At 42.0% G+C, this 144,179-nt stretch overlaps 1 protein-coding gene across 2 annotated transcripts; it reads right to left on the bottom strand.

Moving 5' to 3' along the window:
• Positions 1-32,607: 32,607 nt before the first annotated feature.
• LOC126195383 (uncharacterized) lies at positions 32,608-125,960 on the bottom strand. Of its 2 annotated transcripts, XM_049933967.1 has the most exons (7): positions 125,833-125,960; positions 98,889-98,976; positions 91,858-91,897; positions 87,411-87,449; positions 49,467-49,552; positions 39,231-39,384; positions 32,608-33,682 (listed from the first exon to the last, which is right to left on the bottom strand). In XM_049933967.1, the coding sequence occupies exons 2-7, from the start codon at positions 98,964-98,966 to the stop codon at positions 33,597-33,599; spliced, it is 483 nt and encodes a 160-aa protein (XP_049789924.1). In that variant the 5' UTR covers positions 98,967-98,976; positions 125,833-125,960; the 3' UTR covers positions 32,608-33,596. The 2 variants fall into 2 exon arrangements, with proteins under 2 accessions (XP_049789924.1, XP_049789934.1); XM_049933977.1 differs by lacking the exon at positions 87,411-87,449.
• Positions 125,961-144,179: the final 18,219 nt, after the last annotated feature.

The following is a 144,179-nucleotide window of genomic DNA, read 5'->3' as shown; positions in this document are numbered from 1 at the left end:
TTGAGCACCCAGTGCACCAGTTGCCTGGGTCACCTCAGAAAGTAATAATTACGTAAGAAGCCAATGAACATTATGGTTCACGCTGGGTTGGTATAAGGTGTTGTACATATACGTCATTCTATTTACGTATGTTAATATATTTTCCAGAAACGTAGATGGTCTGCGAAGGGACGAGGCGTTTTACACCATAGCTTAGCCTCTCCTAGCACGAGAACAGTTTGATTCACTTACTGTTAGCGGGAGACGTCATAGCAGGGTAACAAACTAAAGCGCAAGGCACGGTTACATGTTTCTGTGTAAGGCGCCGTAGGTAATAATGCGGACACCACAGAAACCACTCCTGCTCAACCGAGACGGCACAGCCAGAGCTGTGAAACTGCTGGCACAGTGGAAGTGCTGAGGCAGTGATGTCGAGCGGTCACGCCTCGTGACTCTGTTCAGTTGTGACTTAGAGATGGGATGTTCCACAGTTGCAGAAACAATATTGGACCAGGCTCTGCATATACAAAGTGAATCACCTAAGGCTTGCACCTCAAATGTTGTTGTAATGGAAACTGATGTTGATGTGTGGTTTTCACTGAATGGATTGGTAGTCAGTGGCACGTACTTTTAGTCAATCAACAGATTGTAATAATTCTTAGAAAGTGTGTATTTTTGTGGGAACACTAGAAATCGACCAATGCCTATTGACATCAACAAACTACAAGTTGAGTAAATTAGAATGTCAGTGGTGTTTGTTGCAGGATTATAGTAGTAGATTTCGCATTTTGGTAAGTTCCCACACTGACGCTTGTACAATACCTGTGGTAGCACACGCTAAGAGACAATACAAGTGCATTCACTAGTTATGTCGATTCTGACCAGTAGCGAGACAACTGACCATCACAGGTTGTGTCTGGAACGACTACCGGCAGCGATAATACACACTTCCACTCTGGTACGCGAAGACTGCTGTATCCGTGCTAACATTTCATTGGAGATGTCAGAACAGACTGCAGTAACACATCGTTGGATATCATCGGGTGTATTTGGTATGTCTTTGTAGACGGTCTTTCAGCTTCCCCGCCGGCCGCGGTGGCCGAGCGGTTCTAGGCGCTTCAGTCCGGAACCGCGCGACCGCTACGGTCGCAGGGTCGAATCTTGCGTCGGGCATGGATGTGTGTGATGTCCTTAGGTTAGTTAGGTTTAAGTAGTTCTAAGTTCTAGGGGACTGATGACCTCAGCAGTTGAGTCCCATAGTGCTCAGAGCCATTTGAACCAAATCAGCTTCCCCACAGAAAAATATATAAAAGCGTCAAATCCGGCGAACGGGATGGGCGAAGGCAAAAATCCTCTGCGTCCAATCTAACGATCTGGAAACAATTCGTGAAGACATGCTGTAGTACTTCGTGCACTATGAGCTGTACAGCTCACCACAGGTTCCTTCTTGCCATTTGAACCAAATCAGCTTCCCCACAGAAAAATATATAAAAGCGTCAAATCCGGCGAACGGGATGGGCGAAGGCAAAAATCCTCTGCGTCCAATCTAACGATCTGGAAACAATTCGTGAAGACATGCTGTAGTACTTCGTGCACTATGAGCTGTACAGCTCACCACAGGTTCCTTCTTGCCCCTTGATGGTATGATAGGAGACTGCGATACTCGTGCGTTCAGTGCTCCTTCTATGGAAAACTGGTTTAGGAGCTGATGGTCGACTACCCAACACCACACGTTCACACTCCATGACGTAATGAACGGAGATTCTTAACAGACTACCAGTGCATTTTTCTGTGGTTTGTCTAGCTGTGATTTGTAAATGTGGATTCATCACTAAACAAGATACTTGATACGTCTGGAGTATCCTGTCTTACTGCCCATGTACCATTAATAAATGCTTACGTTTAGAAGAAGAAACATAAACACCAGCAAAGTAAATCAATAAAGAAGTAAAGACAGAAAATATAAACATTAGTTTTAATAGTTTAAAAAAAACGCCGGAAGTTAGCACGATTTTCATTATCGTTTCCATGCAGCTCTTGATGGAGAGAGATGTGACAGGGATGGAATCGATGTCGATGGAGAATGCATAAGATACTTGCCTGACTCGTGCCATTTCCTCCGACGACTGCGTGGGAGCTAACGTGCGGATCAATTGCAACGGCAGCAAGAACATTAGTTTCCCTTCTTCTGTTATCACTTGTTTCCGTTATGTTCTCTAGGTGTTACACTACCACTTGCATATAACTGGTTGGTGAAGAATTGCCGAGATGGTTGATATCTGTTTGTATTTCTTGCTACATACGCCATACAAGAATGAAATACATTCTTAGTACATTCTGTATACGCCATGAGAATGCCAGATTCTTCTGCATTGGTAAATCCCATCGTCCACTCACGACCTACTGCTTGAACTGTAACACACTGACTGGCAGGTCGCAGTGTACTTAAGGAACACACAAGCACATTGTAAGCAATTTTAACTACATCGAATCTGGTAACTAAGCAGCTTGTATGGAACACACTAGCATCAGTGTGTAAATTTCAAAATACGATATCTAGTGAACTACTCGCACTAGAAGATTGAAACAAACACTACTGACATTCTTTTTTAGCCTACTTTTAGTTTTTCAATGTCAATAGGCATTGCTCCATTTAGAAAGGTGAATATTTGGACAAAAATACACTTTATAAGTATTATTACAATATGTTTAGTACCTAGCAATACAGGCCGCTGACTGCCAATCCATTCTGTGAAAACCGCTTATCAATAGATCTATCCATTTTCGCAATATCTGTGGTGCATATTTTAGGTGATTCACCCTGTATGCTGCCCATTTGAGACGGACACTATCAGTCAGCACCACCAACAAAAACAAAATAAGAACTAATATTGGTGTCTGAAAAGAAGAAAGATGAATAACAATCACTACATAACAACACATCTGGACCAGCTTGGATGGCATATGGTAAGCGATACCATTATAGAGATGCGTGGAGTGTGCTATCCACGACTTACCTGCACATTAGATCCGCAGCCAGCCTCCCCAGTTTCTAGGCTTCTAACTTACCTGACTGTACCTGCAGTGCAACCACTCATGCGTTGTTCACCACCCTGTGAATTCTGCTCCTCTGCAAAATCAAAAGGCTAATGCGGTGAAGCGAATGTTTGCCATTGCTAAAGAAAGTACCAAATATCGCCAAACTGATGTATATCCTTGAGGTTCCTTGGCCTTCATAAAACCTTCTTACAACGTTTTTAAAATTCCTCTGTGCGACTTAGAATCCGCTACGACGGCGACCTTTCGGTTTTGCCTGCCCGCCCCTCCCCCCCTACCCCTGTGGGGCGCTTACACCACTCGTGCAGCCTCCAATCAAATTAAAAGGCTAATCCCAATTGCTCTCTCACACGCTTAAAGCGCTTTTCGGCACGCGTTGCATCCCAACACAACGACAGTTTCTTTCCCAAAGGAACGACACGGAACTACACCATACTACCGCACAAGTGTCCCACAATTCGAATCAGTAGTGGTAGTAACCAACAATTTACCGTCGATTGTTGCTTGATCACAAATGAGAAGTACAGCAGCATGAGCAAGTGCCGGACTTGCATGTCCGGCGGCATCCGTGTTGTTGCACAGAATAAGCTTTGCTAAGTGAATTACGTTCGTCTACGCCCCTGTCATCGTCCCGGACCAAAGCAAACATTTCATTCACTAGTATAAATTTGCGTAACCCACCCTCAAGTGACTGCAAACACACTGGCTCAGTTTGACCAAAATGCAAAGCTTAATTACAAGATTTGGGCAAGAGACGCTGACACACATCCGTCCCGTTACCCGTCAGAACTATGAGTGCCTAAGAATGGCGTTCCTGCCATCCTTCTCTCTCTTCGTTCCACTATAACTTCAGCTGCATACTTTTATAAAGTCGAACATGCTCAACTTATCCTTATTGACTATCTATCACTCAAATTACGGAATTATGCTATCTAATTTTTGCTATGCGTCCTCTTTTATCTGAATTCTTTGTTACAAGAACTATTTTTTCTTTGCTGACGGTGCTGATAGGACCAGTCCACTTTTTTCCAATGTTTTTGCTTCTACCGTGGCTGTGTTCCTTCCTCTGCCTCCTGGCTCGTGCAAGTCTCTGTGACTCCGCGCCAGAACCCTACTTGGTTCACTCCGGAAGCATTCGGCACTGCCAGCCCGCGATCCGCGCGGGCTTGCCTCACGCTCGATATCAAACTGAATTCTTCTTCCCCTCTCTTAATTAAACTCGCTATAACTTCTGTTTCGCTGCTCATACAGCAACCGCATTTTCTTCTACCATGATCGATTGCTTTATTTACAGAAACATGGGCATTCGGGCTCACCAGATCGCCACGTTTCATACTGCAGGCCACCTACCTCGGGGGTCCGTAGTTCGTGTCTGGGCCACTTAACATCCAGACAGCTTGTGCTGTCTCAGTCTGTAGATTCCAGTGTGTCCCGCACTGAGCTGGGTATTTGTACCAGTCGGCGCGGAGGCCTGCTCTGACCGCCGCGTGCCACTCTGCTTCAGTGCCTGCGTCAGTGACAAACCGACGTAGCAGTGACCACGCTGCCTTGTAAGGTCGCCACCTGCTGGCACGTGACGAGGGGCTGCTTACTGATCCGAGCATGCTTCACCGGCCGAGTCTGGCCTGCTCTGGTGTGTTGACCGCTGTCTACCACCGCCACATCCCACGCATTTCAGCATGGAACGAAAGAGCGATACCTGATTTATGAAGGGACGTCGTGCTTCCACTTGCAACCTACCCACCTTACCACTCCAGCAGTGTCCAGTGAGGTGAACAGAGTGTTTTCTTGACCACCAGCAGCCCTGCTCCAGCAATCAGTGTAGAGGTCATTTATTTCTTTCTTACTCCCGCTTCAGTTAATAGTTGCCTAACAATCCTTTTGAAACCCTCAACAGCATATGGGTCTTTCAACTTAACCAAGTTTCATATCCATTTTCTAGATTCTTCCTATTTGTTCGTACACAAATTATGGTCAGCCCCATCTGCATCCGAAATGATTTCCAGTTTAAAATCTTGTGTCTCAGTCTCTGTCTTACCATAACACAATCTTTCTGTGCCTTCAGGTCTCTTCCACGTAAGCTATCTTATTTAACGATTTTGAACCAAAAATTAGCTATGATTAAATTACGCTCTGTACAAAATTCTACTAAGTAGCTTCCTCTTTCATTCCTTTGTCCCCACTCCATGTTTTCCCACTGTTTCCTTGCCTTCCTTTTCCTACTACCTAATTCCAGTCTTCCATCATATTTAATTTTTCATCTCTCTTAGCTTCTTTTATCTCATCATACGTTCTTTCAATCATCAATAAAGGCACAGCTACACACCATTCAAACTCGCGCTATTGTGATGGGTGCTAGCTTCGTGTCTATCTTGGGTACAATAAGGCGTTCACGATACTTTCATTTCCGTTTTCAAATGGTTCTAATGGCTATAAGCACGATGGGACTTAACATCTCAGGTCTTAATCCTCTAGACTTAGAACTACTTAAACCTAAGTAACCTAAGGACATCACACACATCCATGCCCGAAGCAGGATTCGAACCTGAAACCGTATCAGCAGCGCGGTTTCGGATCGAAGCGCCTAGAACCGCTCGGCCACAGCGGCCCGATATTTCTGTTTTCTTATTCACTATTAGAGCTACTGCTGCGTAACACCTACTTGTTTTTGCATCACCGATTCCCGCTGTATCTAATTTCATCCTACTCATTTTCCTTTTTTAAATTTTCCTACTTATTTGCCCGATTAAGGGATCCAACATTTCATGCTCCGACTCGTGAAATGCCAGTTTCCGTTTTCTGAATACGAAATCTTCATGAGTAGTCCTCGCACGCAAATCCGAATGTCGAATGAGAGACTATTTCACCTCCGAATTTTCTACCCAAGAGGATGCCATCTGATGTAACTATAAAATACATCTGCGTCTCCTCACGAAAAATAATTGGTGTAGGATCCCCTTGCCTTCTGCCACTCGCAGTAGCAACACAGCAAAGCGATCCGGGCTGATGTCATAAGGCGAGGTCAGTTATCCCTGGAAATACTGAAACTGCTGCTGTACACTTCCTTAAAATCAGACTAATTGTTCATAGTGAAACACTAACATACGTGCGTTATCAACGGATTTTTACTGGGATTTCAGTTTCTTTTTAACAGCTACACTATTGGCTTCACTATTTCATCACACAATGCTCTCCATTCCTGCTCCATCAACCAGTGTAGAGGTCATTCTATTTTTTTTCTTACCCCCGCTTCAGTTAATAGTTACCTAATAATCCTTTTGAAACTCTCAACAACATTTCTTCCTTACTCCTGTATCATTAACTGTTGCTTAATAATCGCTCTGAAACTCTCAACAACCTCTGGTTCTTTTATCTCATCTCTGTTTCATCTCCCCCATTTCACACCTTTCTCCAATTTCTTCTGTTTTCATCGGCAGCTCATAACCAATAAAATATGGTCAGAATCCACATCTGTTCCTGAAAATAATTTGTAGTTTAAAATCTGGTTTCTGAATCCCCGTTTTACCATTATTTAATCATCGTAATAACTGAAGTGGCTCTCTATTGCGCACTTACTGTAAAGGAACCACAAACCCATATTTCACCACGCTTTGTGCATTAGTGAAGTATCCATTGTGACTTAACGTTAAAGTTTAACAGTGCAAAGACTGTTCTACCCATTCTATAGTCGTGATGTCAAGTGTCTTCTTTACTGTCTTATCAAACAGACTTTTCACACATTTTATTTCTAAACATTATAGCTGCGACTAGTACACATGTCATTAGCAAACTATTGTTGTACTGCTACCGTCGGCGGCTCCCACGAGCTGTTTGAACTACAATGCATTAAATTAACCTTTCTTAACTGGGATTCACAGTAATGTAAAATTTTATGAAGGACATCATGTTTGCGCCAGTGACTGTTAAACTTTTTATTTCCACTATTGCAATTTCGGACTTAGGTCATTATCAAGTGCAGATGTGTATAAAGTTGACATGGCTTAAAGGCAAAACATTTGTACTTGATAATGGCCTAAGGCCGAAATTTCAATAGTGGAAATAAAACGTTTGACAGTCGCTGGCGTAAAGATTATGTCTTCCAATGTGTTCATTTTCCGTTTTCTGAATTTTCCCTTGCCTCTGATAGTCGGTTCACGTTTTTTACGTAACTTCGGTTTTCCGCAAACTAGCTGATTACATTATTTTGTATCGCAGATGACTTTTGACATACAGATACAGCCAGCAGGGCACTTCTCGGGACTAGATTACTGAGATTGCCTCACCATATCCTCCACATTATAGTCGGGTATAAGAATTCTACGCTCAGGAGAAATAACACACGTTCCGATAACTTCTTCCATAATTTTTCACGTAAAATATGCTCAGGATACGTCGGATGTACCCTGTACACCGGAAACGACCACAAGAGTCGCAAAAAAGAGTGAAATGCACAATACCAGCAGATGATCAATGAGACAAATCAACTAGTTCAAAAGACCAGACAGGTAATACAAATCGTGATAGTCATAGTGTATTACTATCTAACATGCAAGTCGTAACTTACTTTTCTCCTGGAAAGCATTACCCTCACTTCATATGACATGCAGACAGTTGACCGAAATCGGTTATAGAGAATAGGGTTCACTAATATTTGTAGCGTATGATAGAAAGCCCCTATCCTCCAAGAATTGGAATTATCGACACGAGGTAGATTTCGTGCCTCAATGATATGGATAACCGTACCGTATCCGTATCGTGGATACAACCATAACGAATGAGTAGCAGGCATAACGGAGAGGTATAACGGAGAGGCTAAATAAGGGAGGTGCACTCAGTCCTTTTGAGGAAAACTGAGGAGCTACTTGATTGAGAAGTAGCGACTCCGGTCTCGTAAACTGACATACGGCCGGGAGAGCGGTGTGCTGAGCCCATGTCCCTTCATATCCGCATCCAGTGACGCCTGTGGGCTGAGGATGACACGGCGGCCGGTAGGTAGTGTTGGGCCTTCGTGGTCTGATCGGGTGGAGTTTAGTTCTTAAACAAACATGGCGTCTATTAGCCCACACCGCCTTACTATATTGCTACTGCTAACGGCTGAAGACAAGGAGAAACTATAGAGGCTATTTTTCGCGAGAGCGTTCAGCTGTACCGACACCTGGGGACACAAATGTCTCAAATAGATTGTATAATGGTGAGAATGTGTGCGAAATTAGATTTTAAACATCAAATCGTTTCCAGGACCAGATGTGAACTCTGATCGTAATAATTGGTTAGGAACTGCAAATCAAAACTTAAGAAATTGGAGAGAGGTAAGAAACGAAGGAGATGAAACCTAGAAAGATTGAAAGAACGAAAGATTATTGTGCAAAAGGTATTTCATTAGAGAATATACATATTAAACTGAAAGCCCCAGACGAGATAATATCAAAATAATGTGTTTTTCAGGCTAAAGTCTAACGTCTCAAGCAACCATAAGCCATGTTTACGGATGTCCTACACGAAAGTTCTCTTTGCCATTGTACTGTATCAACGAAGACTGAGTCGTTAAGTTCAAAAAGTGGTTTCTAGCAGCAATTCAAAAGTAACACTTATTACGAAGTCACGTACTTACCGCCACAAGTACGTGGGACATCAGCTGAACTTATGTAAACAGTCTTATCACGCATCAGAAGAAAGTTCAGATGTGATTCGTCGTCAACCAACTTTGTGAACAACACCGTGTGGGTTTCAGAATGAGGTTTTCATTCTGCAGCCTCTGTAGCGGAGTGTGGGCTGATATAAAACTTCCTCACAGATGAAATCTGTGTGTTGGTCCGAGACTCGAACTCGGGACCTTTGCCTTTCGCGGGCAAGTGCTTTACCACTTTTTTTGGTAATATCATTTTGGTCGTTGTAGTTCGTTGCAATTGTTCGTGGCGGACCTCCCCTGACGCCCGTTGAAGTTCTTTATTGAGCCATTCTCTCAGTTTTTTTATTACAGAGGGCAGCTAACCCTCTGACCGAACACGCTGAGCTACCGTGCCGTCACCAACTGAGCTACCCAAGCACGACTCAAGCGCCGTCCTCACAGCTTTACTTCTGCCAGCACCTAGTCTCCTTCCTTCAAAACTTTACAGAAGCTCTCCTGCGAACCTTGCAGAACTAGCACTCCTGAAAGAAAGGATATTGCGGAGACTGGCTTGGACACAGCCTGGGGCATCTTTCCAGAATAAGAACGGGGCGTGAGTCGTGCTTGAGAAACTCAATTGGTTGAGCACCTGCCCGCGAAAAGCAAAGGCCCTGAGTTCGAGTCTCGGTCCAGCACACAGTTTTAATCTGCCAGGAAGTTTCAACGAGTGGGTTGCTTATGATTGAAGGAATATTCGTGTTACTTATCAGCGAACTTTTATTACTCATCACAACTTACCTTAATGTCTGTAACAAAGGAAATTTGTTGTACTATGCTAGATGAAAGTAAATGCATTATACTACTCCTTGTGTGATGAAAGGCAAAGACATCAACATCCAAATGGATATTTTTAAACCGTTTAAGGTTTTGTGAATGTAATATACAGTACGATCGTTCTCTGGATTTCGGTCGAATGGTACCTTTTCAACTTGATAAAACTTTGACAGAACACTTGTTCACTGTCTCAAGGCGATGATGCTGAGCAGTGGGGGAGCAACCCAGAAGAATCGCACTCACCTCGTTTTGAAACACTGAAAGCACCAGATTGAATGAAGATCTGTACAGAAATTTTGTTGAATGCAAAACACGTAGGACAGACCACGGTATTGCGCAGTAACTGGAGTGAGGTGTAGCCCTTCTCAAACGATATTTATTGCGGCATATTGATTTAGAGTAGTTCGTAACGAGTGGAAAAATCTAGAGAAATCTTACAGGGTTATCATCCGACTAACACAACCGTCTTCAAGAAACGTTTTTAGTCTTCGGACCAGGGATAGAGAACTTGACGAAAAGATGATTGACAATGGTTTTGTGACTTGCCTGTGATCACGACAAAATTTGTTCGGCGTGTTTGTTGAGAAATCCTGCATTCAAACATGTGTCAAGTTGCATATTCCAAAGAGAATATGTCTAGAAGCGTAAAGCGTGTTGAGGCTTTGGAATGACGATACTTCAGTGGAACGCAACAAACATCGTCACTCCCCGAGCAATAGACTGTCAAATATAAAACTTTCAGCTTTACTGAATAAGCTATATATGAGTAGAGCTGATTATTGGTACAAGAGAAAATCCAGTTCGAATGCACTAAGAAAGCAAAAACGACGAAGCTGCAAATATGGTTCCGATACGTAGGAGGCTAACAGCCATAAAACCATAAGAGACGGTACGCAATACTAATTTTATTTGCTAAAACCTTATCCAAGTTGACATTTTTTGTCAGCCGTATCGAAAATTAGCGAAAATGGCTACATTTTTATGTTTGAAAAAAAAAAAGAGTGAAAGCTCTAGGCAAAATTTTAAACAAGAACAAAGCCAGAGCGCATACTATTTCGCGGAAAACTGCAAACTGCGTGGGCATTCTGTATCTCCGCTGACGTTAGTAGAGCACGTCTCTCTGCCGTCACATAAAACAGACCTTTACTACGTGATTTAAAATTGAAATTTATGCAAAAAATTAATTTTTCGTTTTATAGGGAAGACATTTTCGTATTCGTGGCTGAGATAGCGATAGGTACGTCGTGGTAAAATCTCTGTACACTTTACTCACAAATTCAAATTGGTATATTTTGCTGTTATTTTTTCTGTTTATGCGGCCTATAAGAACTTCAAATAATGGAGGGGGCTGACTAAGCTTGGACCAGTGACATGGTCTGAGACGTTATTGAAAAAATCAAAGAAAGCTTAGGCAGTAGTTTAACAACTAAGCCGACGGGAAGCGTTGTTGCTGGATCGGCAGGTGTTCATTTAAGCGGAATGGGGGGGAGGAAATTAGTGTTTAACGTCCCGTCGACAACGAGGTCATTAGAGACGGAACGCAAGCTCGCGTGAGGGAAGGATGGGGAAGGAAATCGGCCGTGCCCTTTCAAAGGAACCATCCAAGCATTTGCCTCAAGCGATTTAGGGAAATCACGGAAAACCTAAATCAGGATGGCCGGAGACGGGATTGAACCGTCGTCCTCCCGAATGCGAGTCCAGTGTGCTAACCACTGCGCCACCTCGCTCGGTATTTAAGCGGAATGTTGCTATTAATAGAAATGAGAGCATACAGGTATCGTCACGTGTCAGTATGTTAATGTGGATCATCTATATTAATTACCAGAGAGTGTGGTGTATAGTAAGTGTATCGGGCTATCTAGCGAGGTGTCGCGTTGATTAAGGAACAAACAACAATTTTGTCTAGTGATGGCTCTGAGCACTATTGGACTTAATATCTGTGGTCACCAGTCCCCTATAACTTAGAACTACTTAAACCTAACTAACCTAATGACATCACACGCATCCATGCCCGAGGCAGGATTCGAACCTGCCACCGTAGCGGTCACGCGGTTCCAGACTGAAGCGATTAGAACCGCACGGCCACACCAGCCGGCTGTCTAGTGATGCCACCAGCTGAGTATTCATGCAATTTCGAAGAACGATTATTGGCGCTACGCTGTAATGGCCGTTACTTCTGTATTTTGTGTCGTGCTTATGTGCAGTTTGTGATAAACGAGTATATTCTGTCAAAAACTTCTGTACAAAATGCCCAGACAGTGTGTAAATTACCCTAATACATTTTGTTAATTATGTGGGGAATATATATTACAGTAAAGAGCCGAAGGCATAATCGTACTTTTGTTGTTAGAAGGCATACGAGTTGTATTTTGGCTGCAGAGTTGAGGATATTTATTGTGTCATTTGCGCAAGTGACTTAGGTAAGTTGCTCCAGGGTTCTCGAGCATCAGTGCCATTTATGGGACCGAAGATTTGGCGCTAACAGAAGGACCATGCCACTGATTGCTCTTTTTGCTTGACCTCACAAAATTAAACCATTCTCTTCAGCATCCAGACCTGCACTCAGCCATGCGGCCAGTTCCTCATGATTCTTTTGCACCTCTTTATCGACCAAGTAATTGAACCATTGATCAACATATAGAGATGCTATCCGACAGCATTGTGAAGGAAACAGCAGCAGCCAGCACAGAATATGTCGGTCGGGAATAATTGCCACCAGAGTCAACATCACCTCATCGCATTACGCAGGGAGACATCTGTATGGACTGCATAGGCAACATCTGAGCTCCTAGCTTTGCGATTGCAAGGATTGAATTTGCTCGCCCAGAATATTAAAGTGACTTTATGTAGGAGACGCCACAGTGAGGTTTAATTCTGTTTCTTTTAATCCAACGAGTTTGTGTACTGTAGTGATATCAAAGGTTTCATTCTAATTTCTTACTGTTCCTTGAATCAAGTGTAAAGGCAGTCCTCCTCCATAATGATAATAAATAACCCGCAGTTTTAATTGGATAACTCTTAGCAAGAAAGCCCGATGAAACTATTTCTCATTTACTGACACTCTGATATGTATAACTGTAAACTATGTGCATTTCAGACACTGATAGGATTATTGACTGGTACGCAACCAGGTTACACGAAGTACTGCCGCCTTCTGTGCGAGTGTGATAGAAACAACAAGAAAGAACGTGAAGTAGGTAAGCAGTCGTCAGAGCGAAACACCTACATTCAAGGTAAAATGAGTCATGAGCAGTCGGTAAATCCTGCATCTTAAAATGGGGTTAACCAAGATATTTTTAAAAGCACTGGACAGGTAACGGGCAGCTTTTACACACTTGAACACGAAGATTCCCAGTACCAGCGATGCAAAGACTGAAGAGGGAGTATTATTGAACGCCAAATACAAGATATATAGGGTGGTCCATTGATCGTGACCGGGCCAAATATCTCACGACATAAGCGTCAAACGAAAAAACTACAAAGAACGAAACTTGTCTAGCTTGAAGGGGAAACCAGATGGCGCTATGGTTGGCCCGCTCGATGGCGCTGCCATAAGTCAAACGGATATCAACAGCGTTATTTTTAAAAAAATAAGGAACCCCCATTGTTTATTACATATTCGTGTAGTACGTAAAGAAATATGAATGTTTTAGTTGGGCCACTTTTTCCGCTTTGTGATAGATGGCGCTGTAATAGTCACAAACGTATAAGTACGTGGTATCACGTAACATTTCGCCAGTGCGGACGGTATTTGCTTAGTGATACATTACCCGTGTTAAAATGGACCGTTTACCAATTGCGGAAAAGGTCGATATCGTGTTGATGTATGGCTGTTGTGATCAAAATGCCCAACGGGCGTGTGCTATGTATGCTGCTCGGCATCCTGGACGACATCATCCAAGTGTCGGGACGGTTCGCCGGATAGTTACGTTATTTAAGGAAACAGGAAGTGTTCAGCCACATGTGGAACGTCAACCACGACCTGCAACAAATGATGATGCCCAAGTAGGTGTTTAACATAGCTGCACTTTTCGAAAACTTCTAAAGTACAGGTGATATAATTTTCTTCCCAGAAATTCGCTGTTACATAAATTATCAGTTTATAGTGTAGCGTATGTTATCAGGCGCAAATCACAGTCTCAAAAATTCGTTGGAAGATTATGCCACCATCATACCGTTTTTCTTCCATGTAAGTTCCCTAACGATGAAGTAAGCATGCAGCTTCGGATACAGCCGCTGATACGAAGAAAATTCAAGCCAACTGCGTACATTTGTCTAGTTCCGGACACATTCTGAAAAATTTTCACAGAGCAAAGACTGGACGGAAATGGCTGCACAGTGAGCATCTTCAGTCAAAGAAACTCAAGCTTCGTAAACCACTAAGCTACAAATCACCATTAGTTGAAACTTCAAATTCTAAAATTTTGCGTTAAGTCTAGATATTTACGATATATTGGTGCATGGCTGTGAGGGTATTAAGCTGTAACTGTAAAACTGTAGCGCCAGTAAAGTAGTGTTTCAAGCACCAGTGTCATGTGTTTCAACTGAGTGTCATGGTGGGCTTTAGACTAAGAACGGAAATTCTCTTTCGTGTAAATTTTCGCTTAGTGAAGCGGTGGTGCAGTAAAGTGCTTTTTAGTTTTCAACCACTATACGACATTTTGAAGCGAGTGCTGGAAGAAGCTAACGTTTTAGGTAATTAGGCAGTTTTACTGGAAATGATTTGGCTATTCCTAGTACAGCCAGAAAAGTGACAAGTGTTGTGAAAAATAACCACAGGAAGAAAAGCAGGAAATTAATTTGCAGCGATCAGCTCACAGGAAGAAGAATTTGAGCATTGATTTATTAATAACCGATCTTCTGAAGAATATTGTTATAAGTGAATTCATGGGTGATTTATTTCAGGGAAGATATTATGTACTCCCAGTGTTTGTAGTTTGATATGTAAGACTGAAAACATACGAAACTGCCATTCTTTTTATAAATTATCTGATTATCTAGAATATAATATTGTAGCTGTGTTAGCTACATGACAAGTATCACATTACATTTTGAGCAAAGCTCTCTTACCACAGATGTAGGCATTGTTTTGACAAATATCAGTATGTTCATGTAAATACGAAGCTAACTCTAGAAGATAAGCAACTTCTATTTAATACAAATGAGAAAGCTGCAACTTTTCTCAAAGTGGAGGTTCTCCTGACAGCTTAACTCTTTTAACCTAGTACATATAGTCATAAGGGCTGCCCACAAATCGTCTCTTAATTCTGTTTTGTTGTATTCTCCTTCCATATCAATTTAGGGCCTCCTCCGGCATGTACAGAACATGTGTGAATGACAATTTTCAAGTTTAGACACACATGCCAAAGTGATTTTTATCTCGTTCTTCTGAAGAAATCTATCCATATTGTTGGATAGTGTACGCATATTGGAGGACTGTTAGAAATTTATATTGCAGTATTTGTAGTAGGAGTTCTAAAAGGTTATGTCCTTACTGACTCAACATGAGACTTCCCTTTTTGCCTTGTATCATGCTCCTATATATTATAGTTTGTATTTGTGTCTAAAAATCTTTCTAATACCATATATGTACAAGTTTCTTGTATATACATACAGGGAAGTGAAAGGATTGACTGCTTTTGAAAGAGGGTTTTGCAAGAATGTTTGCTGAACATGTTGCCTTACTCTTACAGTTCATTTCTGAGGGTGTCATATTGCTTTCAGATGGTGCCACCAGATTCCTCAGAGTTACAAAGGCGTGTCAGCTCATGTCAAACAAGAGGAAAGCGCCCAGCAGCTCATCAGACCTCAGCTTTGACTCAATTTCTATGGCAACAAGGCCTATAGTTACGTAAGGAGAAATTTCAATAAGCCTCTACCAGTCACAGACACTGAGAATCTGGTACGGTGTTGTCGATGGGAACCCAGAAGCAGTAGTTGCTTCCATAATAAAAGGTCAAGAATTCATGAAGAAATTGCTATGAGGAAACTGATTGAATTTCGCGAAAATAAGTTTGTTGATTATGATGCAGAACTGCACTATGACATCCTTCCTGTCCCATACGAAGCACTGATATATGTGGCAACTACTGTTAACAGTTCTTGGAAACATACAGTTGGTTACTTTGTAGTAAATGGACTAAGTGATCGTGAAAAGTCTACACATAATGTGAGGCTTTAAAGTTTACTTTTGATGCTGGCGTTGAGATGATATAAGTAACTTTTGATGGAATACAGTTATTGTAGGAAAATTAGGTGCTTGTTTTTCAGTGTCTAACATGAAATCTTTTTTTAAACACTCATTGTGTAATGCTAATGTATTTTTCTTGATCTATGTCACATGTTAAAGTTAGTATGTAATACCTGAGCTGGTAAGGGCACAATTTTTGATGACAATCGACATCTTATTAAATGAGATTATGTACTGAAATTGCGTGCCCTACAAAATATGGGGACACTTCATATTACCACTGAAGTAAGGTTGAAACATTGTACTGTCGTAAAATGAATGTCAGCTGCTGCACAGACATTGAGTAACAGTGTAGCGAATGCTCTAATTCCTTCACAAAGCTTTCCAGTTAGAAGACTTCAGAGACTATGAACCAATAGTTATGGATAGTGTTATTGATTGTTTCAATAGTAGGAAGCACTTCTGTCATTGCAAACAGCTGACCATATGCTATGATCATAGGATGAAGCTGAAAAAGGAATTGAACATGGGTGCAAATGGAACCCCCGTTTTGAATACAAACCGAAAGACTTCTTTTATTGATTATGTCGAGGCAGAATTTAAGGAGATTATATGATTCCCTGATAACAGTCCAACAGCAAAACTGGAATTCGTGCTGACATACAAGCGGTTACAAGACCACGTCGAGTCGTTTTTCAGTTCATTCAGGAAGTGTGGTGATAACAGGAAGCCTACTGTTCTCGGTTCAAAGCTGCTTACAAAACATTACTCATTCATCAGCCACTAAGAGGTTCAGAATTTGGAATTTGTTGCGACACTGAAGAGTGTGTCTTCAGCATCTTCAGTGAATGTATCTTTAGCATTGGGTTTAATACAGACAGGTCCATTTGTTTCATGTATAAATTTTGATTCTGAAATTCCAGATGTTGGAACAGTGTCTCATGCTGTTACAGCATACCTCTTAGCTGCTTTTTAAAAATTGTCAACGTTTATAACAAATGTTGTTGTGAACGTAGCTGAAATCTCAGTGGACACCCTAGGATAACAGGTGGGAGAAATATGCAGGCCGAGCGTACAGAAAGCCGTTTGTTGCTTCACAGTAGTTCGTAATCCTTTATGTAACAAGATGTAATTAGAACATCAATAACATACAAATCCATAGTAACTGAGATAGATTTCATGGCGACAAACCAGAAGGACCGAACTTACTGGGTAGCCCTGACAGAACAGGAAGTTCAAGGCAAGTTACATATGGCGGTTTAAATACCGCCTATTAGCAATTGTACTCCCTTCCCCTTGCGGTGAGAAATTGCCCCTAAAGGCGGAAGAATCAGCAAGAACAAGGACATGAGGACGCAGAATTCAATGGAAACCAATGCATTAAAGACACATACCGTGTATCCACAGAACATGTGATTGAAAAGGTGTCATGATGATCTTTGCATTGGCAAGAGATACTGGAATAGTCCCCCATTTGGATCTCCAGGAGGGGAGCGCCAAGGGGGCCGTGACTGAGAAAAAGATTAAATGATCAACGAAAGGATAAAGTTCTACGAATCTCGGAGTGGAATGTTAGAAGCTCGAATGTGGTAGGGAGCCTAGGAAAACTGAAAAGGGAAATGCAAAGACTCAATCTAGATGCGGTAGGGATCAGTGAAGTGAAATGGATGGACGGTGAGGATTTCTGGTCAGATGGGTACAGGTAATATCAACAGCAGCAGAAAATGGTATAATGTGGATGGGATTGGTTATGAATAGAAAGGTAGGGCAAAAGGTGTTTCAGCCATCAGGGCAGTGATAGGATAGTTCTTATCAGAATCGACAGCAAACCAACCCCGACAACAATAGTTCAGGAGTACATGCCGAAGTCGCAAGCTGAAGATGAAAGAGAGTGAAAGTATATGTGAACACTGCAAGTGCAATACAATACATAAACAGAGACGAAAATCTAACAATCATGGGGGGACTAGAGTGCAGTTATAGAGGAAGGAGTTAAGGTTACAGGAGAACACGGGCTTGGGACAAGGAGCGAGAGAAGAGAGACTAATTCAGATGGCAATAAAACTTGGTGCAACAACCGCACGTGGAGGAGGTATACTTGGGAAAGACCGGGTGATATGGGAAGATTTTAGTCAGATTACATCATAGTCAGACAGAAATTCCGAAATCAGATACTGGATTGTAACACGTACACAGGAGCAGATACAGACTCAGATCACAACATACTAGCGCTGAAGAGTAGGCTGAAGTTTAAGACACTGTTGTTTTTGTGGTCTTCAGTCCTGAGACTGGTTTGATGCAGCTCTCCATGCTACTCTATCCTGTGGAAGCTTCTTCATCTCCCAGTACTTACTGCAACCTACATCCTTCTGAATCTGCTTCGTGTGTTCATCTCTTGGTCTCACTCAACGATTTTTACCCTCCACGCTGCCCTCCAAAGTCAGGAAGAACTAATGCGCGACGACGCAAAGAATTGGGATAAGGAAGAACTATGGAATGACGAGATACGCCTGAAGTTCTCTAACACTATAAATACAGCAGTAAGGAATAGCTCAGTAGGCAGTACAGTGGAAGACCAATGGGCATCTCTAAAAAGGTAATCACAGAAGTTGGACAGAGAAACACAGGTACAAAGAAGGTAACTGCGAAGAAACCATCGGCAATGGATGAAGGAAGTAATTACAAAGACATTCAGGGAAATTCAGAAATACAGATAAACAAATCACTGGTTAATGAATTAACTAGGAAATGCAGAGAAGCTAAGAGCAAGTGGCTGCATTACAAATGTGAAGAAATGGAAAAAGAAACGATCGTCGAAAGGCTCAGCATACAGGAATGTCAAAATAGCTTTGGGTGAAATTAAAAGCAACGGTCGTAACATTAAGAGTGCAACTGGAATTCCACTGTTAACTGCATAGCAGACGGCGGATAGGTGGAAAGAGTACACTGAACACGTGTATGAAGGGGTAGATTTGATGTGACTGAAGAAAAAAGAAGAGTGAATTTAGTAGAGACGGAGAATCCAGTACTAGAATCAGAATTTAAGAGAGCTTTGAAGGACTTAGGATCGAATAAGGCAGAAGAGATAGACAACATTCCATCAGAATTTCCAAAAACATTTGGGGAAGTGGTAACAATACGACTATGCACGTTAGTGCGTGGAATGTATGAATCTGGTGACATACCATCTGACTTTCGGGAATATATCATCCACACAATTCAGAATAGTGCAACAGTTGACAAGTGCGAGAATTGTCGCACAATCAACAGCTCATGCACCCGACAAGAGTAATATACAGAATAGTACGAAAGAAAATTAAATTAGAATATGTTACATGACAATCATTTTGGCTTTAGGTAAGAAAAAGGAAACAGAGGGAACTATGACGTTGTGGCTGATAATGGAAGCAAGACAAAAGAAAATTCAAGACACGTTCATAGGATTTGTCGACCTGGAAAAAGCGGTCGATAATGTGAAATGGAAGATGTTCGGAATAGGAGTAAGGTATACGGAGGGATGAGTCAAGAGCCAAGAGGGAATAAGAGTGACGACCAAGAACGAAGAATTCGGATTAAAAAGGATGTGAGACAGGGATTTAGTCTTCCCAGCTCTACTGTTTGATCAATACATCGAATAAGTAGTGCTGGAAATAAAGGAAATTAATAAGATTCACTGATGACATTGCTATCCTGAGTGAAATAGAAAAAGAATTACCTAATATGCTGAATGGAATGAACAAGCCAATGAGTACAGAATATGGACAGAGGAAATCTAAGAAAAACGAAAGTAATGAGAAGTAGCCTCCCTCCATGAACCATGGACCTTGCCGTTGGTGGGGAGGCTTGCGTGCCTCAACGATACAGATAGCCGTACCGTAGGTGCAACCACAACGGAGGGGTACCTGTTGAGAGGCCAGACAAACGTGTGGTTCCTGAAGAGGGGCAGCAGCCTTTTCAGTAGTTGCAGGGGCAACAGTCTGGATGATTGACTGATCTGGCCTTGTAACACTAACCAAAACGGCCTTGCTGTTGTGGTACTGCGAACGGTTGAAAGCAAGAGGAAACTACAGCCGTAATTTTTCCCGAGGGCATGCAACTTTACTGTATGGTTAAACGATGATAGCGTCTTCTTGGGTAAAATATTCCGGGGGTAAAATAGTCCCCCATTCGGATCTCCGGGCGGGGACTACTCAAGAGGACGTCGTTATCAGGAGAGAGAAAACTGGCATTCTACGGATCGGAGCGTGGAATGTTAGATCCCTTAATCGGGCAGGTAGGTTAGAAAATTTAAAAAGGGAAATGGATAGGTTAATGTTAGATATAGTGGGAATTAGTGAAGTTCGGTGGCAGGAGGAACAAGACTTCTGGTCAGGTGAATACAGGGTTATAAATAAAAAATCAAATAGGGGTAATGAAGGAGTAGGTTTAATAATGAATCAAAAATAGGAGTGCGGGTAAGCTACTACAAAAAGCATAGTGAACGTATTATAGAGGCCAAGAAAGACACGAAGCCCATGCCTACTACAGTAGTTCAAATGGTTGAAATGGCTCTGAGCACTATGGGACGCAACTGCTGTGGTTATGTCCCCTAGAACTTAGAACTACTTAAACCTAACTAACCTAAGGACATCACACACATCCATGCCCGAGGCAGGATTCGAAACTGCGACCGTAGCAGTCGCACGGCTCCGGACTGCGCGCCTAGAACCGCGAGACCACCGGGGTCGGCTACTACAGTAGTACAAGATTATATCCGAACTAGCTCTGCAGATGACGAAGAAATTCAGGTACTGAAGGGAGACGAAGATTTAATAGTCATGGGTGACTGGAATTCGACAGTAGGTGAATATGGATTGGGGGGAAGAAATGAAAGAGGAAGCCGTCTGGTAGAGTTTTGCACAGACCATAACTTAGTCATAGCTAACACTTGGTTCAAGAATAATAAAAGAAGGTTGTATACATGGAAGAATCCTGGAGATACTAAAAGGTATCAGATTGATTATATAATGGTAAGACAGAGATTTAGGAACCAGGTTTTAAATTGTAGGACATTTCCAGGGGCAGATGTGGACTGTGACCACAATCTATTGGTTATGAACTGTAGATTAAAACTGAAGAAATTGCAAAAAGCTGGGAATTTAAGGAGATGGGACCTGGATAAACTGAATAAACCAGAGGTTGTACAGAGTTTCAGGGAGAGCATAAGGGAACAATTGACAGGAATGGGGGAAATAAATACAGTAGAAGAAGAATGGGTAGCTCTGAGGATTGAAGTAGTGAAGGCAGCAGACGATCAAGTAGGTAAAAAGACGAGGGCTAATAAAAATCCTTGGGTAACAAAAGAAATATTGAATTTAAATGATAAAAGGAGAAAATATAAAAATGCAGTAAATGAAGCAGGCAAAAAGGAATACAAACGTCTCAAAAATGACATCGACAGGAAGTGCAAAATTGGGTTGCAGGCATGGCTAGAGGACAAATGTAAGGATGTAGAGGCTTATCTCACTAGGGGTAAGATAGATACTGCCTACAGGAAAATTAAAGACACTTTTGGAGAAAAGAGAGCCACTTGCATGAATATCAAGAGCTCAGATGGAAACCCAGTTCTAAGCAAAGAAGGGAAAGCAGAAAGGTGGAAGGAGTATATAGAGGATCTATACAAGGGCGATGTACTTGAGGACAATATTATAGAAATGGAAGAGGAGGTAGATGAAGATGAAATGGGAGATACGATACTGCGTGAAGAGTGTGACAAAGCACTGAAAGAGCTGAGTCGATACAAGACCCCGGGAGTAGACAACATTCCATTAGAACTACTGACGGCCTTGGGAGAGCCAGTCCTGACAAAACTCTACCATCTGGTGAGCAAGATGTACGGGACAGGCGAAATATCCTCAGACTTCAAGAAGAATATAATAATTGCAATCCCAAAGAAAGCAGGCGTTGAAAGATGTGAAAATTACCGAATTATCAGTTTAATAAGTCACAGCTGCAAAATACTAACGCGAATTCTTTACAGACGAATGGAAAAACTGGTAGACGCCGACCTCGGGGAAGATCAGTTTGGAATCAATAGAAATTCTGGAACACGTGAGGCGATACTGACCTTACGACTTACCTTAGAAGAAAGGTCAAGGAAAGGCAAACCTACGTTTCTAGCGTTTGTAGACTTAGAGAATGCTTTTGACAATGTTGACTGGAATACTCTCTTTCAAATTCTAAAGGTGGCAGGGGTAAAATACAAGGAGCGAAAGGCTATTTACAATTTGTACAGAAAGCAGATGGTAGTTATAAGAGTCGAGGGGCATGAAAGGGTAGCAGGGGCTGGGAAGGGAGTGAGACAGGGTTGTAGCCTCTCCCCGATGTTATTCAGTCTGTATATTGAGCAAGCAGTAAAGGAAACAAAAGAAAAATTTGGAGTAGGTATTAAAATCCAGGGAGAAGATATAATAACTTTCAGGTTCGCCGATGAGATTGTAATTCTGTCAGAGACAGCAAAGGACTTGGAAGAGCAGTTGAAAGGAATGGACAGTGTCTTGAAAGGAGGATATAAGATGAACATCAACAAAAGCAAAACTAGGATAATGGAATGTAGTCGAATTAAGTGAGGTGGTGCTGAGGGAATTAGATTAGGAAATGAGACACTTAAAGTAGTAAAGGAGTTTTGCTATTTGGGGAGCAAAATAACTGATGATGGTCGAAGTAGAGAGGATATAAAATGTAGACTGACAATGGCAAGGAAAGCGTTTCTGAAGAAGAGAAATTTGTTAACATCGATTATAGTTTTAAGTGTCTGGATATCGTTTCTGAAAGTGTTTGTATGGAGTGTAGCCATGTATGGAACTGAAACATGGACAATAAATATTTTGGACAAGAAGAGAATAGAAACTTTCGAAATGTGGTGCTACAGAAGAATGCTGAAGATTAGATGGGTAGATCACGTAACTAATGAGGAGGTATTGAATAGAATTGGGGAGAAGAGGAGTTTGTGGCACAACTTGACGAGAAGACGGGACCGGTTGGTACGACATGTTCTGAGGCATCAAGGGATCACAAATTTAGCATTGGAGGGCGGCGTGGAGGGTAAAAATCGTAGAGGGAGACCAAGAGATGAATACACTAAGCAGATTCAGAAGGATGTAGGTTCCAGTAGGTACTGGGAGATGAAGAAACTTGCACAGGATAGGGTAGCATGGAGAGCTGCATCAAACCAGTCTCAGGACTGAAGACCACAACAACAACAACAAACCTGAACACAAGCGAATCGGACATTTAAAGTGTGGTGCTACAGGCGAATGTTGAAAATTAGGTGGATTGATAAGGTAAGGAATTAGCATGTTGTGCGCTGAATCAGAGATTAGGAATGTGGGGCAAACGGGGACAAAGGGCAAAAACTGTAGATGAAGGCAGATTGGAAGACATTCAGCAAATAATTGAGAACTTAGATTATTTGGGCTATTCTGAGCTGTAGAGGTAGACACAGAGGAATTAGTGGCGACCCGATTAACCAGTCAAGATTGATGACACCACACCGCTTGCAGCAAGGCATGGGTAAGCTGGCAAAGAAATGTAATGCTAGTGCTACTGCTAGTGCTAGTGAGCTATGGTAGAATTTCGCAGCAGTATATATACATCTATCGATGAGCGTATAATGATCATTGAATCACCAGGAACCATCGTACTACTCTTACACAATCAATATGATTTGAAAATTTCAAGATAGAAAATCACCATTTGGGAAAATGGATGACAGAAACTTTCAAGAAATGATTTATGGAGCTAACGTACAAAAACAGTATTATGTAATGGATATTAAATAATTTGCGGTCAGCTTTTGTTGTCTCCTTACAACATATTTGTTCAGCGCTGAGTTCGTTGTAATACTGAATTGCGTTGAAAATAAAGTTGTAACAAAAAAATAGTTATATTTTCGCAGAAGAAGCTGAATAGCACCATGGTGGAGTGGTTATGAACTAGACTGTTGCATGGACGGTCGTGAGTTCAAAACTCTCATGGACCGTACAATTTTAATTTCTATATTCGGTTCGAGTATCCACAAATGGCAAGAACCATTGTACTGGAATGTTCTGTAGCTGTATATACACTGTATGTGTTCTGGCCGGAGGCAGTCCGCCCCACGCTCTTGTATGTGCTAGTGCTGAATATACCTTCGTAAACTGAATTTAGTGTTCGTCACTCATCTAGTTACTCCTTCCTACATGGGACAATATAATTATTATTCTCGTCCCTTGTGATTCACGATGTGGTATCACTAGTTTACTTAATGATCGCCTTCAGCAAAGGAGAAATGATCACTTCAGTGTTTAGAATTCTGCTTCCTTTCTGGTCTGCTCCAGTAAGAGTTGAGCAAGAGTGACAGTTGGAATTTTGTAGTAGTTTCTCGAGTTGTAATTCACAGCTTTCAAAATACGAAGTAGTGACTTAGAATTTCTATGGCAGTCAATATTCTCTAGTAGCAAACTACTCAAACTAGAAAAGAACTTTCCATTAAAAATTAGCGGTTCTAGGCGCTTCAGTCCGGAACCGCGCGACCGGTACGATCGCAGGTTCGAATCCTGCCTCGGGCATGGATGTGTGTGATGCCCGTAGATTAGTTAGGTTTAAGTAGTTCTAAGTTCTAGGGGACTGATGACCTCAAATGTTAAGTCCCATAGTGCTCAGAGCCATTTGAACCATTTGCCGTTAAAAATGCTTTATACACTCCTGGAAATTGAAATAAGAACACCGTGAATTCATTGTCCCAGGAAGGGGAAACTTTATTGACACATTCCTGGGGTCAGATACATCACATGATCACACTGACAGAACCACAGGCACATAGACACAGGCAACAGAGCATGCACAATGTCGGCACTAGTACAGTGTATATCCACCTTTCGCAGCAATGCAGGCTGCTATTCTCCCATGGAGACGATCGTAGAGATGCTGGATGTAGTCCTGTGGAACGGCTTGCCATGCCATTTCCACCTGGCGCCTCAGTTGGACCAGCGTTCGTGCTGGACGTGCAGACCGCGTGAGACGACGCTTCATCCAGTCCCAAACATGCTCAATGGGGGACAGATCCGGAGATCTTGCTGGCCAGGGTAGTTGACTTACACCTTCTAGAGCACGTTGGGTGGCATGGGATACATGCGGACGTGCATTGTCCTGTTGGAACAGCAAGTTCCCTTGCCGGTCTAGGAATGGTAGAACGATGGGTTCGATGACGGTTTGGATGTACCGTGCACTATTCAGTGTCCCCTCGACGATCACCAGTGGTGTACGGCCAGTGTAGGAGATCGCTCCCCACACCATGATGCCGGATGTTGGCCCTGTGTGCCTCGGTCGTATGCAGTCCTGATTGTGGCGCTCACCTGCACGGCGCCAAACACGCATACGACCATCATTGGCACCAAGGCAGAAGCGACTCTCATCGCTGAAGACGACACGTCTCCATTCGTCCCTCCATTCACGCCTGTCGCGACACCACTGGAGGCGGGCTGCACGATGTTGGGGCGTGAGCGGAAGACGGCCTAACGGTGTGCGGGACCGTAGCCCAGCTTCATGGAGACGGTTGCGAATGGTCCTCGCCGATACCCCAGGAGCAACAGTGTCCCTAATTTGCTGGGAAGTGGCGGTGCGGTCCCCTACGGCACTGCGTAGGATCCTACGGTCTTGGCGTGCATCCGTGCGTCGCTGCGGTCCGGTCCCAGGTCGACGGGCACGTGCACCTTCCGCCGACCACTGGCGACAACATCGATGTACTGTGGAGAACTCACGCCCCAGGTGTTGAGCAATTCGGCGGTACATCCACCCGGCCTTCCGCATGCCCACTATACGCCCTCGCTCAAAGTCCGTCAACTGCACATACGGTTCACGTCCACGCTGTCGCGGCATGCTACCAGTGTTAAAGACTGCGATGGAGCTCCGTATGCCACGGCAAACTGGCTGACACTGACGGCGGCGGTGCACAAATGCTGCGCAGCTAGCGCCATTCGACGGCCAACACCGCGGTTTCTGGTGTGTCCGCTGTGCCGTGCGTGTGATCATTGCTTGTACAGCCCTCTCGCAGTGTCCGGAGCAAGTATGGGGGGTCTGACACACCGGTGTCAATGTGTTCTTTTTTCCATTTCCAGGAGTGTATTTCGCGTGTGAGAGGAACAACTGATACGTTAAATGCGATGAGGACGAGTGTGTTTGCATTACAGGTTTCTTTGTTTACAACGACTATGTTGTCATTAAGTCTAAGTATTATTTGGACAATTATAAGAAACGTTTTTCCCGACCAAGTCTCTTCTCATTGGCAATATTTACATTTTACACTGCGTAATGTAGAATACATTTCGTAATTGTTAATAATTGATAGTTGCTCCATTAATGGTGAAGCTCCATCTTGAAGGGATAAATTTGATCATGTTGCCATTAATAAAATTTTTCTAATAAAAGGTCAAACCTTTATTTGTAGAGCTTAAATCGTAATTGTTAAATCGTAATTGTTAAATCGTAATTGTTAAATCGTAATTGTTAATACCGCAATATTCACGGAGAATACGCGTATTTTGTTGACTTTATTACTATGAAAACAAAATCTAGCTGAACACCGTATGTGCTTCAGTAGTTCGCAAAGTTAATCGAAGAGTAACTACTGTAAAAGCGAATAGGCACGCTGTTGAAACAATAATTTATCACCAACACTGGTGTATTAACAAGCCACATTTAATGTAATGATGTTAGCAGGCTCGCTTCCCACGTCTGGGTTCCCGGGTTCGATTCCGAGCGGGGTCAGGGATTTCCTCTGTCTCGTGATGACTGGGTGTTGTGTGATGTCCTTAGGTTAGTTAGGTTTAAGTAGTTCTAAGTTCTAGGGGACTGATGACCATAGATGTTAAGTCCCATAGTGCTCAGAGCCATTTGAACCATTTTTGATGTTAGCAGGAAATCCATTGACAAATATCAGAAAAGAAATGCGGTGTTGCCTTGATCTCCCGCCAGTGTTCTGTCAACAGTCACGTGATTCCATGGTGTAACCACGCCTAGTTCGCTGCCGCTGTACTATTGGCCCTCACCATTAGTTGGCAGGGCAGGAACAACATGGTGGATGTCGGCTCCATTGGCTTCGGCTGAGCGAGCAGCAACGACGCGGCGGTCGACTGGTCGGTGTTGTGTGTGCGCAGCAGGACGGGCAGCAGTACAGGCCAGGCGTCCCTGGCCCGGACACAGTGTCTCATAGCGAGCCTAGGTTGTTACAAATTTCTTATTAAAACTTGTTCAAGCATGACCGGTGTCATACGGTTTTGCACACTGACATGGGTGTAGATTGTTTACGCAAAGGGATATTCGCTTCCGTTTAAGGGAACCCCACCTCACATCCAGCTAGTGTACAGTTTGAGATGGATTTAATTAAAGGTGTTGTTTTTGCTACATCCTGGGATGACGTACGTCATTTGTAAGCTATATCATATCTTCGAATTCTTTTAGGTAAACTTACCTTTTTTAAAAAAATAAAAGTGATCTACGTCACGTATAAGTTGTATTATATCTTTTGATTGTGTTTAAGTAAAACGTACACGACACGGTAAGCTATATTACACCTTTGTATCCAGTAACTAAATTCTTGTTTTCTTAAAGGTGCCATAGGTCACATTTATTTATATTATATATCTTAGTTCTGGATGAATAAATTCCTGGATTCTTAAAGGCGACATACGTCACGTTTAGCTATATTACATTTTTGATTCGGTCTAGACCGTCTTGTGTTTCTCCAAGATGACTTAGATCACGATTTGCAAAATTGTACGCTTTAATGCTGTTGGAGTAAATGCATGTTTTATTCAAGGTGACACACGTCGCGTCTGAACCAGTGCTGTATATGCTGATCTCTGATGGACTTGACTTGCAATGGTGCCGACCTGTTGTAATTTAGTGCTATCTCCACGGGCTAGTATGAGTAACGTCTTAAGAAAGAAAATTTTTATTGTTCAATAAAGATTGTTTATACAGTGTTGTTGCTGTTTATGGACCAGAGACCTACCAGTCCTCTCACCCATTGTTGTTGTTCTGGTCTTCAGTCTGAGACTGGTTTGATACAGCTCTCCATGCTACCCTATCCTGTGCAAGCTTCTTCATCTCCCAGTACCTACTGCAACCTACATCCTTCTGAATCTGCTTAGTGTATTCATCTCTAGGTCTCCCTCTACGATTTTTACCCTCCACGCTGCCCTCCAATACTAAACTGGTGATCCCTTGATGCCTCAGAACATGTCCTACCAATCGATCCCTTCTTCTAGTCAAGTTGTGCCACAAACTTCTCTTCTCCCCAATCCTATTCAATACTTCCTCATTAGTTATGTGATCTACTCATCTAATCTTCAGCATTCTTCTGTAGCACCACATTTCGAAAGCTTCTATTCTCTTCCTGTCCAAACTGTTTATCGTCCATGTTTCACTTCCATACATGGCTATTCTCTATACAAATACTTTCAGAAACGACTTCCTGACACTTAAATCTATACTCGATGTTAACAAATTTTTCTTCTTCAGAAATGCTTTCCTTGCCATTGCCAGTCTACATTTTATTTCCTCTCTACTTCGACCATCATCAGTTATTTTGCTCCCCAAATAACAAAACTCATTTACTACTTTAAGTGTCTCATTTCCTAATCTAATTCCCTCAGCATCACCCCATTAACCTGTGCTATACCAAGCACATCAGCATATTGTGGACTCAGTTTTCAGATACTGAGTTGAATCCCTGCATTTGTTGCAATGTCGATTTGCGTTTTGCTACATCCCAATTTTTCACTGTTCGGCTGATGGTCTTTAATGTGGTTCGATGATTCAATCTTTTAAACATAGCCGGCCGCGGTGGTCTCGCGGTTCTAGGCGCGCAGTCCGGAACCGTCCGACTGCTACGGTCGCAGGTTCGAATCCTGCCTCGGGCATGGATGTGTGTGATGTCCTTAGGTTGGTTAGGTTTAAGTAGTTCTAAGTTCTAGGGGACTGATGACCACAGCAGTTGAGTCCCATAGTGCTCAGAGCCATTTGAACCATTTTTTTAAACATACGCCTGCACTATTTTCGTGTGATCTCAGATCCTAAATATAAAATTCACACTTCCCTGCAATTAATCACTATAGACAGTAGATGCCATTCGCGTGGACAGTAACACCATGTCGATCGCCGGGCAGATCGGAATAAGGAAGGAATTAAGCTACTCAGAAATGTCGTTTCAAACACGCAAAACACGAAGAAGACAGCTGCCAGCTGTCAGCAAGATACCACGTGACAAATAAGGGTTCAGTGGGCGTTGACTTTTTCATGCTGACATTAGAAGAGCCATCCACGCACACCGAGTCTATCAGGTAGCAAGATAAGGTCGTTAATGCCTCTCCCATGCACCACCAGCGCGACCATCACCAATAAGTGCATAATCACTGAGTCTATGATTCAGTCAGGTTGGCCCCGGAAATTATATCTGGTTTATTGATTAGTTAATGATAATAATTAAAAAAGTTTGTTTCGTTTCTATGTCACTAAATGTGAATTTCTCACACTTACTATTATTTTTGTTTTATTCATCTTTATCATTTAGGAACTGCAACAGACCGCTTTGTACACACGGCTGTAAAACTATAAATTATTCCAAAGTCGACTTCACTCATGCTGTTTAAAATATTTGAACTGTCACTCGTAAAAGTTTGTCAATATTTCTACTGCTATTTTCACCATGTGTTTCGCATTAAATATTATTTTTATTTGACTGATCTGATAATACATTATTACAGAGAGAGAATATTATTTCGAAATCACGTAAATCTAAAACTTTTAGCTATTTATTTGCCCTTTCGTAATGTTGAAAATTAAAAAATCGCAAATATTATGATTACAGGATTATTACTCATGCTTACTGTCCATTTTCTTGGCTTTTGCATTTGATATGCTCAAAAGTTGAAACTAACAAACGCATGACCGTATTATATCAGAACTACCGTTGTTTTCGAGTACATTCTATAGTTAATTTCAGCTGAAGACAAGAGCTTCGTATACGATGCGTCATGTGGAAAAATTTAGTTTGTGGATAATTCTGGATAATACATTATTTTCAAGTAACTTTACTGTACTTAATCAAAAACTTTAACTGTTTCAAATTGCAGTGCAACTGTCCACAGATTAGTCGGTTGTCCCCGTCTAAGACGGTTAAATATTCTTCTTGAGGAAACAGCCACAACACAGGATGAAACAATTAACGAAGCAGGCGAAAGTGAACACAAACGTTTAAAAAAGGAGATTGACAGGAAATGCAAAATGGCTAAGCAGGAACAGTTAGAGGACAAATGTAAGGATGTAGAAGCATATATCACAAGCGGTAACATAGATACCGCCTACAGGAAAATTAATGAGACCTTTGTAGAAAAGAGAACCACCAGTTTGAATACCAAGAACTCAGATGGTAAATCAGTCCTAAGTAAAGAAGGGAAAGCAGAAGAGTGGAAGAAGTAGATTGAGGGTCTGTACAAGGGAGAGGTACTTGAGGGCAATATTATAGAAAGGGACGAGGACGCAGAGGAAGATGAGAAGGGGATATGATACTGCATGAAGAATCTGACAAAGCACTGAAAGACTTCAGTCGAAACAAGGCTCCGGGAGTAGACAAGATTTCGTGAGAGGTACTGATAGCCTTGGAGGACCAGCGGATGACAGAACTCTTCTATCTGGTGAGCAGCATGTATGAGACAGGGGGAATACCTTCAGACTTCAAGAAGAACATAATAATCCCAATTTCACAGAAAGCAGGTGCTGACACGTGTGAAAATTACCGTACTATCAGTTTAATAAGTCACGGCTGCAAAATACTAACACGAATCCATTACAGAAGAATCGGGTAGAGGCCGACCCAGGGGAAGATCAGTTTGGGTCCCGGAGAAATGTAGGAACACGTGAGGCAAACTGACCCTACGACTTCTCATAGGAGACAAGTGAAGGAAAGGCAAACCTATGTTTATAGCATCTGTAGACTTAGAGAACGATTTTGCCAATGTAAACTGGAATGCTCTGTTTGAAATTCTAAAGCTGGCAGGGGTAAAATACAGGGAGCGAAAGGTTATTTGCAATTTTCTACAGAAACGAGATGGCAATTATAAGGACCGAGGGGATCGAAAGGGAAGCAATGTTTGAGGAGGGAATGAAACAGGGTCGCAATCTATCCCCGATGTTATTCAATCTGCGTATTGGTCATGCAGTAAATGAATTGGAAGAGCATTTGAACGAAATGGACAATTTCTTGAAAGGAGGATATAAGATGAACATCAACAAAAGCAAAACGAGGTTAGTGGAATGTAGTCGAAATAAATCAGGTGATGCTGAGGGAATCAGATTAGGAAATGAGGCACTTAAAATATCAAATCAGTTTTGCTATTTGGGAAGCAAAACAACTGATCATGGTCGAAGTAGAGAGAATATAAAATGTACACTGGAAACAGCAAAAAAGCGTTTCTGAAGAAGAAATGTTTGTTAACATCGAGTATAGATTTAAGTGTCGAAAGTCTTTTCTGAAAGTATTTGTATGGAGTGTAGCAATGTATGGAAGTGAAACATGGAGGATAAATAGTTTAGACAAGAAGAGAATATAAGCTTTCGAACTGTAGTGCTACAGAAGAATGCTGAAGATTAGATGAGTAGATCACGTAACTAATGAGAAGGTACTGAACAGAATTGGGGAGAGTAAGAATTTGTGGCACAACTTGACTAGAAGAAGGGATCGGTTGGTAGGACATGTTCTGAGGCATCAAGGTATCACCAATTTAGTATTGGAGGGAAGCGTGGAGGGTAAAAATCGTCGAGGGAGACTTAGGGATGAATACAGTAAGCAGATTCGGAGCGATATAGGTTGCAGTACTTACTCGAAAAGACTCGCACACGATAGAATAGCATGGAGAGCTGCACCAAACCAGTCTTTAAACTGAAGACCGCAACAACAAGTAGTTTAAAAAGTAGTTTAAAACGTCATTCTGAGAAAGGATAAGGTTGTATAGTGCCCAATTAAACATTTTTTGGTTATGCATTTCTTGGTAGCTCTGCTCAGTATTATTACATACTGCCTGCGCAGCTGTATAAAACGTATTTCTCTAGGAGATAGGTCAGTCGGAGCTGAGATATCTATATGTAGCTATCGGATACTTTCAGAAATATTCGAAACAGAAACTCTTTACTTTCATAAATTACTTGTAAGTAAAATGTTTTATTCCATTAAGAGTTTGAGGACCATGCAGAAAGAAGTAACGAGATATAGCGTAAACATCTACCTGAGATCGTTTATTGCAGTCCTTTCGTGAGTATGTTTTGTTATCGAAAAAAATCGTAGGTACGACAAGTGGTCTTCAAGCCTTTGCTAACCTTCATATGGAAAACAGATTGTAGTTTATGAGTGGGGCAGTGAGCATGCTAAGGAAAATAGGGTTTTTTACAAGTCGCAACAAAGAAACGTTAGTGTGCCTCTCGTCTCTAGCAATGTAAGAAACGACAAGTTGCACCGTAATACGGATTGTACGTTAAAAACTGGCTACAGCTGTCGCTTCTCATCTACGTAAGCATCAATGCTCCGCAAGCCACCTGACGGCGTGTGGCGGAGGGTACTTCTGGTACGACTAACTGATCCCTTCTTCCCTGTTCTACTCGCACTGGAAGGATAACAGTCGGTAAGCGTCTCTTTTAATACTAATTTTTCCAATTTTCTCATTAGGAATGCACTAACGTACCACGTACAGTATAACTGTTTCTAATAACGAACTCCAGTCGTCGAATAAACCTTTGGGTTTTTGACAGAAGGCATACATAAGTTAACACTTGTGTACCTCAATTTTTATATCGAATCTCTTTACTTTTTAAAAAAAAAGAAACCTTGTTCAGTAATAATTAAGAAAATAATGAAGTGTTGGAGAGATTGTAAGGTGTAAGCAATGTTTTATTCTGTTGTCATTAAAGAATGATCTGTACAATGACGATGTTTGTTCCCATTGCAGGAGAGCAGATATTAAAGAGGTAAGTTAGGCACCCCAAAGTGACATTTCACATAAAGGTGTCACTGATCCAGTTAATTCGAGTTTATTTACATAATAATATTATCTACAATGTAGAACACTTAATTGAGCAGGAAAGTATTTAGAAACAAGATACATTTATCACTGGGAATAATGTCACATAAATACAAAATATAGTACATATTATAATTGGGCCCATGGGTGTTCGTCTAAATTTATTTGTGGAAGAGAGGAGGAAGGAAGTTATAAATTTTTATATTTGATATAAATGGGGAGGTCACTTTCGAGACTTGTCCTGCCACAAGAACTAAATTTTACAGTTGATACAAAAGTCTTGTTACATCTCATAGAATCGATGCTTATCTACAGTGTATGTAATGAATAAAGACTCTGTACTCCAGATTACCTCTGCTGCTCCCCCTATGACTGGAAGTAAATTTTGCAAAAAATGTTTCAGATATATAATAAGTTTAACAAACATTCCTGACCATAATGCTTCGCGTTATTGTAATATAATGTTTGAAAGTGATTCATACAAGTAGGAATAATGCTAGTGTTTGGATCAGTGGGTGAGTGACAGTGGATGGATCAGGAACATAATATTAGTAATCATTCGACTAACATGAAATTAGTGCTGCACATGATTTTACCTAGCAGAAAATGCAAAAATCTGTATGACGTTTGTTTAACAGGGAGTTAAACTGATACGAGCAGAATAACGGTTGACTTTGTCATGTGTGTGACGTGGGTATCACTGTTGCGTTACGCCGACAGCAACTTCACCCTCCAGGACGGAGGACTCCGGCTGGCGAGTTGGCGCTTCTGGTACTCCATCGACCCGCCGTAGACGTGGCCGCCGTACTACCGTAGCACGGCCGGCACCCGTCCCGTGTTACACGGACGCCACGACGCCCGGCGCTCGCTCCTCTATGATGCGGTAGTAGCTGAACACCACCCACAGGAAATACAGCTCCAGACCTGCAAAACCGACACAAACGCACTGCAACCTTTGTTTCAGACCAGAGGCTGTGGTGAACACAAAAATTTGCAGACAACCATAACACAGCACAGGACCTGGATGAGAAGTTACATCTACATCTACATCTACATCTACATCTACATGATTACTCTGCAATTCACGTTTAAGTGCTTGGCAGAGGGTTCATCGAACCACAATCCTTCTATCTCTCTACCATTCCACTACCGAACAGCGCGCGGGAAAAACGAACACCTAAACCTTTCTATTCGAGCTCTGATTTTTTTTTATTTTGATGATCATTCCTACCTTTGTAGGTTGGGCTCAACAAAATATTTTCGCATTCGGAAGAGAAAGTTGGTGACTGAAATTTCGTAAACAGATCTCGCCGCGACGAAAAACGTCTTTGCTTTAATGACTTCCATCCCAACTCGCGTATCATATCTGCCACACTCTCTCCCCTATTATGTGATAATACAAAACGAGCTGCCCTTTTTTGCACCCCTTCGATATCCTCCGTCAATCCCACCTAGTAAGGATCCCACACCGCGCAGCAATATTCTAACAGAGGACGAACGAGTGTAGTGTAAGCTGTCTCTTTAGTGGACTTGCTGCATCTTCTGTCCTGACAATGAAACGCAACCTTTGGCTCGCCTTCCCCACAATATTATCTCTGTGGTCTTTCCAGCTGAAGTTGTTCGTAATTTTAACACCCAGGTACTTAGTTGAATTGACATCCTTTAGAATTGCACTATTTATCGAGTAATCGAATTCCAACGGATTTCTTATGGAACTCATGTGGACCACCTCACACTTTTCGTTATTTAGCGTCAACTGCCACCTGCCACACCATACAGCAATCTTTTCTAAATCGCTTTGCAACTGATACTGGCCCTCGGATGACCTTACTAGACGGTAAATTACAGCATCATCTGCGAACAACCTAAGAGAACGGCTCAGATTGTCACCCAGGTCATTTATATAGATCAGGGACAGCAGAGGTCCCAGGACGCTTCCCTGGGGAACACCTGATATCACTTCAGTTTTACTCGATGATTTGCCGTTTATTACTACGAACTGCGACCTTCCTGACAGGAAATCACGAATCCAGTCGCACAACTGAGACGATACCCCATAGGCCCGCAGCTTGATTAGAAGTCGCTTGTCAGGAATGGTGTCAAAAGCTTTCCGGAAATCTAGAAATACGGAATCAACTTGAGATCCCCTGTCGATAGCGGCCATTACTTCGTGCGAATAAAGAGCTAGCTGCGTTGCACAAGAACGATGTTTTCTGAAATCATGCTGATTACGTATCAATAGATCGTTCCCTTCGAGGTGATTCATGATGTTTGAATACAGTATATGCTCCAAAACCCTACTGCAAACCTACTGCCAACCGACGTCAGAGAGATATAGGTCTGTAGTTCGATGGATTACTCCTATTGCCCTTCTTAAACACTGGTGCGACCTGCGCAATTTTCCAATCTGTAGGTACAGATCTATCGGTGAGCGAGTGGTTGTATATGATTGCTAACTAGGGAGCTATTGTATCAGCGTAACCTGAAAGGAACCTAATCGGTATACAATCTGGACCTGAAGACTTACCAGTATCAAGCGAAATGAGTTGCTTCGCAACCCCTAAGGTATCTACTTCTATTTGCAGACACTGACGTCTTAGGTGGTCTAACAGCAGCGATTTCAACTATACAAGTAAAACCGCCCCCCCCCCCCCCCCCCCAACTCAACCCGAACCGCAAACACTGAACTTCAAGGTTCATGTCGAGAGCAAGATCATCATCAAATCATTCATTTGAATAGACGATGCCTAGATTACTCTGTCTTGTAAGAAAAGAATCATTCTCCAAGAATAAAAGCAAACCGTAGTTATTAACAGGATAAGGTCGTAGGATATTTGTCACAACATAGCCAATTTCGTATTTACCGGGGAAACGTGGTACCAGTCAACTGATATTCAAAGTCCTGTTACACATTAATTGTATGATTGTCAAGTTAATAATCCAACGGGATCTGTGGATGACTTACGAAGCTCAACCTCGTCCAAATTACTGGGTCAGTCAGGAGGAAAGGTATATACTTCGAAGGGTGATAGCGCGCAGCTTACACTTGTGGGCAGACGAAAATCAGCACTCTGCTGTGGAAATAGACTTTCAAAGACGTTTCTCAGTGAAACTGTGGTGCGGTATTATTGATGACCAACTCTTCTGTCCAGCTGTATTACATAACGCTCTTGATTGAATACGTACGGTATTTTGATTTCCCGCAAAATTTGCTACCAGAAGACTGTGAGGATATTCCTTTGGCAACACATCTTACGTATCTTCAGCACGGATGACGTCCCTGACTTTCAAACAGCTTCATGGAGAATCGACCTTACTCATCTACCATATCGAAGAATGCAGCTCTGGCTGGTATTTTCTAGCCTTTTGTAAACACTTGGTACCAGCCGTTCCAAAATCGGGTAATTTCCAAGAATGATTGCCTATCGAACGCCTGAGCTCCCAACGATATATATCTAACGTGCGACACGATGTCGACCACACGACTCTGGTGGCGCGAGTTTAGATATTGACTAGAGCAACGACAAAAGACGAACGTTTATTAAGTTACAGTTAGTAATATATGATAGTACGAGTAGTACCTTTACCTACTTCACTCGTCAACCACGTCTTATTCGTGCACTGCTGCTCGTGTTGTGTAAGCTTGCCAGCAGCAATTCTTTTTCCCATAACCTGGGTACACTCTTGCTATATCAGTCGAGAGATAGCAGAGGGTTATCAGTAGGATAAATTTTTCCAGGCAACCTCAAGTTGTATAAATATAGATATCTGAAGAGATACAACTTTCCACGCTATATAAACGAGGAGTTTGATTTCGTCATGTGAGGCTCTCGGCACTCGAAACTACAACGCTTTCAGTTATTGCTATTAACACCGGAAACGATAAAATATGTCCCCCTGGCAACACACTACACGTTTACCATAATTCGCGCCACCAGAATCCTATGGTCGACATGAGTCGCACGTTCGATATATATCGTTAGGAGCCCACATGTTCGATTGGCAATCATTCTTGGAAATTACCCAAAATCGATATAGAGGGTGAGTCAGGGCGAAGCTACATGGTTTGAGAAGTGATAGTAGTCGTGATTTTCAAATAGAAAATTTCACATGAACATATGCCCTTTTCTTAACCGGATTGGAAATGAAGTTATCAATACTTATATCAGTACTATGAACTGTCAATCTTATAAAGGATTTCGTAAGTTCACTTTGTAAAATGGGACCTTAAAGCCATATGAAATAAAATCAGTAAATGAAACATCCGGTATGCCCCAGAACAGAGTATTAGGGCCGCTGCTGCTCATGTTCAACATTAAAAAACTAGCAGATAGCGTCAGATGGAATATTGAGCTTTTCGCAGATGATGTAGTTATGTATGAGGGAACTGTGTCGGTTAAAACTTACAGCAGTAACCAATTAGTGGAAACACGCCAGCCTACTGAAATATTGGCAACTTACTGCTAGTGCAAAATAACGCTTAGTTTCCACTCTTCGAGAAGCGTAAAACCATAGTATCCTTCGACAATCCATTTTATCAGTGAGAAAGAGAGGAACTGACGTCTTGCAAGGTGTAAAAATATGAAGTTTTATGATTGCATAGGCTCTGTTGTTGGTAGAGGAGACGTCACGTTACGATTCACTGGGCCCTGTTTCTCTTAGGGTGACCCCTAACCTTCCTTAGGAGATAAGATGGTGACAACAGTATTGTAGCATGGTCCAGTTCACAAATCATATAAATTTATCAAATGGAAATATGGATCGCTGTATGTTGTATATTAACATTCTTCATGTACATAGTTTGTGCGGTTAGCTAATTTCGACATTGCGTCATTTTCAAGCAAGTGAAATCGTGATATACCAACGTGGAAGAGAATAACGTTGTCTGCATACATCATCATATAGATTAAAACATTAACAGATTACATACCCATAACAACATTATAGTATCACAATTCTACATGCATGCGTGGCATAACGTAAGTGCATCACGTTTTACAATGTGTATATAATGGATTTATCTTACACAAATATCGTCACACGCCATAATTAAAAAATACGCGTGGACAGAATACTGTCCAAAGGCTACACCATCAAATGTCACATAATAACAACTGTAACTACGAGTACTCGAGACTGAAAACTATAAACAGCTGTTACGTAACGCTGAAGATCCTCCTACGGCTAACATCGCAGAACAACAGATAGCAACGTGGAAGAGGTAGTCCACATTACGTCATTTGCTATTGTACCAGACTTAACTCACGTATTGTACGCTACGTAATCAGTTATGGAAGGACATATAAGAGAACGTATTAAGTTTTTATTCAGTACATTCGAAGGAATTCATAAATTAACTACAAATTTCATAAAATACCGGGTGATCAAAAAGTCAGTATAAATCTGAAAACTTAATAAACCACGGAATAATGTAGATAGAGAGTTAAAAATTGACACACATGCTTGGAATGACATGGGGTTTTATTACAACCAAAAAAAAAGTATTGCTAGGCGCGTGAAAGATCTCTTGTGCCCGTCGTTTGGTGATGATCGTGTGCTCAGCCGCCACTTTCGTCATGCTTGGCCTCCCAGGTCCCCAGACCTCAGTCCGTGCGATTATTGGCTTTGGGGTTACCTGAAGTCGCAAGTGTATCGTGATCGACCGACATCTCTAGGGATGCTGAAAGACAACATCCGACGCCAATGCCTCACCATAACTCCGGACATGCTTTACAGTGCTGTTCACAACATTATTCCTCGACTACAGCTATTGTTGAGGAATGATGGTGGACATATTGAGCATTTCCTGTAAAGAACATCATCTTTGCTTTGTCTTACTCTGTTATGCTAATTATTGCTATTCTGATCAGATGAAGCGCCATCTGTCGGACATTTTTGAACTTTTGTATTTTTTTGGTTCTAATAAAACCCCATCTCATTCCAAGCATGTGTGTCAATTTGTACCTCTTTATCTACATTATTCCGTGATTTACTCAGTTTTCAAATTTATAATGACTTTCTTGTCACCCAGTATTTACGGAGGTCTATTCCATTAATTGCTAGCGTACCAGACGTAAATCACATACTGTATTGTGTAGTACGCAATCAGTGACGAATCCCCATATATGGACGCACAGACAAACCTATTGAGAGAGTGGAGGAGGGCAGGGGGGGGGGAGGCTAGAGGGAGGTACATCGAATATCGAATTAGAGTCACATTTAAATAACAGCACAAACGGAAAACATTGCTGAGGTAATCTAGTCCGTCACAATGATTGAAATATTAGGCCACCAAAAATGGTGTTACTGAACGCTTTAAGCTCACAGACAACGGCGACTTGTTATGGAATACATGCGCATGAATCAAAGTGAGAAACCGTCAGCAATTGGAATATGGGTAAATTAGACGGAAAAGGATACGTTTTCCTATATCGGGTAATGGATAATGTTTCTGGAGAAGAGATTTACTTACCGAAGTCTCCGAGACCGAGAAGTAGAGTGATGACCGCCTCAATGGTATTGGCATACACAAAGAATATGACGATGGTCAACGGGAACAGCGCGGCCTCTATGATGAGGAGAGCCACGTTGATGATGAGACACCAGAAGATCAGCCGATGGCGTTCCTGGAAACCACCAAAGCTGTCAGCAAGGCGCTACGTGTTGGTGCCGATGGCAGTCATTGTCAACTCTTGGGTATTGAGTAACTTAACATACGCGGGAAATGCCTTGTCCAACTGTTTACTGACAAAATGCTAATTCACCTGCACTTCTTGTGCCCACAAACAGCTCAGAAAACTGATAGCACGGATTCGAAATGCACCCTCCTCTCCAGCATGACAATTCCATACCATACGTAAGGGCTGTGACTACTGCACAATCCAACGCCTTGGATTCACTGTCATCGATCATCCTCTGTACGTCATCAAATGTCAATACTTTTTCTAGTTTATATTTTTTGCCGCTGGCTGTCTTCTGTTTCCTTGGTTACGGCACATGTTGCAAAAGGGCTACAAGCCAGCAGAAATCATTTTATGTTCTAGAGTTTGCGAAGTGGAATTTCATGAGTACAGTGCTAAGACGTTTCAGGCTGAGGTACCAGACTGATCCTCGAACTGCATGGTACATTTTCAGATGTTATCGACAGTATGTAGACTTAGGATGTGTATGTAAAGGAAAGGACCCTGGCCGCCCTCGAAAGTGTCGCATGAATCCATACCGCTTTCCAACGTAGTCCTACAAAATCAACTCGTCTTACCAGTCGGAAGTTACAAGTGTTTACAACAACAGTCTGGCGTGTTTTGAGTCGCCGATTGGATACGAATCTGTACAAGTTACGGAGTCACAGGCTGTATGTCATGAAGACAAACGGAAATATGTGGCACTTTCTCACGAGCATCGGAATGCTATTGACGATGATAACACTTTCGCACAACGCATCGTGTTCAGTGATGAAGCGACTTTGCACCATAGGGAGAGAAAGTTCAAGAAAAAAAAATCTGAATTTCGAATTTGGCTCCTGCAGGATCCACATGTACGAGATGCACCCTTAGTCAATCTGTTGTGTGCGACATCCCAGTTTACGGCCCATTTTTCTATTATGGCAATACGGTTAACGATCAGCAGTATCCTGCTATGTTACTTCTGAACGGGGCATCTCCTCACTGGAGTCGCTAAATGTGTGGATATCTGAGTGAAACTGTACCTAGCCGTTGGATTGGTCGTCAAGCAACCGCCGACTTAGCATTTCTCAGTCGGCCTCCATGGTCTCTCCATTTGACGCCCTGTGGCTTCTGGCTGTGGGGTTTCATTAAGGACAACGTTTCTGCACCAACAGTTCCAGAGAACATAGACGAGTTAAAGAATTCGGTCCGTACTGCAGTAACATCAATGACGATGAACATGTTTACCCGAGTACGGGAAGAATTCGAGTATTGATGTGATATTGTTCGTATCACTTGTGGAGGACATATTGACCATCTGTAACTTAAACTCGAGAGATTCGTAATAACGTGCCCCAAGCTTCTTAGTTGTCTGTTTTACAGTTTAATACATTTATGCATTCGAAACACACTAAACATCTGTAAGTAGGCTGTTTAGGTTTTTATATTGGTAACGCCACGTAGCGCTCTGTATGAAAATCACTGGCTGTGCTGTGTGCAGTCTGTGGCTAGTTTGCATTGTTGTCTGCCATTGTAGTGTTGGGCAGCTGGATGTTAACAGCGCGTAGCGTGGCGCAGTTGGAGGTGAGCCGCCAGCAGTGGTGGATGTGGGGTGAGAAATGAACTGCTATGTATATTATGAGTTTTCAACACTATTAAGGTAAATACATGTTTTGTTCTCTATTAAAATTTTTCATTTGCTAACTATGCCTGTCAGTAGTTAATGCCTTCAGTAGTTTGAATCTTTTATTTAGCTGGCAGTAGTGGCGCTCGCTGTATTGCAGTAGTTCGAGTAACGAAGATTTTTGTGAGGTAAGTGATTTGTGAAAGGTATAGGTTAATGTTAGTCAAGACCATTCTTTTGTAGGGATTTTTGAAAGTCAGATTACGTTGCGCAAAAAATATTGTGTGTCAGTTTAAACACAGTCATGTATAATTTTTCTAAGGGGACGTTTCATATGTCGACCCTTAGCTGAGGATACCTCACTGGAATCTTCTGATTTTTTCTTGTAGTTTGTGTAATTAGTGTAGATTTTGTTTATTGCTAGCGCGTAGTTGTAGAGAGAATCTCCTTTGTAGTTGCAGTCTTTCATTGTTGTACATTAAAACAGTTGTGGCATGCATGTAGATTTGCACCATGTATTTCGCAGCTGCGCTTGCAATTAACTAGATATTATTTTCGGCGCTATGTTAATGTGTTCTCTTATTTTTGCTCTTCAAATTGTGATTTTCTGTGTTATCGTGTGAAATATTGGGACAATAATGGCGTGTGAAAAACGTAACGCTAGGCTCCAAAGTAAACTAAGAAATAATAGTGACGACGAGCGTAGCTTACCAGCGCCACTGTGTAATGAATTAACAGACATTCAAAGTAGTAATTTGGTAACTGTGCATAGGGAAATGGAGCGGGCGTCAAATAATGGTGTAGACAGTGAAACAGGTAGTGAACAGGGAAGCATTATCGATCGATCGGTCGGCAACAGCTCGCCTCAGGAAGCGGGAATGACAGAACACAATATTGCAAATACTGGAGACTCAGGTTTTGGGTTCTCACCGTTTTCTCAAATGAGTCAAGACACATTTTCCGCTTGTCAAAATGTGAATGTTGCCGGTGCAAATTCACTGCCGAAAAGCACTGAGGAACAAGTTTCAGACACCAGTGCATTGTTATTACAATTAATGCAACAAATGTGACAAAAGCTTCAAAAGTTAGACACAATGGAACAAAATCAGAGACACACACAGAAAAAGCTTCAAAAGTTAGACACAATGGAACAAAATCTTCAAAAGTTAGACACGATGGAACAAAATCTTCGGAGGTTAGACACCACACTTGAACAAACACGTGAAGATTTAACTACTGAGTTACATAAGATTGAATCGAAATGTAAAAAGTCTGTAATGACGTAAAAACACAAATTTGTGAGCATTTCCAACCTATTTTTTCGCGTCATGAAAATGCATTATAGAGTCACGAAGCCGCCATAAAAGAACTGCGAACTATCGTTCATGAAAATCACGACACCTTGCAAGCTAAAATTGACTCAGTTGCATCTACCGATTCGGTTACGCAACTTGAAAAAACTCAGGAAAACTTAAAGGACACAGTAGACACGATTTCAACACGAATGGACACTCTGAAACTTGGTTCAGAAAAACACACAGAGGAAATAATTTCACTATCGGATAAAGTAGCCGAACTTTCAGATCAGTTCACTAACTTATCTACAAAGGTAGATGATGATCTGAATGACACAAGACCTGTAGCCTTCACGGACACTGAAGAGTATGAACAAATTAGAAAATTCAAACAAAATCAAAATCAAATCAACACATAGTACAAAGAGAAATCCGGGAAGTACAAGATCAGCTGGAACAAGTAATACAAGAATTACATATTCCAGAGGACACTCGCGCTCCAGTACGGGAAGAGGGACATAGAAATACGGAACAACCACAAAATAATAACACAGGACATTTCGGAAGTTATGAAAGAAACTGGCAAGGTGCACCGAATTTTGAAATGGAACCGCCGAAACGACGTATCAATGACCGATATGCGACTCGCCGACATGATGATTTTGACTATAAGCTGTTCATTATTACACGTAAATTTAAAAAATTTAAGAATTCTGGCAACAACATTCATCCACAAGCGTGGCTCCACCAATTCTCTCATTGTTTTCCTCCCAACTGGTCATTACAGCACTGATTAGAATTTATGTGTGGTTATTTAGAGAATGAACCAGCTGTAAGAATGTGATCGGTCATTCACGATTGTCACAGTGAAGGAGAATTTTATCATGCCTTCCTCTCAGCGTATTGGTCTCAAGCTACACAAGACCGAGTAAAACATAGCATCATAATGATGAAACGTTTCGAACAATCTGAATTCTCCAGTCTTGTGAAATATTTTGAAGACATGTTGCACAAGAATCAGTACCTGTCAAACCCATACAGCCCCTCAGAACTCATTCGCATTTGCTTAATCAAATTGCCTGAAAATTTACGACATATTATTTTGGCAGGACGTTGCAAAGACGACATTGAAGCTTTTCAGGGACTGTTACAAGAATTGGAAATCGACACTGACAATTGCGGAACGCGAAAACAGGAACACAACAATTACAGGCCACATCCGTCCCAATTCCGCGATGACAGAAATAATAACTGGACACGACAAGGCTATTCTTGAAACGTAAATCGTGACCAAAACAGACACCACCCATATGACAACCACTGGCAGAGTAATAGTTACAGAGAAAGATCGCATTTTCGTAGTAATGAATGTGACAGAGGCAACCATAGAAACAGACAATATGGGAACCAAAATAATTATTATCAAGGGAGACAGAATAACTTCAGACGCAACGGTTCACCACGCAGTTACGATTCCGGGAGAAATTCTCCACCACATGACCGACAAACTAGAAACTATGTAAACTACCGACAAAACGACAGACCTGAATTCCATCAGAACTGGCGAGCTTCAAACAGGGCAGGGCCTTCTTGTCAAGGTGAATTTGTAGAAGTTAGGTCTCCTAATCCCAATAACGATGCACGCCAACAAAGAGATAGCAGACAATGACTCGCACCGCAGGCAGCCACGTGCGCTGGCTGGCTCAGAGAAAAATAACATAGACGCTAACCTTGAGAAAAATTTGAGCATTCTTTACCGATGTACCATATACCACATGATAATTTCGTTGAAGCTGAAACTCTGCGTACTAGGAAGAGTAAAGGTTTACACCACATTTCACATGTAAAATGCTTTTTAACTTTGTCTTCGCCATATAACTTTTCACTTTACATTACTAGTATGCTTTGTCAGACTTAGAATCTGCTAATATGCAACAATGTTTGAAGTTAAATATCCAGTCAATAACCAAGAGAACTTATTTAAACAGAAATTATGAATGCATTGTTATTGTGAACAGACAACACAGTGTTATTGTGTGTGTACATTCTTGCTTGTTAGTTGCACGATTACGTAACAACTATAAGGCTTACATACTTAGAACATATACTGGTAATACTAATAAGATTTTAATGCAACATTTTGGTTTACTTGAAAATACATTCAGGATTTAAAGTACCTTCTGTGAGATACCAGATGACACAGTGGTTAGTTTATGTGATAGCTACACGATTTTATCACGACGCTACTAATACAATTTATATTATTGCTTTTGCGCTGTATCTGTTTTATATCTGCACACTTTTCTGAATTCTTCTGGGAAGTAAAACATGTTTTAGTAGTAACTTTTGTGGTATAGCTACAAGGAGACAGCCTTTTCCGTAGCACAATACATTACAGCACAGTACTTTCTTCATCACGGCAATAAGCGTAGTAAGTAAGATATCTATACGCAAAGCATTTCACTTTTGTTTATCACGAGGTAAGTACATTGACTTTTGCGGAACTTAGCTTTCGGAGGACGATAACTACGACACTTATACAGAGATTATCTTACAACAAGACGCACAGTTTAGCGCTACAGTACACGTATTTGAGTAATTAATTTTGTACTTAAAACATTTATTTTTAAAGATATTTGAAGTACAATGATACAAAGGTTTTCCGTGATACATTTCATTCCATTGCTGTAATCTGTAACACCTGAGGGTATTATTGAGTAATCCTCAGGGGGGTACACGCTTGCTTTGTGTACCATGTGTCTGGCAAACACAAGGAGCCCTAGCTAATAAGGCATTTGCTTATACAACTTTACACATCGGTACCATATTTCTCTAACACACAAATTACACAGCTATCTGATCATTTAACTGAGAGATAAACATTTATTTTACAACATCAATGACACATGTTTACGCAGTTACACAGTTGGGTAACTTCACACTTATGAAATTGTATTTTGTCTGTACTTTGTGAACTGTTCATATTTTTCGGAACCATTGTGATACTACGAGAGCTTTGAATGATGTATTTGGTAAGGGAGCATGATTTTAAAGTACGTGTGAGATAGATGACACTATTGAAATGAGCAGAGAATTTTTTTTAGGTTTTGACATTATTGCAGAAATCTACGACGTTTTTGAGATTTGACTGAGGTGTTATGATGTTATTTTTACGACGACGATGTGTATTCTGCTGTTGAGGTATGTTTATGATCAATAAGCTGATGCTATATGAGGAATCTGATTATGCTACGTATTAATTATGATGAAATATTGAAGTGTCGACGCAAGATCGACGTGTCGACGAATATGTATATGTGTAATAAGGTAAGGAATAATGAGTAGTGGTTAGGGACTCTGATTTGTGGAAAAGGATGTTGGAAACCAAGAATCGTACTTTAAGAGTTATGAAATGTGTGTAAATGCGTGAATGTGTCACAACGCCGACGAAAACTTTTTGAACACTATTATTTTCATAGGATTTTGTTGCTACACATTTGCAACGCAAATTCTCGACCTGTGAAATTTTTAATATGAGACTGTCACTGTAATGCAAACTGGTGTCATAAATTTCAGTAAGAAAGTTAAGTGACCACCTTCACGTAATGAGTCGTGGGCACCCAGCTGCGTGACAGTCGCCTGGAAAAAAGCCATTAGTGTGTGCCTTTCAGAGGCACAGGTGAAAAAAAAGAGGCCATTATCCTCGTTATTTACATTCCTTTGTAGAAAGCATCGCAAATACGACACGCTCAAACTTGAAAACATATGATAACACTGTGGAGCTCTTAATTTATGATATTTACTGAAATGCCCAATGAAATTACGGGAAATATTTTTATGTCTATACACCTGATTATGACTACTGTCTTTCTAGTTGAGAGATTTTTTTACTACCTTATGAAATGCCATATGGCTCATGAATGATGTTTCATGCCTTACTTTGTACATATTTGCTCATTTTATTTAATATATACTTTCTAGCGGCACTGCAGCATTGGTTATTATAAAATTTAATAGATGTACTAATATCACTATTTTCTGTCTACAAACCCAGTAAAGAATACGTTTATGATGTACTTTCTTAGAAAAGAGAGCACAAATAGACATTTCCCTTCACAGGAATTGCATAGATAATTTTTTTAATGACTTGGTACCTTTCTTGCAGAGTAAGTTTTTGTGATGCATCACTCTAGTGTTAAGATGTGACATAGGTATTAAACATGGCCATTTTACTGTAATATTTTTTCTGCTTGAGCTATGTCATGTTTAGATATAAGTTATTGCATTTGCTGCTGCTGTTTGCCAGGCATAGTGCTACTAAATTTCACTTTACATTACTCTGTTAAGCCAGTTTTACTACTGATTTATTTTTCTTGTTTGGTGCTCATTGCGTTATATTAGTTGTAATATTGCTGTTTGCTTTGCCAATTTGCATTTTTTTGTCATTGCTGTTTGTGTTAATTGTTTTGTGCTGCTGCATTGCCTCGTCCCTTAGTTTAGCATCTGAGCTCAGCAGATTTAAGTTAGCTTAAGATGGGGTAGGCCATATAAGAGAACAAGTTGTGATGAATTGGGAGAAATGCATTGAGAAACTATAAGAAAATGGTTTGGCCAAAAAAGTATTTTGAAAGAGGATATGAACCAAAAAAGTAGGGTTTAGGGACAACAGGTTTAGGTAGGATTTTCTTGGAAATAAATGATGAGGTAAGATGTTGTTGTTGTTGTGGTCTTCAGTCCTGAGACTGGTTTGATGCAGCTGTCCATGCTACTCTATCCTGTGCAAGCCTCTTCATCTCCCAGTACCTACTGCAACCTACATCCTTCTGAATCTGCTTAGTGTATTGATCTCTTGGTCTCCCTCTACGATTTTTACCCTCCACGCTGCCCTACAATGCTAAATTTGTGATCCCTTGATGCCTCAAAACATGTCCTACCAATCGATCCCTTCTTCTAGTCAAGTTGTGCCACAAACTTCTCTTCTCCCCAATCCTATTCAATACCGCCTCATTAGTTACGTGATCTACCCACCTTATCTTCAGCATTCTTCTGTAGCACCACATTTCGAAAGCTTCTATTCTCTTCTTGTCCAAACTGGTTATCGTCCATGTTTCACTTCCATACATGGCTACACTCCATACAAATACTTTCAGAAACGACTTCCTGACACTTAAATCTATACACGATGTTAACAAATTTCTCTTCTTCAGAAACGATTTCCTTGCCGTTGCCAGTCTACATTTTATATCCTCTCTACTTCGACCATCATCAGTTATTTTACTCCCCAAATAGCAAAACTCCTTTACTACTTTAAGTGTCTCATTTCCTAATCTAATCCCCTCAGCATCACCCGATTTAATTTGACTACATTCCATTATCCTCGTTTTGCTTTTGTTGATGTTCATCTTATATCCTGTCCATTCCGTTCAACTGCTCTTCCAAGTCCTTTGCTGTCTCTGACAGAATTACAATGTCATCGGCGAACCTCAAAGCTTTTACTTCTTCTGCATGAATTTTAATACCTACTCGGAATTTTTCTTTTGTTTCCTTTACTGCTTGCTCAACATACAGATTGAATAACATCGGGGAGAGGCTACAACCCTGTCTCACTCCTTTCCCAACCACTGCTTCCCTTTCATGCCCCTCGACTCTTATAACTGCCATCTGGTTTCTGTACAAATTGTAAATAGCCTTTCGCTCCCTGTATTTTACCCCTGCCACCTTCAGAATTTGAAAGAGAGTATTCAAGTTAACGTTGTCAAAAGCTTTCTCTAAGTCTACAAATGCTAGAAACGTAGGTGTGCCTTTTCTTAATCTTTCTTCTAAGATAAGTCGTAAGGTTAGTATTGCCTCACGTGTTCCAACTTTTCTACGGAATCCAACCTGATCTTCCCTGAGGTCCGCTTCTACCAGTTTTTCCATTCGTCTGTAAAGAATTCGCGTTAGTATTTTGCAGCTGTGACTTATTAAACTGATAGTTCGGTAATTTTCACATCCGTCAACACCTGCTTTCTTTGGGATTGGAATTATTATATTCTTCTTGAAGTCTGAGGGTATTTCGCCTGTCTCACACATCTTGCTCACCAGATGGTAGAGTTTTGTCATGACTTGATCTCCCAAGGCCATCAGTAGTTCTAATGGAATGTTGTCTACTCCGGGGGCCTTGGAAATCCATTGCTACCGTGTGCATTGTCTTTTACTGCTCAGACGTTGAGAAAAGAAATGGCAGTTTTACTGTGATTAATGATCCGGGCTGTCTTTATGGACTGTGAGAAAATTTTAGCTTTTGAACAACTTTGTAATAATAAGTGTGTGCATTTGATATCTTTCTTACTGTAATTATGAAAAATTTTTTCAAATCTGTATTGGCCAGTACCCAAAACTATTTGTAAAATGTTTTGTGGGGAGAATGGGGGCTATGTAAGTAGGCTGTTTAGGATTTTATATTGATAACGCCACGTAGCGCTCTGTATGAAAATCACTGGCTGTGCTGTGTGCAGTCTTTGGCTAGTTTGCATTGTTGTCAGCCATTGTAGTGTTGGGCAGTTGGATGTTAACAGCGCGTAGCGTGGCGCAGTTGGAGGTGAGCCGCCAGCAGTGGTGGATGTGGGCTGAGAAATGGCGGAGTTTTGAAATTTGTAAGACTGGATGTCATGAACTGCTATGTATATTATGAGTTTTCAACACTATTAAGGTAAATACATTGTTTGTTCTCTATTAAAATCTTTCATTTGCTAACTATGTCTATCAGTAGTTAGTGCCTTCCGTAGTTTGAATCTTTTATTTAGCTTGTAGTAGTGGCGCTCGCTGTATTGCAGTAGTTCGAGTAACGAAGACTTTTGTGAGGTACGTGATTTGTGAAAGGTATAGGTTAATGTTAGTCAGGGCCACTCTTTTGTAGGGATTTTTGAAAGTCAGATTGCGTTGCGCTAAAAATATTGTGTGTCAGTTTAAACACAGTCATGCATAATTTTTCTAAGGAGACGTTTCACATCTTTCCATGTGAGTAGCCCTTATCAATGTACAAAATCTTCGAGGAATGAATAAATAATAATGTTGTTGTTGTATTTAGCATTATTATTACCCACAAAAATTTATAAAACTAATTTTAAAGCATTTGTCAGTCTTACCTTGTTGGCTCCGAAGATGAGTACTAGAGCGGCGATGATCTTGAGAATTCCAAGAATGGCCTCAATGTAGGGGAAACCATCCCAGACTGAAACACATAACGTACAATGTGAGACAAACCCTACAAAACTCGCTGAGAGCTGCTATGATTGATTACAAATAATGACAATGTTATTTCAAGACTACAACCCGTCTCCAGAGAGACAAAAAGGCATAGTCAGTGAAACCCATTTCCAATGCAGCAGAGTATGCTCAAGCTGGGCCTCGGTGCTGAAATCCAGGTGGTTCCCAACATACGTCTGATCAACACTTACGCCTTTTCAGCGACTCTGCATGTGCGAACATGGCACTGAGGCAAACCCATCGTTTCGAGGTGCTTCGGTTGTTCTTGGCGGGCCATGCATGTGAGCTCAGCCGTAACAAGACAAGTCTCGTCCTGTATAAGAGCTGATCATCAGCCAGGCTGGGCACGTTGCAACAACTGGATTTCGAATTGGCGTCCGCTGTTTGCTGGCTGCCACGGCGAGCCCACCAGACTTCTTCCGGCATCTACATGCGACTGTCTGCCAGGGATCCAGCCGCAGCATGGGTGGGCTAGGGGTCAAGCTAACGTCCTCGCCACTGGATAATCAATAATTCGTCTTAATCGCATTTATTATTATTATTATACCGCCAACCGGTATCAACCCGACGTAGGGGTCATTTTCTGGGCGTTTACACCATTGGTCGACTCCTGGTAGTATCACTCCTGTCTGCATAACGGCCGTTATGTAGAATTATTGATTAATTATTATGTAGAATTATTGATTAATCATACTAATCGCTGATTCTCTCCACAACCATGTTGTCCAAAAATCTGAGCCACTGTGACCGACAGCATCAGCCACCGTCCTCCAGCAACTGTACCGGGTTAGACCCCAGCCCTATCGGAGCTGTACACCTTCTCGCTCTCAGTTACGAGAGGTGAAACACCGTTAACCAACGCAACACCAAGGCAGGACGATGTGTCGCTATTAAGATGGTGGTCGAGCTGTATTGGCGAAAGCGCTGACACCGATGTAACGTTGCCAGCCCGATGCAGCCTCTGTTCACTGTTGCACTGGACGCTGTCTCCTGGGTGCCACCCGTGGGCGCCGTACAAGTCAGTAAATAATTTATCATCACTGGTTGCCCTCTTCTTCAGCACCTACTCTCCTGCTACACCAGAGATCCAATCGCCCACGCCCAGTAGACACCCAGTTTACAAGTGGTGACAGAGGAATGTGGGAGGTTACTATGATGATGGCGACAATGGCAGTGGAGCTGTGTCGGTCGACGAAAATGTGCAACCAAGTACAGACTTTGAGTTTTTTTGTGCAGTCCAGTACGGTCATTTCTGTCTCTTCTTTTTCATTTCTAAGATGTACTGTAGGATTTTGATAACGATATTTGAGGAAAATGACGGTAACTGAAAAACCGTCAACTATTGTTGTTGTTGTGGTCTTCAGTCCTGAGACTGGTTTGATGCAGCTCTCCATGCTACTCTATCCCGTGCAAGCCTCTTCATCTCCCAGTACTTACTGCAATCTACATCCTTCTGAATCTGCTTAGTGTATTCATCTCTTGGTCGCCCTCTACGATTTTTACCCTCCACGCTGCCCTCCAATGCTAAATTTGTAATCCCTTGATGCCTCAGAACATGTCCTACCAACCAATCCCTTCTTCTTGTCAATTTGTGCCACAAACTCCTCTTCTCCCCAATCCTATTCAATACCTCCTCATTAGTTATTTGATTTACCCATCCAATCTTCAGCATTCTTCTGTAGCACCACATTTCGAAAGCTTCTATTCTCTTCTTGTCCTAACTATTTATCGTCCACGTTTCACTTCCATACATGGCTACACTCCATACAAATACTTTCAGAAACGACTTCCTGACACTTAAATCTATACTCGATGTTAACAAATTTCTCTTCTTCAGAAACGCTTTCCTTGCCATTGCCAGTCTACATTTTATATCCTCTCTACTTCGACCATCATCAGTTACTTTGCTCCCCAAATAGCAAAACTCCTTTACTACTTTAAGTGTCTCATTTCCTAATCTAATTCCCTCAGCATCACCCGATTTAATTTGACTACATTCCATTATCCTCGTTTTGCTTTTGTTGATGTTCACCTTATATCCTCCTTTTAAGACACTGTCCATTCCGTTCACCAGCTCTTCCAAGTCCTTTGCTGTCTCTGACAGAATTACAATGTCATCGGAGAACCTCAAAGTTTTTATTTCTTCTCCACGGATTTTAATACCTACTCCGAATTTTTCTTTTGTTTCCTTTACTGCTTGCTCAATATACAGATTGAACAACATCGGGGAGAGGCTACAACCCTGTCTCACTCCCTTCCCAACCGCTGCTTCCTTCTCATGCCCCTTTGACTCTTATAACTGCCATCTGGTTTCTGTACAAATTGTAAATAGCCTTTCGCTCCCTGTATTTTACCCCTGCCACCTTCAGAATTTGAAAGAGAGTATTCCAGTCAACATTGTCAAAAGCTTTCTCTAAGTCTACAAATGCTGGAAACGTAGGTTTGCCTTTCCTTAATCTATTTTCTAAGATAAGTCGTATGGCCAGTATTGCCTCACGTGTTCCAACATTTCTACGGAATCCAAACTGATCTACCCCGAGGTCGGCTTCTACCAGTTTTTCCATTCCTCTGTAAAGAATTCGCGTTAGTATTTTGCAGTTGTGACTTATTATACTGATAGTTCGGTAATTTTCACATCTGTCAACACCTGTTTTCTTTGGGACTGGAATTATTATATTGTTCTTGAAGTCTGAGGGTGTTTCGCCTGTCTCATACATCTTGCTCACCAGATGGTAGAGTTTTGTCAGGACTGGCTCTCCCAAGGCCGTCAATAGTTCCAATGGAATGTTGTCTACTCCCGGGGCCTTGTTTCGACTCAGATCTTTCAGTGCTCTGTCAAACTCTTCACGCAATATCGTATCTCCCATTTCATCTTCATCTACATCCTCCTCCATTTCTGTAATATTGTCCTCAAGTACATCGCCCTTGTATGGACCCTCTATATACTCCATTCACCTTTCTGCTTTCCCTTCTTTGCTTAGAACTGGGTTGCCATCTGAGCTCTTGATATTCATACAAGTGGTTCTCGTTTCTCCAAAGGTCTCTTTAATTTTCCTGTAGGCAGTATCTATCGTGCCCCTAGTGAGATAAGCCTCTATATCCTTACATTTGTCCTCTAGCCATCCCGGCTTAGCCATTTTGCACTTCCTGTCGACCTCGTTTTTGAGACGTTTGTATTCCTTTTTGCCTGCGTCATTCACTGAGTTTTTATATTTTCTCCTTTCATCAATTAAATTCATCATTTCTTCTGTTATCCAAGGATTCCTACTAGCCCTCGTCTTTTTACCTACTTGATGCTCTGCTGCCTTCACTACTTCATCCCTCAGAGCTACCCATTCTTCTTCTACTGAACATCTTTCCCCCACTGCTGTCAATTGTTCCCTTATGCTCTACCTGTAACTCTGTACAACCTCTGGTTTAGTCAGTTTATCCAGGTCCCATCTCCTTAAATTCCCACCTTTTTGCAGTTTCTTCAGTTTTAATCTACAGTACATAACCAATAGATTGTGGTCAGAGTCCACATCTGCCCCTGGAAATGTCTTACAACGTAAAACCTGGTTCCTAAATCTCTGCCTTACCATTATATAATCTATCTGATACCTTCTAGTATCTCCAGGATTCTTCCATGTATATAACCTTCTTTTATGATTCTTGAACCAAGTTTTAAACTGTCAACTAAGGAAACATTTTATCTCTTGCTAGATGAGTTAGCTCAAGTGCAGAGTGATATGGGTTGACGTAGGGTGGTAAACAGGCTCAGGAGGCAAGAAGGGAACAGTCAGTTCCTTACGTATTTTCATCTGTCCTAGATGCAAGCACTGCCTCACGAGTGTGTCCATTCTGGAGGAAATCTGAAGAGGATATTCTGTTTGATAAATTACATGCATCTGCAAAATTACAGGAGAGGAATGACCAGCAGTTGTTAAATATGGGTTGACTGAAATTAGCAGGTAGCGCCAGAGTCAATGTGATGTATTCGATGAACCCTCTGCCAGGCACTTAAATGTGATTTACAGAGTATCCTTGTAGATGTAGATGTATTTGTAGAGGAGTTGCAAGATATTCAGCCCTTCCAGTAGTTGCCAGAAACACTAGTGGAGCATTGTAGAGGAAACAGTGCATCAAGACAGTACTGGTACATGTCACAAGTCAGTGGGATAAGTCAGAAACAGGGAGAGTCGGTGGATAGTATTGTGGGTCGAATAAGGAAGGTAGACATTAGAGCATATGAAATGACAGAAGAAGACAATGTCAATAGTGCTATTTCACAAAAGGCAGAACAGAGGGCTCTGGATGTATCTTTGTTGGCTTTTCCTGCTGCGATGTCACGTAAAGTGCCCATAGAGTTTGCATAAATTGTAACAGGTGCGGGAGCTATGGCCGAGATTGATGCACTGATCAAGCCTAGAGAGAGGAAAGTAGTTTTTAACACTGAGACTGTCTGCTGTAGATGTGGTCAGCCAGTCCACATTCAACGAAAATGTAGTAAGTCGCAATGTAAGAAATATAAACAGGCTGGACACTGAACGAGCTTCCCGGCACAGTAATACACTAACACGAGGGTAGGTTGAGAAGGGGGAACTCGCAGCACAACGTTAAATAAAAGATGGAACGGTGCAGCCACCGTATAACGTTCTCAGAGAATAACAACACAAAGCATTCCCACGCAGCATCGGTGGTAGACTATGTTTAGCTGGTTATGTAGCAGAAAGAGTGTGAAAATTTTTGCTAGATACAGTATCGCAGGTATCCATATCTAGTCACGGCGTAGTTGGGACAAGAAACTTGAACACACTTCGTTGTAGGCTAAATAGTGTAGGTTGGGGTACAATCCATTGCTCGGTTCGACAGTGTTAGGTCTCCTAGTGGGGGGAAAGGCTTCCAGGCTTGTGTGGAAGTTCTCCTCAGTTTGGGTGTAAAAAACTACAACGTCACACTTGGGCTAGATTTACTGAAACCAAAGTAGGTTTACAGCAGCGCATTGTGGAGCTGGATGAGGTATTGCTCCGTCTCGATTTTACTGTCAAGAGGGCAGACAGGTAGCAAGGCACACGTCAGACATTGGGGAAGTCAAAAATGGTTCAAATGGCTCTGAGCACTATGGGACTTAACATCTGTGGTCACCAGTCCCCTAGAACTTAGAACTACTTAAACCTAACTAACCTAAGGACATCACACACATCCATGCCCGAGGCAGGATTCGAACCTGCGACCGTAGCAGTCGCGCGGTTCCGGACTGAGCGCCTAGAACCGCTAGACCACCGCGGCCGGCTGGGGAAGTCAACTAAGCTGAAGATAAGGTATCTTAGACTCAGTTCATGAGACACACCAGTAATTAAATTATTCTTGATGCGGGGGTAGAGATATTATGATTATTTGACTTTAATGTGTGCCAACTTCAGTGTATGAGTTGGTTTTTCTCTGCATCTAGCAATCTTCCCACTTTTGCTGTGCATGTGGTGTGGCGGGAGCCTACAATTCATAGAGATGACCGCTATTTCTGCGTGACTCCACGATAAAGGCAGGATTTTCTATGAAGAAATGAAGAACAGGTCAGTAATCAAACCGTCGATCTGCCACTCGATCCATTCCGCATTCAAACAGTTTACCAGTTCCTGATCCACCCGAAAACTGTGTTTTTGAAGTAGAAAATAAAGACAGTGTGGAACAATAAGAAGAAGAAGGAGAAGAACCGAACAAGCCTTCCACATCCCGTGATCCTGATGTTGACGGAAAAGATGATAAACCCCACAGACTGAGTCGCGCAGAGTTGAGTGATCTCGTTAGAGACGTCGACCTGTCAAAGAAAAGGCAGGGATTCTTGTGTCTCGACAACAGCAATGGAATCTTTTCGAAACTGATGTCACAGTCTCACAGTATACAGAAAACTGCTTACCTTTTTGGAGAAGAGAAACAATCTTGTTGCTTGCTGAGACATTAATGGCTTGATGAAATCTTCGAATTTGAACCATGATCCAACTCAATGGAGACCGTTCATAGACTCCTCCACTCTTAGTTTGAAGCTGTGTTACTTCACAATAGCAACCGTCTTACTTCTACTCCTGTTGGTCCTGCAGTTCACATGAAGAAGACATATGCAAATATGACAGCTATCTTCGAATTAGTCAAATATCATGAACACAAATGGAAAATTTCTGGTGATGTAAAAGTCATTGTCATACTATTAGAAATGCAACTGGGGTACACAAAATGTTGCTGCTTCTTATGTGGGCGCGACAGTAGGGACAGGGAAGCGCATTATATTAAAGCAGATTGGCCTGCAAGAAATCTTAACCTCAGGGAGATAAATGCCGTTGCCGAGACTCTCGTAGACCCAAAAGATGTTCTTGTTCCATCCCTGCATACCAACCTGCGTTTAATGAAAAATTTTGTCCAAGGTAGGAACCAAGAAGGACAGGCCATTAAGTATGTGAGAGAGAAATTTCCGAAATTAAGTGATGCAAAAGTTAAGGAAAGTATTTTTATCGGGCCACAAATTCGAGAACTTGTAAAGGATCATGCATTTGACCACGTTTTGAAGCGGAAAGGAAAGAAAGATTGAGAAGCCTTCAAGGGAGTGGATTTTTAGGCAACAAAAGAGATGAGAACTACACTCAGTTGGTGACAGTGCTCCTGCAAAAATACCACAACCTTGTATGCAATAAGTCCCTTAAAATCCATTTTCTCCACCACCACCTAGACTTTTCCCCTCCTAGTTATATAACTGTCAGCCATGAACCTGGATAAAGATCCCATCTGGACATTTCCGTTATGGAACACTGATATTAGGGCTATTAGAATGAAGCAAAACTTGCGGATTACTGTTGGTCTTCGTGTAGGTATGTTCCGGAGCTCAGTTTCAAGAGGCAAGCTAAAAGACGACAATCTCTTGCAGCCACCACGTGATACACTTCAGACCCAACCATTTGCGAGGTATTCTTCCAGCAATTTAGAACTCTTAAAACGTAACTACCATTTCAAAAAATTCAAATATACTTTCTATGTTGTTAGCATGTGTAATTGAATCGGTGAGTGCAGAAACCACCTCAGTCACAAAAATGCGAAAAATCGTTTTAGATGAAAAGATCCTTAGAAAGGCAAGATGCATGTTGAGTGCAAGAACCACATTAGTCTGTTGAGTAGATCAGTAGATACAGGCTGTCTTTTTCTATGAAATCGGAAATATTCCTGTTCCACGAAGGAGTAGCCCACAAAGGAGCCAACCTTAGCTACTAAAACGCTCTTCGGATACATATACTCCTGAAAACAATTATCGCCTGAAATCTTTACACCATTTTTAGCAGACATATGACAGTGTTTTCAATCATCATCCAATCTGGGGTTTCAGACAGCGTCATCCAATGAAATACTTGATATTTATTATAAGAGTTATCTCACTTCTACAAGTAAGCACATGCTATGGTATAAAAAGCCATTGTTTGTTCCTCAAATTTCGAACTCAAAAAATATTTCTAGGTTACAGTTCTTATTCTTTAATTTGTTTTTAATTCACATTGGTTAGCATGCCAATAAAATTGGCAGTTTTTCTTTCATTCAGGCACCTTCGAGTGTCGATTAATATATTTCTTAATCCAGTTATCGAGAGTTTATTCTCCTCCACACTTTTCTTTCAAACAGTGCCAAGTTTGACTGCAGAAACGTGAAATAAGTTTCAGTGATCTGAATACTGAAAAAAATGTGAAATTATTCTAGGTGGCCTGTCTTCGGCGTCAAAAAAATTGTTTTAATGAAATCCAGAGCTTAAGATTTCTCTCATCCGCGAGCATTAACGACAGCTATCTTGCGACAGCTATCTTGTTTTTGAGTGAGATAGAAGATACTGATTATTGCCGCAACGTATAAGCAGAGCTCTTTCAGCTCCTTTCTCCTTACAGTGCATATTGAAAATAATGAAATATTTTCATGATGATCGTTTCACTGTCGATAGTTAAGAATCCGGCAGCGGTTGAGATAGTATTGTGGAATATGCGCAGAGCATATAATTCTTCCTACATTTATACCCAATTTGTTCTTTAATTTGGCCGGCCGGTGTGGCCGAGCGGTTCTAGGCGCTTCAGTCTGGAACCGCGTGACCGCTTCGGTCGCAGGTTCGAATCCTGCCTCGGGCATGGATGTGTGTGATGTCCTTAGGTTAGGTTTAAGTAGTTCTAAGTTCTAGGGGACTGATGACCACAGATGTTAAGTCCCATAGTGCTCAGAGCCATTTGAACAATTTTTTTTGTTCTTTAATTAGGAGAAACATATTCCGCTGGTCGCGTTGATGAAGCCCTCCGAAGTTGGTATTGTCTCCACACAAACGATTAATGAATGTCATGGAATTTGCAGTTATCTTAAAGTGTCTGGAAAAAACTTTGAAACACTTTCAGCAGGTTCTGCTGGGTTCCGTCAGTTTCAGTACTGAACAACTAAAGGAAACATCTTTTCAGCCTTGTGGTTCGATGCGTTGGTGCCTATACCGTAAAATAAAACTTCTTGCTGCTGTTTTACGCATTCGGACACGGTGTGTTACACAAGAATATTTTTAACAATCGCTGTAGGTTTGGACCTGGCTGTAGACTACTTTGCGGCGATTTTATATCCAAGATACGTCGAGGCATTCACATTTACGGTATTGTCAACAAAACTGAGGAACTGATGATGCTTGACAACTTCAGAAGCTGTTGTTAATTCTGCTGCGGCAACGAACAACTGTTCCAGGTATCTTCTTTAATCAAGAATGTAGATATGGGCTTTGATGTCGATGCTACAGTGAGTATGTTTGTATGATTCTTCTCAGAAATGTGATGACACACATCTGCCTTATTTCCGTGAGTTACTGAGATGAAACAGCTGCAAATCCCTTACACTACGCCTCCTGATCCAAACATCCTTCCTCGATAAAAGACCACTCTTTTTCGTAATCATTCGAAAAGTGACACTTTTTCTTCCCATACTTAGGCATTTTCGTAAGCTGTGATAAGTTTCTAAGATCGTAAACAGTCAACAGTAACACTTTAGTCGTCGAATTACACGTCACTATACACTTCACGCCCTATATAACCGCAGTAAACTCTTCAAACTTGAACTCGTTGTTCGTCTTAAGCTTAGAAAGAATCGTCCTCTCAGATCGCTATTTAAACTGGAACTGCCCGATTCTTCCGCGTGGCGCTGCTTAAATATTTCCAGCCTCCTACTACTGGAGAAGTCTGGTATTTTCTAGAACGATGGCGCTAGATCGAAGGTGTTTGCATTGTCGATACAGGGTACGCAACATGCAACGCCATCTATGTGATGACCATTTCAACATATACTTGTTGACATAAATAAAACTGAGGCTGCATTTCCATGTTGCGCTAACAGATGGCGATATTTCAGTACCTGAGCCAAGCTCGTAACAAAAAAATGGTTCAAATGGCTCTGAGCACTATGGGACTTAACATCTGTGGTCATCAGTCCCCTAGAACTTAGAACTACTTAAACCTAACTAACCTAAGGACATCACACACATCCATGCCCGAGGCAGGATTCGAACCTGCGACCGTAGCAGTCGCGCGATTCCGGACTGCGCGCCTAGAACCGCTAGACCACCGCGGCCGGCAGCTCGTAACAGTATTTTGACAAATCGAGGCGAAACTGGATCTTGTCAAGATGTCGGAACAAGAAGGTTCAAAACAGTGATGGTTCCGATATATCGGGGAGGATGGGAACCCAACCCCTACAGTTACAAGAAGCAATGACACCAACAAAACATTCAAGTGTGAGATTAACATTCATAGTGAAAGGAAATCAGTGATAAGATTCGCTGCTGACATTATCCTCAGTTAATGTGTCGAATGTGAAGAAGAATTACAGGATCTGTTGAATGAACTGGACAGTCTAATGAGCACAGAATATGAATTGAGAGTAAACCAGAAAAAAGCAAGAGTAATGAGAAGTATCAGATATTAGAATGGCGATAAAATTAACATCAAAATCAGTGATCACAAAGTCGACAAAGTTAAGAATTTCTGATACCTTGGAAGCAAAATAATCAATGACTGGCGAAGGAAGACGGACATAGAAAGCAGACAAAACACAAAAATGCGACTTTATTAGAGAAAGAAAATCTTAAAATGTATGTTCGGAACACAGAAGTGTATGGTAGTGAACTGCAGACATTTGAAAAACTGGAACAAAAGGGAATTGAAGTAATTGAGATGTGTTACTACAGAGCGCTGATAAGGAATGAGGAGGTTCTCTGCAGGACTGGCGAAGAAATAAAGAAATGGAAAATAGTGACGATAACTTGGGACAGGATTATGCGATTTATCAGGAAATAACCTCCGTGGTACTAGATGGAGCTGTTGGTAAAAACAGTAGCAGAAGACGGTGGCCGAAATACAACCAAGAAATAATTGAGGACCTGGGGTGGAATTGCTCCTCTGAGATGAAGAGCTTAGCACAAGAGAGAAATTCGTGGCAGCCAAATCAAACCATTTGGGCCACTGACGACTCAATTATAAATAAATAAGAAATGTATCTATCAAGAGGTGCACTGACAGCTAACGTGGACGTTTGGAGGAGGAAGAATTAGACAGAGAATTCGGGGATGAATATTCGAAATCAGAACAATCTATCGATTTAGCTACATTGTAGGTGAATGTGTTTAGAAGGACATGATAATGAGGAAACGGAAGGATTATTACAGGATTTTGCAGCGTTGTTTAATCCTCTCGGGCCCTTGACAGCTACGCCGCTGATATAGTATAGGGTTCCCAATGGAAATGAATCACCAGTGTATAGAAAACCTTATCAAATTTATCATCACCTACAACCAGCAGCTCCACGACGTTAGTCCTTGGGCAGCAGCGGTAGTAATTGTGCCAGTGAGCTCAGACGAAAGTAAGGTCTACAGATTTAAATAAAAGGACAGTTACGGATGCAGTGCCTCAACTTTACGACAATGGATGTGTGAAGTACATCTACATCCATACTCCGCGAGCCACCTGACGGTATGTGGCGGAGGGTACCCTCAGTACCTCTATCGATTCTCCATTCTATTCCAGTCTTGTGTTGTTCGAAGAAAGGACTGTCGGTATGCCTCTGTGTGGGCTCTGATCTCCGTTAGTTAGAGATAGTTGCAGTTAGCAGTCAACTAAAGACTTACTCTATGTAGGACAGACAATAGTTCTCAAAGGTTTGGGTTGGCCAAGCTGTTTATATGATAACGCAGTAATGAAAGCAGTGCCAAACACGACATACAAACTATTTACTCGTAATGAAGAATTTGAGAGACATTTTAATTGGAGTGTTGTAGCGTTTAGGAGATATGATCACTTTATGCGTATTTGTTCTCTAAAAGATAGAGATTTGATAACATGGACAAGATTTGATACGATGCGTAAGTTACGATATAGGATTAAGATTGTCAATGTTAATTATAAATTAATATCACTTAACCAATCACATAATTATTGTCTCAGACACTATGATCATATGAGAAAGCCAATTTTATATAATGTTTTATGTTCAGATTGTTATTTGAATGTTATTGTTAATACTCACGACGAAGGTAAATTACGTATACTAACCAATAATCATTTTGTAAATAGACCATCTAATGTATTATATCTGACTGAACAACCGACACAAGACCATTACGGATTTACAACACAAGAAATACTATGTACATCCAAGGCTCATTACTTTGAAACTTTATTACAGATGAGCGATATTTTATTTTGTAGAATATGTTTGAAAGCAACGTTTGCTGAAAGAATCGAAAGTATTTTCACTAAAGATTTAATAAGATCCGTAAATAAAGGTACATAGTGTGACTTATAAAATTTTAATTCAATTTTCAGATCTATTATTACGACTGGCAGATATCCATTTCATTATTTCACGCCATCGCAAAAGGACATAGATTCATTTTTTAATATGTCCAAAAAGGACTTAATATGTCCAAAAAGGACATCTCATCTGATTCATCTGATTATTCAGACGAAGACGATAGAAGACCGACTACACCTGGAAAAGACATAGACTCTGGACGTAAACGAAAAAACTCCGATACGGAAGAACATAAAGAAGTAAGTCAAATAAAAAAGCCAACGTCAATAACTGTGACAAGCGACAACGACGATACTGACGGAATAACGATAGATGTAATAGAAATTGTAAGTTTACTTGTAAAGATAATTAATTTATTTGACGATCCAGAAGAATGTCTAAATTCATTCTATGGTTACGTGCTCACTTTGAAAAAAATATCAAATTGAACATTTACAAACTTTACAGCAAATTGAAGGGAGAATGGGAGAAATCACCTCAAACGACATCATTAATTACTTGTGTTTCCAATTTAGAGAATTGGATTGGACACACTCTGTGTTCATCCAAAGCCAATACTCAAAGTGTTATAAAGAAATTACAAATTTCGTTAGATTCTTTTGTAAACAAAGTCAAAGAAACAGATTTCTCTTCATCCTTGCCGAAAAATCAGAAACTAACTCAGAGCGCATCCACGTCATCCACTGTTGCAATAGACGAAATGGATGGTGCAGATGTTACTTCAGAACATACATCACTAATAGAGTCGGGAAGCCAGAATTTACTTCAGTCTTTAACACATCCAACGAACAAGGCTGAAGAAATTTATTCCAGTATTTCAGTGCAAAAAAACAATGCCATTACATCCTCTTCATGGATCGAGGAAGAACAACCATTTTATATGATTGTTCAATTTTATCCAACACAGACAATAAAACATATCAACAGATCTCAATGGCGGAGACACAAAAAGAGGGAAATGAAATTATTTGTCAGTCCTGATTCAAGCCATTCTCCCTTGAATCAAGCTGTAAGGAACCTTATAGTAATATGCCAACAACATCTGGACAGACTTACAAAAAATGGACAGCAGGTCACAAAAAAATATTCCTTTGAGGAACTCGTATGTATAGTAAAAAATAATTTAACTGTACCTATTAATAAAGTAATAGAAACATCTATGTGGAGATGTAATACAACACTTTGTACACTTAGTGATAAAGTATTATCAAATATTATTAAGCACATTCAAATTGAAACAAGTCATTTGAATGTAATTCAGCTGTATGAATATATATGTAATGCTCAATATGTTTATTTTGAATCATATGTTTCAAATTTTAATGACTTTTATTATGATGAAAATGTCAGTGGAAAAATTGTAAAAGATTTGTTACGATATCAATTTCAAGATGATGATGAAGCTATAAGACATTTTATTATTACATTATTCCATGTGCTTAACCGAAGTAATGGAAAAAATTTTTTTTTAAATTTGATAGGAGAACCAACTTCTTTCAAATCAACATTTCTTCAAATGGTTGCATCAGCAATGTTAAATACTGGTTGGTGTAATAAAAATAACAAGTATGTATCATTTGGATTACAAGAATGTGCCAGAAAACGATTAATTGTAATGGAAATATCCTAATTATGATCCTGGATGTTTTGAACAATTAAAAACAATATTTTCTGGTAATCCTACTAATATACCTATTAAATTTGAAGGTGATTATACATTGGCTAAAACTCCTGTAATTGTTTGTTCAAATTGTGATTATTTTAAAGGTCATATGTGGGATGAACGAATTGAAAAATACTATTGGAAGTCATGGAATACAAAGATTATAAAAGAATTAAATCCATATACATTGTACAATTTATTTATTGAATGTGAACTGTTACAATGAAATTGTATACAATAAATGTTTATTAACGATGAATATCTTTATTTAAATCCTCCAATTCTACATTTTCCACATCTTGTCTTTTCTTTCTTGGTACATCTCTTACAATATTAGCACGAGATGTACTACTTGCGTTTATACTAGTTGCAACTCCAGTACCTGAATCAAATGATATACCACTATAAATTGATGTTATACTTTCACTATCACCTTTCACATACAATTCTCCAGAATTCTCCGTGGTACTAGATGGAGCTGTTGAGGGTAAAAACTGTAGCAGAAGACGGTGACCGAAATACAACCAAGAAATAATTGAGGACCGGGGGTGGAATTGCTCCTCTGAGATGAAGAGCTTAGTACAAGAGAGAAATTCGTGGCAGCCAAATCAAACCATTTGGGCCACTGACGACTCAATTATAAATAGATAAGAAATGTATCTATCAAGAGGTGCACTGATAGCTAACGTGGACGTTTGGAGGAGGAAGAATTAGACAGAGAATTCGGGGATGAATATTCGAAATCAGAACAATCTATCGATTTAGCTACATTGTAGGTGAATGTGTTTAGAAGGACATGATAATGAGGAAACGGAAGGATTATTACAGGATTTTGCAGCGTTGTTTAATCCTCTCGGGCCCTTGACAGCTACGCCGCTGATATAGTATAGGGTTCCCAATGGAAATGAATCACCAGTGTATAGAAAACCTTTTCAAATTTATCATCAGCTACAACCAGCAGCTCCACGACATTAGTCCTTGGGCAGCAGCGGTAGTAATTGTGCCAGTGAGCTCAGACGAAAGTAAGGTCTACAGATTTAAATAAAAGGACAGTTACGGATGCAGTGCCTCAACTTTACGACAATGGATGTGTGAAGTACATCTACATCCATACTCCGCGAGCCACCTGACGGTGTGTGGCGGAGGGTACCCTCAGTACCTCTATCGATTCTCCATTCTATTCCAGTCTTGTGTTGTTCGAAGAAAGGACTGTCGGTATGCCTCTGTGTGGGCTCTGATCTCCGTTAGTTAGAGATAGTTGCAGAGAATAGACACAAGACTGCGCTTATGGTTCCGTATGGTCGTTTTCAGTACCGGTGAATGCCATTCGAATTTAACAATTCGCTGGTGACATTTCAATATCTACTGGATGGAATTGACAAATCATGGTGTATCTGGACAATACTATTGCCTTCTCTAAGGACTTCTAGAAGCACATGGTAGGATAACATGACAACTTTAGTCAGTTACAAATGGCACAACTAATACTGAATTTGACAGAGTAATTTAGTACAAAATGAAACTCGCTATTTTGCCATATTATTGACCAAGACGGAATGCGAATCAACCCGCAGCTAGTGTAATCTATGCATGGACACATGACAGAGAAAACAGAGAAATAGCAGCAGTCCTATTTTGGGATAGCTAATTATTATGGGAAATTTGTCCCAAAATTTACAGAAATATGAAGCTGTGATATATTTATTGAAGAAACAGGTGAAGTTGCAATAGACGCCATACTTTGAAGAGGTTTTTCTGCAGTTAATGGATTTATTGACCATTGGTCTCATCCCTGCTTGCTCAGATTATCGGAACAGTTTATATAATCTTGTGGTGTGAGCAGTGATGCTGTGGAGGGTTTTTTGAGTCAGCAGATTGATACTGCAGAGCATCCAATAGCTTGTGCTCTTAGACTGTTAAAAAAGGCAGAGAAAATGTACCAACTACCGAAAAAGAGATGCTCAGTTTGATCTGTAGAATTACTTATTTCCTTTGATGCTTGTAAGATCGGCATATTAAAGTTATAACGGATCTTGGAGCAACGGAGTGGCTTCTAGGCCATAAGGAGCCATCTAGCACATTGATTCTATAGGTTTTAACGTTTAGCGCGTTTTTGAAGTCATACTTTGTCCAGGGAAGGATGATTACTTTGTCCAGGGAAGGATGGTAGGCATCACGCAAATGTGTTGTCTCAACACACGTTGTGTAATGTGCTGGTATATCTGCAGGCAAGTGGTGAAAGGCTGATGCTGAAGACCAAGATCCTTAATAATTCACGTTACAAGCTCAGCTGAGTGTTGATGATGGAGTGTTATACAAACAAACGAGGTGTGGTCTCTAAATGCTCATGCTGGCAAGTTTACATGATATAGCGTTGAGGCAGGTTCGTGATTCTATGTTGGCAAGGCGTGGAGGCTGATTAGCTGCAGAATGATGGATTGCAGAAAATTATTAGTGGCTAATGCTTAAGCAATTACTTCACTTGTGTAGCCATATTATCCGTAGCTACCTTACAATTTCTGAGGGTATTTTGTTCTATCGTTACGAGAATATGCTTGTTTATCTCACCAGAAGCTTTTTGCTTTATATAAGTTAAGCATCATCTGCGGTCTGTAATTAAGATATTTGCAATATGATTTTTTTTAAACCGAAAACAGTTTGCTCGTAACTTGTTGATTTTTACTTACGGTAATTTCCGCTTGGGGTTTTGCCAAGATCAGGAAACGCTGTCTGCTAGCAAGTCTTTGGTTTCCTTCTTCAATAGACACTGATAATTGTGGTCTAATTTTTCGCTGCCTTGCCGAACGAAGCAAATTTTACGTTTTACATAGCACACTTTTTCGTACACCACTGTTCATTGTTTACTTGTATGCTTCTTAGTGCTTAATTAAAAACAAAAAATTTGTGATCGAATTGTTTCTCGAGCTTAAAAACAAATGAAATTTTAAATATCTTTAATTACAGATCATTGATGATGCCTTACTTCAATAATGCGAAACGCGTCTTGCGAGGAAAACACACATTTTCTTGTAGTAGTAACGACGGAACAAGAATACCCTCAGGTAACTCATAAGCAGGTTGTAGTTGAGCTTGTCAGAAACTGTTTACCATGTGCATAAAGTTCTGTGCTTAGTCGTCAGCAAAATGAATTGCAATGGTTGCCTGAGGGCAGTAGACCATTTTGAATGGTCAGTAGGGGCTCTTGTTCTTTTTCACAGGCGCCATCGAGGAAGTGGTATGGATTGACTATAAATTACCATATTTTTCGATTTGCGTCCATGATTGCTGCCCCAAATGAGCAAGCAGGAAAAGTTGCTCGGACAATGGTTAGCCACTAATAATTAAGGTTTTGGTTGCCATAGGTTATAATAATAGACCAGGGCACTAATATTAAGTCGGAACTGATTAATTAATTGTGTTGACTTTCCGAAGTAAGTTGTTGTGGACTAATGAACTACATCCAGAAGCCAATGGGAAGACAGAACAGATGCACCTAACAATAAGGGAAACGTTATGGAATTATGTAAATAGACAACACTGTGATTTGGATGCTTGACTACCGTTCACAGTAGCAGCCTATGATTCAAAGTCACACGAGACTGCAGGCTTGTCGCTAAATAAGGTCGTTTATGCAAAAGAAGCTACCCCGTTTTTATATGTGTAAACCAATAGCTGGGGAATATGTAATCTTTTTAAGAAGTTTCATGAACGAAATAAAGGCTATGTGGCGCCAAGTTGAGAAGGTGCATACGATCTAACCGGGAGGTTTTCACTTTCCCTCGGGCACAGTCTGAACCTAACACAGGAAAAATTCACAGAGGATGACAGGTGAGTGCACAACTTCCTGCCAACGAGACTCACACGAAGGGAATTGCGAATTCGACAGACTTTGCCATTGTGACAATCTAGGGCCCACTGTGAAATTGTAGGATGGCAGAAGCTCAGGGTAGATAAACTCAACAGTGGCATGGTTGTGATGAAGAGGTGGGTCTTTGTCAGGATGTTGATCAATTGTTGTTCATGGCTCAAATGACTCTGAGCACTATGGGACTTAACATCTGAGGTCATCAGTCCCCTATAGCTTAGAACTACTGAAACGTAACTAACCTAAGGACATCACACACATCCATGACCCAGGCAGGATTCGAACCTACGACCGTAGCGGTCGTGTGGTTCCAGTCTGAAGCGCCTAGAACCGCTCCGCCAGAACGGCTGGCTGTCGTTCACGGAAACGTCATTAATAGTAAGATATTTTATTACTCCTTGGATTATACAAATGTGACGGTGCCTGGGTGCGCCCACTCCTTCCTAGATGCACCTATTTATGACGTTTCTAGAGGTGCTTCATTAGCAGGTTCCTTCACAGCCACAAGGCACATTGCTGGAAGAGCAGTATTGGCAGTATCCCACCTAGAAGCTGACCTCAGGAGAAGCGGTAGCCCGCACTGCAGATGGGAGACAACTTGGCTGCCCAAGATGCAGCATGATTTGGTGCTCGGAATCGAACCAATATCCCAGCGCACTCGAGATGACTTAAAGCTACAGCGCTCACACATGAAAGCAGCCGCGAGCAGCGTCGTTGTATGACACCCAGGCAAGATGAGTGATTAGCTGCACTGCCCAGGATCCGAACTGTAGCCTGTGGAGTTAGGAGACCGTCAGCATCACATTTTTGGCCTGCAATAGCACCACTGCTCGTAAGGCACTAACACACCTGCACTCGACTCAGCACAGCCGGTAGGCCGGCAGCTAGTACAAGTAGAGTCTGGAAGTCGCAACTCGCAGACTAATGTCCGGTTCGTAAGTTGGGGCTACTTTCTCCTCGTAGATGGTGGCTGCCAGACTATATACTCCCATATAAAGATGAGGTGTCTTTATAGGGGCTTGGCTGGATCTTGTTGTGTCAAAGTGTTGACTTCTATCATGTAACCCTGTAACAGTGTCGCAACTTGGCCATGAAGTAACCAGAGCACCGATGCTACAGGGGTAATGCCTTCTGCTGCACTGGCATTATTACTCCTCTGGTCTAACTCCTCAGTGTTATGTCACTGATCCTTGTTGCAGCAAAAGGTTAGCCTTGATGTAATTGTGCCTGTCCAGCCATGTTCTGTTCTTCTATCGGCAACCTTGGACAGTATCCTTATTTTACTCAAGATAACTTCGGCACTATTATCCCTTGAATAATGGCTTAACAATCATCCAGCAACCAGGCGATGTGCTGTCAAACCACCAGGAGAATCATGGTGATTAATTGGACATCAGCTTTAAGCAGGCGAACCCTGATAACGCGTACGTTGCGTTTTATCGTGGGTTGACTCCTGAATGAGAGTCACATGTGTGGCGGCCATGGAACAGGGGTGTCAGATATTATTTACCACTCCTTCCTCGACACTTATCAGCTGCGTAGTGTGCAGCTCGATGATGTCTTTTTTACCCTCCACGTCTGGCTGCACCTGATGCTATATCATGTTTACTTTTTCTAGTTCTTCCCCATCAATGGTGCCAGACTGTCTTTAAGAGCCGAATTCCTGCCTCTGTCCAGTTTCTGTTCTGTCGGACTCGAGGGAATCAGTCTGTTGTCTGGGATCGCTGCTCCTACAACCATGCAAAGGAGGACCGTAACAGCTGATGCTCCCCTCGACTGTCGTTCTACACCGATTTACTCTGCATCATACGCTGCAGTTTCCCAAAGGTGTTTCTTCCAGCCCTCGAATTTTGTTTCCTACTGCTTGCACTTGAAGTCCTTTCTTAGTGTCCAGTTACCTGTCATCATATCCACTACGGCGAACACTACTCTTATAGTCTCCCTGGACGAGATTCAGTCCGTTCAGAATGGCGACGTATCTTTGGAACATCTGCTTGGTCTCACGAAGAATTACCATTCTGAACATCAGCACTGGCTGATCGCGGTAGGAATTACCATGTTAGCTGCATTCCCCATTTTGGTGATAGCAGACATTATCTGTTCCTACCAAGAGTGTAGGCTTGCCCAAATCGCACGCTTTCCATCCTTTGACCCGTTCGTCGACATTGTTGGCACAAGTGAGGAAACGACCGAATCTTGGAGAATTGAAGTGTGTTGAAGTCAAGAATCAAGGACTCGGTGAGAGCGTCCCATGAGCGTGGAATGGTGTAGATAGAGTAAACATAAAGAGGGAAAAGGAGAGTAGATTTTAAATGTAACATCACTTCTGTTTCAGCCAGACTATCTAATTAGGTATTTGGTGGGCCAAGTTATTCCGGGAGGGGAGAGCTGCAGTTGTATGGGGTGATTCCCGGGCCAAATGCCGAAATCCAGGCGCTTCCCGAAACCCGCCAGTTCAGCATTTGCAACATGTCACTGGTTCTGCAGCTATTGAGCAGTGGGGCCATAAACAGCGTGTCAAGACGTTTCGGCAGCACATGGCAGGACGCGTACGTCACCTCAGCCGCAATAATACGTGCCTCGTCGTATACAAATGCTTGTTGTCCGTCCACGTTGTGCATGTTGCGACAGCTGGGCTTCGAATGGGTGTCTGCTGTGGGTCGGCTGCCATCACGAGGCCGCCTGCGTTCTTCTGACATCTTGGAAGGGCCGGGGTTCGAGCTGGATTCCTCCCAGCTTGGAGATACTGGGGAACGACTACGCCAGCCACCACCTTCCAGCTGAGGGTCTCAGGCTGCACGCTGGGCAACTGCCGACTACCAACGTTGTCGCAAGCCGGCTCGTTCACTCACGTGAAGCTTCACCAAGACAGAACGATGCTCCACTAGCAAGGCCGCAGCCGAGTCCTACTAACAGGCAAAACGCTATCGTCGGCAGACCGTCACCAGGCCGACCTGGCCTGGGTTCACCGATAGCTGCAACCGCCCGCCTCTTCCAGCCCTCGTATCTACAACTGTCCAACTTAGAAGTCGATAATTTATCTGTCGCCAGTTGCTGCCTTCATCTTGTGCACCTACTGCTTTCCTCCATCAGAGAATCACTTGCCTACATTAAATACACACCGTTTACGCTGCGAATGACATTCAGTGTGGCACATGGCATGTAACACCTCGTAATTATTTTTTCGTTCGTGACTGTATTGGAGGGAAACATTGTGCATCATTCTGAATCTGACGAAGGCTCGTTATGAATCTACTCCCCAAGTGACGCATAGAGTCACAGGTGGGCACACTGAAAATTTACGTTACTTATACAGGGTGGTCAGAAACAGTCTGAAAAGATTGCAACGTTGGTGCAGGGTAGGCTCCGCTGGGAAATAATTGCTACGAAAATAAATTGGTACTAAGCGCCGTTTCCGAGTTAATTAGGGTTGAAGTTAGCCAGTCTGAGCGTTACGCGCTCAAGTTCATGCAACTGGCCACCAGAAGGGGTACCGCCAAACGTGTTCTTCTTTTAGTATCCTAAAACCGAACAAGAGAGTGATACAAAAACTGGACATGTGACGATAGTAAAATGGTTCAAATGGCTCTGAGCACTACGGGACTTCTGTGGTCATCAGTCCCCTAGAACTTAGAACTACTTAAACCTAACTAACCTAAGGACATCACACACATCCATGCCCGAGGCGGGATTCGAACCTGCGACCGTAGCGGTCACGCGGTTCCAGACTGAAGCGCCTAGAACAGCACGGTCACAGCGGCCGGCAGACGATAGTAAGGAACGAACCCGGGCCAGAGGCTGAACTGTCTGCTTCGCTACAATCAGTGCTATGTGAACAACTGACATTAATTGTATCTGGCTGGCCGCTTGAATCTGTGCGCGCGAAGGTATGATTGGCTAATTTTAGTGCTAAGTAACTCGGAACGGCGCAACATACCGATTTGTTTTTCTTAACAATTATTTCTTAAGAAAACCTTTACTGCAACACGCTTACGAGCTTTTCAGACTTTTTCTGACTTTCCTGCACAGATGCATGAAGTTTTTTGAGGCAATTTGAAGCATGTACAATGTCTTACTTACATAGTTTAAAACATTCTCTTCTATGAAGTGAGGGATTCAGTCAACAGAAAAAATATCCGACATAGATTAAAACTGTATTAATTGACCATCAGTCTTCTCAAGAACTTCGTTTCATTAATTTTATCTGTAACTCTTGTGTAGTTAGCAAAGGACACACGCAGTCTCTAATCACTATAAATTTACCTTTCTTTCTTCTGTGCAACTTTCTTTATTACACACATTTTAACAAAATTGTGATTACGTTGTGTAATTTCCGAACACATACGTCATTAGCCAGTTCCACTTCTGGGTTCTTAACAGAGGCTATAGTTACATTTTATCACTCCCTCATCTAAAGAGCATTTCTGCTTCCATGTCCTAGGTTCTCATGGGTGACTTTCCTTCCTAAATTCTTCTTGATACAGTTAGTCATTACATCCCTTAATAAACGTTGCTATAAGTAATTCTTCATGCAATTTTGCAACAGGTTGTTGTTCTTTAATTTAAAAAAAACTGCTATCTTTCATTATTCCGTATCATTTAATCTGAATGTTAAATACACTTTCTGTTACTGTATTTATATTGTAATTGCGTAACTCCATTTTGTGAATTTGGAAACTCTTGTTAGTGACTCTGTGCACTGGGCACACTTTGAGCACCCTGATAATTTCCTGTTTCCAATGCATCCTTACTGGCTATAACTCATTATGTGCTTTGTGATACGGTTGTGTTACGAACTGTGATACACTATCCTAACTGCTAAATGTTTAAAAATAATAACTATATTACATCTTTCGTTATTGATAACCATTGCTCTTTACTTGGCTATGTTGATCAACAACTGAAACCAGTTATCTAATTGTTTCTGAGTGTCTTGGAAATTGCTGTAAGCACTACGAGGCAGTTAGCTACACCGTTCTGGAAATGAAGGACTTAGAAAAAATCAATAGACGATCTATAAGAGTTTCTGTTGAAATATGGAAACCCAATTATTGAAAAGAAATTGAAAACATAGCAAAGTTGTCTCGCAGACTGCGTTGCATTTATGAAAGAAAATGCATAGATAGTTGGGCTATTAGTGTTTTATAGCGACGACTGCATGGTGCAATGCGATGCCGTAGAGGAAAAAAAAAGATAAATTTGCTGTTTTTCTTTAAGTGTAGTCTGTGAAGACGTTTCTGTGTAGACACCAAATTTGGAAAAAAATGTACGCAATCTCTTCATTTCTTAAGCGTTTCACTTAAACACAAGAAATCAACCACATACGGTTCGTCCGTTCAATGGGCAGCCACATGACGTTCCGTGTAGTGAATATGGAAGGCGATACCGCTCTCGTGTATCTACGTATGTACAGTAACAATCAGCTGGATAGCTCTCACAACACCACGACTGGCGTCCTTGTTAAAATAGCGTGCTAAACTAATGTACTGTGCAGCCCTGAGTGAAAATACTTCCACGTATAAGGTGTTACAAGGAACCTTAAGAAAGGTAGGCAAATATTTGACTAGCAAGGTTGATGTGATTCAAATTGCGGAGTATCATGAAACATTCAATGACGTGAACGAAAACATAGAGCAGAGTTCAGTATGTCCTAAACAAGGTTTTAAGGAACTAGAAAGATCCACCGTGCCTTAATGAACGATGTTAGAAAGTTGCTACGAAAGCAAAGAATCATCACAGATTCAAGCGAAGTCACAGCTTAGCTTCAAACAAAAGTTGAAAGAAGCGAAAATGGACGTAAGGAGAGTTATGAGAGAAGGACATAATGAATTTTAAATTAAAATTTTCCCAACAGATCTGATTATAATTCTAAGAAATTAGGCATAAGTCAATAGGCGTATCTAAATCATGTGTTAAGTCGCTCAGTGAACATGTCACTACAGAAAGGAAAAAAAAAAAAAGAAAAGAGAACGGTAAGGTCGAGGTAATGAATCCCTTCTTTCGAAACTGTTGCACACCGTAAGATGTAATAGGTTCCTCCTTTCAATTACCGCATGAACGCCGATGTGGCAAATATTTAGAAAACTGATCGCGGAATAGAAAAGCAACAACAGTCGCTTGATAACTGAAGGACGTATGGACTGGATCAGAAACCTGTGAGATTATACAGAGATTATGTGAGAGAACTTGCTCCACTTCTAGCTGTAACGTATCGTGGGAATAATGAGGAGTTACCAGTGACTATAGAAAAGTGCAGGTTATTCCCGTTTTCAAGAAGGGTAGTAGATGCAAATAATTGTAGGCCTCCATAGCTGGCGTCAGTTTGTTACAGATTTATGGAACAAGTATTACTCCAAGTACTGTGACATTTTTGGAGAACGAAAATATCTTCAATGGGAAATGGACATGAATTCGGCAAACAAGAGGTCTTGCGAAGTCCGTACAGTCCGTCCATTAGTTTCACAGCGCGGTAGACATCGGCGCTGAGGTTCATGCGGTATTCGTCTACCTCAGGAACGAATCTGACACTGTCCCATGCAACCGTTTAATGAAAGTAAATATGAGCTCTCCGTCGGATCAGATCTTCGACTGGTTTCAAAGCTTCCTTGCAAACAGAACTCGACACATCGCTGTTAACGGAATAAGTGTAAAAGTAGTTTCAGTCTACTCCAGGAATCGGTGATACATTCTTTACTATACAGTGTATAACATGTAACGGGTATAAGTAAGACATTTTTATAACTCGTGCCGTAAGACATACGCACACGTTAGTGTATTGTTTGTTTTTTCTCTGAGTCAAACTCTTCCCACAAATATGTCACATAATTTTCTACCTGATGTTTCTGCTTGGTCGTAATTGCACCACTAGATGGGCTACGCGTGCCAGTATACGCTAACCATTTTGCGTCCATATGTCCCGACTTCACCAAGTGAGCAGCCATAAAGGGGAAAATATGCACTAATGGCTTGCCCTTCCCACATGTACTTGGAGGTACTACCCAAACTAAAAGCATAGTACACTACTGGCCATTAAAATTGCTATACCAAGAAGAAATTCAGATGATAAACGCGTATTCATTGCACAAATATATTATACTAGAACTGACATGTGATTGAATTTTCACGCAATTTGGGTGCATGGATCCTGAGAAATCAGTTCCCAGAACAACCACCTCTGGCCGTAATAACGGCCTTGATACGCCTGGGCATTGTGTCTAACAGAGCTTGGATAGCGTGTACAGGTACAGCTGCCATGCAGCTTCAACACGATACCGCAGTTCATCAAGAGTAGTGACTGGCGTATTGTGACGAGCCAGTTACTCGGCCACCATTGACCAGAAGTTTTCAGTTGGTGAGAGATCTGGAGAATGTGCCGGCCAGGGCAGCAGTCGAACATTTTCTGTATCCTGAAAAGCCCATGAAGGGTAGAGCCACGGGTCGTAACACATCTGAAATGCAACGCCCACTGTTCAAAGTACCGTCAATGCGAACAAGAGGCGACCGAGACGTGTAACCAATGGCACCCCTTACCATCACGCCGGGTGATACGCCAGTATGGCGATGACAAATACACGCTTTCAATGTGCGTTCACCACGATGTCGCCAATCACGGATGCGACCATCATGATGTAAACAAAACCTGGATTCATCCGAAAAAATGACGTTTTGCCATTCGTGCATCCAGGTTCGTCGTTGAGTACACCATCGCAGGCGCTCCTGTCTGTGATGCAGCGTCAATGGTAACCGCAGCCATAATCTCCGAGCTGATAGTCCCTGCTGCTGCAAACGTCGAACTGTTCGTGCAGATGGTTGTTGTCTTGCAAATGCCCCCATATGTCGACTCAGGTTTCGAGACGTGGCTGCACGATCCGTTACAGCCATGCGGAAAAGATGCCTGACATCTCGACTGCTAGTGATACGAGGCCGTTGGCATCCAGCACGACGTTCCGTATTACCCTCCCGAACCCACCGATTCAATATTCTGCTAACAGTCATTGGATCTCGACCAACGCGAGCAGTAATGTCACGATACGATAAACCGCAATCGCGATAGGCTACAATCCGACCTTTATCAAAGTCGGAAACGCGATGGTACGCATTTCTCCTCCTTACACAAGGCATCACTACACCAGGAAACGCCAGTCAACTGCTGTTTGTGTATGAGAAATCGGTTGGAAAGTATCCTCATGTCAACACGTTGTAGGTGTCGCCACCGCCGCCAACCTTGTGTGAATGGTCTGAAAAGCTAATCATTTGCATATAACAGCATCTTCTTCCTGTCGGTTAAATTTGGCGTCTGTAGCACTTCATCTTCTTGGTGTAGCAATTTTAATGGCCAGTAGTGTACTTGTAATACCTATAATTATTAGTCTGCAAATGACACAAATACTGATGCAATTTTGTTCAGTACATCGTCCTCAGTCGCCAATAGAAACGCCTGTACTTATACCTGTTACAACCTGTATAGAGAGCGTGAAAGGATGATGTATACAAAATTTTAAACGAGATGAAAAGAACAGTTTTTAATATCACAAAACTGTCACAGGTGCACCTTTTGCTGGCTTGGCGATCATGAAGATTTTGACGCTAGCGATTTCCAGACATGGTCCTCAGACTCCGGTGGGATGAATATTGTTTTAGAGATGTTGCTGAAAATGTCTTCCGTTTGCCGGCCGTGATGGCCGAGCGCTTCTAGGCGCTACAGTCTGGAACCGTGCGACCGCTACGGTCGCAGGTTGGAATCCTGCCTCGGGCATGGATGTGAGTGATGTCCTTAGGCCAGTTAGGTTTAAGTAGTTCTAAGTTCTAGGGGACTGATGACCTCAGAAGTTAAGTCCCATATTGCTCAGAGCCATTTGAACCATTTGAATTGTCTTCCGTTTCCATTAATGCGCAACTGGTGTCTGCGTGCTAATTATTGTCTAACATGTTCCATCGCTGGAGCTTCAGCTAGTGGGCAACTAGCTCTTCTGGAATATCTGTTACAGTCTTCATCACGCCCCCCCCCCCCCCTCTCCCCCTCTACCATAAAAAGAAATCCATCTCACAGATGTTTGTATACCTAGTCTTTTTACATCCTAAATAAGTGCCCTTGTGATTTATCTTGGAGGCTAACCTACGGGGCGCCTAATAAGCCTGGATAATTCATCGATACGTTGAACTGAGACTTTAAAATTTACTTTAATATATGTAGCTGCAAGTAAGCTACAGAAGTAGCTTCCTAGAGTGAGTTCTTGCAAGGCCTGTGTGACAAGACAGCCTGTCCTACAGTACAGAAGTAGTCCATTCCAGTAAAATCTGCTGATAGGGTATGATTTCAGCTCTCTGCTGAATGCACTAACGTACCCATGCGACTGGCTAGCCAGTAGCGAAACGCGAAAAGCGAGCCCCACGTTTGCTCCCTCTTGGCTTCTACGAAGGCGGTTACTAAGTAATGCAACATTTTTTTTTCTGAAAGGAAGTTCGTTTTATTAAGGATTCAAATACACCATATTATTCCCCACTCTTTTAGCTACAAAACCATATTTTTTATCACACTCTCCTTTCAGTGCTGTGGCCTTACGCCTCACTACTGGGAGGACCAGTACACCTGCATGGTACCATTCTACATGCTGACGCCCGAGCCAACGTCTTGCTGCATTAATAAACTCTCCACCACCCACCGCTGCTTCCTGCGGAGTGTGGTTTGAAATTTTTCTTCGCACGAGAGACGGTGTGGCGCCGCTCGATAGATTACTGTTTTTTTCAGTTCAATGTGATGAACGCATGTTTCATCGCCTGTGACGATGTTCGATAAAAAAAGTTGTCGCAATCGGTTTCGTTAAGCGCAAGCAGTTCCGCACAGACGGTCCTTCGTTGCTCTTTATGGTGGCCTGTTAGGTGGCCCGCTGGGTTCCTCGCAGCCACACACCTTTAATTATCCCAATTAATGGGCGAGTGTGACAGGGCTACCACAGACACGTCTATGCCAGCAGCGAGGGGATGATTGATCGACTGTGATCCGTCGATGACCTTGAATGAGAGTGTCCACACGTCCGAACATTGAGAAGTCACAGCTGTGTGAGGCCGCACGGCACGCGAAAGATCGGACTGGTTCTCGTAACCTTGTTGCGAAGACTGCGAGGATGACATTCGCCTTACGCAAAGACACACCTCGCTTTTGTTCACTGCCAGATCTCCGTAGACATTCTACAAGTATCTATGAATATCTTTGACGCTCTAGTTTTCCACCAAAAGTAGTTCTGTTACAGCTGTCTGTTTGGAACCCACTTCCATTACAGGCGCCATTTTGAAGGCTACGTATAGCACCGCAACCTATAGGAATTTCATGAAACTATAGTGGCTGAAGCGGGAATATTCCACTTTGCCCTGCAACAAATTTCGCGTATTTTGAACAAATTGGTTGAGTAAAAACCATGTGTTTTGCAATACTTTTTGAACGCCACGTGTACCACTGCTAATCTTTTCCTTTCCTGATTCACTCGCAAATAGGGCGAGGGAAAAAGACAGTCTATATGCTATGCTTCCGTTTGATCCCTATTTTCTCGTATCTTATCTACAAGGTCCTTACGCGCATTGTATGCTGGACGCAGCAGAATAGTTCTGAAGTCAGCTTCAAACGCAGGTTCTCTGAATTTTCTCCATGGTTTTCCTCGACAAGAATGTCGCCTTCTCTCCAGGGAATTTCAGTTCCCGAAGGCTGCCCGTAACACTCGCGTGTTGTTCGAACCTACCATTAACAAATCTAGCAGCCCTCCTCTGAATTGCTTCGATGTTTAATCCGACCTGGTACGGTACCCAAACACTCGAGCAGTACTCAAGAATAAGCCGCACTAGCGTGCTATATGCGGGCTCCTTTAAAGATGAACCAAACTTTCCTAAAGATTCTCCCAATAAACCGAAATCGACCGTTCGCCTTCCCTACCACAACCATCACATGCTCGGTCCATCCCATATCGCTGTGCAACGCTACACCCAGATATTTAAACGACTTGACTGTGCCGAGCGGGACATTACTAATGTTGTGTCCGTTCATTGTGGGTTTGTTCTCCTCTTCAACCGCATTAACTTCCATTTATTGCATTTTGAGTTAGCTGACATTCATGCATCAACTAGAAATTTTGTTTAAGTCATCTTGTATCTTCTTACAGTCACTCAACTCAGACACCACACCTCAGCATACACCCTGCCCATCGTGTCTGCCAAATTATTGAACTATAAAGAGCACAATAGCGTTCCTATCTCACCAGCCTGGGGAGCTACTGACGAAAACCTTGCCTCTGATGAACACTCGCCGTCGAGGACAACATACTGTATTCTATAACTTAAGAAGTCTTGGAGCCGCTGACACATCTGTGAACATGTTCCTTACGCTCATACCTTCCTTAACAGGCTGCAATGGGGCACATGTAAAAAGTTTTCCGAAAATATAGAAATATGGAATCAGTCTGTTGCCCTTCATCCACAGTTCGCATTATATCATGTGAGAAAAGGGCAAGCTGAGTTTCGCAGGAGCGATAACTTCTTAAACCACGCTCATTCGTGGAAATAAGAGTCTTGGTCTCACGAAAATTTATTATATTCGAACTGAGAATGTGTTCAAGGATTCTGCAGCAAACCGATATTACGGATTTTGGTCTGTAATTCTGCGAGTCTGTTCTTTTGGCCTTCTTATACACAGGAGTCACGTACACTTTTCTCCAGTCCCTTGGGACTTTGCACTGGCCGTGCAATTCGCAGTAAATGCAAGCTAGGTAAGGGGCCAAAGCCGTAAATCGAATTGGTATTCCGGTATTCCACCCGGAACGTAGCACTAGCAATCGAAAATAATGATTAATGAACGTAACGTATTGCGCATAAATAAAAGAGGACATCCAAAACTATTCGATTTCATTATTTGTGACACCCCATTGCAAACAGCAAGTACCGTAAAATGCCTGAGAGCAACCACAGGGAATACATTAAAACAAAATGTATAAAAAACAGATGCCCAGCTCAGAGTCACAGGAAGAATCTTAAGAAAATGCAATTCATACACGATACAAGTGGCTTACAAAACATTTGGGGTCTTGCTTCTCTGTGTGGGACACTTAGGATGTTTGTTTCATGAAAGGGTTGGAGAAGACCCAACTAAGAAAAGCGGGTTTTGTCACAGGTTAGTTTATTAGGAGAGAACGCATTACGAAGATGGACAACAAACTCCACTGGCAGGCACTACAGGAGAGAAGCCGGCCGTTGTGGCCGAGCGGTTCTAGGCGCTTCAGTCCGGAACCGCGTTGCTGCTACGGTCGCAGGTTCAAATCACGCCTCGGGCATGGATGTGTGTGCTGTCCTTAGGTTAGTTAGGTTTAGGTAGTTCTAAGTCTAGGGGACAGATGACCTCAGATGTTAAGTCACATAGTGCTCAGAGCCATCTGAACCATTTGAACAGGAGAGTAAGTATGTTCCGGGAAGAATTGCGTAACATTTTACTGCTTCCCGCAAACATCTCGTGAAATAACCACAACGAGACATCCGAAAAATTAACGATAATACGACTGTTCACCAACAACCATCCATCCTATGCGCCATTTGCGAATAGCGATAGCGATGGAGGAATGAGGTAATGGTACCAGAAGTACTCTCCGCCAAACACCGTAAAGTGGATTGGGAGTATTGATTGTTTGAGAATTACTGTCCCGTATAGTAGTAATTACTACTCAGAACTATAAAAACGTCCTATAAGAAACTTGTAAGCATGCTTATTCAAATACAGAGACATATGAACAGGAAGAATACGACGCTGCGGTCAGCAACGCCTATGTAACAAGTGTCTGGCGCAGTTGTTAGACCGGTTACTTGGCGCTACAGTAGCAGTTACCAAGACTTAAGTGACTCTAAACGTGTTGTTATAGTCGGAGCACTAGGGTGGGACACAGTATCTTCGAGGTAGCGATGAAGTGGGGATTTTCTCGTACGATCGTTTCACGAGTGCACCGTGAATATTAGGAATCCAGCAAAACATTAAATCTCCGGCATCTCTCCGGCCGGAAAAAGATCCAACGACGGCTGCAGAGAATCGATCAACGTGACAGAAGTGCAACCCTTCCACAAATTGCTGCAGATGTCAGTGCTGCCCCATCAATAAGTGTCTGCGTGGGAACCATTCAGTGTAACATCATTGATACGGGCTTTCGGAGTCGAAGGCCCACTCGTGTATCCTTTTTGACTGCACGACACAAAATTTTGCTCCGCGCCTGGGTCCGTCAACACCGACATTGGAATGTTGATGACTGGAAACATGTTGTCCGGTCGGATTGTATCCAGCGAATGGACGTGTACGAGTATGGAGACAACCTCATGAATCCATAGACCCTGCACGCCAGCAGGTGACTGTTAAAGCTGGTGGAGGCGCTTTAAAGGTAAGGTAAGGTAAGGTAAGGTAAGGTAAACTTGAGAACAATTTATAGACAAATCTAGGCATTTTAGTGTCGAAAAATGTATTCTGATTGTGCATATAAAGTCATATTTCAACAAATTTTAGTAATAGGTCATATTGCGGCTAACTTTTAATATTATAGGTCATATTTCCGTCAACTTTTGCCAAAAATGCATATACAGTTTTTCTCGTATCTTACGGGACACATGAATAAGAAAATGAATATGTTGCTCACGAGACAATATTTCACGTGCTATTATGAAAGATAAACAGATAAATTAGTACACAGCTTTATTTCTCAGGACTGTAGCAGAAAATCGGTGTACCACAACAGTCATTTCGCGAAAATAAAACATTCTTGTGCAGAGTCGACAATACGCTCTCAGAGCCAACAAAGGCAGCTTCTGCCGTAATAATCATCGCAGTCGCACAGGTGTTCCCAGTAACCAGTTTGAATACAGCCTTTGTCTTGTTCAACATGCCTAAAGTGCTCCGACAGCGTGAAGTTGCGAGGATATGTTCGAGAATTTGGAGAGAAGTTCTTTATTACTGATGGGAAAATATTATTTTTTAAACTGTGTAAAGTTAGTGCAGAAAAGCGCTTTAATGTTCAACAACACTGTAATACCGCTAAACACAGCAGCTGTGTGAAACGAAGTCCTGAAAATAACATCAGGCAAACGCTGTTATTTGAACAGACAGGTAAATCGTCAACCGTGCAATCATTCCGCAAGGATTTGTGTGAGATGATGATGTCCTGCAACATCCCATTGGAAAAGCTGAAGAATCCACCCTTCAGACGGTTCTTGGAGAAGCACACAACACATCCAGTTCCACACATGAATCTACACTGAGAAAGAACTATTTATCCGTATGCTACAATGATGTGCTCAACAAAATACGAATTACTATTGCTGAGCAAAACATCTGGCTGTCGATAGATGAAACTACGGATATTAGTGGACGATATATTGCAAATGTTGTTGTTGGTGTTCTAAAAGTTGATGGCCCTGGAGGTATGTTCCTACTAACGTGTGAAGCTCTCGAAAGAGTAAACAACTCGACGATTGCTATTTGGTTTGACAACTCTCTGAAGCTACTGTGGCCGGATGGTGTGAAAAGAGACAACGTTTTGCTGCTTGTAACAGATGGTGCTTCATATATGGCTAAAGCAGGCAAAGGGCTTCAGATTCTCTACCCCAGTCTGGTGTACGCCACTTGCACATGCGTTGCTCAGAGTTGCCGAAGAGGTGCGATAAAATTACCCTGACGTGGACAAATTAATTTCCTTTGGCAAGAAAATCTATGTGAAGGCTCCGCTACGGGTGCAGAAATACAAGGAACAAGCACCTTCAACGCCCCTTCCACCTAAACCTGTTCTTACACGATGGGGTACTCGGCTTAATGCTGATGAGTATTACTGCGCCAACTACACCCAAATAAAGACAATCTTCTGTGAGCTTGATAGCGATGTATCAAGTGCTATATAAATTGTGGAAGAAGTTTTTACAGATAGATTGTCTCGAAACTTGGCAAACATCAACGCCAATTTTTCAGTGATATCAAAAGCCATCAAACGATTGGAAGCTCTTGGCACTCAGCTATGTGAGGCCCTGAGTATTGTGCAACATGTACAGAGTGAGTTGGGTCGAGCTCGTGGTCATATGGCTGACAAAGTAAAACCCAAATTACAAAGTGTTCTCCAACGGAATCCTGGATATTCTACGCTGTGCAAAATTAGTGAGAGTCCTTCAAGAAATGCCGCAACATTTGAAGATACTGAAACAAACCTGAACTCCAGTGACGTGGCTGCCTTCAAATACGCTTCAGTGATGTCTTCTGAAGTGGAGAGGAGCTTTTCCAGGTACAAAACTATCCTCAGCGACAACCGTAGATCTTTGACAATGGAAAACCTGAAAATGCACCTTGTGATCCAGTGCAACTTTGCAGATACTGAAGATTGACACACGGAATTAAACAATGTGAAACGCTTTAAATACTATGTAGAAATAAAAACATAGATGATCTTTTCACTGTGCTTTGTGTTTAGAAAATAAAACATTCAGACATTAAAAAAATAGGTGCAAATTAGCCACAAACCTTACAGAAAGAAAGAACTATACTTACAGTATTTTTAGAAGTGAATTTTGTATTAGTTTATGGTGAATAAAAAATTAAATAAACAAACAAGAATGCTTTAAATAAACTTCTATTAAGTCATATTTTATTTTTAAGGTTATATTTATGTAAGTTTTAGGTCATAAATGCTTGCCTATTTCACTGTTTTTTAGGTAATTAAAATCCGTGGCCTACTGATCACCCGCATCTATTCAAGTCCATTGTGCATTCCGACGGACTCGTGCAAATCTAGCAGGGCAACACGACACCCCACACGTCCAGATTGCTGCGCAGTGGCTTCGGGAATGCTCTTCTGAGTTTAAACACTTCCACTGGCCACCAAACGCCCCAGACAAGAACATTATTGAGCATATCTGAGATGCCTTGCAACGTGCTGTTCAGGGGAGATCTCTATCACCTCGAACCCTTACAGGTTAATGGACAGTTCTGCAGGATTCATGGTGCGTATTTCCACAAGTACTATGCCGGACATTCATTAGTCGAGTACATGCCACGTCGTGTTGCGGCACCTCCGTGCTGGCGGGGCCCTACACGATATCTGGCAGGTGTACCAGTTTCTTTGGCTCTTCAGTGTATTTGGCCACAAACAAATGCGTGTTGAGATACGGCCCGTTTTGCTTACGTCGAAAACTCTCAAAACTCAGTATCTAAAGACATTAATACTCTGTAAAGAGTCGCCGGGGGCCAAGAGTTCCTTAAGCCAAAATTCCACAGAACATATGCCCGAACAACCTTCGACTTATCGGGATGAAGGGAGATGTTGAGACCAGAATCTGTCAGACGCGGTAGGGTCGAGTAAATGTGTTGATAATAACGTTCTTGTGTATATTCAATAAGGATGTGTTTATGTGATTTAGACATTAAACAGTATTGTGGATGTGTATTAAAGGTGTTTGCCGGCGAAGAGAGATAGCTTTCCCTGAGTGCTTCAGAATAAAATCTGTATGTCGTGCGTGAATGTATCACCCTCAGTAATGGGTAACGCGATTTGTCACGATCTGTGTACAGAAAAAACGTCTCCAAATTATCCAGCAATAGTTAATTGTCCAGGAAAAAGAGTGTGACCTACATCAGTCTTCAGAATTTCCTGAATCATGCACTTTGTCATAGTACTTACAGATTACAACTCCAATGCAGTCAAATTCCGTACAAACAGGAGAACAAATTTAATACAAAATATTAAAAGTGCCCAAGTGAATCAATAGGCAAGTCCCCGGAGGCTGATCAGAAAGCCTCCCTGGTGCGTCTGACAAACCGGTTTCAGGCACTGTCTCTGGCTGAGCCAGATGCAGCTGCCTGCCCTGTATCAGAGGATGATTCTCAGTTTTCAAGGTCCGGGCAACCACAGAGGGTGGGCTTATTGGTAGTTGGGAGCTCGAATGTTAGGCGCGTAATGGGGCCCCTTAGGGATATGGCGGCTAAGGAGGGGAAGAAATCCAGTGTGCACTCCGTGTGCATTCTGGGTGGAGTCATTCCTGATGTGGAAAGGGTCCTTCCAGATGCCATGAAGAGCACAGGGTGCAGCCAGCTGCTGGTGGTGGCACATGTCGGCACTAATGACGTGTGTCGTTTTGGATCTGAGGAAATTCTCTCTGGATTCCAGCGGCTATCTGATTTGGTGAAGGCTGCCGGTCTTGCTTACGAGATGAAGGCAGAGCTCACTATCTGCAGCATCGTTGACAGAACCGACTGCGGACCTTGGTGCAGAGCCGGGTGGAGGGTCTGAATCAGAGGCTCAGACGGTTTTGCGACCGTGCTGGCTGCAGATTCCTTGACTTGCGCCATAGGGTGGTGGGGTTTCGGGTTCCACTGAATAGGAGTTCACTACACGCAGCTGGCGGATACACGGGTAGCGGAGGCTATGTGGCGTGGACTGGGCGGTTTTTTTAGGTTAGAAGGCCTCGGGAAAGTACGGGGTGGGCTGCAATCTCAAAGGGTGCAAGGAAAATACAGGACGTACTTGGATCAAGGAACAGTCGGAATTGTAGTTGTAAATTGATGTAGTTGTGCTGGGAAAGTCCCTGAGCTTCAAGCGCTAATAGAAAGCACAGAAGCTGAAATCGTTATAGGTACAGAAAGCTGGCTAAAGCCTGAAATAAGTTCTGCAGAAATTTTTACGAAGTCTCAGACGGTGTTCAGGAAAGATAGAGTAGGCAGAATTGGTGGTGGAGTGTTTGTGTCTGTCAGTAGTGGTTTATCTTGTAGTGAAGTCGAAGTAGATACTCCGTGCGAATTGGTATGGGTGGAGGTTATACTTAACAGCCGAACTAAGTTAATAATTGGCCCCTTCTATCGACCCCCAGACTCCGATGATATAGTTGCGGAACAGTTCAGAGAAAATCTGAGTCTCGTAACAAATAAACACCCCACTCATACGGTTATAGTAGAGACTCCGATGATATAGTTGCGGAACAGTTCAGAGAAAATTTGAGTCTCGTAACAAATAAATACCCCACTCATACGGTTATAGTTAGTGGGGACTTCAACCTTCCCTCGATATGTTGGCCAAAATACTTGTTCAAAATTGGTGGTAGGCAGAAAACATCTTCCGAGATTGTCCTAAATGCTTTCTCCGAAAATTATTTCGAGCAGTTAGTCCACGAACCCACGCGAATTGTAAATGGTTGCGAAAACACACTTGACCTCTTAGCCACAAACAATCCAGAGCTGATAGAGAGCATCATGACTGATACAGGGATTAGTGATCACAAGGTCGTTGTAGCTAGGCTCAATACCGTTTCTTCCAAATCCACCAGAAACAAACGCAAAATAATTTTATTTAAAAAAGCGGATAAAGTGTCACTAGAAGCCTTCCTAAGAGACAATCTCCATTCCTTCCGAACTGACTATGCAAATGTAGACGAGATGTGGCTCAAATTGAAAGATATAGTAGCAACAGCAATTGAGAGATTCATACCTCATAAATTGGTAAGAGATGGAACTGATCCCCCGTGGTACACAAAACAGGTCCGAACTCTGTTGCAGATGCAACGGAAAAAGCATGCTAAGTTCAGAAGAACGCGAAATCCAGAAGATGGGCTAAAATTTACAGACGCGCGAAATTTGGCACGGACTTCAATGCGAGATGCCTTTAATAGGTTCCACAACGAAACATTGTCTCGAAATTTGGTAGAAAATCCTAAGAAATTCTGGTCGTGTGTAAAGTACACAAGCGGCAAGACGCAGTCAATATCTTCGCTGCGCAGTGCCGATGGTACTGTTACCGACGACTGTGCCGCTAAAGCGGAGTTATTGAATGCAGTTTTCCGAAATTCCTTCACCAGGGAAGATGAATGGAATATTCCAGAATTTGAAACACGAACAGCTGCTAGCATGAGTTTCTTAGAAGTAGATACCATAGGGGTTGCGAAGCAACTCAAATCGCTTGATACGGGCAAGTCTTCACGTCCAGATTGTATACCGATTAGGTTCCTTTCAGATTATACTGATACAATAGCTCCATACTTAGCACTCATATACAACCGCTCGCTCACCGATAGATCTGTACCTACAGATTGGAAAATTGCGCAGGTCGCACCAGTGTTTAAGAAGGGTAGTAGGAGTAATCCATCTAACTACAGACCTATATCTCTCTGACGTCGGTTGGCAGTAGGTTTTTGGAGCACATACATATTCAAACATTACGAATCACCTCGAAGGGAACGATCTATTGATACGTAATCAGCATGGTTTCAGAAAACATCGTTCTTGTGCAACGCAACTAGCTCTTTATTCGCACGATGTAATGGCCGCTATCGACAGGGGATCTCAAGTTGATTCCGTATTTCTAGATTTCCGGAAAGCTTTTGACACCGTTCCTCACAAGCGACTTCTAATCAAGCTGTGGGCCTATGGGGTATCGTCTCAGTTTTGCGACTGTATTCGTGATTTCTTGTCAGGAAGGTCGCAGTTCGTAGTAATAGACGGCATATCATCGAGTAAAACTGAACTGATATCATGTGTTCCCCAGGGAAGCGTCCTGGGACCTCTGCTGTTCCTGATCTATATAAATGACCTGGGTGACAATCTGAGCAGTTCTCTTACGTTGTTCGCAGATGATGCTGTAATTTACCGTCTAGTAAGGTCATCCGAAGACCAGTATCAGTTGCAAAGCGATTTAGAAAAGATTGCTGTATGGTGTGGCAGGTGGCAGTTGGCTCTAAACAACAAAAAGTGTGAGGTGATCCACATGAGTTCCAAAAGAAATCCGTTGGAATTCGATTACTCGATAAATAGTACAATTCTCAAGGCTGTCAATTCAACTAAGTACCTGGGTGTTAAAATTACGAATAACTTCAGTTGGAAAGACCACATAGATAATATTGTGGGGAAGGTGAGCCAAAGGTTGCGTTTCATTGGCAGGACACTTAGAAGATGCAACAAGTCCACTAAAGAGACAGCTTACACTACACTCGTTCGTCCTCTGTTAGAATATTGCTGTGGCGGTGTGGGATCCTTACCAGTTGGGATTGACGGAGGACATCGAAGGGGTGCAAAAAAGGTCAGCTCGTTTTGTATTATCACGTAGTAGGGGGGAGAGTGTAGCAGATATGATACACGAATTGGGATGGAAGTCATTACAGCAAAGACGTTTTTCGTCGCGGCGAGATCTATTTACGAAATTTCAGTCACCAACTTTCTCTTCCGAATGCGAAAATATTTTGTTGAGCCCAACCTACATAGGTAGGAATGATCATAAATATAAAATAAGAGAAATCAGAGCTGGAACAGAAAGGTTTAGGTGTTCGTTTTTCCCGCGCGCTGTTCCGGAGTGGAATGGTAGAGAGATAGTATGGTTATGGTTCGACGAACCCTCTGCCAAGCACTTAAATGTGAATTGCAGAGTAGTCATGTAGATGTAGATGTAAATGTAGAAGTAATTAATCTCTGAAATATGGAATACTTACGGTAATCCCACCCGTGCCCATTACGACCTCCTGCGATACCTGAAAAAAAAAGTCGTTAGTTAACTGTCGCTCTAAAATGTGAGACATCGCTGGTAGCTGCCTGAAGTTAATGTGTCTGTTGGGGGATACTTTTCAAAGTATCATTATGCTTGAATGAACATTTGCAGGTCAACTGTACGCTAAGTAGCAGAAAGTGCTTGGACAAGCTACTGGATATGCTATCCACAATATCACGCTGGCATTGTGACTAACACTTCTGCCTGGACTACCCTAGTCCAGAGTCCTCTCTAACGCAAACTTCAACTCACGCATCTGCAAGCTCTCCCCATTACGTACAAAGCTGATGATTTAAGAAGGGGAAAATCACGCTGGGTTGAGGCGTGAATTAATGTTGGTGTTAGGGAGGTCATTGACTAGTGTGTTCCGCGTATCCACTGGATGCTAAGTGCCTGAGGGCAGGCTATGCGCCTCAAAGGCTTACAAGAGAGGCGGTGGATTGTGTCCGGGTTAAAACTTCATTTTCTGTCAGAACGAGTCAACAGACAAAGATAAGTGAAACTATTTATTGCTATCACAGAAGCAAGTGAACAGGATTGGGACTCCAGGAGCCATCTTCAATTCTGAAGATGGCTGCCATCGCATATGTTCACCAGGACTATAATTATTAATAGTTTTATATTATTAACAGTTGTAACAGTATGATAAAAAGGCTGTCTTTATGAAACTGCACGCGACTGCAGGGATGCAAAACATCAGGTATTATGTCACAAAGAATAAGCAGCAGTTAAATGTGTCCAGGTTCACTGTTAAAAATTTTTTTGTGAAGTGGAAATGTCATCGAACCATTGAACAAATCGTCGCTATGGTAAGTTTAAGGTGTTCATTTACAGGAAGTGCGTAACTCTGAAGTATTCTAAACGTCAAATCTGTTATGATAGACGTTTTCTGTGCTCTGCTGCAAAAGTGTGGTGTTCGGTGACGGAATGATCTTTCGAAAGCACATAGTTTTCTGGATCATTAAGTTTCTCAGAAGCCATCGATTTCAAAGGATGCATGACGCCGCTAAGGGTGGTGCAATCGTGTCATTACTTTTCGGGGCAGTAAGAGGAAGCTTCACAGTGTCGCAGTACACGTTTTGGTTCGCTTATGGTCGTGTGTGGACTTGGTGTATGCCAGGCCAATGGCTGTGGTTTGTTTTCCGTTTGGAGCCAGGAAATCGGCGTTTTCAGTGTCAAATTAAATGAAGGCCTTTTGTGGATGCATTTTAGATAATAGCGCATCTGATACACCGTTCAGAATCGAACTTGACGTTAAGTGAACCTGTACCCAACCCGAAGTTTGGCATGCACGCCACAGTTCTCAACTGGATGTGATCGCATTGGAGGTGGTATACCCTTATCCTCTGTCTAGCTTTGAACTGACGTACCCAGGACGTTACTGGGGGCTTAGTGTTTGACGTGGAGTCTGGACTACGATGTGATTTTTCACGAACGTAACTCATTTGCGAGAGGTTAGAGAAGAGAAAAGCGACCGAAAAATACCCGAGAACAGTTTGCGGATTAAATTCCGAATTGAGATTTTTATCCAGATATCTGAAATCCACACACATCATAAAATTGGCCGGCCGGGGCGGCCGAGCGGTTCTAGGCGCTACAGTCTGGAACCGCGCGACCGCTGCGGTCGCAGGTTCGAATCCTGCCTCGGGCATGGATGTGTGTGATGTCCTTAGGTTAGTTAGGTTTAAGTAGTTCTAAGTTCTAGGGGACTGATGACCTCAGACGTTAACTCCCATAGTGCTCACAGCCATTTGAACCATCATAAAACTGGATGTACACTCAGGTGACAGAAGTCGTGAGATAGCGATATGCGCATGTGCGTTTGGCGGTAGCATCGCGTACACAAGGTATAAAGGGGCAGTCCATCTGCAGGCCTGTGATCCATACGAAAAGGAATCCGACGTGATTCACGCAGCACAACGGGAAGTAGCGGACTTTGACCGTGGAATGGTAGTTGGAGCTGGACGCACGGGACGTACCATTTCGAAAATCATTAGGGAGTTCCATCTTCCGGTATACACATTGTCAAGAGTGTGCCGAGAACACCAAATTTCAGGCATTACCTCTCACCGCTGACAATGGACTTACCGATCTAGAGCAGAGGGGTTTCCGCATACTTGGGAGTGATAACAGGAAAGCAACACTGCATGCAATAACGGAAGAAATTAAAGTGCGACGTACGACGAAAGCATACGTTAGGACAATGCGGCAAAATCTGGCGTGAATGCTAAATTGCATCAGACGACCGACGAGAGTGCCGTTGCCAATAGCACGGCATCGCCTGCAGCACCTTTCCTGGGCTGACCATATTGGTTGCACCATAGACGACTGGAAAGCCGTGGCCTGATCAGGTGAGTCCTGATTTCAGTTGGTAAGAGCTGATGGTGGTCAACACGGTACTGTGCAAGCCGGTGGTAATTACATAATGGTGTGCCCTGCGTTTATGTAATGGGTCCTCTAGTTCCACTGAATCGATCATTGGTTGGAAATGGTTATGTTCAGCTACTTCGAGACCATCTGTAGGCAGTCATGGACTTCATGTTCTCAAACTACGACGGAATTTTTGTGGGTGACAATGTGCCATGTCGCTGGACCACAGTCGTTCGCTACTGGATTGAAGAACATTCCGGACAGTTCGAGCCAATAATTTGGTCACCCTGATCGCTCGACATGAATGCCACAACATTTATGGGACATAATCTAGAGGTCAGTTCGTGGACGAAGTTGTGCTCCAGTAATACACTACTGCCCATTAAAATAGCTACACCACGAAGATGACGTGCTACAGACGCGAAATTTAACCGACAGGAAGAAGATGCTGTCATATGCAAATGATTAGCTTTTCAGAGCATTCACACAAGTTTGGCGCCGGTTGTGACACCTACAACGCGTTGACATGAGGAAAGTTCCAACCGATTTCTCATACACAAACAGCAGTTGACCGGCGTTGCCTGGTGAAACGTTGTTGTGATGCCTCGTATGAGGAGGAGAAATGCGTACCATCACATTTCCGACTTTGATAAAGGTCGGATTGTAGCCTATCGCGATTGCGGTTTATCGTATCGCGATATTGCCGCTCGCGTTGGTCGTGATCCTAAGACAGTTAGCAGAATATTGAATCACTGGGTACAGGAGGGTAATACGGAACGCCGTGCTGGATCCCATCGGCCTCGTACCACCAGCAGTCAATATGACAGGCATCCTATCCGCATGGCTGTAACGGATCGTGCAGCCACGTTTCGATCACTGAGTCAACAGATGGGGTCGTTTGCAAGACAACAACCATCTGCACGAACAGTTCGACGACGTTTGCAGCAGCATGGACTATCAGCTCGGAGACCATGGCTGCGGTTACCCTTGACGCTCCATCTCAGACAGCAGCTCCTGCGATGGTGTACTCAATGACGAACCTGGGTGCACGAATGGCAAAACCATTTTTTTCGGATGAATCCAGGTTCTGTTTACAGCATCATGATGGTCGCATCCGTGTTTGGCGACATCGTGGTGAACGCACATTGAAAGCGTGTATTCATCATCGCCATACTGGCGTATCACCCGGCGTGATGGAATGGGGTGTCATTGGTTACACGTCTCGGTCACCTCTTGTTCGCACTGACGGCACTTTGAACAGTGGACGTTACATTTTAGATGTGTTAAGACCCGTGGCTCTACCCTTCATTCGATCCTTGCGGACCCCTACATTTCAGCAGGATAATGCGCGACCACATGTTGCAGGTCCTGTACGGGCCTTTCTGGATACACAAAATGTTCGACTGCTGCCCTGGACAGCACATTCTCCAGATATCTCGCCAATTGAAAACGTCTGGTCAATGGTGGCCAAGCAACTGGATCGTCACAATAAGCCAGTCACTACTCTTGATGAACTGTGGTATCGTGTTGAAGCTGCATGGCAGCTGTACATGTACACGCCATCCAAACTCCGTTTGACTCAATGCCCAGGCATATGAAGGCCGTTATTACGGCCAGAGATGGTTGTTCTGGGTACTGATTTCTCAGAATCTATGCACCAAAACTGCGTGAAAATGTAATCACATGTCAGTTCTAGTATAATATATTTGTCCAATGAATACCCGTTTATCATCTACATTTCTTCTTGGTGTAGCAATTTTAATGTCCAGTAGTGTACAACTGTTTTAGGTAAAGCTTAAATCACTGTGTTCTTTTTCTGAGATCTGATTTTGATAAAATAAAGCCCATGTTTCCCTAAGGTATGCTCAAGCTACCTTTCAAAACTCCATGAAAATTCGTGCAGTAGTATTGGTGAAGCGTGTTCAAACAGATAAACAGACAGACAATTTTGCAGATTTATTGTTTGTACAAATATAGAGTAGAGAACCTGCTTGCACGTGAAAGTAAATAAATATGCTTACCTAAAAGGAGGTCACTTATCGCCTCGAATAAGCCTCGTACCTGAAAATAAATAAAAGATGTTTGCCATTTCGTACGTACTGAGACTATAAAAAAGAGAAAGAAAATAAAACTGCACTATGCACTGAGCGGAAAACAGTGGGAGTAACAAAATGTTGTTGAATGTCAATAAAAATTAAATTTTGATATTGTAGACACATTAAAACTTTTGGAAGAGGAAAATATATGATAACTACACTCTCATATCTTAAGGCTTTAAACGGGGACAGTTCGATTGTTTGATTATGGCGAGTGAGCGCGTCGTAATCCGTATAAACTGCAGTCTAGCTGACCCGAACCTAACAGCTATTTTTTGTTGTCACTTCATTCTCTAGCCGGCCACAAGCAGCATCAATAAAAATTGGAACAAGCAAAATATTCTGAAACAATTTAAAATGTAAGATATCTATATTTTCTCAAAATTATTGAAACGAAAGCGCTTACATTGTAAATTTCATCACAAATATTGTTGTCTTAAAAGACAATTTTTTATTTTTATTTAATTGCAGCTCGGTGATACAACACACACCATCTCCATGTAAGCGCTACTAATAGCTGAGATGACATGCTGCAAAAACTTGCACGACATGCAACAAGTTCCCTGGACGCTGATTGTTTCTGCCCCTTTTACTAGAAATACAGTGATATTGTCCATTGAAACGTCATCACTGTGCGCCGTAGAGTGGGTTGAAGAAGGTGACCTGTATCACCAAATCCGGTCGCTATTAAATAAATCTGATACACACTGCAAGTGATGTTATTGTTGCTACGGATGTCAAAAGTTTAGTGGTACGGTAGCCCAGGTGACATTGACGTATTTTAGTTTAGTTTTAGTTTTGTCATGTTCCGTAGATCATTTTCCTGATCATTTTAACTATATGATGTGGAAAAAGTCAGATTACATTATATATATAGACACATGAATAGTGCTAATATTAATATTACTGAAATTTTTAGTTCTGCACATGCAACTACATTAAGAGGTACATTCTTTTTTTTTTTTTTTTTTTACCATTTCTGAAACAGAAACTCGTCCATGGAGTAGAAGGAGTTGTCCAAAACAAATGATTTTAAGCTAGCTTTAAAACTTTATCTGCTACGTGCCAGACACTTTATGTTGTTGGGCAAATGATTAAATATTTTTGTTGCTTAATAATGTACTCCTTTTTGAGCAACTTACAGCTTCAATAACGGATAGGAAAGGTCATTTTTTCCTCTAGTGTTGCACGTATGAACATCACTGTTCATCGCGAATTGAGATGGATTATTTGTAACGAATTTCATTAGCGAATATATGTACTCTGATGGTGCAGTAAAAATATCTAACTGCTTGAAAAGGTGCGTACATGACGTCCACCAGTAATTATTCTCACTGCTCTCTTTTGTCCAATCAATGCTTTAAGTGGTGAGTTACCCCAAAAAAACTATTCGATAAGACATTATTGAATGGAAATATGCAAAGTACGTTTTATTATCAAAGGGAGTATTGGTCAGATTAAGATTTTATAGGTGTGGATTATTGTGGAGGGATGCAGTCCTTCTGAAACGCCTCTATATGGTTTCGATGAGGTGATTTCGGATTTTTTGTATGCCTTAGCAATCTCTTTGTCTATACACTTGAGCTTTTGGGGACAAGGATGAACAGCTAAGTGTTTCATTAAACAGGCACAGTGGCACTTTAATATTCATACTTTGCTATTTCTCTACTTATATTTTACGTTTCACACATCTATAGGTATATTAGGTATACATGAACTCCTAAAAACATGTTTATTATGTAACCATGCTAGATTTGTGTGTTCCTTTTCCTGCTCCTTATTTCAACAGCTAGAGAAAGAGGATAGGTATTAGTTCGTGATACTGTCATATACTTTGGTTCACAGGTAGGGGTTCCCTGAGTGCTAGTGGCAGTTTAGCCAACTTTTGTTAGAGTTTAAGTAGAGCTCTGCTGCGTCAAAGAGACATTAGTGTAAACTGATCAGCAGCCATTGCACAGGTTGTTGTAGGTAGCTAGGGAGCACATTCTTTGCTACCTGTGCACCTCGGTCCTGAAACACTGTACTTCGGGACTTCGGTAAGTGCGGGTGCATGCTCAGTTCATTTCTAGTAAGGTAGGTTACAAATTTGTAAGACTTGGTTAAGCTTGAGAAGCTAACACGTTTCCGTCACACGTAGCCACTGTGAATCACACCTTCGAATGTATTTCAGTTAGGGAGTGCTATCATGCTTATTAATATTTAATTACTTTAACTTGATTCTTTGTCTTATCACAGTTTAGCGATGGGAGAGTGATTTGACCAGCCTACCTCTCATTTCAGTTAGAGAGTCCAATGTCTGAACCTGTTGTGTGTTTTCCGTATGTTCATGATAAAAATTCTGTTTCCGTGCTTCAATTTTATTACATTTCGTGAATTCCGCATTTTCTGTGGCGCGTGAGATGACGATAGCAACCTATTGCTTCTCGTGTGGTGTACTGAACCTTCATCTTCTCTTACTTTGACTTCCTATAATAACCTTCTGTATAGCTGTAATTTTATTTTATTCGAATATCTTTCATGGACTAGGTGTTTCACATTGTGTTTATTATTTGAATTAGACCACGTACGTCCACACCACGAGCCATTCATCTGTATATTGACGCCAAATTCACGTTCCTGTCTTTCACAATTAACGATAAAGACTCTGACTGTAAATACTATAACTTTGTAATAAAAAAAAATTATAACAGGCTCTGTGCCACCTATTGCAGGCCCCTGTTTATGTAAATGCATTCCTAGGTCGTATACTGCAGCCTAAAGTCTATATTAGGAGTCAAAGTGTGTAGCTGAATATATTCGTGCACTTCAGCAGAGTGCCTTTCATGACCCAATGCCATGGGAGTTGCGAAGTTATACGGTTACGTTAGTGTAGTTTTAGGTACCCTAATCGTACTGTTATCAGGCGATGTTCTGAACTTCCACTGACATCACATAGTCGCCTCTGCATTTCAACATCTTCCGCATGTGTGAGCCTTCAGTTCAACATAATCATATATTGAAGTTCGTTGTTCGACCTGAATTTCAAATACTGTACCAGTTTGTATTTATTCTAAATGTTTACGTATTTTATGTACTTCCGAAATTGAGAATTTCTATGCGAGCTACTGACCACGCGGTTGACCTGTAAAGCTCGACACTCTCTGGCCCATCGTGCATAAGTATGGTGTACGCAACGATCCCCATGGTTTCTTTTTCCTGCGTGTGAACTGTTGGTTAGAATGCGCGTGCGCATGTAATCTGACGAATCCTTCCCTTTTCACTGATATTATACTTTCTCCATGTGTTGAATTACTGCTTATGAAGTCGTTATTGTTACACAACGAACATCAAGCATTGTCTTGCGATTATGATTTTTAATATATAGTGTTCTGTAATTTAAGCCTTAAACAAATGTTCAATTGTTTCTTAATTCTGTCTCTAACGTACTTAGTGCAACCGATCCTATTTTTCAGTCTGGTTCCGTCACAGCCATATGATTATTAGTGACTATTTTTTTATTTTTAATATTTTATTTGTTGTGTTAATATGAACATCTTTATTTTGAATTTACTCAAATGACAATGAGAGAGATAACTTTCCGGAGATTCGGCTTAATTCATTTCATAATTCATCAACTTACAGACTTCATTGATTGAGACTTACGCTGTACAAACGAGCACTAGCCTAGCTTTCAATCTGACCACTGCGTAAGATGTCTAACTAGAAAACCGGTGGGTATCATACACTGATGTTGACCAGTTAGTAGTTTTGTCTATTGCGGGATTTTTAATGTATCTTTAAGAGATGCAGTTTCCTTGTTGGTTTGCTGCCAACGGTTAATCCAAAGTATTTTTGGTTGGCACATTATTTTACATAATGATTGAAAATGATGATGTACAAGTCCAGAAAAGGCTATAGCGTCAGCGTATTGCACGATAGTATATAACACTCACATACGTGGAAGATGTTGCAATGAAGAGGCGCCTATGTGACGTCAGTTGAAGGTCAGAACATCGCCTGATAACAGTACGATTAAGGTACCTAAAACTACACTAACGTAACTGTGTAACTTCGCAGCTCCCATGGCATTGGGTCGTGAAAGGCACTCTGCTGAAGTGCACGAATATATTCAGCTACACACTTTGACTCCTAATATAGACATTTGGCTGCAGTATACGACCTAGGAATGCATTTACATAAACAGGGGCTTGTAATAGGTGGCACAGAGCATGTTATAATTTTTTTATTACAAAGTTATAGTATTTACAGTCAGATTGTGAAAGAGAGGAACGTGAATTTGGCGTCAATATACTGATGAATGGCAATTTTTGTCGACAGGAGTTTCCAGTCTTTCTACGGGTTATTTCTTCCAGTTTCATTTTGCTTTTATTTATAATATCAAGTTATTAACAACGAATGGTATAACAAGAAATGGCATCTTAGTGAAGAAACATACAATGTAGTATGCAACATGTACCTAATTTTCCATCGCAAACTTTGAGGACTTCCGCTAGACGTGAATTTCTAACATTTTATATAAGAACTCAAGCGACTATTTCATAATAATAACAAGAAGGACAACACCACTCTCTAGCACATGATGCTAAGCGCAGCTCTTGCCACATTGCGTCTACGTCTCGATGCGAAGACAGCTATTTTGATACGAAGAAACTATTTACATAGAGGTTTTGCTACAAAATCTGCCACTGTCGTTATATGCAGCACGAAAGTTTCTTCTAACTCCCACTGGGGTTTCGCAAATGAGACACTGAATGAGGCCGCAGAAGAAACAATGCAGCGGAAGGATATATTAAGAATGTTTATGTAATCCAGTTGGTTTCCTGTGACTGTTTACAAATTTTCCACAAATTAACCTGAGTGTCCACTCACAACAGTGAATGGTTCGTTTCTGGACATGAGACAGTTGGTTATAAATACATGCCATCAAAACGTGTAATGGTAATTTAGAAACACGTTGTATGTTATCTTTCACGACCATTTACGTCAGATAAACTCCTGATCTGTCAAACTGCGTCCTAATTAAACTCCTCATCTGTTAGACTGTGTCCTAATTAAACTCCTCATCTGTTACACTGTGTCTTAACTGAAATCTTCTCAGTCTCACAGTTTCGATCTCTCTGTGGGAATTCGGCCTCAGAGTTTCGATCTGTCAGTGAGAATCTTTCTTAACTATCGTTTTCCCTTAATTACACGGGTGAGTACTGGAATAGTTTCAACAACAACTGAGTGGTGTGGCGCAGTGTTAAATCACTGAACTTACATTCGCACAGAGCATGGTTCAAATGCATGACAGACAATCAACATTCGGGTTATACGCAGTTCCTCTGAATCGAGACGGTATGATGGACTCCTTGAAATGAACACGATGGACTTCCGTTCCTACTGTTGCTCAATCGGAGCTTGTGTTCAGTTTCAAATCATCTTCGTTGCCTGTGTGTTGTGGGACTGTTCTTCCCTAAATTGTAACCAAATCAACAGTAGTTGCCATTCTGATGGAGTACACGACAACGTCTTAAACTGATGAAAAAATAACACTAATAATACATGATGATATGTAAGAATTAATGAAATGTGAAATGGGTAAAATAAATCTGTGGCATTGGATACAAAGAGAGACTTCATTGAATGTATAGAGAAAGAAGAATCAAGCATCAATGTCTGAATATACACCCATACAATTTCTGCAAATCTAAAAGATTTGCGACAGATTATATTAAATATTAACGTTTCCTCGTTTCTTTTCACTGATGCTTGTGCTTCTGTGCAGGATGTTATTGCTAATAATTTTATCTTTACAATCTCTATGGTGTTTAGTGGATACTTTCTATAAATCGGAAAGGAATTTAGTTATAAAAGATAGGCATGGGAACAGAGAAGCTACCCGCAGCCGTGGTTAGACAAAAGTATAAGACCTTAAGACAATGCAGATACAAGTGTGGATTTAGATTGCGTTGTAATGTTGTTGCGATCTAACGTTGATTCAAATTTCAAATGGTAAAAGGAATAGAGGATGCTGAAGTACTTCAGTTTACTGATGAATGAAGGCAATCTGCAGCTCGAAAGTTATGTAGTTCCTATTTAGGAACTACATAAGTGAAAAAACGTTAAGGTGAGGTGGTACCACATCAGAGAATAAATATACCTTTGTCTGCTTTTGCTAAATTGGATGTATGATGCCGTATCCTCAACCTTGCATCACTTGGGGCAACATTCTCTGGCTTTTTCCTTGGTGTGAACAACCCTCTTTCTTCAGCCACAATCACACCAGCATCTTAACACACGATTTGTTGGTCTGTAACTTCTAACTGAATATTTCTTCTTATTTGAAGTTCGCAGTAAATGTCTACAAAGGTAAGATCTGAAATCACATTAATTGTTTCTTGGGGAGGAAGTAAAAATCACAATATACTGTATATCTTTAATAGAAAAACATGCTGCTATTATTTCGTCTTAGGTTTTGGGCAGGAGCTTGAAGGTTTATTTCTGCATTACTATTAACAGGCGAGTACGACCTTGATGGTATTTAATGAATGTACACTGATTACAGGCAAGCACGGTGAAATTCAAACTAGGAAAACCTCTGTAAAAGCTTCATGTCCATAGTAAAAGATTTTGTTTCACTGCCGTTCTAGAAAACTAAGCAGTTTTCAAAACTTTTATGCTTTTTATGGAGGTGAAAAGTGAAAAGTATTTTTTAAAAGTAGTCTTCAGAAAAAATGTTACTCAAATAAAGGTTATGTCTGGAGAGTATTAGGATTCCTCGGATCAAAATCAATTCATGTTAGAGATAATCCAAAAAGTAATATCTAGTTGTTCTGCACAGATCCTTCGACACTTTTCTGTGAGTCAACTACTACCCAACGATAACGGCGCTGTAGAAGTGACGCTTTCGAGCTATGTTGTATGCTCAGCCTGTGGGGCTGTGCACTATGGCCACGGGGTGGTCCGCCGCTCACCAGCTGGTAGGCGCCGATCAGGATGGATCCCGTCTGCAGGGAGCAGCCGCAGCAGCAGTGGTTCAGCTGAGGCAGCATCGTGTCCCGTCTGAAACATAAAACGCCCCAGCTGATCAACTCTGCTCTTCTCTTCTCATCTCTTGCAATACAATGAAGAACATTTACTCAGTAATAAGTTATTCGTTTGACTGGAACGTGAAACAATACTTCTTGGCACTGTTTCCCATTTAATTTAGATTTGGCCACTGGTTGTCCCAAAAAGTAGAGCCGACAGTATAAAAGGAGGTGGCGACTACTGTGTTTTCAGTAGAGGAGCAGTAACAGAAAACTGGATCTATCAGGAGAATTCAGTGGCTTCGGTAGTGAGCTAGTCATGGGATATCACCTGAGTAAGAAATCCATCAGGGACATTTCAAATTCCTAAAGATGACTGTGAAATTGAAACATGAAGGAACAGCTACAGCTGAAGCAAGACGAGAGAGACCCTATTAGACGGACAGAAACAGTCGAGCTTTGCGGTGGGTGATTGTAAAAAATCGCGTGACATCATTGGAAAGGTTCACTCGTGGATTCCAAAGTGTTCTAGCAGTCCACATAGCAGAATTGCTGTGCATAGAGAGTTATAATTATCATGGGATATAATGCTGGAGCAGCTCCTCGTAAGCACACACTTCTGTAGTCAGTACCAAGCAATGTTTGAGATGGTGTATAGAGAGATACACCACTGGACGGTGGATGACTGGAAACAAATGGGTTAATGTGATGAATCACGCTACACCCTCTGACCATCCCGTGAAAGCGTTCGTGTTTTGTGAATGTTGGAAAACGTTACCTGCCATAGCACCACACCTGACATGGTTCTGTTTTCTTCTGTTCGGTTTTCGCATAGTCCAATTGCCTTACAAAGCTGTCATCCAAAGGTACATTCTCCTAAATTTCTTCCTCAAATTAAGACCTATGTTTGAAAGTAATAGACCTCTCTTGGCCAGAAAGTCCTTCATGGCACTGCTAGTGAGATTTTTATATCCTCCTTTATCCGCCCGTCTTGGGTTATTTTGCTGCCCATGAAGCGGGATTCTTTAACTTTATCTACTTCATGAACACCACTTATGATGTTAAGTTTCTCGCTGTTCTCATTTCTGCTACTTCTAATTACTTTCAATCCATATTCTGTACGCATCAAACTTTTCATTCCATTCAGCAGGTAGTACAATTGTTCTTCATTTTCACTAAGGATAGCAGTAGCACCAACGAATCTTAAACCTGATACACTTTTACCTAGAATTTTAATCCCCCTCTTGAAACTTTCTTTTATTTCCCTCACTGCTTCTTCGACCTATAGATTAAACAGCAGGGGTGAAACACTACATCCCTGTCTTACATCCTTTGTAATCCGTGCATATCCTCCTTGGTCTTCCATTCTTACTGTTCCCTCTCGGTTTTTGTACATAATGTGTATTTCCTGGTTCAGATGGCTCAGAGCACTATAGGACTTAACTTCTGAGGTCATCAGTCCCCTAGAACTTAGAACTACTTAAACCTAACCAACCTAAGGACATCACACACATCCACGCTCGAGGCAGGATTCGAACCTGCGACCGTAGCGGTCACGCGGTTCCAGACCGTAGCGCCTAGAACCGCTCGGCCACCCCGGCCGGCTGTATTTTCTATCATTCCCCATAGCTTACCCCTATTTTTCTCAGGATATCTAACTTCTTGCACTACTTTGCATTGTCTAACGCTTTTTCCAGGTGGACAAATCCTATGGACGTGTCTTAATTTTCCTTCGGTCTTGCTTCCATTTTCAACCGCGACGTCAGAACGGCCTCTCTTGTTCTTTTACCTTTCTTAAACCCAATCGGACCGTCATTTAACGGATCTTCAGTTTTGCTTTCGATTCTCCTGTATATTATTCTAGTCAGCAACATGGATGCATCACCTGTTAACCTGAATGTGCGGTTATTCTCGCACTTGTCGGCTCCTTCTTTCTTCGAAATTGTTTGTCATATTCCCAATCTCATACATTCTACACAGCAGCGTGAATAATCATTTTGCTGCAATTTCCCTCAATGATTTTAGAGATTCTGATGGAGTCCCTATTGGTCCTTCATGGACAAGGGAAATCAGGTGCTTAAGCAATTGTCAATATTAATGAAATTCTCCAACCGCCCTGAAACTAAGATATTATAGTATTTTATTTTGACGACAACCACTTTAGGCATTCCAGTATGCCATCGTCAGGTACCACATGCAACTCACCACTAGTGAAAATTAATTTAAAAAACAAATTGAAAAGAATTAAATAAAAAAAATATATATGTATGTAAATATGATAATTCATATTATTTTGTTTTTTTTTAAATAATTTTTGTTGGACTGAATTGAGATGCATGGAAACATTTAAAAAAAAAATCAGTGAATATATTTACTATCATGATAAGGTGGCATCGGACATATACTTTGAGAATTTCGTCGCCGTAAGAAGGAGGTTCGTGGGCCACGTTATTTATGAGCTAAAATGAGATAAATACTGAAAATACAGTTTACATATAATGTTGAAATTTTAGGATCATGGATTAAACAAATAATGAAATTTAATAACAAATAGCATTAATCATAACTATAATTACTGAAGTGCACTAAACTACTTACATTGGGAATAAAATATTAATCACTAGTGATATGATGACTATCAGCACGTCGGTATCTCGTCTGTGCGCATTGGAAATTTCCTTATATAATTACTAGTATGCGCGAGTGTGTGCCCTACAGTACACAGTGACTATTTATAAAATTAAAGAGTTTAAATTAGAGCGGCCAGTGTAACGCGCGAGGCTCTCCCTCGACTCCATTCCAGAACAGATAGCAGAAGAAGTAATTAACAAAAGACTAGACATCCTTTCTGTGTATCACCAGCGATCACACGCGACTGCACACAAGATAACTTGCATTGGCTTTCATGCTGTATTAAACAGGGTTCTCTGATTAAAAAAATAGATTTACATGCTATGGCTAAAAATGTGCCTTTAAAAAATCCAACAGATGAAAAGTGATTTAAATTCGTTAGCCTTCCAACTGGCCTCGCCGGTTATAAATATCCCTTGGGCAGATACCGGATCTGTGAAATGTTATACAGACGACGGAAGATATCACCCAGTAAATTTCGTGGCTGCGTGCAGGGACGCTTTTGTTCACGGCATGTCGGACGAAGCAGAAATAAAATACGTTAAACGGCATTTGGAAGGAGACCCACAGTCTTGGGCAAATGTTAAATGCAGTTCGTGCGAATTGTACGAAGAGTTCGAGAAGAGTTTCTTGAATAAATTTTGGAGCGAGGCAAAACAGACGCGGATCCAAATGAATTCTTAAACGGGCCGAATTACAGGTACGGTAATAGGACGATGAGAGATTTCTGCAAGCGTGAAGTTGGCAAGCTTATGCATGTGAAACATCCGTTGGGGGGTTTTAACGGAAATCACCACGTTAGGGGGCGATAACCAGAAAATTTACATTGGGATCTTGTCCATAGCCCATGTGATTCTTTGGTCGAATTTCTAGAATTTGTAGAAAAATTAGAGAGGGCTTTGAAGTTCAAACCTCAGAGAAAACCGGGTGGTACTTATCAAAATGGGTATCCAAATAATCATCACCAGAATAATAATCGTGAGAGAAATCAAAGGAATTCTCATGGAGATAGTAGCTGGAATGAGCAGAATGGTCGGAGAACGAACAGGAGTAATAACTTCCGTGAACGGGATCCAAGTTTCCTTTAATGTCTGGTCACCGTCTTAAATCATCTTTAGCCAACTTGTAGTCTGTTAATGACATCCTTCCTAAAAAGGTGACACCTGGCCTGATTCGGGAGACCACAGATACCGAGAGTTTAAAGCTAAGCTGGGGGATGAACTCTTGGTCCGTGATTTTGTGCTGGGCAGGCTCGGCAAGGCTCTTCAACGTCTTATAAATTAGCTCCTCGTTTTGTTGGGCCTTACAAGTGCGCAATGTCGAACCGGAAAGGTGACAACAGTACATGTTTCCCAAGTGAAGCCTATGGCTAAGTCTCCCATTCCCGGCGCTCAGTGCTAGGGGATACTTCCCTTCAGGAAGGAGATCTTAGAGAGAATTTCTAGAGGTCGAGTAAAGAAACTAGCAACGAGGGGTCGGCGTTGCTGAGCCAACGTGAAGCCGTGTGTGGACGGCGGTTGCGAGACGAGGTTTAGGAGGTGCTGGGGGCCCGGGCAAGGTTGTGAAGACCGGCCAGTTCTCAGCTGTTGCTTTCTTGGTCGGCTGTTTCATGGGACCAATTCCGGCGATTGAAAATGGTGAGTCTTGCTGCGCTTCAGACAAATCTGAGGGTAACGAATGTTTGTAAAGTGGCTCGTTGGATTGCAAGATGCAACGTTTCTCATGAATCGAGCTTAACGCTTGGAACTGTGTTCGCTGGCTAAAAGTGTCACAAGTGTAGTAGCCTCAAGTACACATATGCATGTGACTTTGTGGTACAGCTTCGTCAGCTCAATTACGTGGGCTAGTCTGTTAGTATTCACAACTGTAAACGCTCCTTTGCCCAGTCGTGCTTGCTTTAATTACATAGAGTAGCATGGAGAGCTGCATCAAACCAGTCTCAGGTCTGAAGACCACAACAACAACGAACCTCATTAGCCTGACTCGCTGTAACTTGGTACATTCAGGTTTCATTCTTGTCAGGTTACGGTGTTTAAACTCGTGTCAGTGCTGATACGCCAAATGCCCCTTTAAAAAACATAATCTTTCGGTGTGGCCTACTATTAATCCATAGTAAGGTTACTGTGGTGTCACTGCCAGACACCACACTTGCTAGGTGGTAGCTTAAATCGGCCGCGGTCCATTAGTACATGTCGGACCCGCGTGTCGCCACTGTGTGATCGCAGACCGAGCGCCACCACACGGCAGGTCTCGAGAGACGTACGAGCACTCGCCCCAGTTGTACGACGACGTTGCTAGCGACTATACTGACGAAGCCTTTGCTCTCATTTGCCGAGAGACCGTTAGAATAGCCTTCAGCTAATGGCTACGACTTAGCAAGGCGCCAATTGTCACAGTGCATGTATCTTACGAGTCTCATTTGTATAGTCAAGAGAGATGTACCAAAGGAAGCATTAAAAGTTAAGTGTATTCCAAAGCTACGTATTTTCTTTATAGCAGTCATAACTTATCCTGTTCCAGACTTGACGCCAGTCGGCGTGTGTGTACGCGTGCCTTTCGGCTCCCTTCTCAGTGTGGCGTGACTATCTTGTTACGCCACAACAGTTATAAACTTAGTCTGTTTTAATGCACTACTCTTCGGGTCCTTTAAATGGCCGCCTTTCCCTCCACGTTGATGGGCTAGCAGTTCAAGTTGTTTACGGCGGCCCAAATGGTCTGAGCCTATCAGTTGATGGAGGAAGGGAACAGGCCAATGCAGTAGTCGTATTTGTATACTGCTGTGACAAAGGACAATGGGTTCACGCCTCGGCCTTGGATTATTATGGTCTAAGTTACGTACATAAGAGATGCGTTAAAGTTATTATGTTTAAAAGTTTGTGTTAAATTGTCTCGATTAATTTGCTTACCACTTGGGAACTGACAGCATTTGAGTGTGTGGCTAGCAGTATTTTCTTACATTCTGTGCGAGTGCACGAAATTCATGTAATCAAGCCTTAATCACTGTAAATTATTACTAGGCAGTAAATGAATGTTGGTTTTTACGCTTTTAGCTAGTCGTGTATCTTGAGAAATGATTGTTTCTGAGATGAAGTGACAACAGTACTGTTTATGTTGGTATTCTTGATGTTATAAATTTAATCTGTCATTTTCTACACGTCAATATTTGTTAGCCTTACGTTTTGGTACGAATTCTGGGCCATTAGTGTGAATTTTTCTTCGGATTTTTTAAAGATATTCATGATACAGGATGTTTAAGAAAATTTTATCTTCTTTAAGGGTATCATTACTTCTACCTTTTTCTGTTTTAAGAGATCGTTATTTTACATATATTCGAGATTGTTGAAACAGAGCGAGATCAGAAAAAAATTGTTTTTTCTCCTTCTTAAGATTTCAGCATCATAATTACATGCAATTAGTTAAGCTTGATATCTCAAATTAAGCTTGCAAACTATTAAATAAATTTTTCATTAAACAATTTTAACTGTGAATGGTGTCGCTGTTTTGCTACCCTTGGGTTTCCCTTCCACAGCAGAGCTCTTGTGCCTGCCTTTACCTTCCCTTCTGGTAAAACCCATTTCAGTTTTTATAAAGCGTATTCAGTAAACTTTGTTTCCGACAAAGCGTAAAAACTATCAGATGGCTCAGAGCACTATAGGACTTAACTTCTGAGGTCATCAGTCCCCTAGAACTTAGAACTACTTAAACCTAACCAACCTAAGGACATCACACACATCCACCCTCGAGGCAGGATTCGAACCTGCGACCGTAGCGGTCACGCGGTTCCAGACCGTAGCGCCTAGAACCGCTCGGCCACCCCGGCCGGCTGTATTTTCTATCATTCCCCATAGCTTACCCCTATTTTTCTCAGGATATCTAACTTCTTGCACTACTTTGCATTGTCTAACGCTTTTTCCAGGTGGACAAATCCTATGGACTTGTCTTAATTTTCCTTCGGTCTTGCTTCCATTTTCAACCGCGACGTCAGAACGGCCTCTCTTGTTCTTTTACCCTTCTTAAACCCAATCGGACCGTCATTTAACGGATCTTCAGTTTTGCTTTCGATTCTCCTGTATATTATTCTAGTCAGCAACATGGATGCATCACCTGTTAACCTGAATGTGCGGTTATTCTCGCACTTGTCGGCTCCTTCTTTCTTCGAAATTGTTTGTCATATTCCCAATCTCATACATTCTACACAGCAGCGTGAATAATCATTTTGCTGCAATTTCCCTCAATGATTTTAGAGATTCTGATGGAGTCCCTATTGGTCCTTCATGGACAAGGGAAATCAGGTGCTTAAGCAATTGTCAATATTAATGAAATTCTCCAACCGCCCTGAAACTAAGATATTATAGTATTTTATTTTGACGACAACCACTTTAGGCATTCCAGTATGCCATCGTCAGGTACCACATGCAACTCACAATAAATGATGCCATACAGTGTCATATATCCCAGGATTTCGTGAATGCAGACCGTTTCATAAGTGATTCATTAGAAGATTGGTTGTCGTCAAAATAATATCTTAAATTACATGGCTGTCGGAGAGTTGCATTGATACTGACCGTTAATTTTAATGGAGTGTTAAACATCAGACGAGTCTTCTCTCCTCTCAGAGGCCTTCATTGTACCCTTACGACCTATCCGCTCTCTCCTGTGCAGTTTAACACTGGAATTCAGACTGAACTCTAAATGATAACTTCCTTGCTTTTATTTTATTTATTTATTTATTTAATTTTACTTTTCAGTATGCTGAGGCAGTCCTTCTGACATTCGTTTCTTTTTCGATTTCTTCAAGTTATTCATGTACCCATTTCGCCTTAGCTTCACTGCACTTCCTATTTATTTCAGTCCTAAGTGACCTGTATTTCTGTATTTCTGGAATTTAGTTCTTCCTTCTTTCATCGATCAATCGAAGTTCAAATGGTTCAAATGGCTCTGAGCACTATGGGACTTAACATCTATGGTCATCAGTCCCCTAGAACTTAGAACTACTTAAACCTAACTAACCTAAGGACAGCACACAACACCCAGCCATCACGAGGCAGAGAAAATCCCTGACCCCGCCGGGAATCGAACCCGGGAACCCGGGCGTGGGAAGCGAGAACGCTACCGCACGGCCACGAGATTCGGGCATCAATCGAAGTATTTATTCTATTTCTGATGGTTTCTTCGCAGTTATCTTCTTTGTATCTATGTTTTCTTTCCCAAATCCTGTAATTTCACTGTTAATGATGTCCATTCCTCTTCAGCTGTACTGATTACTGAGTTATTCCTTATTGCTGTATCTATAGCTTTAGAGAACTTCAGGCGTGACTCGTCATTCCTTAGCACTTCCGTACCCCAATTCTTTGCTTACTCTTTATCACTACTACATTGTGATCTGAACCTGTTTCTGCTCCTCTGTACACCTTAAAAACCAGTATCAGATTTTTGAATCTCTGTTTGGCCATTATGCAATCTAATTGAAATCTTCCCGTATCACCTAGCCTTTCCCAAGTATACCACCTCCTCTTGTGAATTTTGAAGATAGTTGAATTTTGGTCAGATAGTGTATTGGATCGGTTGTTTATATTCGCCGTATTAGTGACACAGAGAGAAAATGAACATGTTAGCGTCAACAATAATTTTCTTGCAGTCAAATGCCACATAATTTCTTGAATAATTAAACCTATTTTGATCGTTAAGTGTATAAAATGGCTACCCCTGTTACGAACGACTATCGTTTCTTAAACTGCCATACAATACGACACTGATCCATTATTCTGAGTAATATTTGTTAACTGATTCTCTGTTTGGCTTTCTGTTTTCTGAAACGTTACCAGTATTTCCGACTGCATGGACAATATCTTTATAGATTGGGCTATCTTGAGGTGTGTCACAGAGTAGAACTAAATTACAGTAGGAGAATGCAAAGCAAAGGATGTTAAAATGTATGGTAGTGAGTCCAGTGGTGTTCTTAATCCATGTAAATGCCTTCAAATACTTAAAGAATTATTAAAAAAACTACAATGTTCTTAATAATGCAAGCATAATAATGAAATGCGTAGACCTAACGAAGCCAAATATACCCTAGGTTGAACACTGTTCTCATATAATAGGAAAGGGTCATAAGAACACTAACCATGAGCTAATTGTAAACATCTTTTCAAAACACTGCAATTGATACTGTACCATGATGATAATTTCAACACTAAGTTGCGCTCATAACAAATAAGACTGATATGCTCAAAGAGCTTTGTCCATGACCATGGAATGAGAGCTAGACTGAACTTACATTTCTCAAAAAAGAATAAACATAGAATTCTAAACAACATTTTCTGCCAAGGAATAAAAGTGTACAATAAGCTGCCCAAGAAGATTAAAAAGATTACTAACATGAACTTATTTAAAATGGAAGTTCGAAAGTACTCGTTAAGCAATGCATTTTGTACAGTGAAGGCTTGCTTAGACAACACAGAGTAAGCGATTCAATAAAAAATTCAAGAAAGTGAATATTAATTATAACGACAATAAAACATGTATAATTTCACGTAACACTTTTCACACTTTTTTAAAAGCCTTACTCCGAAACCTATGCAACGTGTAATATTAACATTATATCAAACCTCCTGGCAGATCAAAACTGTGTGTCCGACCGAGACTCGAACTCGGGACCTTTGCCTTTCGCGGGCAAGCGCTCTACCATCTGAGCTACCGAAGCACGACTCACGCCCGGTACTCACAGCTTTACTTCTGCCAGTATCTCGTCTCCTACCTTCCAAACTTTACAGAAGCTCTCCTGCGAACCTTGCAGAACTAGCACTCCTGAAAGAAAGGATATAGCGGAGACATGGCTTAGCCACAGCCTGGGGGATGTTTCCAGAATGAGATTTTCACTCTGCAGCGGAGTGTGCGCTGATATGAAACTTCCTGGCAGATCAAAACTGTGTGCCCGACCGAGACTCGAACTCGAGACCTTTGCCTTTCGCGGGCAAGCGCTCTACCATCTGAGCTACCGAAGCACGACTCACGCCCGGAACTCACAGTTTTACTTCTGCCAGTATCTCGTCTCCTACCTTCCAAACTTTACAGAAGCTCTCCTGAGAACCTTGCAGAACTAGCACTCCTGAAGGAAAGGAGAGCTTCTGTAAAGTTTGGAAGGTAGGAGACGAGATACTGGCAGAAGTAAAGCTGTGAGTACCGGGCGTGAGTCGTGCTTCGGTAGCTCAGATGGTAGAGCGCTTCCCCGCGAAAGGCAAAGGTCGCGAGTTGGAGTCTCGGTCGGGCACACAGTTTTGATCTGCCAGGAAGTTTCATATCAGCGCACACTCCGCTGCAGAGTGAAAATCTCATTCTGGAAACATTATATCATATTCCTGAGCACGACATCTTGTTCATTGCGGAGATATTCTCACTCAGTCTCAGACTAGCAATTGGGAAGTTTCAATACACAAATTGGAAGCTAAACATCATTGCTCAATTTTTCTCCGAGTACGAAAAACATTGGACACAGTGGAACTGTGAATCTGTTTTTTCTTTCTCCTTAGCATACCGTAGTCGTTTTGAGATACAATCAAAACGCGTGACAGACACGTAAACATATCACTGGTTCAGTAAATCAGTGAGAGGGCCGGTATGTTGATTGTTTACACAAAACTGTAAGCTGTAAACATGAAGTTAAAGTATTTTAATAATTGTTAAGACTAGAAATTCCTGGTAACACGTTCGCATTTTTGCAGAAGCAGCAACAACTACATTTCTACTCTGGAGGACCCTGGTAATTAACGGCAATGTACACACAGATGTCCACAGTGGAATGCCAGCCATGGTGGTAAGAGTCAAATGAGACATCCCCGATGACCAACAAGTAGAAAGACGGAGGCTAAAATACTTAACAGTGTTAAAGCAATTCATCTAGAAATAGGAAAATTCAGTAGCGGTAAGAAACTGCTTGTAATGGTCTGTATTACGGTATAGTGGCAGGAGCTGTGCAGAGGCAGTGGAGCGTAGTAGCTGGCGTGGCTGTCTCGCGTGCTGCGGGTTGCCAGTTTAAATCCAGACACTCGCAATTTTGTTGACAGAATTGGTAATGAGCTAATATGTCCCTTTGTTTCCACGCTAGCTCTCGCAGGAAGTGACTGGAAATTGCCAGAATAAAGCACGCTACTTCGTTATCAGTTCTTTTAACAAATAACTGTTAATGGTCGGGTTTGAAGTGACTACCCGCATGCAATCAGCGATCGGCGCTAACCTGTACGGCACACTGCGTGCAGCACAGCTTGACGGTGTATAAAACAGGCGAAGTGTGCCAGAGGTACGTGTGCGTTTCGGACCATGGAAATTAGCAGTTCTCATAAACCTGGGGCTGCAGTCAATTTTGTCTATGAATTCGAAACGTATAAATTGTATCTTGTCGTTTTGCAGGAACTTTGCTGGGATGAAACAGGTTACATTGTAATTTAAAACTCGGCAGTACATTCCAGTCATTGGTTTCGTTGTGTGGTGCAGTTTGGCTATTAATATCCCACAGTTATTGGTATTAATCATTTATACAATGGAAAGCATAGTGACTGTCTTGAATGGTGATGTGATTATGGAAGGAACTCTTCCAGAAGAAAAGTATGACTTCTATGTGGAACTAAAGGCGGCGGTGAAGTCCCCAAAATTAAAGTTAGCATCAAGATTGAAAGAGTGACTATATGGCATTAAACCGATGGAAGAAACAGTTTTCCCGGGACGAAAAAATGGCAGTGGCCGCAGATTTATCAGGTAATGTACAGAGAAAGGAATGACCGTCAGTAACACTAACATTGAACGCAACACCAATACGGACGTAGAATAACTAAACACTAGATGGTAAGACGATTAGCTAGACAGATGAAGTCGAAATCGAAAAAAAAAAACAAGATATGAACACAGTACATACTAGTGAGTACGGAAAAGGAGATTTTCTACTCAAAGGTGTAAAAAACAACTGAGTTAGAAGCAATATAGAAAAGTAGTGTCGCATTATGTGTAACATGTGAAGGACTTTAACATACTACTGGAACAGGATGCGGAGAGAACTCAAAACATAAGTGGAAGAAAACGACTCAGTAACGGGTGTAGAGAAAACCGTCATTAAGAGGTGTAATACGGTCCCAAGATATTTAGAGACGCTTCCGTTGAAACGTCAAGAAAAAGAATAAAAAACGAAGAGAACTGTGTGCGACGAACGTATTTTGGAGGGGCAAAGCACAATTTGACGAAATACTCCTTACTGGAACCGGGGATCATCTGCTCCATTGATAAGAAAGGTGACAAAATGGTCAGCACTAAATACTATGGACCTGTTGAAATATATTATTATCCTGGTAGAGAGCTGCAAAATAATATAGTTTCGCCAGAAGCGAGAACAAAATTGCTGGTACCCCTGGCATAAGAACGCGTTTGAGCAAGGAGATGATACGTGACTACTGTTTTTCCTAGTCACATCAGAGAAAATATTTACGAAGTCGAACGGACTTCAACTCCTAAAAACCAATATAATTACCGTGCCTCATTCACTGACCTCGTCATCTAGATTTAGGGAATAACTGATAGGATTAAGCGAAAGCATGGGGGTTGTGGCGCACTGGACTGCCACTTTCGTATAGGAGACAAAACAGACTGTATCTGCCTTAACAGGGATCGCGCACCTACTTGTACAATGCGGTCGCAGGTTCGAATCCTGCCTCGGGCATGGATGTGTGTGATGTCCTTAGGTTAGTTAGGTTTAAGTAGTTCTAAGTTCTAGGGGACTGATGACGACAGATGTTAAGTCCCATAGTGCTCAGAGCCATTTTGAGACAATCTTTAGATCGTATCACAGAAGTGATGCACCTGGGGGCATTTGCTAGTGAGACTGGACACAGATCAACAAGAGAATCCAAGAATCTCTTTTAGTACAATCGTAATCGTCTTAAATCACCCAGTCTGTCTAGAAAATTCAAAGACCATACGTTGAGTGATGTACAGCTGTGAGCCGGGAAGTACATGGAAAGAAGACTTTCATAATATTCTTGTTTCTTACAGGAACGAGACAGAAAAATCGTTAGCTAATACACAAAGAAATGACTGGCATTAGCTGCTACCAGGCATTGATTTAAATCAATGGGGAAATCCGATAATTTGAGATGTGATTCCTTAGCTTACTCCAGCGTACTTAACGTGGAAATATTTCTCGGGCGAACAGCCGGATGTCAGTGTCCAACCGACGTCGGGGACACGTGGGGGAACAGGAGAAGTGTCGCCAGAAAGCTATCTTTCGAGAACCAAGGAGGGTACACTGCGTCGGTGAGAGGAATGGGCTGCTGGGCGCTGATGGCCGATAGAGCGGCCAATCAGAGGGAGAGGGGCAGGAGATAAAGACCCGGCGCCAGTTCCCCATCTGTCAGTTCATCAGGACACCTGATGAACGCAACGTGGTCGTTTGCCGAAATATTGCGCCCGTCGGAGACTGGAATCTGAAGTTCACCCGTGAGCTATTTCGAATTAATAATTTGTGCAGAAACCGGATTTGAGAACCTAGGTCTCCCGCTAACAGGACAGATGTTCTGATCACTACGCCATCCGGACCCAGTGGTCGTCGTAACTGCATGAACCACACTAGCACGCCTCTTGTCAGACTCAAATTCTCAACTTATCCACACACTACCGATGTAGCGCCCTTGCCCGGTATCCTGATTACACGTGGGATAATGCTCATTCCCTTAAGAGCTCGAGCGTAGTTTGCATCTTCACTGAAGTGGTCGATTGGTCATCCTTACCTTAAACACATATGTTACGTCTATTCTTTCGGACATCTAGAGTGCCATTTGAGACACATACGCTGGAGCATAGTGGATCAGGTAGTGTTGAAATACGGGGCAATGGGTATATGTGCAGATATTTTATTGGTGACTCAGGACAGTGTACTGAACAACGTGTCATCAGCATTTACGTCATTTGAAGACTCAGAAGTGTAGCTATTAGGGGCAAGATTTTTTTTTTATGATTAGTATCCCCAAGTACATGTGGCAAGAGCAAGCCATTAATGCTTACCTGGACGCAAAACAACTATCCTGTACTAACAGGTGTAGTGCAGTTAGTAGTGCAGTTACGACTGTGGAGAAAACATGAGGTAGTAAACTACGTAACGTCTTTGTTAGGAGAAAAAAATAAACATATCAAGGTGGTGATGATGATGTCCCATAATCCTTGACAGAGGGTAGGGGACGACCAGGGAGAGGCGCACCGCACTACTAGGCAAGGTCCTCGCGAGGTGGTTTTCCATTGCCTTCCTCCGACCGTAATGGGGATGTATGATGATGATGAAGATGACACAACAACACCCTGTCATCTCGAGCCAGGTGAAAATCACTGACCCGCCAGGAATCGAACCCGGGACCCCGTGTTCGGGAAACGAGAACGCTACCGCGAGACCACAAGCTGCGGACTATACATAAAAGTATCAGCACTTATACTCGTTACACCCCGTATATAAGTACAAACATGACGGACTTGTCACGAAAAAAGCATCTTATGTGCAAAAACTTGTAAAATGTCACTTATTGGTTTCTCTGTTCAAGATGCAGATAAAGGAAGTGACGGGGAGATGGTCTCATTAAGAGACCCTGCTGCAGGTCATCATACCAGATGGATGGCCACAGAGAACGATAAATGAAAAACGATGAAGGAGAAACGTTACTGTATATCCTTATACCCAAGGGCGGTATGGTATGATCGACAGTATCATTTCTCTTAATGTTTTACTTTTCAGAAATATCACCACATATCTCGGTGAAGAAAATCAAGCCTAAAATTACTACCGAGCTCCTGTTTTGCATGATTATGGCGAAGGGAACTTCTACTTGATGCTATTTTGAGATAAAATTTTATTTGAGATTACTTTCTATCGACTACCCGCCTTTTAGAGTATAAACATCCAAAACAGTAACCTTACACACAGGTTTCTTGCCAACGTAATTATGTCAAACATTTTAGCAGCAAGCTATTACACAGCCTGCACATTAGCGTTTCACAGTATGAGTTTGGTTTTGAGCTGGTGCTCAACATAGTTAGGCACATGTACTAGCATAAATAAACGTCATCCGGACGTGGACGGCACGATTTCCTGCCGACAGTATTTATAAAGAGTAGGCGGTACCTGTAATAATACCTCGATTTTTAACATGTACTGATTCACTCTCATTTAGAGAAAAAATACGCTAGGAACAGGATCCGAGCATCAGCGTCCTACAGCGGTCCCGAATCCATCCGGTCGGCATTGAGTAGTTCGCTGTGACACAGGGATAGCAAGCGGAGAGAATATCGAACAGCGCGATTTTCTTTTCAACTGCTTTCGTCAGAAGTTGCAGGAAGCCGAAAGGACCAAACCAGCACTTTTTGGAGGGTAAATTAAAAATGTAAGCACAGCCGTCCTCTACTCCTCCTCATGAAATGTAGGATGATCGACAGAACATTTATCACTATCTACATAGAGTACTGTTAATTCTGTTAGTATTTTACTATTAAAGGATAATATGACGGAATTATTTGTTCAGAACTTTAAGAAGAAGCTTAAAGCTACGGAGGAGACAGGGAAGCGCGCGCGCTTGTGTGTGTGTGTGTGTGTGTGTGTGTGTGTGTGTGTGTGTGTGTGTGTCCTAAGGGACCAAACTGCTGAGGTCATCGGTCCCTAGACTTACACACTAATTAAAGTAACTTATGGTAAGAACACCACACACACCCATGCCCGAGAGAGTACTCGAACCTCCCCGGGAGGGGCCGCGCAATCCGTGACGTGGCGCCTACAACCGCGCGGTCACTCCGCGCGGCAGAAAGGGAAGCCATAGTTTGAGAGGCGTCGCTGGACACAGCTGCATGTGGAGCGGTGGCACGTGGTAGGGGCTGTTTCACTGATTTTCATTCTCACTCCCGATCCGCCGGAAAATCTCGACTCTTCTAAGACAGAAGGGGTTTTCAGTATTAGCGTGCGCCTGACTTGCGGTGTAAGATAGGCTTTAAACAGGACCAGTAAACCTTGTTCAATTCCCAATCGGGTGTATTTAAACACTGGCGTCACATTTAACATTTTCTGCTACGAGTAGTGCCTTTTCGGTTTCAACGGATTCCTATGTCAAACTATTCTGCAACACAAAGTCATCTCCACAGATCTTCGCTTATCGTGATGGCATTGCTACATCTTAATATAGTCTTCCTAGAATAGGATCCAGCACGTAGCTGTAAATGGGTAAACGGCTCTAGAAGTGAATTCCCATCATTAGTTGAAAACACATATTCAGCAACAGTGCATTACCTTGAATACGGAAATTAAATTCCTGAAATGTCACTTTTTCAACAGATTTTAACAAAAGTATTTGCTTTCGTTAGTCTACTGAAAACATTTTAAGTCAGACCACACTCGTTTTCATTATTGTTTGGTAATGGAAAAATCGCAATAGAAGCGTTTAAGGTTTGATTTCTTGACGAAAATAAAAGCTTATTGTCAGTCAGTTTTGTGCCAAAGTATCGCAGTTGTTGGGAGCAATGTGAATGAGTTAATGAATTCATTTGTCCTTTCCTTCTTCTTCTTCTTCTTCTATCCATGTTGGACCACGCTATTTCAACTGGACGTTTTCCTTTTATTTTGGGAAATTTGTGCTGAGGTCTTATGGGACCAAACTGCTATGGTCATCGGTCCCTAAGCTTACGCACTACTTAATCTAACTTACGCTAAGGACAACACACACACACACCCATGCCCGAGTGAGGACTCGAACCTCCAACGGGGGGAGCCGCCCGGACCGCGACAAGACGGCTCAGACCAAGCGGCTGCCCCTCGCGGCCCCTTTTATTGCAGCTGGGTATTAAGTTTGACTCATTATTGCCGCATACATTGCTCTGGCTTTTCTTTCCTCGGTTTAGTCCATGTTTTGTCAGTTTTTTGTTTTGGAATTTATTGGAAACCAACATGTCTTTGGAGGTTCTTCTTGAGCGGAATGTGTTTATGGATATCCTCCAGTGATCTTTCTCCTTTTTCCAATTAATCTGCTCTATCTCTTTGCTTGACTTGTTAAGAAAAGAACGGAAGAGTCGATTGCTTAACCTTCTAGGACTCACACATGCAATATGGCCATAAAAGAATTCATACTCTTATGAATGGTTTATGTAATATTTTCTCCATGTGTAATGAGTTCATGGTTTTATTTTCTTAGGAATTCACCAGTCTTTTGTTTTTCATTATGCCTAGAGCTCTTTCCTCGAAACCTGTCTTTCTCATATTTATAATTTCTTGACCAGACTTCCTCTTTTAATAGTATGGTATTCTGCAGCGTGTAGGACTTGTTATCGTATTAACGTACAGTAGTGTCGTATTTAGCATTAACTGTATAGATTTTTTCTTGTTGTTTCGGTTAGCTAACATGCTGTTCCCATTTTTCTGATTCGTGATAGGGAACACCACACAGCGATCATAGTAATTCTTCTGGCAGCTGTTTTCCGAACACTTTGTTCCTCTCTCCCACTTGTTAATGCCTATTCATTTCGTAGTGTACCCACCAGTATTTGTAACATACATCAGAAGCAACACATTTCACTTGCTTCTAGATTCTCTTCAATGTACTGGATCCTACATAATCACCTGATCTGCTTCTAAAGTGTCTATCTAGACGATGCCGTGGACACCGGCGTTAGTAAGAGAACAAACCAACTACTACTATTACTTATACGATAAATGCGAAAGTAATTCTGTTATGCTTTCACGACTAAACCGCCGAATCTATTTTGATAAAATTTGGCATGGAGATAGCTTGGCTGCCGAGGAAGAACACACAATACTTTAGAAAGTGTGCAGTCTGACATATTTTTTGATTTAAAGAATATAATATGAAACTTGGAACAATAATTACTCTTTGAAAAAGTTATTTGCTCTTTGCCTTCTGAAGTTTATCATACTTGTGAAAATGCTTTTATTGTTTCAACACGACTCAGCGTAATGAATACAATGTTTATATAATACTCTACGTGTTTAATCCATACTTCCCTTTTAATATTATTCACAGACAGTCACTTTTTTGGCGCTGAGCGCCATATTCCCTTAAAATTTCTTTCTTGCGTCGAATGTGCGTGAAAAGCACGTGGTCATGCAGTTAGCGTTGCTGTTTCACGACCACGCATTAAAAAATTGTTCAAATGGCTCTAAGCACAATGGGACTTAACATCTGAGGTCATCAGTCCCCTGATTAAACCTAACTAACCTAAGGACGTCACACACAACCATGCCCGAGGCAGGAATGGAACCTGCAGACGTAGCAGCAGCGCGGGTCTGAACTGAAGCGCCTAGAACCATTCGGTCACCACGTACTCCCGGATTCAGTTCCCACCGAGGTCGGGATTTGGTTTTTTGTTTCTCTCGCTTTGGATATGTGCTTTGTCTTCATCATCATTTCGTCGTAATTGACGTGTAAGTCACCGGAGTGCCGTCAAATAAGAAGACTTGTAATAAACTCTGGAACTTCTGAATCATGGCCTCCCGGGCAATACAGTGGTATACGCATTTAGTTTCATTTTCCTGATAACCAAACTACCCCGTGGGTAACAGCTAGAATAGAATGTTTACACAATCTTCAACGTGTTTAGTTGATACCAATCCATACTTCCATACTAATAATACAAACGCGAAAGTAACTGTCGGTTATGTTTTCGCCACTGAACCACAGAACCGATATCAATGAAGTTTGGCATGAGAAAGGTTGATCTCTGATGAAGAAGATAGTTTACTTTGTAAGTTGTATAATACAAGATGTTTATTGATTTGAAGAATATTAAGCAAATTAAGGAAAAAATATTTACCCTTTGAAAAAGGTATTTATTCTTTCACTTTTGAATTTATCATATTGAGAAAATGCTTTTATTGACTGATATGACTCAACGTAATTAATACAATGCTTATTCAATTCTCAACGTGTTTAATCAGTATTTCCATACTAATTCCAGTTTTACTAATTTGTGAAAGTAGCTCACTCTGTTGTATGTCATGAGTCTATCGCTTAATCGATTCCGATGGTATTTGGTATGGAGACAGCTTTGCCGGCCGGAGTGGCCGAGCGGTTCTAGACGCTACAGTCTGGAACCGCGCGACCGCAACGGTCGCAGGTTCTAATCCTGCCTCGGGCATGGATGTGTGTGATGTCCTTAGGTTAGTTAGGTTTAAGTAGTTCTAAGTTTTGGGGGACTGATGGCCTCAGAAGTTAAGTCCCATAGTGCTCAGAGCCATTTGAATTTGAACAGCTTGAACCCTAAGGAAGACCATAGGCTATTTTAGGAAGTTATACCTTTATGAGTATTGTTAACATTTTACATACGACATACGTGAGTGGCAGACAGTTGACGCTGTTACGATGGTCGGCGGCTCTTAGTATCTGTAAATTATTCCCCGACAGTGTATATCCAATGTTATTGTGGACTTGGTTTCTGATATTAAGTTTCTACAGCAGCTGGCATAGCTAGAGAGCTTTGGTGGAGATACAACAATAAAATCAGACTGTAAGCGGAGAACCACACTGAAAACTATTACTATACGCCTCGCAAACGTAAGCCTGATTTAGCACACAGATCTAAGACAGCTAAGGTCGCCAAAGTTACTTGAGTCCAACAACGTCAGAGCAATCCCGTGTCCGCCGGAAATTGGATGCAGAAAGTCGGGTAGCCTTAAGAGCTACAGAGGCTTTAGAACAGTCGCGAGCCAGCCTCATTTCAGACGCTGAGCTCACGCGCCTCCCACTGCTTGCAACACGCTCGAAGACCCACAACGACGGCCACATTTAAAGGCAGTACGACACACAGAGAGTCGTATGTTTACGCGTAGAACGTGGGTGGCTTTCGGTGAGGCTGTATTTGATTACGATCTATTAACGCACTATTTTAATCATAAATTAATCGTCATAGAGTCACCATAAGGTATTAAAATAGAAGGAAGAAGTGAATGGTATCCATCGCTCTGGTGGCATTATCTCAGATCCAGTACTAGGTGAGCCAGAACCCCTAAAAACTCTAATTCAGAACGAATGTAATGAATGGAGACCTTTTTAAATATAATTATAAATTATTATGCATGCTTTTAGATTCGACCTTCAGCAAAGTAAGAAACATTCACTATGTACCTACATCCCGGTACTGCGTACATTTTTATACGTACGTCTCTACATACAACCAGACATCTCGTAAAATTACTAGCCTGCAAACTCACCACTGCTCATCGTAACGAAACTACTGGTACGCAAGCGACTTAGCGGGTAACAGATACTTAAATAATATAACAGCAAATGGAAAATACTCTGTGGTGATTACACGGCCCTTAGTGATTTGGTTTCATATTTCATCAATCACTTGTACTATCAATCAGAATTGATATGCAACGATTCGTTTATATTCACTTCACATTACACACTCATACCTGTAAGTATTTTTCCTTTTACTTATCGGCTCAAATGGATCAAATGGCTCTGAGCACCATGGGACTTAACATCTGAGGTCATCAGTCCCCTAGAACTTAGAGCTACTTAAACCTAACTAACCTAAGGACATCACAAACATCCATGCCCGTGGCAGGATTCGAACCTGCGACAGTAGTGGTCGCGCGGTTCCAGACTGAGGCGCCCAGAACCGCACGGCCACACCGGCCGGCTTTTACTTAATGTTTTCCAAAATTTTAGATAGAACAGAACTATATACGGAGTAGAGTGAAACTAGTACAAATTCATAACATTACGCGATATCTAGAAAAATTCAATAGAAAAAATGACTGATTTCCTTTTTCACTCTCCTCCAGTATGAACTTATTCTCCGTCTGTGATGATCTCATGGTCGACGGAATGTTAAACCGTAATTTTTGCTGCGTTTTTACCACAAAAAATCCACTGAATCTCCATATCTGAACTGAGTTGTTTATTACATGAAGAACCAGAAGAAGGTACAGGTAGCACGAAACAGGTTGCTTGCATACGCTTCCTTTCACCCTGTCAGTAGCTCATATGTGACGACCTTACTGGAAGAATCGTTGTTTCACATTGATCGAGAAGGAAACAGATCTTTAGCATTTTTAAATAGAGAAAGCAATACCATTGGTAAAATACATGATGAACACCAGAATGAAAGAAGGATTTGTATTAACTTGTTACGACGAGAGGCAGTAAATCGCCTCTAGAAATGAAGTCTGAGAGCACAGGCGTTACTAAACTGTTATCGCCAACATAGCTGGGTCACTTGTTCTAAAGGGCAAGGTTACGATCTGGCTCCTGACACAAAATACGCAGACACACACACGTACACTGGCTGCTGACACTGCCAGCACAGCCTACTGTGGCCCCCTCCGCTCCTTCCGAAGGCTTCCTCCCTTTGTCCTCTTTCCGCACATCCAACCAAACCTTACGTTATCGCCTGATCCTCCCAATAATATCCTCTATGTGTGAACCTGAGAGTAACTTCCGCGTAAATAGTTGGTATCTCAAATTAATGCGAAGCATCGGAAATAAAGAGGCACTGTAAAAGGCAACATAAAGAGAAACTAGCGAGCCATACTTTCCCGCCAACATTAAAGTAACAAAAATTTCGCTTGGTGCATAGTATCGTTGAGGAGTGAGTGTCTGTAAAAGACGATGTGCAGGAGCCCTCTGCGAACAGTCAAAAGGGCACATAAATGGTGTTTCTCTCTGTCTGTGTGGACGAGCATAAATGTAAAGGGATAGGATACAGAAGATGAGATGTTACGCCACCATTACCTTGCGAATTACGACTGTTCACAAAAAATTTAGATGGACTGCCCTTTGCTTGTATCTTTTCATGGTTTTCACAAGGTTGGCGAATGCTGATTTTCAAATCGTGCTTCGTAGATGCGTTTCATGACAAACATTACAAAGCACGGACGATTCATAAATGTACAGTGAAAGAGCTCCACGTGTTTATCTCTTTTAGGAGAGTGGCATATCATGTACAATTTATTAAGCCACTTTTGCGAAGGAGTGCACGAAAATGAGTGTTGCGGAAGAGGGGAGAAGTATAAGCTAAACATAAGATTTCGCACGCCGTTCTCTTTTATTTCAAGGCAGTGTGTGGTGAGCTCTGCTGTGATGTTGGTTTGAATGCCTAGTGCTTGTGCTTCACTCTCCAGATGGCTTTATTTACGTTATTCTGGTACTTAACGAAGAGCCACTTAACGCATCACTCTGCTTCCCTCCTGTTGACTACCATTACTGCCGCATTCCCGGCGCGCATGTACGAAAATGTACATTAAGTAGCCAGTCGTTTCTAATATAAATCTGTTAGCAACGATCCATGAAAGTTTACATTAAAAAAATTAAGGAATGGATAGGGATTTAATATTGGTCAGATATTGAAACCTGTTATTATCAAGAATGTAAAGTATTAAATTTCTGCTGTGATGAGCGAAGAACTTACTGATTAATATACGTTCAGTTTCTAAAATCATCCCTCTCCCTTATTCCTCTTCTTCTGATAGACGACGTGTTATTCATTTCAATTATTAACATTGTAAATTAATAACGTTTCTGTATACACTTACTCTTTCTCGCAAGTTAAATTCAGCTCGAAACAGATTTTCATTATAGTATACACCCACAATGTTTGTTAAATCTGACAGGTTTAGTGCAATATATACTGACGTGAAAGAAGCGAGATCGAAACAAAACTTAAACAGAATGTAAATGCGCTACGGCAAGTTGATTGTGACTGGTTTGGGCAGTGAGGGACTCGTCATTAACGTCTCAGCAAAAACTGCAATCGAAAAACTAAGCTAAGTTTTGTTATCTGGTTATATTATGTGGTCTGATCGGAAGCCTGACCTTAAAGACAAGCATCACGTTTATTACTCTTAAACTGATCTTTCTTTATTTTAAGAGTATTACTACAACAACGAAGCTAAACCGAAAAAAGTGGCAGTGTACCGCAAGGTGATTCATTAACTTCAAATGTTGCCTTGCGGCTACTTGACCATTCCGAAGCATTATCGACGTGTAAATCTCAGATCACTTAAATTGCGTTTTAAAATCACACATACTACAAAATAATCATTTCTAAATTATTTAGTTTCGTCTTGTATGGATGCAGAACGACTATTCAGTACCGGCACAAGTAATACTTCTATTCAAGTCCGTGACTGGATATTACACACCAGCATGCACTGTTCACGACGGTGTAGTACCTTGGAATAAGGGACGCTGTATGCTTACCGAACGTAGTTTCAACTGAATCGAAGCAATGGCGAAGGCATTGGGCTAGTACTGAGGAGACCATACTCATTTAGTTGATCATCCTTACTTGTCCTTTATTTGTTCTTGATTCGCAGATACACCACTCGATGTAGCTGCAAATTTGTCATCCTTTCTATTATTTATTAACTTGATCTGATTAGGGCTAATCAAACCCTCCCTTATATCGGACCAGGGTTTCACAAATACACTTTATATTACATCGTAGTTCAGTGTGATGTAACAGACAAATACACAAAAACAACAGCACAAAATATACAAAATACACAAAAACGGCACTCAAGCTCAACTGTGTTACTTTGCTCAATTTTTCGGTATTCAACGTAACGAAGCACGTGAACGTCTACATATTGTAACTGGCAACTTGCAGGTTTAGTAATACATGTTCTTACTGGCTCTTTCATTTATTGTAGTAAAGGAAACATCTCATCGAGATAGAAAATCTGGAAACCGGTCATATTAATAAATGTGTCAAAATGTTCCGACAGTGACTGTGTTAACATCATTCATTATGTTCCTGAATTATTTCAGCTGTTGATCCTCACGAACACATTGCTATAAATAACCTTAGTAACTTATGATGCATTTCAGTTGGAGATAATCGTGTAAAAAGAATTTTATCTGAATAAAATTAATTTATTTATTACGACGCGGCTAAAAGCAACTATACTACCAACGTTTCGATAGTCCTTGCAGAGGTTTTCTTCAGGCCTGGTTAGCAAGTTTTTATTGGCGCTGAATTTACGTTAGTCACTCAATCTTCAGAACAGAGCAACGTGGCGCAGTGGTAAACCCTCTCAAGACTGCCGTCCTGCTTGTTTTAGTCATCGTCAAGACATTAAACCCAAATCTGCCTTTCCTTTTCGTCTCTAGAACCACTCACTCTCACACACACACGCACAACGTGACTTATAAAACAATAAACTGGTAGCCAAGATCGCAGGAATTCTTTTTATTCCATGATAACCGGTTTCGGCGAAACTAAAGCCGCCATCATCAGATCTTAGGACACATACAGGTTACAGCATCAAGGCGAACAATGGTGATATCACCATTGTTTGCCTTGATGTTGCCTTGACGTTGTGATATTACAATTGTTTGCATTGATGTTGTAACCTGTATGTGTCCTAAGATCCGATGATGGCGGCTTTAATTTCACCGAAACCCGTTAATCATGGAATAAAAAGAATTCCTGCGATCTTGGCTACCAGTTTATTGTTTCACAACCATCTAGATCGCTCTCACATGAGCACAATGTGCTCCCTATACCGTCACTTAGTTAAATTAATGAGTCAGCAAAATTATTCTGCTGACCAAACTGACACATGACTTACATTATTCTACGGTAAGTAAGACACAACATAACAAAACCAAGTTTTTATAACAGTTTATCAACTTCTGGCTCACAAAGGTTTTCTTTACTTTCGTGTTACTGACACCTTAGAAACAAGCGACCGCCACGTATTGCATTATGCGATTACCTCAGACTGTACGTTATTCGTGAAATAAACTCTGTCGATTTCGGTATACACATTTCATAGTGAAATGTACTTGAGAAATCACACGCATCTATAGGAAGGTTATAACTAAAATTTGGGTGCTTGAGAGGGTCCCCACGAGAAACGAGTAACTGTAGGACAACGGAACTTTATAGAATCATTTGTAGGCACATGGGGAAGAGAAGTGAGCAGTAAACCATTCAAAGAAACACATTTTAATATTCACATGAGAGGGTAACATTTGTTAATAGCGCACCCTGTTTACCTTCGAAGTTACAAACGTTGCTCGATGCGACGATTATCTGCATCCACGACAGCCTGGATTAGTACCATTTCACAATATTACTGTTCGCAGCACTTTTCGTACGTTGAACCGTGGAATGTTCAGCTGACGCTACGCAGGTTGTACACTGCGTGAAGATCGCACGTTGCGTCCATCATTCTCAGCCATGGCAACAATATCTTCCTCAACAATTTTTGGGGGCAAGTGGCAGTCAGCCTCTCCCAGAAGCAATTCCCAAATCGCCAGTTATTTCGAACTTCCGAATCATGTTGTTGAACCCCAGTGCGGGAAGAGAATCTCTCTGTACTGGTTTAATGCGCCGATACTCGCGAAAAGCAGCACCACTACAACTTCTGCTGAAGATGATGGGTACGAAATTCATTGAAACGTTGCGACAAGACGACGCCACCACTCGGCTGATAACCCGAGAAGAATTCATCAGTGGAATACGCCGAGAAAGACTGAAATCGCATATACTACAACTGTTGTTTTGGAAAAGGGAACAGCTTTCAAAGCTCATCCTGTCCAGTCCCATGCTGGCTGCCTGCAAATGCAATGCACACTGACGCTTGTGTTTCACAGCCTTACATCGTCTAGAGAGCCTGTATAGGGAGAGAGTGGCCAACCGGACGATACGGCGGCCATTTTGCTGCCAAACTGCGGGCGGGACTTTTGAATGGCCAGTAGTGGACTAGTGGAGTACACACTCACCGAATCAAAAGCACAAGACAATATGGCGGAATCATTCGTTAAATGCCTTTGTTTATAAGTGTAATGTGTTATAATAATTTTCACACAGTCAACTTACAGGTCTGTTTTGAAATTTAACTATGTATATTGCAAGTTGTTTTATATGTAGTAAAAAGCAAAAACGACTTACTTCGCATAGATAAGAGTACTTGGTTGGTTTCCACAAGGCTCCTGTTTGGTTTATGTCAGCTCTGTTGACTGCGACTGCCCACTGCTTTCGTCTTTCTTCATTGCATGGAAATGCTAACATGCGAAATCCACCTTCTCCTCTATTGGAACAATCAAATGCAGCACAACCTGGCATCGTTTACGAACGTCTGCAGAACGAATTACAGATGTGAAAAACAATACTGTACAATTAGTAACGTGTTTACTTCAAACATGTAGGCCTACCGACTTCATCACAAAATGCTTCATTATTTGGATTCGTATTTAAGATCGCAAACGCTATTTACGTTCTAAAAACGATACACAACTAAATCGAACACGCATGCACAACGAATAACAAGTCTCTCAATAATTCAAATACCTTTTAATCGTTTACAAAAGTCGTCTGAACTTCAAATCAACTCAAAAGCACGGCGAACATAGGAAGCGCGAGAGACGTTTGACGCCATTTTTCTGCCAAAGCTAATCAACCAATCACGGGCAACTTCACCTACGGCCACTCTCTCCCTATACAGGCTCTCTAACATCGTCATACCAGTTGCGGCGCCTGACGGCAAATCAGGACACTAACACTGCTAACAACACAAATGCTAGTGCACCGTCTGAACATAATACTAATACAGTTGAGTATCGACATACTACGTAGTTTCGCGTTTACACTGGCTGCTGTAACGAAAGTTTAATTAGAACCAACCTGTATAGTGGAGTACAGCACATGCGAAACCAAGACAGACCGTGCGGCGTACCAATGAAAAGTCTACGTGCATCATAGGCCATTTTAGTGCACGTACATGGGTCATAAAATATTGTATTGTATTGTATTTTAACCGGGGACCTAGAGACGATGGAGAGGCTCCGTCCCCGCTGCAGCCGCAGTGGTCCACAACCCCACGACGACTACCGCAGTCCACTTCACCCCTCCCCGCCATATACCGAACCCAGGGTTATGTCGTAAAGTATAGTGATGGTTTCCGAAGCGATACCGAAACTGGTTCTGTTCTTTTCGATCAGAAAGGAAAAAAAAAGTGTGTTAAATTATTAGGACTCGGTGTCAAAAGACACTAAGAAGAAAGGGAAGAAAAAAAAATTCGCCGATCTCATGTTTTCCCCCTTGCAAAGTAGTGAGGTGTGCCCCTGTACGAGACGATGCCTTCGTCCAGTTGCCATCCTCGGAGAACCTCGGTAAGCCTGCAACCACTCGCTTGAGCCCCATCAGCGCTGGACACGGCCTTGATGGGTAGACCGCTGCGTGGTCGCGAACAGCAGCACCGGAAAAGCGGCCGCTTACTCACTTGTCAACAAGTGGCGCGGAGCTGCGAGACGCTGCGTCGTCGGCTCGGCTCGGCGGCTCGTGCTGGACTGCGGACCGCTGCCAGCCGCTCCCAACTCAGGCCGGTCAACCGACTGGGGCGGCACCCGGCGTTCACATGGGCGCACAAGCAGATCAGCCGGCACCGCAGACACGACGCGAACCGCTGCGTGCGTCGCTTTGCACCTCGATTGTCCTTCACTTCAGAGGGGTTGAAATGAAGGAAGTAAGCGAGTTCTGCCGGTCACCGTCTTCTCTTCCACTAGATTAGTATCTCACCTAATAGTCTATTGCTCTCTGGGCCGTGATGGCGTCTGGTTCTTCTTCTCGCACTGCACAGATTTCGGTTGCCTATTTAGATAAATTGATTACTGAAGAGAGCAGGTCGGAGTGGCCGAGCAGTTCTAGGCGCTACAGTCTGGAGCCGCACGACCGCTACGGTCGCTGGTTCGAATCCTGCCTCGGGCATGGATGTTTGTGATGTCCTTATGTTTGTTAGGTTTAAGTAGTTCTAAGTTCTAGGGGACTGAGGACCACAGAAGTTAACTCCCATAGTGCTGCGAGCCATTTGATTACTGAAGAGAACAGGAGGAGACTGAAAATTACTAACAGGTCGAAACTTCCTGGCAGATTAAAACTGTGTGCCGGACCGAGACTCGAACTCGGGCCCTTTGTCTTTCGCGGGCAAGTGCTCTACCAACCGAGCTACCCAAGCGAGACACATGCCCCGTCCTCACAACTCTACTTCTGCCAGTACCTCGTCTCCTACCTTACAGAAGCCCTCCTGCGAACCTTGCAGAACTAGCACTCCCGAAAGAAAGGATATTGCGGAGACATGGCTTAGCCACAGCTGGGGGATTTTTCCAGAATGAGATTTTCACTCTGCAGTGGAGTGTGCGCTGATACGGAACTTCCTGGCAGATTAAAACTGTGTGCCGAACCGAGACTCGAACTCGGGATCTTTCCTTTCCGCTGCAGAGTGAAAATCTCATTCTGGAAACATCTCCCAGGCTGTGGCTAGCCATGTCTCCGCAATATCCGTTCTTTCAGGAGTGCTAGTTCTGCAATGTTCGCAGGAGAGATTCTGTAAAGTTTGGAAGGTAGGAGACGAGGTACTGGCGGAATTAAAGCTGTGAGAACGGGTCGTGAGTCGTGCTTGGGTACCTTAGTTGGTAGAGCACTTGCCCGCGAAAGGCAAAGATCCCGAGTTCGAGTCTCGGTCCGGCACACAGTTTTAATCTGCCAGGAAGTTTCATATCAGCGCACACTCCGCTGCAGAGTGATAACCTCATTCTGGATACTAAAAGGTCGTTGGCACATGTAAATGCGAGGTACTCTTGATACAAATACTCTGCGCAATAAAATTAAAGGACTTCTTTTTCGGAATTCTGTAATAATCTTCCATTGTACAGCCTAAGACTGATTTTTGGCTAAAAGATGCTTAAATCTTCCATTGTAATGGCGCAAAAGCGTGGGGCTCTGCGGTTCCACCCTCTGGCTCGCCGGCGCTTCAGACACATACGCTAAACAGAACACACTTCAAAAGCTCATGTGAGCTGTTAGGTTGGTCAATGATGTCACATTGGCACCAAATTTCACCACAATTCTACCCAGTTCTGACACTGTCCATTAGTCTGAATGTAAAATGTGCCCCAGTACACACACAGATATACAAGTATTTAAAAAGTAGATCCCAAAACATGGAAAAAACACGGATCGATCCGCCCTGCGAACAAACAGTTTAAGAAAAACAAATTTCCTTTAAAATAATAAGAGTTACAAAGATTCCCTCTAAGATAACGTACTACAGTTTACTTAATTTATTAACGCCTCCAAAATTTGAGAATGACTGACCAGAAAATCAGCAACAATTACAAATATAGGATAAACGTTTAATAAATGGAACTATGCTCACTAACAAGCTGAGCGTTAGCAGAAGAGCAAATTATTAATCTCGTACAATGTAATCTTGATCACCAAAAAATTTGCAAATAATGGCACAAGTTAAATGACTGCCAAAATTTCATTACTAAGTAAAGGAACAGTAACAAATACTCTGGTAAACACCCAGAACAGGAGATTGAACAGTGTCATGGGGCTATGTGTTTCTCCTGAATTATTAAAATTTTTAGTCTTGCCAAAGGTCATTTGCGATTATATCATACGATTGCCTGTGACAACAATGTATACAAGAGGACATCAACAACTGTTAATCATGCACACATCCAACCCAATTAGAGGGCTACACTGTAACAATACAATCACGATTTAAGAAATTCCTCACACAGCCTCCTGTAGATGTCTGGCCAGATGGAAAGCAGTTGGCGTAATGTCTTCCAAATGCTAGTGTTCTAGCCATGCTACAGACCAGCCTGAGGACATCTGTGCTTTGACTAGAAAAGCTTCCTGCATTGGTTGCTCAAGACCGACAGCTAATTCCATCTGCTCGGCCCCATGTTGTTTGTCCTGGCCTTGCCCACTCGTTGCACCTGGGTATCATGCCCACCCCTCTTCAAAAGCGAATCTTGGAATCTGCTCGTCAGAATGGCCCTGGTAGACTCTTCCCTTCATCCAAGTGGGTGCTGTCAGCAACTATGTCGCTCCACTGAGTGTTCGCCACTTATTAGAGCCCCTCTAGGCCCTCCAGAGCCCACCCACTTCCTGGTAGTGTAAGTTCGACGAAATAGCGTATGTGGAAGCAAAGAGCATACCAGGATCTATTGATTCTCGCAGCATGGCTCAGTCTCCCACGTAAGCTCAAGTACGTCCATGGCCGAGGCATACAATACAATAGCGACTATTTTTAATTAGGTCCACCACCCTAGCCTGCCTCAAATGTACTTGGTAGCTCTGCCCAGTAGAAGGGACCTCGACCAGGAGAGTGACAACGTGAACATCTGCAGATTCGTGAATGCTACGGTCGCAGGTTTGAATCCTGCCTCGGGCATGGATGTGTGTGATGTCCTTAGGTTAGTTAGGTTTAAGTAGTTCTAAGTCCTAGGGGACTGATGACCACAGATGTTAAGTCCCATAGTGCTCAGAGCCATTTGAACCATCTGCAGATTCCTACAAAATGGAGCCATAATGTCTTAGATAACTTTTTATCAGACTGGGAACGACCAACAAAATTAGTAGAGAAAACAGATACGCCAATTTATGGGATACTGACATCGACAACATCGATTGTACTGCAATGCTTTTCTCCGATGCGCATGCTATATGTTTAACTTGGCCCTCCTTCAGTTGTCCTGAATAGCCGCAGGTGTAACCTTTTCTGGTAACAAATCATTGACAGACCAGAGATTGGACAGTGGTGAACTTAAGCAATAAGAAAATAATTTTTAGTTATCCTATGAACTTCGTGATTAGCAGTGTTGAAAGCTGAGTTCAGCCAGGGCAAAGAGCCGTCCCATTTAGTCTGGGATTAGCAAGAGAGGTAATCAACATAGCCTTCCGGTTGTGGTTAATCCTCCTAGTGAAGGACAGCTGAGGGTATTACGTTGTGGTGATGATAGAATTTACGGCCGGCTGGAGGGGCCGAGCGGTTCAAGGCGCTTCAGTGTGGAACCGCGCGACCGTTACGGTCGCAGGTTTGGATCCTGCCTCGGGCATGGGTGTTTGTGATGTCCTTAGGTTAGTTAGGTTTAAGTACTTCTAAGTTCTCGGGGACTGATGACCTCAGATGTTAGGTCCCATAATGCTCAGAGCCATCTGATAGAATTTACGCTTTGTCGGAAACAAAGTTTACTGAATACGCTTTATAGAAACTGAAATGGGTTTTACCAGAAGGGAAGGTAAAGGCAGGCACAAGAGCTCTGGTGTGGAAGGGAAACCGAAGGGTAGCAAAACAGCGACACCATTCACAGGTAAAATTGTGTAATGAAAAATTTATTTAATAGTTTGCCAGCTTAATTTGAGATATAAAGCTTAACTAATTGCATGTAATTATGATGCTGAAATCTTAAGAAGGAGAAAAAAGAATTTTTTTCTGATCTCGCTCTGTTTCAAAAATCTCGAATATATGTAAAATAACGATCTCTTAAAACAGAAAAAGGTAAAAGAATGATACCCTTAAAGAAGATAAAATTTTCTTAAACATCCTGTATCATGAATAGCTTTAAAAAATCCGAAGAAAAATTCAGACTAATGGCCCAGAATTCGTACCAAAACTTAAGGCTAACAAATATTGACGTGTAGAAAATGACAGATTAAATTTATAACATCAAGAATACCAACACAAACAATACTGTTGTCACTTAATCTCAGAAACAATCACTTCTGAAGATACACGACTAGCTAAAAGTGTAAAAACCAACATTCAATTACTGCCTAGTAATAATTTACAGTGATTAAGGCTTGATTATATGAATTTCGTGCACTCGCACAGAATGTAAGAAAATACTGCTAGCCACACACTCAAATGCAGTCAGTTCCCAAGTGGTAAGCAAATTAATCGAGACAATTTAACACAAACTTTTAAACATAATAACTTTAACGCATCTCTTATGTACGTAACTTAGACCATAATAATCCAAGGCCGAGGCGTGAACCCATTGTCCTTTGCCACAGCAGTGTACAAATACGATTACTGCATTGGCCTGTTCCCTTCCTCCATCAACTGATGGCTCAGACCATTTGGGCCGCCGTAAACAACTTGAGCTGCTAGCCCATCAACATGGAGGGAAAGGCGACCATTTACAGGACCCGAAGAGTAGTGCATTAAAACAGACTAAGTTTATAACCTTACTATGGATTAATAGTAGGCCTCACCGAAAGATTGTGTTGTTTAAAGGGGCATTTGGCGTATCAGCACTGACACGAGTGTAAACTCCGTAACCTGACAAGAATGAAACCTGACTGTACCAAGTTACAGCCAGTCGGGCTAATGAGGTTCGTTGTTGTTGTGGTCTTCAGTCCTGAGACTGGTTTGATGCAGCTCTCCATGATACTCTATGTAATTATAGCAAGCACGACTGGGTAAAGGAGCGTTTACAGTTGTGAATACTAACAGTCTAGCCCACGTTATTGAGCTGACCAAGCTGTACCACAAAGTCACATGCAAATGTGTACTTGAGGCTACTACACTTGTGACACTTTTAGCCAGCGAACACAGTTCCAAGCGTTAAGCTCGATTCATGAGAAACGTTGCATCTTGCAATCCAACGCGCCACTTTACAAACATTCGTTACCCTCAGATTTGTCTGAAGCGCAGCAAGGCTCACCATTTTCAATCGCCGGAATTGGTCCCATCAAACAGGGTACACTGTGGTATCAATAAACGTGAGGCCACCGCTTCAGAGCTCCACGTATCACCTGAGTGAAAGACAGTCGTAGCCGACCAAGATAGCAACTGCTGACAACTGACCGGTCTTCACAACCCCGCCCGGGCCCCCAGCACCTCCTAAACCTCCTCTCGCAACCGCCGTCCACACACGTCTTCACGATGGCTCAGCAACGCCGACCTCTCGTGGCTAGTTTCTCTACTCTCGAAATTCTCTCTAAGATCTCCTTCCTGAAGGGAAGTGTCCCCTAGCACTGAGCGCCGGGAATGGGAGACTTAGCCATAGGTTTCACTTGGGAAACATGTACTGTGGTCACGTTTTCGGTTTCGACATTGCGCACTTGTAAGGCCCAACAAAACGAGGAGCTAATTTATAAGAAGTAGAAGAGACTTGCCGAGCCTGCCCAGCACAAAATCAGGGACCAAGACTTCATCCCCCAGCTTAGCTTTAAACTCTCGGTATCTGTGGTCTCCCGAATCAGGCCAGGTGTCACCTTTTTAGGAAGGATGTCATTAACAGACTACAAGTTGGCTAAAGTTGATTTGACACGGTGACCAGACATTAAAGGAAACTTGGATCCCGTTGACGGAAGATATTACTCCTGTTCGTTCTCCGACCACTCTGCTCATTCCAGCTACTATCTCCCTGAGAATTCCTTTGATTTCTCTTCGATTATTATTCTGGTGATGATTATTTGGATACCCATTTTGATAAGTACCACCCGGTTTTCTCTGAGGTTTGAACTTCAAAACCCTCTCTAATTTTTCCACAAATTCTAGAAATTCGAGCAAAGAATCACATAGACTATGGACAAGATCCCAGTGTAAATTTTCTGGTAATCGCCCCCTAACGTGGTGATTTCCGTTAAAACCCCCCAACGGATGTTTCACATGCATAAGCTTGCCAAGTTCACGATTGCAGAAATCTCTCATCTTTCTATTACCGTAACTGTAATTCGGCCCGTTTAAGAATTCATTTTGGATCCGCGTCTGCTTTGCCTCGCTCCAAAATTTATTCAAGAAACACTTCTCGAACTCTTCGTACAATTCGCACGAACTGCATTTAACATTTGCCCAAGACTGTGGGTCTCCTTCCAAATGCCGTTTAACGTATTTTATTTCCGCTTCGTCCGACATGCCGTGAACAAAAGCGTCCCTGGACGCAGCCAAGAAATTTACTGGGTGATATCTTTCGTCATCTGTATAACATTTCACAGATCCGGTATTTGCCCAAGGGATATTTATAACCGGCGAGGCCAGTTGGAAGGCTAACGAATTTAAATCACTTTTTATCTGTTGCATTTTTTAAAGGCACATTTTTGGCCATAGCATGTAAATCTGTTTTTTTTTAATCTGAGAACCCTGTTTAATAAAGCATGAAAGCCAATGCAAGTTATCTTGTGTGCGGTCGCGTGTGATCGCTGGTGAGACACAGAAAGGATGTCTAGTCTTTTGTTAATTACTTCTTCTGTTATCTGTTCTGGAATGGAGTCGAGGGAGAGCCTCGCGCGTTACAATGGCCGCTCTAATTTAAACTCTTTAATTTTATAAAAAGTCACTGCGTACTGCAGGGCGCATACTAGTAATTATATAAGGAAATTTCCACTGCGCACGGACGAGATACCGACGTGCGGATAATCAACATATCACTAGTGATTAATATTGTATTCCCAATGTAAGTAGCATAGTGCACTTCAGTAATTATAGTTATGATTAATGCTATTTGTTATTAAATTTCATTATTTGTTTAATCCATGATCCTAAAATTTCAACATTATATGTAAACTGTATTTTCAGTATTTATCTCATTTTAGCTCAGAAATAACGTGGCCCTCGAACCTCCTTCTTACGGCGACGAAATTCTCAAAGTATATGTCCGATGCCACCTTATCATGATAGTAAATATATTCACGTATTTTTTTAAAAATATTTCCATCCATCTCAATTCAGTCCAACAAAAATTATTAAAAAAAAACAAAATAATGTGAATAATCATATTTACATACATATATATTTTTTATTTAATTCTTTACAATTTGTTTTTTAAATTAATTTTCACTAGTGGTACTGGACTCTATTTTATCTTTAATTTTGCCCATTTCTCTCTGCCCCTCACCTGCGCGATTGGAAATGCCACTAATTGCTAAATGTATTTCGCTTTTATGAGCATCTTGCGCTTTTATACAGTCGCTTACCTTGCCCCCAAGTTTCGCCTGCATCTTATCCATTTTTTCCCCAAGATCTTTTTCCATTGATTCGATTTTAGATTTCACTATTACAACTTCGTGTGTAATTTTCACCATATCCACTCAGAAACGTTTTAATTTACCATCAATTGCTTTTTCAAGGTTACCCATAATTGTTTCAACTTCCTCTTTCACAGCGGAACCTATTTCAGTTCGCATTGTACCCATATCTGTTCGAACTGTACTGATATTATTTACCATTGCAGTCATGTTATTTTCCAATCCCTGGATCATTTGCATTAGCTGATACATCATATCTCCGCCCACCTTCATTCCCCTTTCCTGAATTCCTACTAGTTACACTTTCGCGCTCTGATTTCGGACCAACTGGCTCACTTCCGTTTTAGAATTACACATACTAGGTGACTGTTTTATATTCGCGAGATCTATAAGTGGAGCTTGAACTTCAGAGTCAAACACTATCTCACTATTTGCACAGGCACTTATCTGATCTGAGATGGTTCCTTCTGCCATGGTGATGACGTCGATTGTAGTGGAAGTCGACAACGAAGACTGCCCAGGAGTACTCGAAGACACTGCCATCGTATAAGCTGCTGATCTGCGTTCACCACTGGAGAAGTTGCCTGATGTAGTTGTAGCTGCTGCCGGTTACCGCGTGTTCCAACCGTCTCCGATGCCGCTGTCCGTTAAACGCGCTAACCGCCACTGTTGCCCGCAGCTCGTTGTCGCGCGGTCGCGTTCTCGCTTCCCACGCTCGGGTTCCCGGGTTCGATTCCCGGCGGGGTCAGGGATTTTCTCTGCCTCGTGATGGCTGGGTGTTGTGTGATGTTCTTAGGTTAGTTAGGTTTAAGTAGTTCTAAGTTCTAGGGGACTGATGACCATAGATGTTAAGTCCCATAGTGCTCAGAGCCATTTTTGAACCGCCACTGTTCCATGCACTCAATTAAACTCTGAGAGCCGCGCAGGATTAGCCGAGCGGTCTAAGGCGCTGCAGTCATGGACTGTGCGGCTGGTCCCGGCGGAGGTTCGAGTCCTCCCTCGGGCATGGGTGTGTGTGTTTGTCCTTAGGATAATTTAGGTTAAGTAGTGTGTAAGCTTAGGGACTGATGACCTTAGCAGTTAAGTCCCATAAGATTTCACACACATTTGAACATTTTTTGAAACTCTGAGACCCCACCAAAATTGCTTTTAACGTGATAGATTAGGACCTCTGTCAATAGCATGTGTTAAGTGTGAAAATTACTGCGTAATTTCACTGTTTCCAGAAACCTACATGCGCAAAAAAAAAAAAAAGATCTCACGCTGTCTTTTGTGAGAGGTTCACTCTACAGACATCTGTGTTGGTTTTGCAAAGGATTTTACACTTCGCATAGTACGCTGAATAACAGAGAGCAAAGGCATTACCACTTTGCAGGCCCCAAATCCCTGACGAGCCCCCAATTACGGGCTTTAAAAATGATAAATGATTGATGAGGTGCCATGTGTGGCCCTCAACTACGTACCCTCAGACTCAGAGTTGAAATATTAAAAGTTTTTGCTGGTTTCGTTGTCTAGGGGCTGCGATACGTAGTTGCCGCATTACAGGCCAAATACTGCTGAGTCTACAGTATACAATATGAATAGACACATGAAGCGAATGGTCGAAGGTTCCAATTACTCGGCAATTGCGAATTTTTAATGCAACATAGTAATTTACAAATGAAAGACTGCAATTAAATATAATCTGCAGGTACTATTTTAACGACTTTAAATGATGGGTGTGATAGCAGAGGTATCTTCAAGAATGCCCTTTACTACTGTAAAACACTTATTGGTGTCGATGGTCCAGCAATTAAATGAAATATATGTCGAATAAGAGGGAAACAATAGATTCCTACTTCACGTAATTAGTTATGAACAACAACATAGCTCACGAGATATTCACTTCTAAACGCATAATACGTCTTCACTGCAGAAGCCACGGAAGTCTCACAAGTGCACAAGTCGGCACTGCGAAATATTTCGATCTCCCATGACCACACGCAAACTGCTCCACTCTCCAAGTCTTTCCAACCATTCTGCGTCCGTCGCGCCTTACTGTCCAGCACTCACCCGTATCCTCTGCCGTACCCGTCCTGTTCAGAACTCACTCTCCATTCACTTTGGTAGTCGCCACCCTTAGTAACGAACGCTGTGATCGGCGACAGCGCTCCTGTCATATCTCCAAGCCAACGCACACTCACAAACATTTTGAAACACATTCGAAATACTGGATTTACATTTAAATAACTTGAAATTAAATAAATATTCCTACAGCTTGACCATAAACACGCTCTAACAGACATTATTAAATGCAGAAACAAATTAAATAAATATACATCAAAGGAACAGAGCAGCAGTAAGCCATTAGCCTAATGTTTCTGTGCTTTCACAGAAAATAATTGACAAATTTCTTCATGAATAGTATATATCGGATATAAACAAAGATATAGAGGAATAAATATATTTATAAGCATGCTGCTACCGTTTTTTCGTGTAACTGTGGAGTACTTATGGCCTGACGCGATCGATAGTAATCGGCCACTTTGGCCTCCAATAACTCATGTACTATTCAAGTTACATGCCTGTAATTTATACCAATTTAGGTTTACACTAACAGATTTCTAAAGCTACGTCGATCTACAAAATCTGATGAACTGTTTAGATTTAGGAAATTCGTTGCTGGGTGTTACTTGTTTAATTTATTGTCAGATACTTAACTTTAAACTAATAAAGAGATTGAAAATCTGATTACACCATCAGAATCGTCATGCAAATAATGGTATGTACATGTTTCTTTTTAAGGCATCATGATTCATCTGGCTACTATTAATTTCTATACGAGCTGTGAAATGTCTGCCATTAAGGTTTCACAAAGTCCGCCATCTTTGGCACTCGCTGCATGTCTCCTTCATCGACACAGCGTCACCATGGAATTGTCAGCCATGTGGTCCAGCTGTTGTGCGGCATCACGCTAACGAGCCGTGGCTTGCCGAGTGGCTCCAGTGTTGGCTGCCAACTCTGAACTTAGAATATTTTCAGGGCGCCACAACTCGTCCATTATCTCACAGTGTCAATCAGATGAACTGGAGGAATCCATCAATGGCAACCAAGGTGTAGCAGTACCCAACACGAGTGGATGTCAAGGGGCCGGCATAGTCAGTAAAATGCCTATTGGGAAATCGGCCCTAGCTGATTGCAAAAACCCACTGCGAGTATTGAAATTGGGCTTAGCCACTTTATATCCAAGACACCCCCCCGCCCCACCAACAAATGTCTACCCCTGTATATGGTGACGCTTGGTCCAGGGGTGCCCCAGTATGGTAGCTTAGCGTACGTATCCCGTCAAAGGGTTAGCTGCACTCTCTAATAAAACAACTGAGTGAATGGATCAGCGATGAATTTCAATGGGTGTCATAGGACGCCCTCCCCAAACAAATGCAACCAACTTTAACAAACCAAAAGACATAAAAAATGGGGTAGCGTCTTTGATTAGCAGACAAAACATCCTACAGGGGTTCAGGGCACTCTATTATCCTTGGATGGCAAAATGCTCCTAAAGGCGTATGAATCAGCAATGATCATCAGCAAAGTTCAAAACCATCGTACAATATGCGTTAGATGAGTATGTGCCAAGCAAGATCGTAAGAGATGGAAAAGAGCCGCAGTGGTAAAACAACCGAGTTAGAAAACTGCTGCGGAAGCAAAGGGAACTTCAGAGCAAACATAAACATAGCCAAAGCCTTGCAGACAAACAAAAATTACGCGAAGCGAAATGTAGTGTGAGGAGGGCTATGCGAGAGGCGTTCAATGAATTCGAAAGTAAATTTCTATGTACTGACTTGGCAGAAAATCCTAAGAAATTTTGGTCTTATGTCAAAGCGGTAGGTGGATCAAAACAAAATGTCCAGACACTCTGTGACCAAAATGGTACTGAAACAGAGGATGACAGACTAAAGGCCGAAATACTAAATGTCTTTTTCCAAAGCTGTTTCACAGAGGAAGACTGCACTGTAGTTCCTTCTCTAGATTGTCGCACAGATGACAAAATGGTACATATCGAAATAGACGACAGAGGGATAGAGAAACAATTAAAATGGCTCAAAAGAGTAAAGGCCGCTGGACCTGATGGGATAGCAGTTCGATTTTACACAGAGTACGCGAAGGAACTTGCCCCCCTTCTTGCAGCGGTGTACCGTAGGTCTCTAGAAGAGCGTAGCGTTCCAAAGGATTGGGAAAGGGCACAGGTCATCCCCGTTTTCCAGAAGGGACGACGAACAGACGTGCAGAACTATAGGCCTATATCTCTAACGTCGATCAGTTGTACAATTTTGGAACACGTATTGTGTTCGAGTATAATGACTTTTCTGGAGACTAGAAATCTACTCGGTAGGAATCAGCATGGGTTTCGAAAAAGACGGTCATGTGAAACCCAGCTCGCACTATTCGTCTACGAGACTCAGAGGGCCATAGACACGGGTTCACAGGTAGATGCCGCGTTTCTTGACTTCCGCAAGGCGTTCGATACAGTTCCCCACAGTCGTTTAATGAACAAAGTAAGAGCATATGGACTATCAGACCAATTGTGGGATTGGATTGAAGAGTTCCTAGATAACAGAACGCAACATGTCATTCTCAATGGAGAGAAGTCTTCCAAAGTAAGAGTGATTTCAGGTGTGCCGCAGGGGAGTGTCGTAGGACCGTTGCTATTCACAATATACATAAATGACCTTGTGGATGACATCGGAAGTTCACTGAGGCTTTTTGCGGATGATGCTGTGGTATATCGAGAGGTTGTAACAATGGAAAATTGTACTCAAATGCAGGAGGATCTGCAGCGAATTGACGCATGGTGCAGGGAATGGCAATTGAATCTCAATGTAGACAAGTGTAATGTCATGCGAATACATAGAAATATAGATCCCTTATCATTTAGCTACAAAATAGCAGGTCAGCAACTGGAAACAGTTAATTCCATAAATTATCTGGGATGTAGTGTGTGATTTAAAATGGAATGATCATATAAAGTTGGTCGTTGGTAAAGCAGATGCCAGACTGAGGTTCATTGGAAGAATCCTAAGGAAATGCAATCGGAAAACAAAGGAAGTAGGTTACAGTACGCTTGTTCGGCCACTGCTTGAATACTGCTTAGCAGTGTGGGATCCGTACCAGATAGGGTTAATAGAAGAGATAGAGAAGATCCAACGGAGAGCAGCGCGCTTCGTTAGAGGATCATTTAGTAATAGCGAAAGCGTTACGGAGATGATAGATAAACTCCAGTGGAAGACTCTGCAGGAGAGACGCTCAGTAGCTCGGTACGGGCTTTTGTTGAAGTTTCGAGAACATACCTTCACCGAAGAGTCGAGCAGTATATTGCTCCCTCCTACGTATATCTCGCGAAGAGACCATGAGGATAAAATCAGAGAGATTAGAGCCCACACAGAAGCATACCGACAATCCTTCTTTCCACGAACAATACGAGACTGGAATAGAACGGAGAACCGATAGAGGTACTCAAGGTACCCTCCGCCACACACCGTCAGGTGGCTTGCGGAGTATGGATGTAGATGTAGATGTAGATGTAGATGTAGATGTAGATGTAGATGTAGATGAGGACGCAGAAGCCAATTGGAACCACTGCATTAAAGACACATCACCTGTATTCACAGGACACGTGGCCTCTAATTTAAAAAGTGTCATAATGATTTCTATATTGGCAAAAGTTTCCGGAGTAGACACCAATTCGGATCTCTGGGAGAGAGTGCCTAGGGGGATGTGACCATGAGAAATAGACTCAATAACCAACGAAAGGATAATGTTCTATGAGCCGTGGCGTGGAATGTCTGAAGTTTGAACGTGATAAGGAAGCTAGACAACCTGAAAAAAAGAATTGCAAAGACTCAATCTAGATATAGTAGCGGTCTGTGAAGTGAAATGAAAAAAGGACAAGGATTTCTGGTCAGATGAATACTGGGCAATATCAACAGCAGCAGAAAACGGTATAACGGGAGTGGAGTTCGTATATACACTCCTGGAAATGGAAAACAGAACACATTGACACCGGTGTGTCAGACCCACCATACTTGCTCCGGACACTGCGAGAGGGCTGTACAAGCAATGATCACACGCACGGCACAGCGGACACACCAGGAACCGCGGTGTTGGCCGTCGAATGGCGCTAGCTGCGCAGCATTTGTGCACCGCCGCCGTCAGTGTCAGCCAGTTTGCCGTGGCATACGGAGCTCCATCTCAGTCTTTAACACTGGTAGCATGCCGCGACAGCGTGGACGTGAACCGTATGTGCAGTTGACGGACTTTGAGCGAGGGCGTATAGTGGGCATGCGGGAGGCCGGGTGGACGTACTGCCGAATTGCTCAACACGTGGGGCGTGAGGTCTCCACAGTACATCGATGTAGTCGCCAGTGGTCGGCGGAAGGTGCACGTGCCCGTCGACCTGGGACCGGACCGCAGCGACGCACGGATGTACGCCAAGGATCCTACGCAGTGCCGTAGGGGACCGCACCGCCACTTCCCAGCAAATTAGGGACACTGTTGCTCCTGGGGTATCGGCGAGGACCATTCGCAACCGTCTCCATGAAGCTGGGCTACGGTCCCGCACACCGTTAGGCCGTCATCCGCTCACGCCCCAACATCGTGCAGCCCGCCTCCAGTGGTGTCGCGACAGGCGTGAATGGAGGGACGAATGGCGACATGTCGTCTTCAGCGATGAGAGTCGCTTCTGCCTTGGTGCCAATGATGGTCGTATGCGTGTTTGGCGCCGTGCAGGTGAGCGCCACAATCAGGACTTCATACGACCGAGGCACACAGGGCCAACACCCGGCATCATGGTGTGGGGAGCGATCTCCTACACTGGCCGTACACCACTGGTGATCGTCGAGGGGACACTGAATAGTGCACGGTACATCCAAACAGTCATCGAACCCATCGTTCTACCATTCCTAGACCGGCAAGGGAACTTGCTGTTCCAACAGGACAATGCACGTCCGCATGCATCCCGTGCCACCCAACGTGCTCTAGAAGGTGTAAGTCAACTACCCTGGCCAGCAAGATCTCCGGATCTGTCCCCCATTGAGCATGTTTGGGACTGGATGAAGCGTCGTCTCACGCGGTCTGCACGTCCAGCACGAACGCTGGTCCAATTGAGGCGCCAGGTGGAAATGGCATGGCAAGCCGTTCCACAGGACTACATCCAGCATCTCTACGATCGTCTCCTTGGGAGAATAGCAGCCTGCATTGCTGCGAAAGGTGGATATACACTGTACTAGTGCCGACATTGTGCATGCTCTGTTGCCTGTGTCTATGTGCCTGTGGTTCTATCAGTGTGATCATGTGATGTATCTGACCCCAGGAATGTGTCAATATAGTTTCCCCTTCCTGGGACAATGAATTCACAGTGTTCTTATTTCAATTTCCAGGAGTGTATAAGAAGGTAGGGCAGAAAGTGTGTTACTGTGAAGAGTTCAGTGATAGGTTGTTCTTATCGGAATCAACAGCAAACCAATACCGGCAACGATAGTTCAGAAGTACAGGCCCACACTGCAGGCTGAAGGTGTAGAGAAAGTATATGAGGATATTGAAAGGATAATACAGTATGTAAAGGGAGATAAAAAAGTAATAGTCATGGGGGACTGGAATGCAGTTGTAGGGAGGGAGTAGAAGAAAAGGTTACAGGAGAATGTGGACTTGGAAAGAGTGAGGAAGACTGAGCTCTGTAATACATCTCAGATAGTAATAGTGAACACTCTGCTGAAGATTCACAAGCGGAGGAGGTATACATGTAAAAGGCCAGATGATACGGAAGACTTAAATTAAGTTACATCATGGTCAGACAGAGATTCAGAAATAAGATACTGGATACTATGGCGTACCCAGGGATAGATATAGATTCAGATCAAGACGTAGAAGTAATGGAGAGTAGGCTGAAATTCAAGAGATTAGTCAGGAAGTATTAATAAGCAAAGAAGTAGGGTAAAGAAGTACAAAGGAGTGACAAGACACGTGTGAAGTTCTCTAAGGCTATAAATACAGCGTTGAGGAATAGCTCAGTAGGCAGTAAAGATGAAGACCAATGGACATCTCTAAAAAGGGCAATCACAGACGTAGATAAAGAAAAACATAGGAATAAAGAAGTAACCTGCGAAGAAACCATGGGTGACAGGAGAAATACTTCAGTTGTTCGAAGATAGAAGGAAGTACAAAAATATTCGTGGAAATTCGGGAATACAGAAATATAAGTCGTTGAGGGGTGACATAAATAGAAAGTGGAGGGAAGCTACGACGAAATGGCTGCATGAGAAATGGGAAGAAATCGAGAAGTAAGTGACTGTCGTAAGGACTTACTTAGCAACAGGAAAGTCAAAACAACCTTCTCTAAAACTAAAAGGAATGGCGCTAACGTTAATACTGCAATGGGAATTCCACTGTTAAATGCAGAGGAGAGAGCGGATAGGTGAAAAGAGTACATTGAAGGCCCCTATGCCCCTATGAGAGGGAAGATTTGTCTGATGCGACAGAAGAAGAAACAGGAGTCGATTTAGAAGAGATCAGGGGTCCAATATTAGAACCGGAATTTAAGAAAGGACTTAAGATCAAATAAGGCAGAAATGACAGATAACATTCCATCGGAATTTCTAAAATCAATGGGGGTAGTGGCAACAAAATGACTATTCACATTGGCGTGTAGATGTGTGAGTTCGCGACATACCATATAACTTAAGGGCTGACAAGTGCGAGAATTATTGCACAATCAGCTTAACAGCTCATGCATCCAACTTGCTGAAAAGAATAATATACGGAAGAATGGAAAAGCAAATCGAAGATGTGTTAGACGAAGATCAGTTTGGCTTTAGGAAAGGTAAAGGCACGAGAGAGGCAATTGTGACGTTGCGTTTAATCATGGAAGCAAGACTAAAGAAAAATCAAGACACGTCCATAACATTTCTCGACCTGGCAAAAGTGTTCGACAATGTACAATGGTGCAAGATGTTGAAATTCCTGAAAAAAATAGGGGTAAACTATAGGAAGAGACGGGTTTTGTCTGGCTGGGGCCAAAGTCGGCTAGCCGCTTTTGAAGCCATAAAGACTGCTCTCGTTAATCCTCATTTTCCTCCTTTGCTTGCCATTCCGGATTTCCATAAGAGTTCAAACCTATGCGTCCAATGCTGGCATTGAAACTATTCTTCTCCAGGAACATTTTGATGAGAGGCGGCTCTCTTTAGCTTTTGCCTCCAGGAGGTTGGCTGCTCCTGAACTTATGTATCCCGTTTAAGAGTGTGAGGCCTTGGCTGTCTTCTTTGCTGCCGATAAATTGAGATGTGATTTTGAAAACAGAGAGCTTGAGTTGGAAAGCGATAATCAGGCATTCAGGTTGGTCTTGGCACCCCACAGGATAACGGCAGAATAGTCTGGTGAGGGAGCTGTTCCAGTTTAAATTTCTTCATATTAGAGGCACCGACAATACGGTGGCCGATGCATTTAGTCGCTTTTTTGATGAGGGGAATCGGGAATTTGTGGTCGATGACTTGTTGGACAGTCTGTCTATATGCGATGTTTCGACTCAGGTACCCCAGCTCTTCACAGATCTCAGGCTTAAGCAGGATCAAGGTCACCATTCCGGCCCAGTTAGGAAGAGATAGTTAGGTGGCGAACTGATTCCCGGTTATGTCTTACGAAAGTAATTATTGTTACAAAGTCGGTAGAACTGCTGAGCCGAAAATTTCTTTCGGACATGTCCGAAAGGACAGACGCCATATCCATATAAGTAAATAGTTCTGGCAATACCGGCCATGACCTTCCTCTTCTGTGCGGATGCACACATATTACCCGAACTCTTACGAGACTTGGTGAGAATGTCTTCTACGAGTAATGAGTGTCTTGGATAGGGACACTACAAATGTAGTGTGAACATATAAGGTGAGAATGTGGGTCTCGCGGGAAGCGTGCGCGAGATAGTCCCTGCAGTCGCACTATCCTTTGTGCCCTCGGTGGTTCAGATGGATAGAGCGTCTGCCATGTAAGCAGGAGATCCCGGGTTCGAGTCCAGGTCGGGGCAGACATTTTCACCTGTCCCCGTTGATATATATCAACGCCCGTCAGCAGCTGATGGTATTAATATATAATTGGTTAATGAGCGTGAGTTTAATTCGCGTAAGGGTCTTCTGTAGTCCGAAAGGGAGCAGGTTCCCATGGATACAATGAGAGATGGAGCAATGATCGTCCCTGGAGCAACAAAAAGAAAAGTTAAAAATTTCATGTAATTTCGGTACCATTCTTGCGCCAGCTTCTGACGACTTAGAATATATCAAAGTACAGTCAGCTGTCGTCACGTAGGCAACATAGTAATTATCGTCCGGTGAATAAGAATTTAATGTTACTTGCAAGTGAAATCAGGCGCTAACACAAAAACAAGAAGCGCAGCAGGATTGTTCTTACTTCTTAACTGATTGAAACGTATGTAGTGCTCTTATAGCAGTAAGGATTGGGCAATACATTTCCGCATTAAATATCGTGATGCTACGTTTTTGAATGAATGCAGGTTACGGCGAAGACTGCCAGAGAATGAACCATCCATCGTGAAAGTGACAGTGATGCTAGGCCGGAACCCGAAGAAACAGGTACTCAGGAACTACGACCGGCAGATCTGATGTCTGAATTGCTATTAAAAATGAGAGTCAGTGTTTCCGACCGACGCAATAGCGAAGGACGAGAATGTTATGGCTAATGAGGTTTTTGAAAATTGTATAAATTAGGATACTATAGCGAGAAACTAGGCTATGGCTGAATAAACATTGCGGAGATGGCGTA

Source organism: Schistocerca nitens, chromosome 1 (assembly GCF_023898315.1).
Source record: "Schistocerca nitens isolate TAMUIC-IGC-003100 chromosome 1, iqSchNite1.1, whole genome shotgun sequence".
Lineage (NCBI taxonomy): Eukaryota > Metazoa > Arthropoda > Insecta > Orthoptera > Acrididae > Schistocerca > Schistocerca nitens.
This window is presented reverse-complemented; position numbering and strand designations above follow the sequence as displayed.

Excerpts from the sequence above, each read along its gene's own strand:
- LOC126195383 (XM_049933967.1), bottom strand. The coding sequence starts at position 98,966 with ATGCTGCCTCAGCTGAACCACTGCTGCTGCGGCTGCTCCCTGCAGACG. Across the intron at positions 91,898-98,888 it reads TGATCGGCGCCTACCAGCTG|GTACGAGGCTTATTCGAGGC; the intron begins GTGAGCGGCGGA and ends ATTTATTTTCAG. Across the intron at positions 39,385-49,466 it reads TCATCTTCGGAGCCAACAAG|GAACGCCATCGGCTGATCTT; the intron begins GTAAGACTGACA and ends GGTGGTTTCCAG.